Below are 128,134 nucleotides of genomic sequence, written 5' to 3'. Positions count from 1 at the left end.
TTTAGTTCTCGTGATTAAGGGAAATCTATACAAAGAGGATCTATTCTCAGGCTTTCCAAAGATAGAATCCAAATCTTTAGGCATATATATAATATCTTATCTATTATTCTTCAGTGGTCTATGGCAGTTGTTAATATTATTTTTAAATTGCCTAGTCTCTGTCATCCAAGATTTCAATCCTTTGCTAATAGATTGCCTTTGACCGAAGAAGTTTTTATTAGCAACATTTACCGTACTACTGTTGTCTCAATGGAATGCATATCAATCTTGTCTCTTATCCACAGAAACACCAATTTCATCGAGCTTCTAAATTAATTAAACCCTAATCCAGCAATATTATTGTTTATTTGTAATTACAAGGAAAATCTTTGTTAGTAAAGATAATTATTATAACATGTTCATGATGACTTTAGGCTTTATTTTACATTCATTTGCTAATAAAAATAAAATTGCATCCAAGTAGATTTAGCCACGAGTGGTGCTTGTGGTCCCAATTGAGCATTGTGACATGTTGAAATTCCCCATACATGTTTTATAAATCATAGTAAACAAATAACCCAGAGAATCTCCACTTATATAATATAGTTATTTTATTATCTAACACCTATACACACTCATCTATACTGCTACAACAATTTTATATTTCCAATTCTTTTCCTGATGCTGCTGCGGTAGCCAAATTAATTTAATAATGTTGATTTTCAAATCCAAAAGAGTGATGCTTTTTAAGCAACTTTAGATTCGTAGATATGATTAAAATTCTAGTTTGGTTAATGTCCAGTAGTATAATATAATTTAGTAGTGCCTTTGCTTCCTCAAATGGGAACTTGGAATTTACAAGAATTACCACGCACTCATCAGAACTCAGAAGGACCTATGGTAAATAAAACATCATGACAACTTTATTTTTTCTCCCAAAATATATATATTACATATAAGGGATGCTTTGGTAAAGATGCATAAAAAGTCTTTTTGTAAAGACATTTACGTGTCGTATTATTATTGGACGTATTAATGAACCGGTTATTTTTGAATTTCTTAACAAATTATAATAAAATCGATTTTTTTATAACAATAACAATAAACCCAATTTTTTTAATTGTATTTTTAAATTTTTAGGTATTTAAATGTCCAAAAAACAAAAAGTCAAGGATATAACTGTTTTTTTATAAAAAAATTTAAAAATATTTGGTTTAAATAGTATAATTTGATCGGATTAAATCGGATCTAATAATTATAATACAAACAAAAAGACGTTTTATGCATCTTTATGGGAACATCCTTTGAATGGCATGGATTGGCCAAACATGCATTGGAGTTTTCACATATTTTAATAATAGAAGGTACAAACACTTATTAGAATCGGTGACCTAATTACTAATAATTGTAGCTTTATTTGTAACATCATCACGATTAATACCTAATTCCAATTGAAATAATGGTTTCTAGCATAACTGAAGTTAATTAATTAAGGACAAATAAAGCTGGCGACAATGATAATTAAGTGATTTGCATTCACATCACAAATGCATGCAAAATCTAAATAACTTGACATATGGTACTCAATCCACAAACTTTGTTGTGTGGATAAGAAGGAAATCAATTTTAGTTCAGCCAAATTTCCCGAATAAGCAACACTTTTGGAAAGTTATCAGAAACAAAAGGATTTAATTTTTCCCAATGGGAAAAAGGAAAGGAATCAGGCATTTCCATTTCATGAAAAGAAGCAAAATCAAATGGGAAATCTTATTCATTGTTTGGTTTTTTTCATTTGGTAGAGCTTCCTAGATCTCTAAACTTATTGACCCCACTTCTTTGAAAATTAAAGAGGGCCCGGTGAGATGAAGATGATTAATAAGAGTCGCCAAAGCCACTTGCTTATGCCACTCTTGCAACTTTAACTACTGTCTCCTTGCTTTCAGCTTTTCATAAGATAACATATACCATGAATAGTCAAATTGATTTTCTATCTTCATCATTGAAAAATCAAATGTCTCACGTATATACTATGTTAAAATGGGCTAAATCTATCGAATCATTTTTTTTTTTGTGATTATCAGATCAATTTGCTTCTCCATTTAAATAGACGAGTTTTATTCTTAAAATTAAATCTGTTCAAAATTTGAGCTAAACACACTGAGTCCAGTTAATTTAAAAAAATGACGGATTAAATGAACTAGTCAAACGGCTGCTCCGTTTATTTTTTTTTATATTTTTTAAAAAAAGTAATATTTTTTTTTTGTCAACATTTCTTTCAATTTGACATATCAACTAAAAAAATATTTATTTAATGTTTTTAATTTAAAAATAATATTTTTTGTCAAAATATTTTTTAAAAAATTAAATAAAAAGATAAATGAATCAGTCCGTTTAATTCATCAGAATAATCATAAACGATCTGGATTAAAAATTATGACTCATAAATAAAATGAACCAATCTTAAATGAATCAAGTTGACCTGTTTGATGGTCATAATAATAGAATTATATTATTCTTTTATAGGTTAGGCAATAATGTATTGATTTTTTTTTTTCAATTAGGGAATAACATATTACATACTACTAATTTGATTTATTGCTGTATTTTTTTAAATATAATTTTTAGTCAATCTTCTTATAAATAAAGAGTTAGTTATTTTTTGTGACATGTTAAATGATTATTAAAAAAATTTAATTGTGTCATCATAATTAACACTAACTATATCTTTTTAACCTGAGTTTTAAAAATCAAATCACACAATTATAGCAAAACTATTTTTATAAATTATAAAAAATTTTAAATAAATTCCAATTTATAATTTTTAACATTTTGTTAAACTATTCAATTTATTAACCAGTTCTAGAAAAAAAATCAAAAGATGAAAACAAACATAAACCAAATCATACACGTACCGATGATTTCATCAGCTTTTCAATCTCGACACGTTCTTTTTAGTTTTTTAATTTTCTTTTTAGTTAGAACTAAATATAATAAATTGGATGGTTTGAAAAAAAGTTAAAAATTATAAATTAAGATTTTTTTTAACTTTTGTAATTTATTAAAAATTTTTTATTATAGTTGAATAATTGATTTTTAAAACTCAGGTTAAATAAATAATTAGTGTTAATTATAATGATACAATTAAATTTATCTAATAATTATTAAATAAATTATAAAGAATAACGAACTAACTCCTTATTTATAAAAAGATTGGGTAAAAATTACGTTTTTAAAAACAAGTATAAGATATATAATGTTTCGAGAACTAAATTAACGCATACGATCTATATTTTTCAAAAACTATTTTAATTATATGTATACTAATGTGGTTTTTTTTTTTTTAATCTTCTTGTTTTTGGTACCACTTAAAATCAGCTGGTTCCCATTTAAACATTGTTGTATCCAAATTAAATTTAAAAGAAATTGGATGAGTGAAGAATAAATAGAGAAAGTCCCCAATTCAAATATAATGGTAATAAATTGTATTCAAATAGTTACTAATTAATTACATTTTATAATATACAAATAAGTTTATTGTTATTATTTAATTTCTAGTGAGTTCATAATGGAGTTGAGCCAAAATGGAGAAGAGAACTGTTTTGTCAGCCCTTCTATTGTTAGACAACCACTCACTTGCTTTGCTTTCACATATTCTCTGTCTCTATCATCTTCTGCAATTTTCATTTTCTTTTGGCATTTTTTAATAAATCAATAACGAAAGATTTAAGATTGGGTTTATTGCATAAAATTATGTACAATGGATAGTTTATAGAATAATTTCATTCAATATTTTGAATAATTTTATCCAACTAATTTAATATTTGATGAATATCAAATCACGTTAGTTTATAATTTTTATTATTAGAATTTTGAATATTCAATTTTTTTTTTGGCTTAGAAACACATTTTAATTACTCCAATAATTTTTATCCCCCTATATCTCCTAGTCTTTGGCATTTTGATTTCTAAGACATTCAATTCAAGAATCAAAATTAAAGGGTTAAAATTTCAGATTTTTAAAGAATTTGAGAGTTCAAATATCAAATCTCATTGTTAATAAAATAAGAAAAAATATTACTTATCTTCCCTATCAGATGTCTATCCATAATTGCATTGGAGGTAATGCTAATAACTCTATGAATGCCAAGTTTAATAGACATGTCATGTGAATTTAGTGCATTAATATATATTATGCAATTTTTCAACAAAGAATATATTTGAAGTTAAACAATACTATCTTTTATTCTCAAAATGATAAGTGTTTACTTTCATGTGTCCAAATCAAATAATATTATTTTTTTTAAATATTATATTGTTATTTGTATAATTTTTTATAGTCCAAAAATACATTTTATATTTTTAATTTTTTATCGATTACTTTTAATATTAAAAACAAAAAATAGTATACATATAACAATTTTTATAATTTTTTTTATGTCATATTGCATGACATAGCTAGACATAGGTTATTATAACATATCATAATAAGCCAAATTAAAGAGGAATCATGACACAAATAGTTAATTGTAAATGAACAATAATAATTCACCTTATTATTATATCATTACTAAGTAAAAGATTGCATCATCACTAATACCGCAAACAAATAAACATCACTGATCACACTCACAAACTTTAAGCTTGAGCTAACACTTTTTTTTTTTTTTTTTTTTTTTCAAACTATGATATTGTTTATAACATTCCAGACACTAATTAATCAGTGATTAAACTTAGAGGCCTCATCAGTTTATCCACATAATTAAACACACACAATAATTAAATGCTTTCATAATCCATATTGCTTAATTCAGACAGTTGCAATGGGACCCAAGCTAACGTTGGATGATGCTTCCATGGCCTTCATGGCTTCAAACCTAGGCTCCTTAGCTTGGAACTTGAGACCAACATAGAGCTTCATGTAATCATCAAAAACAAATTTTGGGTAAACTTGGCTTGTCTCATCTAATTCCTTCACCAAAGCAGGTGCTGGAGAAATCAAAGCATCATTCCCTGGATTATAGAATGATGCTAATGACATTCTTGTTCCATCTGTTTGAGCTATCACTCGGTGCATCACACTCTTGTACTTCCCATTTGTTATCACCTTTTATAATTATATAAAATAACAAAATTAATAATAATACACCAAAGTCTACAATTGATTGCAACGTTTTAATTTAAACTAATACATACAGTGATACACTATTTAATATGATTGTGTAACTTTCAATAAATTGGTATCAATCTCTAAAAATGCACTTACAAACAAATATATATGCTAATATGCATACATACATATAGGAGAGTCTTTTCTTTTTCTTAAAATAATTTTGGTGTTGATTTCATATAAGAAGACAAGAATCCCACTAACGGAACAAACTGAAGCAAAGTCCTAATATAAGAAGGATAACATATTTTTGGAATCGATAATACTAGAAAAACAAAAAAAATAATTAGAATTTACTTTATTTAGTATTCATTAAATAATGAATGCTAATAAATATTAAATAAAATAAGTTCGGATTATTTTTTACTGTCGGAATAATCTCTAGTTAGTAAGAGATTAAAGTATGTATGACATTAATTAACATAAAAAGAAATAAATAAAATACCTCAAGTTGATCTCCAAGGTTGATGACAATGGAGTGGCGCATGGGTGGGACATCAATCCATTTGTCATCTTTGAGAAGCTGAAGACCACTGACTTTGTCATCTTGGAAGAGAAGGATGATGCCCCCAGCATCTGTGTGGGCTCTAAGGCCCTTTATGAGCTCGGGCTTTGGGCATGGAGGGTAGTTACTAACTTTTGTCCCAAAGTTTGGGCCCTTTGACCCATGAAACACCTTCTTCAGGTACCCTTTCTCAAGCCCAAGATTCTCACACAACAAATCAAGAAGCAGTTCTGCCAGTTTCTCTAGTTCCTTTGCAAACTCCTTCATTGCTTCTCTGATCATTTTTCATATAAATAACATTAAACAATAATAAAGTTGAGGTTGATGATGTTAGAGAAACAAACGAAACAGATATAACTTGTCTTATTTAGTATTTATTAATTCTACGAGTTATAGTTTTTATTATCAAATATTTTGTTTTATGTGGTACCTATAATGTTGTGGAAGATCAGGGATCTCAGAAATGTTGGAGGTAGGAAGATGGCGCAAGAAGAAAGTGCTTTCCCAATCTAAGTCATTGATTTCAGACTGAGCAGACTCCAAGCCTTTGCTTGCCACCATTTCTTTGAACCTCAGCTCCATACACTTTTTGTAGTGTTCTTTTGTGAGCTTCTCCACTTTGTCCATCAACTCAATGGATATTGGGTGATTTATCAACTTCAAAAAATATTATTAGCAAAAATCTTTCAGCACAAAACAATATATGTAAAGAGAAAACAAAGTTTCATTTTATTGTATGTACCTCAAAGAAACCCCAGTTCTCACAAGCATCTTTGATCATCTCCATGGCTGATGCTCTCTCTTCCGTGTTAAGCTTTGACATGTCAACAATGGGAAAGTTCTCCGCCATTCTTGTGTTGGTTTTTTCTCTTTAGGTTTGGTCTCTCACTACAAGTTATGTGTATTTGAGTGGTTCTCGAAAGTGCAATTTATAGGCCTTCAACTTCAAAGAGCGCCTAACAACGATGGACGGAAAGATTATTAACAATAATTAATAAGATTTTTTTTAATTATTCCAAATTACTTTTTTTTAATGATGTCATTATCATACCATTTTTTAGTTTTGATAGTGGGAAAAAATAGTATTTTGTAATGTTGTTGGAATATGATGTGTTTAATTAAGTTGTGGAAGACATCAATTAGAATATCAGATTTGTATACCTTAATTTTTTTAATTTATTAATGCGTAAATTTAATCTTTAAATTTATGTACTTTTTTTATTTTTTAATATACATATTTGATTCTCAGATTTGTGTATTCACTCAAATCTTCAAATTTTTTTTTTAATTTTATATATTACACCAATTCTCTCAATAATTATATATTACACACAAATTTTTTTTATATAAAAAAAATTAGCCCCTATATACAGATAGGCAGGCAAATTTAGGCGTAACATTTTTTTAGTGTGTTTTTTTTGGAAATATTATTTATAAATATTATTAATGTTACTATAACGTGTTATTAGCTCATCTATGTGAATTAGTACACATATTTTAAAAAAATTAATTTTTTAAGTTAATATATACATTTATTTTGTTTTCAATTAATTATGATTCGTTTTATATACAGTTGCACCCTTTATGTTTTGATTTTTTAAGATATAGATACTATAAAGTAATAAATTATACTCATTAAAAACTATTTAAACGTAATAATAGTTATTTATTGAGTACTCTTAAAGACACAAATATTTAAATTTTATAATAATTTCATTTGCCTCACTCTTCTTTATCCTTATTGAAATTGTAATTTTTTTTCTAGACATTGCCTTCTTTTTTTGTTATTTTTTATTTTTTCGTTATATTTATGTCATATGTATAACATCTATAGTTAATAAATTTTTATAATTAATATTTTTTATGTTCAAATTCGATGAGTTATACAATAAAATTTGTTGAACTTAATATTTATAATTTTATACCTATAACATCTATAATTTTATATTCATAATATCTATAATTTATACTTATAATATCAATAATTTAATACATATAAGATCTATTTTTTAATGAATTTTTGCTCTTAGTTAATACTCTATTCCCTAAATGTAGATTACATTAATCTTATATATATCCCTTAGCCATCTATATCCGGTTGTGGCCAATGAGTAATAGCTCAAATGGCATAGTCTCTCCATACTCAATTAAGAGGTTGCGGGTTTGAGGAGTCTCCTACCTTTGGTAAAAAAAAAAAAACTATATCTAGTTGTGAGCTTTTAAATTAAATTCTTATATTTTTGTTTAGCAATTGTTATGACTACTAGCTTACATTCTAAGATTCAATTTAATATATTATTAAACAGAGTATTTATCTAACTTTTTACTCACATTTTTTTTTATATTTTTTGTAGGTTTAATTTTATTAATAATATCAAGGTGACCTTTTAAGCATAAAGTTTAAAAACTTAAAGGTAGAGTAATTGAATTGTTGAGTATAAAACAATTTAAAAGGCAATCACGAAAAGTTTCAATTAAAATAGTTCTAAATGATAAAGAGTTAATTATAATTTATATATCAATAATAAATTAGTTATATGTTTTGTACAATTCTCAATTAATCTGTTCTTTTGATATTATTATACAATTATAATAAAATTAGTATTTGTACCCGTAATGTTATAAATTTTTTAAAATTATGATCCACTTTGTTCTGACATTATAGATTATATATGGCACAAAAGATTTATAAAATCAAACTATTTTTACAAAAAAAAATGTCATAGGTTGACAAAAGTCTTTGGCTAAAAAGACTAAGGTCTCTATAGATAAAAAAATCAAATAACAAAATTTTTAGTTATTATTTTTATATGAAAAAGTTTAATTTTTTATTTGAATTATATTATTTTATTAATTTTGTTTTCTGTAAAACAAAAAAGTAGAAAAAATAGAGAATCAGAGAAAATAGAGAAAGATAATAAGGATGACGAATGAGAGTGAGAGTGAGAGTGGGAGTTTGTTAATTTTGGAAGAAAAAATTTATTTTAATTGTAATAAATTAAAAAATATTGGATGACATATTTTGATTTGTCAAATTACTAATATAAAATATAAATTATATATAGAGTGAAAATGGTAGAGACAAACAGAAAAATAGAGAGGTAGATGAAATAATTTAGGAAGAGAGTTTATTAATTTTGAAAAAAAATATTTTCTCTCAATTTTAATAAGAGAGTGTCATGAGAGTGTCACGTGACATATTTCATTATTAAATTAGATAGTAATATATTATACTTAATATAAGTATATTTCAATTTCAATTTTAATATCTCAATTTTAATTTTAATGCAATTAAATAATGTCATGTTGCACATTTTGATTGTCAAATTAGTAATTAGTCATTGATATTGATAATGATATATAAAATAGATAGAGTGGTTGAAGGAATGAGAGAGATAGAGAAAGAAAGAAGGAGGAGGGGAGAATTCTTTAATTTTAGAGGGAAATATTTGATTTCAATTATAATGAAGGAGTGACATGTGGCACATTTTGGTTGTAAAATTAGTATGGAGGAGAGAAGGATACTCTTTAATTTTAGAGGGAAAAATTTAATTTCAATTATAACGAAGGAGTGATATATGACACATTTTGGTTGTAAAATAGTAAGAAGTAAAAGAGAATTCTTTAATTTTGAAAAAAAATATTTGATTTCAATTATAATAAAAAAGTGACATGTGACATTTTAATTATAAAATTAGAAATATATAATAGATTTAATTTAGGTTTTCATACATATGTGCTGTGTACAGTAGTACTAGTAGCCAATGTGTTGAGTTAATCAAAAGAACAAAGTAACGTGAATGTTTGTAGATAAATATGTGATGCTAAGTTCGATTAGCTTAAAATAATGAAAGGCAGATAGTTTCTTCTTAGTTGGATTTAAAAGTTAAAAAAGAGGGCGTTAACACTTAAAGTATATTTTTTATTTATTACGTAAACTTTTGTTGTCTCTTACTTTTCATTTTATTATTAACCGAGATTACGAGCTTATGAGGTATATATTGTAATGTGAAAGTTGAAATTAAAACACAAATTTTGCTACTTTTTGAAAATAAAATTTGTGAATAATTTTTATCATGAACTTTTCACACAAAAGAGAGGAGGATGAATAGAGCCACTTGAGTGGAATATAGACATAAAATAATTAAGTTGGGTTGGGTGGAGGGGGAAAGAGGTAAGGAAATAAAACTTTAATCTCTCGGGAAAAGGAAAGAGAAAAATAATAACTGAAAGGGAAGGGAATTGGTTTAATATCTCACTGTTCTAAAAGGCAAAACAAGAACAGGACTCGTGGAACATGAATGTGTTCACATACTCATGGACCCCTACATAATAATACTCATATAGCGTGTCACCATCACTCATCAATGAATTTTCTTTATTTTTGGTTGTATTAATTAATTGATATGAAAAGATTTATTTCCTTAATTTCTTAAGGTCAATACAAGTTTTACTAAAATAATATAAACTAAGTACATTATTCATGTTGTTATGAAATTTTATCGAATAATAAAGATCCAATCTTACACTTATATATATAATTACATAAATTCTAGTATCATGTCAAATTAAATTGTTTGTCTCAAAAATTTAAATTTATAATTAAAAATATATATAAATAATTATAGTTTTAATAGATATAAAACTCTAAGGTAGCGTTTATTTTGAGGTAATGGGACAGAGACTGTGAGACTAAGATACAGTATCATGTTTGTTAGTTCGGAGACTAGTACTAAAATTTCTGTTTCTATTTCCAAAATTTCAGTATTTTAGTACTTCCAAAAAGTAAGGACGACTGAAATTTTTAGAGATAGAGACTAAAACTTTAATAACATTTTATACCTAAAATACCCTTATTTCAATTAATTAATTCCAATTTTATCTTTTGTGTAAATTAAATTAGAATTTTATTCTTATTTCAATTTCTGTCTCTCACTTTGCACCAAACAAAATACTGAAATTTATTTCAATCTCTGTCTCTTAGTCTTTGTCTCTCAATCTCAGTCTTTCAATCTCAATATCTCTACCAAACGCTACCTAAAGTGTTTGGTTAAATTCGGTAATGCTAAGAAAAAAAGTCAAAATAACAGTTAATAAATATTGAATAAAATAAATTTTAGTTATTTTTTATTAATTTTTTATTATTAAATATTTTCGGTTAAATATTTGAATCTTGATAGTATGTATGAAAAATATTTTGTTAGTATTAAAATTAGGCTAGATTAATTTAATCTAAAAAATTTTAGATAAGAAGTATGCATTATATTGTTTAATTAAGGAGTATAAATGTCAATATTTGTAGTGTAAAAAAATAAAAAATAACTAGTGTTAATATAAACGTAAGAAAAAAATAAAAAATATTAATCACTTAATATTTATCTATTTTATTATTTAATAATCATTATTTTGTTGTAATATCTAAAAAAAACCACATATTAATAAGAAAAAGAAAAAGTAGAAGATAAAGTCTATGTACTTTTTTATTTCACTTCACTCTTTATCCCCATCCCATCAAGTACGTACATTCTTAAACATTTGGTGAGAAATTTGACACTTTTTAATTTAGATGTGGTTGGGAGAATAGTGTAAGACGTAGTTATGGAATGTATGGGTGCTTTACGTAAATGTAGTGTCACGAATAAAAATTGGACTGTCTAATTTGTGTTTTAAAACTTAAAAAGATTTGGGATACATAAATCGGACCTTTCGAATTGTGTATTTCAAAATTTTTTTAACGTTTTAAACACAAATTCGGAGAATCCGATTACCTTTGCCAAAATTTAAATTTTCTCTTCTATACTAATCGGACTGTCCGATTAATAAGTTTAATTTTTTTTAAAAAAAAATTGGATGGTCCGATTTCTTCATCCCTTATTTCAAAAAAAGTTATCCCACATCCTATAATGCACGGACACTGACACGGACACGGACACAGGACACGACACGACACGGGACACGCCGACACGCGAATTTTAAAATCTTACATGACACGGGGACACGCATATATATAAAATATAAAGTATTTTTTAGATAAATTGTAATAATATTTTGATATTTTATTGATATTAAAATATAATATAAAATTTTTAATTATTTTTAATGTCTTATTTTAATTATATCAAGTATTTAAAATATTTTTTGTTTTAATAAATAATAATATATACTATATCTAAATTTATTTTAAAAATATATGTTAAGAATAAAACTGGACACGCAGACACGTGATGGTATTTAGGTGTGTCCAGGCGTGTTCGGAGAAGAATTTTTTATTTTTTATTAAGACACAGTTGGACACACAGCAGACACGCATGTCGAACGAGTATTGGTGAGTGTGGTATCCAAAATGTATCTGACACATGGACACAATAACTCAGCGAAGTGTTCGTGTTTCATAACCCACATTCATATCTAACACTTATACTCTCCACAACAACGCATAACACACATACTTCTCATATCCAAAAAAATGAGCCGAAATTTGAATCTTGGTAATATATGGCGTATTTGTTTTAATTTGAAGTATAAAGCAGCATGATCATGAATGATAGATTTTGTTTTGTTTTGTAATAAATAAATGCTAGAACTCATGAATGAATAGTCACTACCATAGGTCACTAGAAGAGAGAAAGAGGATAAAATTTTCTTCGGAAATTGACCACCTAACCCCACATTCAGATATGGCTACTCAAACATGCGCCACTCTTTTTCATGTTTTTTCTTACTTATTTATTACTTGTTAATTAATTAATTAATTAATTAGAGGGGTTATTATTATGTGACTCTGATTCTTGTCGTTTTTCTTCTTAGGAAGCATGGACACATTAATGTGTGATATGATACATGAAAAAGGATCTACCTACATCCATGATTAGTAAACATCCTATAGAGGATAGGAACTAGATAGATATATAATGCTCATCAACTTCAAACATCATCATATGTTCAATATATTCTAAATTAATATATTCTTTTACTCGGCAAAATTAAGATTTACCTAATAATTATATTGTTTAAAAAGTTAATTATTATTTCTATTTTATTGCATTGCTATGTATATATACTATTTGTAGATTGATGTCGTACAAGGACAAGTTGGAGTAAGTAGAATATAGACGCACATGCATTAATTAATTAATTAATATATAGACTGCCATTAGCATATCAATATTTAATTAATAATATATTATCACCACGGAACCATAGATGTTAACCTAGGAATAAGAGATACCAAAATAGAACATGTTGCAATGCAAGTTGTTGAATCTTGTTAATTTCGGCTACCTTAAAAAAAAAAAAAAAAAAAAAAACTCTCTAGCTCCTCCGAAACTAAATTAAAAGATTTTATTATAGAAGCTCTTCAGCTATATAAATGTGCATATAGATATTATGGAAAAGAAAAAATATAGGTAAATAATTCTTAATCAATTAATTTTAAATAATTATAATTAATAATGATTAATTTTATATTTTTTAAAAGAATGAAATTTAAACAATCACCAATAATTATAATTAATTAATATGAAGTGCAGTTTAAAAATATTTGTTGACTTATTGTTAGTTAGATTCTTGTTTGTTAGCAACAAACCTTTAAATAAAATTCAATACTGCAGCGAGTTAATCCTTGACTTGTTGGGTTGGAGAATATTGTAAAAAACCAAATAAACTTAAAAAATTACCCAACGGAATTGTATTGAAAAATATTTCAATTGTTTTAAAATAGTATTTGTGTGTCTTAAACATTAAAAGTAATAAGGTGTAATTATTATGACTTATAATTTTTTGTAGTTTATGATTTGTCTTTAATGACCATATCAAAAAAGATAAGTTACGAATCAAAATATTCTTTTTTTCTCTGTTTATAAATCGAGTTTATGCGAACGATATGAATTTTGAATAAAACTTAATTTCCAGTTAAATTATATATGTTATACCGTCACTATATTTATTTATAATTATAATATGATGGTGATACCTTGGAGGATAAGATCATGGGAAGTAATGGCTTGATAATTAATTACCCGTTGAAAAAAACACCATAAAATATCTATTATCTTTGCTTGAAATGGATACATCATGCATGTATATACTATATAGGACATGCTTGATTTAGATCAACTAATAATAAGATCAAGTTTACACATAATAACTATATACTAGACCAAAAATTAATTATATATAATTATTGTAGTGAAAATTTTTTTTCAGTTTCTTAGAAATTAAATCACATTACTTAATAAGTATATATATATATAGTTGTGTCAATTATAAACGTTAGAAAAAGTATAGGGTACCAACATATTATCTGCCAATTTATTGTTAATAATAATTAATTATTATATTTTAAACACATATATAAAGAGATACATCCAGAAAATATATTTATAAAGACACTTTTATCAAATACAGCCATAAAAAAAGACATTTTTATTAGACACGTTCACAAAGATACTTCCATTAAATATAATTATAAATAAGAGTTGACTGAAATTGACAGAAATGCTATTGGTAACGAAGTGGAATTGAAACGTTATGAGGCAATATGATGTTAAATAAAGTCATCATCATCAAATATTTAAAGAGTAATGATAACAATGCTCAAATAAACTAAAACCTCTTATAATAAAATTGCATGACTAATTAACTAGAATGAAAAAACAAAATTGATTGATGAAGTCATTGTGGCAGCGCAGCCAGCATAGTGAACAAAAATGACAACACAACACACAGCCACCGGTGTAGTGGATGCATGAATCAACAGGGGCTGCTCCTCATTATAATGTTTCTTTCTTTCTATCAATTACCATTTCGTTACTCTTTTTTTCTTTTCAAGCATTTTTTTTTAATATAGGAAATGCCTAAATTCATCCAAACGTGTGTTATTATATTTTCCTTTCCCTTTCTTCATTTTCTCTTTCGTGAATCTTTGTAATTAAGCTATTGTCACCTTTCCCATTTATAATTATTCATTAAGTGAAAACAAATAATTAATATTCTACATGTTTTTGGTAGATCAATGACGTGATCGCGATCGCCACTTAGAGATTTTCCAAATAAATTATTAAATATGAAAGTAATTGAATTATATGATTGACATCACATTAAACAAGGTTAGCATCTAATTATGCCTAGCAATATTGTTGACTTATAATGCTCTTCTACTATTAACACTCCTTTTGTAATTAATGTTTTATTCTCAATTATGGCAAAGAGGCAACACAACATTATTATCATAAACCCCCAAAGGAAAAACAAAAAAGTAAAAGGCATGCCGATTAAAGAGAGTTATTGAACGTGTGGGCAATAAAAATGTGTCCCCTCCACTGGGAGTAGTAAATAATAATAAAGGAATAATCAATTAGCATGGTTCATATCCTAATCAAGTAGGAGACATTCTGTGAGAGATTTCGGAAAATGTTTGCCATAAAAATAAAATCATGATTATGATTCTATCTCCATATAACTCATCCACACATCCTAATAATAAGCAAGGTGATCCAATAATAATAATAATAATAATAATAATAATAATAATAATAATAATAATAATAATCCTTTGCTTAATGATCTATTTTAATTTGCTCTGGATATAATTTGTATGTACATATCAACAACTCTCGCTAAGCGTGTATTAGTAGTAGAACATTTTCAATTAGAGCAAAGTATTATTTGTGATATAACTACATTCCTCATCAATAATATTATTTGTGGATTTTGAACATTTTAATATATTATTAAAATAAGCTTTTTATACGATTCGTCCTCCTTACAATCATGTTAATCATTTTTAATAAGATTATAAAAATCCACAGTCTAAAATATACTAATTTATTTATTATCTTTAGTAATAGGTCATTTTCTAAGAAGCATTGCATTTCTAACTACTCTCTTTAGCATGCTTGACTCTCAATTAAACCACTTAATTAATAATTATTTTAATTTAGTTAGTCTTACTTTGAGCATTTATTTGACAAATAAAAAAATATATATTATGTCTAAAAATATTGAATTAGTATATTTTATGTTTTTTTTGTAAAAAAAAAACACAAAAGCACTAATAACATAACATATTTTATTATTATTATTATTATTATTATTATTATTATTATTATTATTATTATTATTTATAATTGTATTTTTTATTGTATTTTTTTTTCTAAAATGTTTGTATGAAAAAAATAGACTTTCATAATTTATATTTTTATATTTTATTTATTATCAAATAAAATACTAAAATATTAATTTTTATATCTCTATTTTTTATATTTTGTTTTTAATATTTTGTTTTATCCTATCTTCATAACTAAATGCAGCTTAAGATACACACTTTATTGGCTATTTGGTTCAAGCACCGACGTATGAAAATATTTTATTATTTCAGCAAGCTAAAGTCAATATGTAAACAAATCACATTGTTATGAAATTATTTACTATAAAAGTCTAATTATAGTAAGTTATTATTATTAATTTCGGTGTTTAGTAGTAACTTATGGTTATATTATTAATTTTCCTTTTCTTTTTGCATTGCAAAACAATGGGCTGTATTTTCTTGTCGACCCAAAAAATATTACACTATCAGTAGAAATAAAAGAAAGAAATATAATAATTGATATTTTTTATTATAAAGGTATGGGCTTAAGAGTTGACGGTAATTTGATCCATCAACTTTCGGTATTTGATTTCACATGCAATGTTGCTTTTTCAATGATAATGGTAGTGCCAGATTGTGTCTCATTTTATGATGAATCAATTAGCTTTCACAAGCAATAATTCCATTGGACCTTCAAATAATTAAATTAAACAATGTAACACAGAATTCAGGGTACAAAGGAATGTTTGGAAAACAACACGAAGCTCCGCACGCCTCAATTCCTACATTCTCTTTCTTTTTTCTTTTTCTCTTTTTTTTTTTTTTTTGGTGTGTCATTTCGACAAAAGGCGATTGTTTGATCAGTGCAAAGTGAAAGAGATAATTGGTTCATTAGTATTATATTATTATAATTAAGAACTGCATGAGTACTCATCAATAACTCATCATGGGAGTGGGTCATTTCATGCATTTCCGTCAAAGTTGATTAATTCACATACTGGGATTACCATCATGATTAACAGTATTTATTCTATTAACAATTCGGCTATGTAACAAACAAGTATTTTATCAATTTTTGATAACTTTTGTTTATAGTTGTATTTAATGAAAGTATTTTTTTGGATATGTCTAATAAAAATATTTTTTTTATGATTGTGTCTAATCAAAATGTCTTTATAAATATATTTTTTAAATATATCTATTTATACATGTATCTTTTAATAGAAGTATCTTTGATATTAATTATTATTAACAATAAATTAACAGATAATATATTGGTACTCTAAGATAATTTGGAATTGGCTAATTACTTTAAAAGAGAAAAATTTAGAAAACTATAACTTGATCAATGGTTAACCAAAACTAACTAAAATACTATTATTATTATTTTAAATAGATAATTAAAATTATTATAGTATTTGAAATGCATCACATCTTTAAATTTAGTATTTTTTTTATATTTGATATTATTATTATTAATTTTATTAGAAATTAGTTAATTTTTTAAAAGACTAAAACAATCTTTTAGAATTAAATTTAAAAAGACTGAACAATCTTTTAGGTTTAGGGATGTTTAATTGTGTTATAAGTTATAAATCTAAATATGGTATCAAATGACTAAAATATCTGTTTAGTTTATCAAATGCGCATTAGTATTAAAGATATACTAAGATATCTTTATAAGATTAAAGTTGTTAAATTATAGTAGAAATCAGAAATTTTAATTTTATTTTAAAAAGAATAAAATATCCTTCAATTTTAAAAGGTTAGTTTTAGCATTATGAAATAAATTAACTCTAATCCTAAATGTTATTTTAATCTATCTATTCTATTATATAAAAATCGGATTTTTATACTTAATGACAAAGCTGATATGACATACTTCTGAGAGTATTTTTTAATTTTTTTCTTTTAACTCATTAAATACAATTTATTACGATGGTTTAATTATATCAACTAATTAATTTGATTAGATATTTAAGTATCAATAATTTAATATTATATATATCAATTAATTGAATATAATTGTTAGAATATAATTATGATCAATTAGATCAATTAGTATTATTCAACATATCTGAATATTTATTATAAGATATTATATCTTTATTATTTCGATTCTCTTATCACCTATAAATACCGTTCTATATTGTATCATTCTACACAACTTGAATACTCACAAACATTTTTCCTATTGCTCCATCTTCCCTTTCTAACATGGTATTAGAGCCATGATATCCTCCTTGACAAGGATAAGTTGATTTTTCTTCTAGTGAAATCACCATACTTTTCTTCTGTGCTATTTTTTTCTTTCTTTTTTGTCAATGTTTTGATGTTTTTCTGACCTCACCGATTTGCTCATCCACTACTTACTTATTCCCATGGAGAAACTATATGTTTTTTCGTCACTTTCCGATAGTTTGTCATTTCTTCGTACTTTGTCACTTTTCACCATTTTAACTCTTTTTTTTTACATGTAATTTTGTTTTGTGTTAACTTTGTTTATTTAATGATAAAATATACTCATGTTAATTCTATCATATAATAGTTTATTTTTCTCCTATGAATTTTGATTTATATAATTACTATTAATCTTGCTATTTTTGTTTTTTTGAATTATTCTTTATTTTTTTTACTTGATAATTTAAATAAAAAAGCAAATAAAGAAAAAAAAAACGATGGCCAAAGCAAATGCTAAAAGCCTAAAGCAGCAATGTCATTCCTCAACATTATTATTATTAATACGAACTTTATTATTTCTTTTCTAACATTCTTTAATACGAGGTTTATATCTTTTTCTTTATTATTATTAAGGCTTTTATTATTTTCTTCTCTAATTATAAATCTCCTTATAATAATTATTTGATATAATATTTTTTTGGTCTAATAGATTTTTTCTATTTTTTGTTAAAAATAGTTTATATTAAAAAAAAGAAGATACAAATTAAATTTTTAAATTCAAATTTAAATAAGATGTGCAAAGGGTAACTATTGAATTCATATGGTAAATTTAAACTCTTTGTATTATCGTCATTGAAAATTTTAAATACTATTAAAAAATTCTAGATATTTTTTTATCTTATTGTTCTTAAATTATACATTATACAGTATATTTGAAAAGTTTCATCTTTTTTGAAATAAGTGTGACATTATATAATTTTTGGATACCAAGGGATAATGAAGTTGAAGTGAGTAACAAAATTGATTATATAATAAGATACAAATTTTTAGAATTTCTAACACAATTGAAAATTTTTTAGTTTCAAAATAAATTTTTACTCTATTTTTTCTTTTATTTGATTTTTTTATAATTTTTTTATTTTCTTAATTAATTATGATTATAATAATTTATCACAAATTTGTATTTTGTAGAAAAATTTATCAATCATAAAATATAGAAGACTTAACCAAAAAATTTAAAAAATGTTGATTAATCACAAGATAAAAAATTATGAATTATGCTTTAATTATGTTGTAAAATACAAATTGGGGCTATTTAAAATTAATTTTTTACCATTAATGTTAACTTAAATTATAATAAAGTAAAAATAAAAAATTATATATAATTATTTAATTTAATTATATTTATACTACAAAAATTATTTTTTATTATATCCTATTCATTTTTATTCATTGGTGATATTTAATTGTCTATTTTAAATAAAAATTAAATAAATTAAATTGGTTTTTTTTTCAAATTAGTAATATAATTATTGTGACATTTACTTTGCTCACTTATATTTTTTAATTTATTTAATATAATTAATCATCTCTTTCCTATTTTATGCTAATTTAACTAATTAAAGTTAATAAATTTCAGTTATTTTAATTCTTGCAACTCTATATTCTAATAATATATTTCAATTATATTAATGTATTAATACAATTTTAATATTTATATGTCATTAATAATAATAATCTCATTTTAAGTGACATTTTATCCCTATATATATATATATATATATATATATATATATATATATATATAAAATGTCTAATTGCAAAAAGTTTACTATTTTTTTATACGATTAGATTAAACATATTTATATTCAATTTATTTAATTACATAATTATAATTATTAGATTAAGATTATATAGTAGATTAATTATATTATTATTAATCAATTATATTAAAAGATTAAGATTACGATAGATTATTATTATTTTATTACTTTTTATTTTGATATTTATTCAGATACTTAATTTTTTTATTATTATTTTTATTTTCTTATTCTGTATGTTTATTCTCATAAATCTTACTAAATTAAATAAGACGCTGTATATCTTCTTTTTATTCCTCTTTTATATACACATAAAATTTATTAAATTATTTCTCTTTCATCTAATAATTTTATTTCTCTTCTATTTATATTTCTTTCCTTGAATATTTTATTGGTTCTTATTTTTCTAAATTTAACTTCAATTTATGTATTTGTTCTTATTACACCTAACATTTTTTATTTATGTGTAATACACATTCTTATATATGTTATAGAAATATGATTTGATTCCATTAACTTGTCAAATTTTTTTGACAAATTTAAAACTAAAGCACAAAAATATATTTATAGATATTTTACTTTTTTAACCAAAAAATGTAATATTTTTTGCCATATTTATTGAAATCCTAAGTTAAATATGAATATTAATTTTTGAAATAGAATAAATATATTTTAAATTTTTTGTATCTAAAAATAATATTCTATCAATGTTAGAATTATTTAGATAGATAAGTAATAGCGAATATAGAATTATTTAGGATGGATATAACTAACTACATCTTTTTTATTGAAAATATGAATTTAAAAATATTATATTCAATTCTCAATAGTCAACCTCTCATTGAACCTCTCATTGAATCATTGTATGTTCAAAATACTTTTTAAGAAATGAAATCATTTTAAGTATATAATTTTTTACAAAAATTTAATTAATTCAAGATATTTATTGTCATTAATTAAAAAGTAAATTGAAATGATAATTTAATATTTTAATACTCTTAAAATATTATTTATTTATTTTTTTAGCATTTTTTATCATCCAATGATCATATTAATATAATTTAATTCAATAAAATTATTTATCATCATTTGATTGAATAAAAATTTTATTTTATCTGAAAATTTTAGAATTTCTCAACCTCAAGATCATTCATGTTAAATCATTAAAAAATATAACTGAGAGTACGGAATCCTCCCTTCGTTCGAGAGCATGATTGAGATAAGAGAGCTTGACTCTTGTGGTTCTTTGATCTTTGTCAACTAAAACCTTCTGTATCCCTATAGAGTTGAATCACAACTCCACTGTGGAAAAAGAGCTACGGAGACGAGTTTGATGTGTTGGAGACCAAAATCCCGAAATCATTATTTATATTTGAGGGTGACACTCATTAAACTCTAAATCTCAAATAAAATAGTGTATATGGTTTTAATCTTATTTATCCAAATCAAAAGTAATAATACTTATTTAATTCAATATTTATGACAATAAATGAAATCATTGTTATATAAGTCATGTAAAATTACTTAATTTACGATTATAATTAATATATGTATTGCCCATAAATATATTAAGAAATAATAATTTTTTAACAATCTTCCACTTGAACTATACATCTTATAATTTTTATGTACACATCTTAATATTATTTTTCTGATTACTTTAATAATCTTGTTTGTCTCATATATTAGTTATGAAACTACGCAACTTTGATCACATTAGTGTCGAAACGAAATCACGATGATCGCCATACTAAAATAATCAACCACAAAGATTAAATTTGGATGAAAAAAAAATCATAATTTACATACAAAAATGATGCCTATTTTCAACTGGTCCAACTTGAATAAAAAATTTATAGAGAGAAGGAGGAGGAGAATTTACCTAGAGAAAATGGACTCGACAGGAGAAAGGTGGCGACAGCCTCAACAATGATGGTGGCAGAATAAGCAACGATGGCGACATGAGTTGTGAAGGAAGATGAGAGTTGTGAAGGGGTAGGCGGTGATGGGCTTGCTGACGGGAGTTATGAGGTTTTTTGTGAAGAAGCCGATAAGAAGAAGACTTGAGTGAGGATGATTGGTTTCTCTTGCATGGCTATAGGGTATGGATTGAAAGTGTGAATCACTAAATCTGTTATATGTGGCAAATCCTATATATCTGGGGCGGGTACACCCTAAAGGCCTAAACCCAACCATGACTTATTCTATGTAAAATCTGTCCCGACTCGCATCCTAACCAAGTATAGATGGGTCGGGTACTCGCGTATTCGAGCACTCGTGCCAAATCTAACCACATATTGATGCTCCATTTATTAAGGGTTTACTGCTATTCCATGGATTACTACACATACAAAACGAGATTCTAACTCTTAATAGTTGTTTAAGTGGACGAGTAAGATAATCACTCAATAAACTCAAATTGATTAAGACAAATATTAATTATTTTTAATATTTTAATATTAAAATTCTTAAGAATTTGATTTTAATTATAACTTGTAAAATATTTATAATAATAATTATTATATATATTTTATTTAATTTTTTAATAAAATTTTTTATGTAATTTTATATATTATCCCATAGAGAGTACAAGAACATATACTAGTATTTTTTTAAAATCAAATTAAAATTTTAAATTTCTAATATAATAATCAAATAACCTTAATCATAAAAAGTTATTTTAATATTTCTAGAATTAAATTTAAATTTATAATATCCGATACAATTAAAGAATCTTAATTAATTATATAAAAATAATTTTAATCATTCTAAAATTATATTTTTAATCAACTCAAAAGGGTGATTTCGTATTTTTAAAATCAAAATTTAATTTCTTATTTTAATATAATCAAATATAGTAACCAATCCTATAAAAAAGTTTTTGTTTTTTTAAAATTAGTTATTATATAATTTGCTTAATGGAGAGAGAACACACCACATGTGGCAAGTAGGGGGACAAAATAATAGGCAACATATATTATCTCAGTATTATGATGTGGGGTATTTATATGTATATATGTTGCACGCACTAATTTGTTTCTTGTTCGCAATTCCATGAATTTGTTCCTGCTTATCTGATTGCTGTTGATACCAATGATAATTATATTGACAGATAAATGTAGTGCTGTAATCGTGAAAACAACGACGATCAGGGAATCAACAAATTAAATATCTGACTTGAAGGAATTCTCATAATGTGGGATACTTTTTTTTAGTTTTTTACGTATCTTTCAATAAATTATCATTTGTAAATAAAAGTTTGTATAAAATTAAGTTTGCATAATTAATTTTAATTAAAAGTGAGTTGATATTAACGTGAATTATGTTTGGTAATTTTCATTTAAAATATATTATAAAAAATTAAATATTATTTAAATTATATTATTTAAAATTACTCTTAGACGAAAAATTATAAAAAATGATATAAATTTAAATAATTATTTTATGTTATTTTATAATTTTATTTTAAATATTTAAATAAATTTTAATATGTTTTTAGTACTCTGAGTATTTTTTGTTCTAATAGGATTAATAAAATTATAATACAAAACAAAAAAAATATTCATACAAAAAATATCAATAATAGTAAAAAAAATTATATAAATAGAAAATAATAATATGCATGAGAGAATATTAAAAATATTATAAAACAAATAATAAATATATGAATAATCAAGAATATAATTGGTACATACAAAATTTGTTGAGTCCAATGTAAAAAAGTGAACGCAAAAGCAAGAATTCATAGCTTTTGATAAACGGGAGTTGAAGAGTAGAATCATTTCTACGTTCACATGATAAAAAAGTTGCCAAACATACAAATGAAGTGTTCAAGAGATTCGAACGCATTTCTTTCTTTTTTAGTGCAAAACCAAACACACCCTAATTTATCGCGGTATTGAGTTCTATTTAAGGGTTTATCGCTGAGCCAATAGATTACTACATACACAAAGTAGAATTTAAACTCTCGACAGTTATTTAAACGAAATAATGAGTTAACCACTAAATCAATCCAACTTAATTAACACGGACACTTTAGTTCCCAAATGCTATTCATCATTTAAATTTTTTTTTCCTGCAATTTGAACTTGTGTTTAGGATTTACTCTAAATATAGCATTTTTTTCAACTCAATATTGTTAAACTATTTCTTCGGATCCTATTTTAACCCAGCTAGTTTTAGACACCAATAATATATTATAAATACTTAGATCCTTTTTTTCAAAAATTTAAATATATATATATATATATATAACATATTTTTTTTAAATAATTTTTTTTAAAATTGTTTAACCTTTTGTATAGATTTTTTTTTTCTTTTAGTTTGTTTCTTTTTTTTTTGAGATCTAAAAAAAATCAAACTTTTTAATTTTTTAATTATAGAAATTTTAATATACTATATTATAATATTATTTTTTAAAATTTAAACCGATAAAAAAATACCTGAATAATTATATCTGTGATGAGAATACTACAGCATACACTATATTTTCTTTTGAAATCTTATTTTTGTGTTTTATAATAAAATAATATATACATGAACCTAGATTTTGGAATCAAATTTTAATAATATCGACATCATAGTCAGTCATCTTATATAAGCACCAGTATTATTATAAGTCTTACAATACAAAATAATAATGCCTAAAGCTTAAATAATGTAAAACTTTAAATTTAAATATGATTGTTGTTTTTGTATCGTGAGTGGATAGGCAGTGTTGGTTCCAATATATAGTTGAAGATGAACATTCTAGTTAAATACCAACTGCACATGATATGCTGTTCATCTCTCACAAGCTGACAAACCTTTGTGGAACCCATTTGAGCCTTTTATTTCCATGCTTCCTCTTCCTTTTTCTTTTTCCCAGTTATGATTTGTGACTTCAACTATAATGTCCTAAGAAAAATGGAATCTTTTATAATATTTTATATTTTAAACGGAAGCATATATACACTTCTTTATTTTTATTGTAGAAAAAGGTAAATTTCTAGTCTCAATAATCATCATCTTAATATTAAAGAGAATCCACCTACAAACTAAAGGGGTAACTTTAAAACCATTTTGTGGAATAATGCGAATATTTCTGATCAGCTCACTCAAGTTTCGATGTAGCTACCATAATTTTTTACGGAATTGATTTTGTTTACTGTTTACACAAGTTAATTAATATTTAAATTGTACTCTAAAATTATTTTGTGGGTCTTAATTTAATTCTTAAATTTTTAATTTATTCAATTTAATTTTTCAACTTAGTATTTATTATTTACATTAATTTCTGAACTTATTTTTGTCATACAACTGTTGACGGTGTATTAAGATAAACTAAAAACTAATATATATCTATTAATACTAGATTATCTAAATAACTATTTAATTTGGCAAATGATTTTTTTTTATTTCAATTTACTCTCACAGTTTTTAAAAGCATCCTAATTTCACTCAAGAATTTAAAAAAAAAAATTATTTTTAAAAAATAAATTAAAGTGAAAAATTTAAATTGTTACTTTAAATATGCTGTTAAGGATTTTGTAATGGAAATATAGATAACAACTAATGTGAATCATGTATATTAAATTAAGGAATCAAATTAAATAAATTAAAATTTTTAAAATTAAATTAAAATTAAATATTAGTACAATTTCAAAAATCTATATAAATATTAACTCAATTTATACTATTATATTAATAAAAATAGAGTATTATTGGTTTATCATTTATTATAGTATATATATATACACACACACACGAGAGGGTCAGTTAGTTCGCAACTTTTTTTTTAAATATCATTTATTATATTCATAAAGATTTATTATTTTTAAAATTTGAACCCAAAATTTTTTAATTAAGTTATAAATAATTTATTATCTCAAGTAATTTTATTTTTATTAATTTTACATATATTTAATAAATAAAAAAATAAATTAATAATTACATTATATATATAAAGATATTTATTAAATAAATAATAGCGTAAATTATTACGGATGCTTAGCAAATAATAAAGTTGTCAAACAGTATATTGTCGAGCTACAATTTGAACAGTGTGAATATCTTTTCGTGACAGAGACTCATCAATATAAATATTATTATTACTGTTCGAAAGATATTCTAATATGCATCACTCCTATAAATGACACTAAATTCTTTCTCAATTATTATTCCAAACGGAAACATGCGCATCTCTTTTGGAACCTATATGTTGTTAGCTGTATGTTAAGTACAATATGTATGTGCTTTTTCAATAATTCATCACTAGCTAGAATATATTCATATTTTGAGAGGGTGACATGCATTCAAAATCGTACAAATTTCTGAAGTTTTGTAGAGTTCCACAGAAATACATCTATGTTATGTACTCATTAAAATTAATTATTAAAATTAAACATTGATATAAAATATATATTTAAAATAAATTAAATAATATATATAATTATATATAAATATATAGTAACTGATTTTTATAGTTAATTTTAATATATATAATATTTTTTTATATATACATATACGTGCAAATCAATATATATCAAAAGAGAATCGAATATATTTGTAAAGTTTTGAAGAGTAGTTCCATTGGTCATGTAGAATAATGACCACTGGATACATATTTAAACCCAATAAGCTAAAGAAAAGATTATTCTTTTGGAACATGTAGAGGAGGAAGAAATTTTATATTTTCCAACTTTGAATCATTAAAACAGTGACATGATCAAAGTGATTCCCATTAGTTCTAAACAAATCTAACATTAGCATTATAGATTTTCCTTGAGTACATCTTCAGTATCCATGTATATCAATCAAGATTTGTTTTTACCTAAACAAATTTATGTTTCTTCCATCAAGGATTATTCATATAATATTATTGGATTATACCTATCCCGGTCCTACAACAACTTTCAACTTTTAAGTAAAATATGCAATTTTATTTAGTTAAGTTGTGTTTATATCAGCTTCAAAATATAAGTTAGGTCTCAAAAGTAGATGAAAGTTCAAAAGATAACTATTACGAAACCGATTTTTTGAGAGGTCGGACAAAACGTTATAATTCTCTTTTGAAAAAGTCATAACTAATTCTTAATATCTCTCACCGACTTCTAGTGGAAAGGAGAGATCTTGATAAAAGGGCGGTTATTTATCATCAATAAGGGAATTACTTTAACTGTGGTTATTGACTTATCACTTATAAATACACTGACACTTTTAGGTATACTTAAATCTAAATACACTAAAAATCTGCCTAAAACTCTTGTTAACTTAAATATCGTCGTCTCTTGTAGGTACCACTCCCACCTTCTCACGAGAAATTCGGACAGACGGCACTTCGATATCAACAAGTCGGACGCTGCCATACAAAAGAATTTGAACCTCACGTTTCAAGTTCAAATCAATGTCTCAGATAATCCTCAGACCAAATCGTATCTTTGATTTAGTTGGTAAATGGTGCAATAACTCCAAACGATGATATTCAAATACTATTATATGACTTAATATATTTAATTAAATTAATTGCTATAACATATGTTTACATTTCAATTATTCTATTATCTTGAGATGAAAATATCTCCATATGTGTAACCAATGATGCAAATGGATATCAACAAGCGCCATCAATGATTAAACCACCATAGTGAATCATTTATTTTGCGTTTTTATTTTTTATTTTTAGAATTTTATAAAAAAAATAAAAATAAAAATATTTTATTTTCTAAAATTTACCTCATATTTTTTAATTAAAAATAAAAATAGAAAATAAACCAAACACACCCTATACTTAGCAGCTAGTTGCTTTCTCTCGCACCCTTCTTCGCTTGTTGAAAGTCAAAATCCATAGTTATTAAAAGTTAGAATAAGTATATGTAATTAATTTTTAATTAGTTAGCATAAATTATTTTATTAAATTATAAAAAAATTTAACCCTGATATTTTAGAAAGATTTAAGATTTAGAATTAGAATTTATACTTAAAATTTAAAATTTAAAATCTTACACCGTACAAAAAATATATTTTACATTTTCAATAGTACATTAAAATTAAATTCTTATTTTAAATACTAAAAAGAGAAAGTATACAGAAAAATAGTGGAGGAAAAAGACCTCGCATAATTGGAAGGAGCCAAAAAGACTTTCAATGTTTCACACGTGTTTAGATACACCGATATAACATGCATGAAAGCTAATAATGAGAAGATAGAGGCCATTAACTCGAAAGATAATATAATTAAAATAGTGGAAAGCTTCCACGTTCGAAAACATTCATTCCTTGACACCAAACGGGAAACTTACTCCTCTAGAACTCAACCAGGGGAATCGTATGCTCCTCCATGCTAACATGCTTATCTTCTTATGTTTCTCTCTCCATGTGTTCCTGCCCGATGGATTGCTAGCTATTAATTTCCTACAACTTTCAAAGTTTATTTTGAACCATGGGGAAAAGTTAGTTACTTCAATAGATTAATTTGAACATATTTTTTGTCATTTTTTTTGGACTGGATTGTTCACGTCATCTTAATGTAGATCATATACACATTAGGGGTCAAGTTGTCCATATTGCAATCCCTGAGTCACTGTTTTTGTGGAGAGAAATGATATTTGCGTAATTTTTTAAATTCACTTTTCTTTTACAGCTTTTTTATGGTGTAAAAAAAAGTTATCTTCTCCCACTTCTTATTAATTATTTGTAATACTAAAAATAAAATATATACAAGAGAGATGTATACAAAAGTAGTGCATATAACTTTCATTTGATGAATGTCAAATGGAACCATTTATAAAAAATGAACACGGGGATTGTTGCATTACCATTATAAGGTTTTTTGTTATTGGTATTTGAGAGATCAAAGTTGATTGTTTTTGGTAAAAGTTGATTTTGTTATTTTGTATGTTCCTCCTTTTGGATCCAAATCAAACTATTTCGAGGTCAATATTTCTTTTACTGTTATGTACTGTTGGCCCAGTGTTTAGTTTCCTGCCCTACAAAGAAAAGAAGTAGTTTCCCCCAAAAACAGGAGAAAAAGAAATAGTTTGTGGCCATAAGGCTAAGGCCCATCTCTTAGTAATTGATATTGTAGCCTCAACAGAAGTGCACCTTCAGCCCAAGAAAAAAAGAAGTTCACCTTCAGCCCAGAAAAGAAAAAGAGATGCACCTTGGACCAAAACGACTGTAAGATTAATAAGCAAGGTTATGCCCAAGAAAAAAAAAATTAAGATTCTAAAAACTGAACCGATCATCAAACCAGTCTAGTCACTAACTAGTTTATTAGTTTATTGGTTTATTGGTTTATTGGGTCAACTGATCAAACTGTAGTTCAACCAAAAATTTTTTTTATAATAAAATAATAAATAAATTATAAATAAACATCATAAAACATAATTATAGTCTAACATAAACCTTAAAATATCTTCTAAATTTAAAGCATTACATGAAATATCATCAACCAAAGTCTTATATTCTTATAAAAGTACAAATTCAAAAATTAAATAACAACAAAAATATTCAAATATGAAATGACAAATTATTCAAAATAACATAAAACTTGTGACTGACTACGGTTAGAATTAGGAGAATTAGAATTTGTAGGATTATTCAAAACAAGAGAATTAGCAACCAAATTATTATCCACAAATATATTATTATCAGCAAATATTTTTGATTGATACTATTATCTGTAGCAAATCAATAAATCATCAACACAGTCACAATCTAAACATAATTAACTAACTAAGAATGACAATGTTAAAAGCTAGACAATGTTTCTTCTTTACAACAAAGATACATTCATCAGAATGTAATGACAATGTTGAATTAATTGCTGTGTGTAATAATAATAATAATACATGTTGCAATTGCTCAGATACAATCTTTTAATTTTAACAAAATTTATTCAACCCAAGAAAGGGACAATAAATTTTGAATCTTCCTCAACAAATTCAAATCAACCATAATACTAAATTGCTTCTTCTAAGTTTGCAAGTTGTTTAATAATAACAGAAGTTAGAACAATGAAAAATGAAGAAAGATTAACAGTTTTCAACTCGGTTTTAACAAAATTCATCACAATGATTAACAATAAAAAAAGTACCGAAAGAACAGCGAATCAATAATATAGGCAATGTAAATTCAAGAAACTACAAATTTAACAAAATCTAGTTATAGTCCAATTTACAGCAATAAGACAAATTTATTGATTAGCAATTCAGTAACATGCAAAAATACAGAGAGAAGGAAAGTTCGGAAAAGAGAGAATTGGAAGTGACGGTGCAGGGACTCACCAACGGTCGACGGTGAGTCGGCAACCACCCCACGGAAGGCGACAAAACAAGAGACAACCCCACGAGTTGCTTCTGCTGCTGGCGACGAGACAGGCGAACCACGAGATGCCAGGCATTGCCAGCAGTGTGACTGAGACGAGAATCGAGTAAGACTGAGAGGCAGAATCGAGCAGAACAACCACGGATGACGAGCAGCAACCAACACGCATACCTAGGGCTAAAAGCTAGAACACATCAGAGTTGGCGGGGACAGTGGTTGGTAAGGCAGTGGTTGACGCGGTGGAACATAGCTGGTGGAGGCTAGACCGGTGACTGTGGTTTCAATTTTCGAAGCTCCAACAACATTGGTTGGACGGAAGTTGCGCCGGTGACTTCGATGATAATGAGAGGAAGGAGAACTGAAAAAGTTCGAGGGAGAGTTGGGATTGGGAGCTGCGTGTTTGTGGACTGTGGAGTAGAGGGTTGGGTAATGGTTAGGATTTCACAATGAAAACGACGCCATTTTTGAAAAAATTCAAAAAATCGGCTAGTTTATAGTTCAGTGTCGACCTATTTTCGGCCGGTTCGACGATTCAACACTTGTTTTTCAAACTTCCGATGGTATCTTTTGTTCGAACCGTATTTTTCATTTGTTTACAGTTCGACCGGTCGATTTGAACCGATTTTTAGAACAATAAGATAAATTATTAACCATCTTAGGTTGATTGAGTAGTCAGCTCACTCGTCCGTTTAAGTAAGTATCGGGAATTTGAATCTCATTTATTACATGTAGCAATCCATTGGTCAACAACAGATCTTTAAATGGGCGAACTATATTTTGAGAAACAAATTTACTATTGTTCATGCATATATATATCTCGACGACCAAAAATTTAACTAATATGATTTAAACCTTACACCTATAGCATTTCCATTATTTAGGCAATGACCCCATATTTTAAGAATTATCTATATAAGCTGTTATGTGAGGCTCATGCTAAAACTCACCCCAAAAGGCCAAAACAACTAACTCTGACGTCTTCTCCTTCTACCGATGCTACGCGATCCACGTTTTTGTTGACTATTGTGTTCAGAATACTATGCCAATTGCTACAAATGTTGACATTTGTAACATAACGACACGTTTTATTTCCGAATCATCAACATCACTTGTATCTGCCATCAACACATTTTCTGCACCAACCATGGCATATAAACAGAATTTCGAAAACAAATTGCATTTTTAATATTCAGACGTTGAAAAGGGTTAGTACAGTAATAATAATTAAATAAATTAGTCACCTTCTCATTCTTATTTTTCCACTATGTTACAAAATTAGTTTCCCCTAGCATGACCTTTCATATATAGAATGATCCCAATAATTGAGGCATCATTATTTTCCCTTGAATTAAATACTTTTGTAGCATAGTAGTAGCATTCAATAAAGTATACATAATGTAACAGTTTGATTTGGAAACAATTGACTGAAATACTATTTTATTTTTACAAAAATACAAGAAAACTAATTAAATTGTGTGGAGCCACATCAAGTTTGCTGTCACAGTGGATATAGTATATACAGAAAGAAGAGAAAAAACAATTTGAGAGGCAACGCATTACACATGAAGAGAGGCTCATATAGCAGTAGCCGTATTACACGTGAAGTATCAAATGGTTTACCAGTTACAATTAATTAAGAAGTAAAAGAAAAAGAAAAAGAAAAAGAAGAAGCTAATAATTGTGATGAAAGAAGAAACTAGTATAGAGTATGGTGAATGATGAAATATGAAACAAGATGATTATCTTTATCTTTTTCAGAAAATGTCGAGAATCTCGAGAATGGAACGATTGCAAAGGGGACAAGAGCCTCGGTTGAGCCACAGCTCCCTTGAACAAACCCTGCAAAAAGTGTGACCACATGGTATGAACGCCGCGCCTTTCTTCCTCCCCATGCACACGCAGCACACCCAATCATTTCCCACACCACCACCACCACTTCCACTTATCTTATCTTCATCCGATGTCTTCGCCGCCGAACTAACCTCTGCATCGCCGCCGTCGGTCTCCTCCAGCAGCCTCATCAGCGACACCCTCCACGGCACACCTCTTCTCTCACCTCCCTCCGCCTCCTGCGGCGGCCCCCGGAGCTGCCGCTCAGCCGCTAACGCCGCCGCAAGGTTCATACCGGAACTGGCAGGAGTCGGAGACACGCAGTCAGGTCCAAAACGGTTCGGATCTCGAGCCTGATTCGATTCAAGAAGAAGCGGTTGGTGCTGTTGATGCTGTTGCTGTGGCTGTTGCTGTTGTTCTTGGTCTTCGTGCCTGACCGTTATGGACTCAGAACGGAATCGCCACGTGGCACCGCAACAGCCGATGCCGATGAATCCTAAACGGTCCTTGAAGGTGCGCCTGGTCCTGGTGCGCGGCGGTCCATCGGCGGCGGCGTCCATTTGCTCCGTCAACAATCCGAGAATCGTCCTTGGCTCCGTCTGAAGAATATCGCCGAGTTGACTCATTATTGGACGCGGCTGGCAAGGGGTAGGAGGCTACAAGAAGAAGAAAGAAAGCGTTCTTGAAGGAGGCATTTGAAGAAGAGTAGTTTGTTGATCGAGTTCAATAGACACAGGGTTCTCGTGAGGAGCTTGAAATTCAAGCGAGCATTTAAAATTGTGAATCAGTGAGTGGAAAAGAAGAAGAGAAAAAGCGTGCGCGATTTCAGAAGTGAAATGAAGTAAACGAGATTAGAGTAGAGGAGGACAAAATAGAAGAAATGAGGAACGGGTTTCTTTACTTCTTTTAATTTTTGTTATTTATGAAAAAGTCTTGGAGTTTGAGACTTTGAGTGAGTGCACGGCTGGACGCACCATATTATTTTAACTCTTCTTGTAGGAAGAGATTAGCAATTATGAATTCAAAATGAAGCATAATTATATTATTGTATTGGTAGACTATTTCAAAATAGAAATACAAACATCTTTGACTTGATACATTTTTAACTATAAGAGTAGAGATGAATTTTCACATCTTTACCACACTGAAATAGTGAAATCATGTGTTGTGTTGGTTGTTCATTTTTTAAAAACATAATTAATGGCTTTATGCAGAGTTGCTGGTTGCTGCGGTTGTGTGTGCCGGCCTTAGAGACAGGTCAAACTCAAAAGCCGTTAAAGCCGGCACGACAATCAAGGGTTGGCCAAATGGCTCTTCCGCTGGTGTCACTCATTAGGTTTATATCTTACTTCTATTGCTTACACTTTTGTTTTTTTCTAATTGTAACCAAACATTATATTAAATCAACTTCTTTATTTCATACTTCTTTTATACCGATAATCATTTTGAGTTTATATATTCTTTTCCTACATTCTCCAAAGGTCCAATCTCACATTTCAATAGAGTTAAACTCTAAAGTGGTACCTGAAATTCACGATTTACACCAATTTAATTTTTAACTTATTAATTGTACTATTTATGTTCTCGATTTTCTTAAAATTGTACTAAGATCATCCCTAGCCACATCTCCGGACAAATTAACTGCCGCCAGCAGTGACCTGGCGCTGAGAAGCCACGCTGGCGTAGATAACAACAAGCTGAAGTGGCAATTGAAACCGTTTGACCCAATGTGGTCCCTATACCTAGTTTTAATTTCAATTTTTAGTATGGCATCGTCAGTTCGTCACCCCTCTTCATCTGCTTCTCTCTGCCCAACAACGTTCTTCATTGTCTTCGTTGTTCCTACTCGTTGAACTGAAACGAAAACCATGATTGGGTGTACGAGCCAGGATCAAGGAAGTTCTACACGATCGACGACGAGAATGCGGAGTCGAACCAGACCGTCGCAGGTACTAGAGCGGTGTGGGTGCGGCTGCCGGCCGGTGCTTCGTTGGTCCGAAACAACTACCAACCCAAATAAGCTCTTCTTCGGTTGTCCAAATTACAATGTGAGTTTTTGGTAAGAAAAATTGATTTGTGATTTTCTGTTCTTTCCTTCTTATGATATCTCATATTCAGACTAGGGGCAAAATATGGTGTGAATTTTTTCTCTGGGCTGATGATGTAGAAGAAGAAGAGGAACATGAAGGAAGAGTAGATACAACTGCAGTTGACAATGAGCAAGTGAGAGTGAATTTAGCCTGGAAGATTGAAAAATTGGAAGCTGAAGTGAGGACCCAAAAATCTATGATACAATTCTTAGGCATAATGGTGTTTTTCACTGTAGTTGCTGTATTAATTATGACTTTGAAGTTCTGACAATGTTGTATGTAATGTGTTCATGAATGAATGAAAGTAAGAGGTGGTTTTTTATCTTGAGATATATGCCCTGTTTTTGATTGACTGGTTATCATAAAGAGAAATAATTACAGATCATCTGACATCATAATAGCATAATGCATAATGCATAATTACAAAAGTAGCAAAGATAAACATATTTGAGTAGCAAACATTAACCTGTTTGAGTTGCAAACATTAAAGGAACAAAAGAAGTGCCACAACATAGTTATCAAGGCTGGCAATACAAAAGTTATGACAATTGTCCTAAACAAAGCAACTATCTACTAACTGCCTTTAACAAAACAACAAAGTACTATCCTAAACATCCTAATGTCAAAGTCATGAATTATTCTTTTTTCTTGGTGCTTTGAAATCGGGAGTTGGAACAAGCTTCATAAAATTGTGCAATCTAAAAGATGTAGCCACACTGGCTCCTTGCATTGGATCCACACTAATGGATTGAGATGGTGGTGAGCTCCTCCTTTTGGTGGGCAACTTCTGTGGCCTTGATGGTGCAGGTGCAGCAGGTCCTGCTATGTCCTACAGCAGATAAACAGTTCAACACATGAGCCCAGATAACAAAAAAAATTATACTTTTGTTATGTTATAACGTGGAAAAGTGTATTACCTGTGATCTTTCGTAGTTTGGTTGTGATATGTCAATCTCCACAGCAGTAGGTTTATCAGCTGGTGCAGCATCAGTTTAAGGGGGAGGGCCAGCCTCAGAAGCAGAAGCAGCAGCATTTGATTTGGCTTTATCTGCAGCAGCCTTTGCAGCTGCAACAGCAGCAACTACTTCATCCAATCTCTTCTTTGAACACCCTTTCTTAGTATGCCTTTTTAAATGTTCCCCATGATGGAACATGATATCCATCAAAGTCTCTATCTGCATTATGCAAAAAACCAAATTGAGGAACCAAACAATCAGATTCACACATGCAAAAATAAACATTGACATTCAACCACTTATAAAACACCAGAAACACCCGTCAACCAACCCAACTAAGATTGCATTCAAAATAGAGCATGGAAAAAATTTCTCCACTACACAAAAAAACCCTAACAGATAATAAAAAACTTTCAACTTTTATCAACCAAAATCAAATTTTCAACAAACACAGACATTGATGCTATTCTTTTTGTTGAAAAGCATTATTTTTTTCGAGTTCAAATGTACCTTCGTGTGATCACGATGAACTGCTTCTCCTTCCTTCACCAACAACGACCGCACAACACTATCACAGTGGCAGCAAACTCCACGGAGCCAAACGTTTTCAACCTTCAAACCCTATACAGTGGCCAGCACTCAGGATTTCATGGTGCATTATTTTGGTTTCCAGAAGAGGAAGAGGAAGATGAAGTGATCACAGAACTTGGGTTATTTGGGTTTTGTTTCTAAACATACATGAAACGACGCCGTTCCATCCATCCATATTTTTAGCGCCAAGATTGACACTCCAGCGTGGCATCCAGTGTGGCTTTTCAGTGCCAGGTCACTGCCGGCGGCAGTTAATTTGTCCAGAGATGTGACTAGGGACAACCTTAGTGCAATTTTAACAAAGTCGGGGACATAAATGGTGCAATTGGTAAGTCAGGGACTAAATTAGTATAAACCGTGAATCTCAGGAACCACTAGAAGTGTCAATTTAGCCCAAACCTTAGGGCTGGCCCTCAACCCTCCAAAAAAATTTTAGCCCACAGCCCTAAAAATTATAAAATGATATTTTGTAAGCCCAACCCTAATTAAGCCATGCCAACAAAAAAGCAAAACAGGGCTGGCCCTATAAGCCCTCCAAGCCCTAAATCTAACCTTTTCCTCCATGAGAGGCTGAGACCCTGACCAGAGAACGCGTTGAAAGGGTGAAACTGTGAAAGGATTTGCGTTGAAACGGTGAACTGTGAAAGGATCTGCGTTCTACACTTCTACCTACGAAATTCGTGGCTACTTCTCCTCGCTCACGCGGAATCAGAGGTGGGTTTCTTTGTTTTCTATCCCTCTCTGAGTTTCTTCTTTGTTTGTTTGCAATTGCATCACCCATTTTTTCCCAAAAGGAGATTATGGAATTAAGAATCAAAGTTGAGTTTTAGTTACCATTTTTCAATAATCTGCTATTTGATTCCTACATAAGCAATTATTCTGATTTTAAACTTGTTTAATGTGATTTTGGTATTGTTGCTTAGCATGATTAACTGTTGGATTGTTTAGCTTCTTTGTCTCTAATATTTTAGTTTGCTAACTTGCATTCTATAGTTATACTTAGTCTTCTCTCTTTAATTTGTTTCATATCATTGACTCCATCAAGTAAACTTACTTTGGCTTATATAAGAAGAGAGTTCAGATTTTTTTGGTGCTTTAATTCTTTTGGGATTTGTAAAAGTTCACTCAGTTTATAATTTTTTTGGGATTTGTAAAAGGCACTCAGTTTGATTTAGTGGTAACATGATCTTGCTAGGTTGGAGAATTTTGCTTCAGGGCTTGAACTAATAAGCCAAAAGGTCTGAGGTTTTAATATTTGGAAAACACTGGTTTCTTGTTGACTATTCAATGCACTTTCTTGGCTATTATCAAAATTGGTTTTGTGGAATCTTTCTTGTCTTGTTTTATTAGGATGTGTGTATACAGCTAGTTTAACTAACACTATCGTCTCACCTGATGCAGAGGACAAGCCGAGAAGGAATTTAGAGTGGAAGTTGATGCTATTGGACTATTGGTCATGTGCGGCACAAGAACTTAGTCAGACTTCTAGGTTATTGCATTGAAGGCACTCACAGGTATCAAATTGTTTTGTTATGCATTCCATTTAATTAAACATCAAAATGGTAACTGCATAATTATTATTATTATTATCATTTTTTTAACTTGTATCCATTTGTGTTTGACTTTTGATGGCTGCTTTTATATGGATCTGACCATACAAAATGAATATTTAATACTTCTATTAATTACTGGAACTTAGTTGTAGAGCGAATTTAGTTGTCTTATTGATTATTGACTAATATAGTTAGAACTTAGAAGTTCTCTGCCATGGGTTTTCCTATGACCATAGATTTCGTTAACATTTTCCCTTGCTTTTCCATTCCTAATACATGCTTTGCTTGTTTGATTGATTGTTACTGTTTTCTCTTCAATTACTTCTTATTGAAACTTCAGAGATGAATAATTAATATGAATTAATGAATGTTGTTGTTGTTGCTATAGAATTTTAATACACATTATTTGGATATAGAGTCTGCATTCAGTATTGGTGGACGTGTTTTAACAAAATATAGAAGTTCCACTCTTCATGAGCATGTCCAAATGCTTATTTGCACAAGGAGTTGGTTACGTAGATTTGTTCCAAATCATGATGGTAAATATTTATGCTATTTTTTTTAAATAATATTTTAAATTGAATTTCTAATTGTTTTTTAATTGGTTGATTTTAGATGATGAAATTGGTGAAATTGATGAAGAAGAATTGTCAACAGCAATGATGCATCCCCCTCAACATTCATGATTTTAGATGATGAATTTTTGTGTCAACTTTATTTTGATTTTCTAGAGACATTATTGATGGTAATTCTAGAGAGTAAGAAAAAGGGTGATGAGATAGTGAATGCCATGTTTGATTTCTTGATATATATATATATATAGTTAAAAGTTGGATTTAATATGATCAATGTACATTATTAACATTTATTTTTTTTATTTTTTACGCATAAAAATGATAAAAGGATAAAACAAACTAATGACTTTTAATAAGTTTTATGTGTGTTGTTGAAATAGAGAATGTAAAAAAAAAAAAAAAAAAAAAGAAAAGAATTAGGTAACCCATGAGTTGGCCCTAGGGCTTTTGGCCCATGAGGGCTTTTAGCCCTGAGGGCTTTTTAAAAATTTGACCCTATTAGTTAAAGGGCTTTTTATTCTTTTGGCCCTATAAAGTAGGGGCAAAGCCCTATAGGACCAAACATATTGACACTACTAGGAACCACTTTGGAGTTTAACTCCATTTCAATAACTAATTTATCACTTATCTAATATTCATTTAAGAGTTTGTGTACCCAATAAACTATTATATATACACAATACATAATTTAAAGTCGCCGTATTTATTTAAGCAGATGAATTAATTAATTACTTAATCAAATAAAATTTCTTTATATGAAAATACAATTATGATATAAATATATATTATATTAAATAATTTAAATAAATATATTAAATTATTTAATAATTTTTAACTATTATTTTCACCTCAACATATTTTCATGTGAGGAATTAATAGGTATCTTTTGTTATCGTTATTTTTCAATTTCATTCTTATACTCATGTAAATATTATATATAACTCTCTTTTATCTTGAATTTTAACAAAACAACTGTAACATTAGGAAAGAACTTAATCATTGCAAAAATTATTTTTATGAACATCTAATCCTCTAAAACTTTTAGAGATCTTTAATTGAAATTCAATTTAGTCATTTTTAAAAGCTACATTTACTATTACGTTGGCGAAATCTCTACAAAAAGTTGTGTTAACTTGATGTTACCAAAAGTTAACTGTGCTTTGGTGTTTTGGAAGAATCATAACATCTTTCAACATGAAAAATTTGAGAGAGCATACATATTTTTTCAAACAAAAAAAAAAAAAAAAGTAAAGTGAGGATTAAGTAAAATATTCTATTCTTCTTGAGATCAGAAGATGTATATCCAAAAGCAACATGGAAACGTTGTATATAAATTTGTATAGTTCTAAGAGATTGGTAGGTATAGATAGAAATAAAAATTGAAATTGGAAGTCTTTATAGTTCATTCTCATCCAATCCCGGGCAATGCAACAGCACCTAAGTGTCACCTAAACTAAGATTAGGTTTGAAGATTCTAAAACCCCGTCCTTCATTAATTAGTTGCACCAATATTACTTATATAATATTCCTTGCGTTATTAAATAGAAGTGAACATTAACACTCCTTCGTTGACATGACACCGACATTTATACGTTCTTATCTCGCATATAATTTTGAGAATAATGATACGTGTATATTAAAATAAGTTATTAAAATCAGTCTCAATATAAAATATATATTAAATATAAATACATATTAAAAATAAATTCAATCATATATATATTTATATACAAATATATTAATAATTAATTTTAATGTATAAATAATATTTTTATAATTTTATACATATAAAGAAAAAAAAGACAATATCTCAATGTGTTGTATGATCTATGATGCGTTTAAAAGTATAACATCATCATAAAATATATAATTTTATAAGTACAGTGATATATAATCATATACTCATAACCAACTTGGTTATTACTTATTAGTTGTCGGTTTACATAAGTTTTGAAAGTTTAAATGTTATCGTATCTTGTCTAGGGATGGCAAGCGAAAAAGCCCATTTCATTCTGCTAAAAGTTTGTTCCGTCTCATCTAGTGAGATAGTCTTAAAATTTTACTCCATTAATATTCTATTTAATTGTGAGTTGGTGGGCTAAACTCGTCAAATTTTTTTTTATTATAAACTATTAAATAATATATATAATTTTACAATCATTTTAATAAATTTATAATTTCTAAAAGTATAAAAAAATTATAATTTTTATATTCATAAATATTAAAGTTTTTATAGTTATAAATATCTAATAAACATAATTATAAACCAAGTTTAAATCCAAAACATAATTATACTTGTTCCTGTGTGAAAATGAACTCCGAGGTATAGCTCGTTCGGCTGATGCTTGAAATGACTTTCCTTGGAGTAAAGAGTGTGGAACGTTGTCTTCTTGTGGGGAGGCGGCGTTGGATACCTGCAAAGGGACTCCAACGCTCAAGTAAGTATGAGTGTGAGAGAGTTCAAAGTAGGAATCATAATGAATTGCGTACCTTTAGATTAGCAACTCGTTAGCACTTATAGTGGTTGTTCGAATGGTTTGTTATCTGGATCAGGTTTGTTATTCGTATCCTTGTTGCAGGTTTGATGGGGTTTATGCTGGCCGTTGCCCGGGTTTATTGGGATAGTGATAGCCTTGAGTGAAGTGGTTATCTTAGAGAAGTTATCTCTTCCAACTATACTAGGCTCCGAGATTGTTGTTGTTGTGGGCCAGGATTTTGGTAACGGATCATAGCCCCCAAGCTTGACCTGTTTTTCAAGGCCGAGCTATAACAGGTCGAGCTTTACGTATAGCTCGGAACCGAGAATTGTGGTAGCCGCCAAGGTCGACTTGTTTGCTCCGTTAGCTAGGTTTGTTTTGAAAAACTTGGCAAGGTTGAATTTTTAGGCGGTAAATTAATTGTTCTAGGAGAGAGAATGTCGGGAGACGTGCGCTATAATTGTGTGTTGGGAATGGGAAAGGTTGGCGATCAGGGCTGTTGATGATGGGTTGGTAATCATTATCGACGGTTTTAATTTGATTGGGGTTTGGGTTTTTTTACCTGGGCGTGTGGTTTAGTGGGCTGGTAAAGTTTCTGGACTCTTGGCTTACCGCTTTTGATCTTCTTCATCCCTGCATCTTTTCCGGAATGAGCAAGAAAGGTTAGTAACTAATTTGCTTTTGTTTTTCGTTTCTTTTCTTCTTCCTCTGCTTCTAATTTTCTGATGGATAAAGAGAAAGGCGTGATGACTGATAAAAGGGTTAAGGGTAAGAGGAAGAAAGAGTTGAATGGAACTACTGATAAGATTGTGGAAGAAATTTTTGTGTGGAATCCTGTTAATCCGTATGGGTGGGTTGCTGACTCGGTGAAGGGTTGGGCTTCAAGTTTTGATGATGAGCTTAGCGTATCCCAGTTAGGATCGCCATCGTCCTGGGTAAGGGAGGGTAGTGGAATAGGCCTTAGGTTTATACCATGCAATGCTGACGATCGGGTTTGTTATCGGGGTGAGGGTTTTGAATATTTTTATATGTACAGTGCTGTATTTGTTGAATTAGGGGTTAGATTTCCATTTTCTCATTTTGAGTGTGGGGTTTTGATGTAATTGAAGTGTGCTCCCTCGCAACTACATCCGAACTCTTGGGCGTTTGTTAGGGCGTTTGAGATTTTAATGGGTGTTTTGGAAATGGAACCGTCGTTAGAGGTATTTTTTGCTTTGTTTCAATGTAAGGGCGTGAAGAGGGGGTGTTGGCTAAACCTTGCTAGTGCTCCTAGGCGGGCGATTTTCAGTCTCTATCGTTCTTCATTCAAAGGGTTTAAGTTTATGTTTTTAAAAATTGGTGTGGTTGAGAGTGATTTTCCTTGGTATGTTGATCACTGCTTGTTAGAGAAGTTCCCTTTGTTTTGGGTTCCGAGGCCTAGGCAGATTCTAGGTATCGATGCGATGGAGTATGAGAACGAAATGATGGTTGAGTTTTTAGTAAATAATGTATCGTCTTCTTCTCTGTTTTCTGTTGTGGATATGCTTGATCTTGAGTTTGATAAAGATGCATTGTCTGAGTATATAGGTAAATGATTGTTTCATTGTTCTGTCTGTTTTGGTATTTTGTGTTTACTTGGTCTTTTGACTGTCTTGTATTTTTGTAATAGAAAAGGCACCTAAGGTGACTTCGACGAGCTTGCGTGCGTTCTTCCGTTCGAAGAATGTTGAGAGGCAAGGTTCTAGTAGTTAGGCTGCTGTTGAGGTGGGTGCCGAGGTGAACCAGGGTTCCCCGGTGAAGAAAGTTAACTACAAAAGAAAAAAGGTGGAGAGGAAAGAGAGGGGAACTGATGGGGCCGAGGATGTTCTCGGTCAGAAGGGTGTTGATTTGGAACAGGTGAAACGGTTTGCTGATAATCAGAGGGCTCTGCATGGCTTCATGGAAAATGAAGACCTAACGTCTGTGTGGGGGGAACATTTCGATTATTCTGCTGTTGCTGATGAGCGTGCCCAGAACCCTTCTGATGTGAAAATTGTTCATGACATTGGTGATGTTGGGGTGGCTCAATTTTTGCAGGTATTTGTTTAAGTGTTGTGTAATTTAGTCTTCCTCTATATTGTTTGCCTGATTGATATTATGTCTGTGTTGTTCAGGTTCTTGGAGTCCATTTGATGTGTATAGGTCGGACTCAGGAGCTTAAACATGCTCGGGATGCCTTTGATAGGGCTTCTCTGACTTAGCTTATGCAGGAGAATGTGGAAAAGTCTGGTGAGCTTCGTGATGCCCTTGATTTGGTGAATGTTCTTCAAGAAAAATTGACAACCTGTGAGAAATCTAAGAAGGAACTGAAGGATAAAAACACAGCTTTGGAGGCGAGGCTAATAGTTCTTGTAGCGGAGAAGAAATAGGCTGAGGCCGAAAAAGAGGATCATGGTTTGGAGATGTTTTTGGCTAGATTTGAGAGGGCTGTTGAGCAGGCCAAATTCCTTGCTCCTGCTGCTGATCTCTCGAGAAAGGACCCTTGCAAAGTTTTAGTGGGGGATGAATTGATTGAAGATGAGGATGGTGTGAGGGTGAGAGGGAGAACCCTGGTGTTTGATTTCTGTAATAGATAGTATTATGAATTTGTTTGGCTTATAATCATTTTTTTGTTATAAACTGTTAGTCTGTTTGTCTAAACAAATATGATGGTTGGTTTTGTTCATGAAAGTCTTGGCGTATTTGATATTTGTTTGCTTTTGAGAATCAGATGATTTAGGGGTTTTGAGTAGAGTACAAGAGTTTGTACTTTTTGCAAAGTTTGATGTATAGTGTTTGTGGAACTGAATTCAATCGATCGATTATGTATGTTTGGTGTTATACGCTTTTGGTTGGAGTAAGTATGATAAGGTTGGAACTGGATTTGATGAGCTTGTTTGATGTTTGATTTGTTTTGCGATAGTCTGAGTGCATCGGGAGTTTAGTATTGTTTGAATTTAGCAATGCAAATGGTATGGGAGACAGGATGTGAGCAGTTTGTGTTTTTTAGTTTGCACTATAAATGATTGAAAAGAATGCGGGATGGTGTGCCTCATTAAAACCTCTCCAGCAAAACCCTCATTAGGGATAAAATCTGGTAGTAGGAAAAAGAGTACATCACCATGTCCGACTTATAGACTAGCTGTAGTACATTTCGAGAGAGGCTATATTCCAAGTATTTGGTAGTATAGCTCCGTCGAGTCTTTGTAATTTGTATGCGCCCTTGTCGACGACTTTTTGTACTCTGAATGGTCCTTCCCAATTTGCGCTTAGCTTGCCATGTCCTTGTGGCTTTCGTATGTCTTCGACTTTTTTCAGTACGAGGTCTCCTTCCGAGAATATTCTTTGTTTGAGCTTCCTGTAGTATTTTCGAGCTATAGCTCGTCTTGCTGCTATTTGTTGTAGCGCGGATTTGTCCCGAGTTTCCTCTACAAGGTCGAGTTCGGCTCTTCTACTTTGGGCATTATCGCTTTCGCTTGGGTTTGTAGTTCTAGCGTTTTGTAGGGATACCTCAATCGGTATCATTGCCTCGCTTCCGTAGACTAGCCTGAATGGTGTTTCCTTTGTTGCTGATTGTTTGGTTGTATTATAGCTCCATAGTACTTCGGGAATAAGCTCGGCCCATTCTCCTTTTGAGTCATCGAGCTTCTTTTTGAGTCCCTGCAAAATGATCTTATTGGCGGCTTCGGCTAAGCCGTTAGTTTGTGGATGTTCGACAGAAGAGAACTGTTGAACTATTTTGAAATTTTGTAAAAAGTTTATAAACTTTTGATCTATAAATTGTCTACCATTATCGGTAATGATGGATTGAGGAATACCAAAACGGCATAGTATGTTTTTCCATATAAAAGAAATTATTTTTTCAGAAGTGATTTTTGCCAATGGTATAGCTTCTATCCATTTTGTGAAGTAATCTATAGCAACGATTAGAAATTTAACCTGGCCTGGAGCGGGTGAAAATGGTCCGAGGATATCTAGCCCCCATTTGTTGAATGGCCAGCATATTTCGGATGTATGTAATTGCTCAGCTGGGTTATGAATGATGGGTGCATGGCGTTAGCAGTGGTCGCAATGTTTGACTTTGTTCATGCAATCTTGCTGTAACATCGGCCAGTAGTAACCAGCTCGGAGAATTTTGGCGGCTAGACTTCGGCCACCGATGTGTGTGCCACAGACTCCTTCATGGACTTCATCTATCGCCAGTTTGGCCTCTGCTGTATTTAGGCGTCGTAGCAGGGGTCTTGTGAATCCTCTTTTGTATAATTCGGCTCCGAGCATTGTGTAGAAGCTCGCTCTTCATTAAAACTTTCGTTGATTTTGAATGTGGCTGGGGATGTTACCTGTTTGCAGGTAAGTGATGAAGGGTGATCTCCAGTCGTCCTCCTGCGAAATACTCGAGATTGATGTTAGTATAACACTAGGTTCCTCGAGTGTTAGTTGGGATAGGATGGGTAGTGTAGGTTGACTTCTTGTTGTTGCCAATTTTGAGAGGATATCTGCTCTATCATTTTGTTCCCGAGGTATATGGGATATGTTGAATTTTTGAAAATTTTTGACAAGATTATTGACTAGGATATTGTATTTTTCTAGTAGCGGGTCTTTTACCTGGAAAATACCTGTTACCTGTTGCACCACAAGGAGTGAGTCGCATTTGACGTTTAAATGTGTTATTCCCATTGTTTGAGCCAGTCGAAGTCCTGCTATTAGAGCTTCATACTTTGCTTGGTTGTTGCTTGCATGAAAAGTGAATTGTAGGGATTGCTCGAATTGTGTTTTGTGTTTGTTTTCGAGGAGTATTCCTGCTCCGGAACCTTTGCTGTTTGAGGTGCCATCAACAAATAGTGTCCATATGTTGTTTTCGGGATCTTGTTCTTCTGTGGTAAGTTCTGCAATGAAGTCGGCTAATGCTTGGGACTTGATGGCTCCTCTGGATTGGTATTGGATGTCGTATTATGACAGCTCGATCGACCATTTGATTAATCTTCCTGCCAGCTCGGGCTTCGTTAGTATTTGTCTTAGGGGTTGTTCTGTTCGGACCACGATGGTATAGATTTGGAAGTAGTGTTGTAGGTGTCTGGCTGTTGTGACCAAGGCTAGGGCCAATTTCTCTATTTTTGGGTAACGGATCTCGCCGTTTTGGAGTGATTTGCTGACAAAGTATACCGGTTGTTGCTACTTTTCTGCCTCTATTACCAAGATGAAACTGATAGCATGGTTTATGATAGATAGATATAGATAGAGTGGTTTACCAGCTTCTGGAGTTTGGAGGATTGGGGGAGCTGAAAGTATGGCCTTGAGCTCGGTAAAAGCTTTTTCGCATTCCTCGGTCCAGTTAAACTTCTGTTGTTTCCTTAGATTTTTGAAAAAATGGTGTGATCTGTGGGTTATCCGAGGCAGAAATCTGGCTAATGCTGCAAGTCGGCCGGTTAGTTGTTGGACCTCCTTGACTGTCTTTGGACTTCGCATTTTCAGGACTGCCTGGCACTTTTCTGGATTTGCCTCTATATCTCGGCAAGTGAGCATGAAGCTGAGGAACTTGCCACTTTGCACTCCAAATGCACATTTATCGGGGTTAAGCTTCATATTGTATTTTCAGAGTTGTTGGAATATCTCTGTTAGATCTTGAACATGTTTTGCTGTGTGTGTTGACTTTGCCACCATATCGTCGACATAGACTTCTATGTTTCGTCCGATTTGACTTGTGAAAATTTTGTCCATTAATCGTTGGTAGGTGGCACCTGCATTTTTTAGTCCAAATGGCATAACCTTATAACAAAAGTTTCCATTGTCAGTAATAAAGGCAGTTTTATCTTGATAAGCTTTATGCATAAGGATTTGATTATAGTCAGAATAGGCATCCATAAAACTTAGACATTGAAAACCAGAAGAATTATCAACAAGCTTATCAATGCATGGGAGGGGGTATGCGTCCTTTGGACAGGCCTTGTTGAGGTCTGTATAGTCCACACACATCCTCAACTTATCGTTGTTCTTTCTTAACATTTCCACGTTGGCTAACCAAGTGGAGTATCTAAGTTCTTTGATGAAGCCAGCGTTGAGTAGCTTTTGAGTCTCTTCTAAGGAGGTTGCTTTCTTATCGTTGCCGAGGTGTCGTTTCTTTTGGGCTATAGGTCGGACTGTTGGATTGATGGCCAACTTGTGGCAAATGACGTTAGGATTTATTCCTGGCATGTCTGCTGGGGTCCATGCAAATAGGTCGGCGTTGTGTCTCAATAGCTCGGTCAGTTGGTTCCGCTCTTCTTCTTTAAGCGCGTTGTCGAGGTATGTGCATTTGGATTCGTCGTTCTTGTTTAGTTGGATCTTGGTTAGATCGTCTGTTGGCATTGGCTGCTCGTTATGGTTGGTTCTGGGGTCCAGGTCGTCCAGGGCAGGCTGTTGATCTGAGTTATATACTGCTTGGACGTATTACTGCTCTGTTTGTTTTGGCTGTTCGTTTTTCAGACTGGCGTTATAGCATTGTCTAGCTTCTTTCTGGTCTTCGTGGATAGTAACGACTTTGTTGTCCTGTGAAAGAAACTTGACACACAAATGCACAGTAGAAACAATAGCATTGAATGCGTTCAAGGATGGTCTGCCTAAAATAATGTTATATGGACTTCTGCAATCTACCACAAGATACTGTATATCTATTGTTTTACTGTTGGGGTATTCCCCGAAAGTGGTTTGTAACCAAATATAACCTCGAATGGAGATACGCTCACCTGAGAAACCTACCAGTTCTTCGGAGGATGGTTGGAGGTTCTTGTCGCTGAGTTTCAACTTTTGGAAAGTTGAATAGAAGAGTACATCGGCACTGCTTCCTGGGTCCATTAGGATATTTTTTACCAACGGTTCTCCGACTTGTGCTGTGATGACAACCGGGTCATCCAAGTTTTGGTCATTTGCTTTATAGTCTTTGGGGACGAATGAGACCTCCGGCCTGTCTTTGTTGGCTGGTTGAGACGTGGTGGATTTTGTCATTGTCATCATAGCTCGGTACGACCTTTTTCGTGTCGAGTTTGTGCATCCGCCACCTGCAAAACCACAAGAAATGCAGTTTATTATTCTGCGCAGCGGATTGATATCATTATCTACCTTTTTCCCATTGTCTCGAGAATTAGTGGTCGGTTTGGGTTGCTGGCTAGGGTCATCTGTGCTTTTCTTCCTTCCTCGGCTCTCAATATATTTGTCCAGTAACCCTTGGCGGGCGAGCTTTTCGAGGACATCTTTGGCTATGATGCAGTCGTCCGTGGTGTGGCCGTACTTCTGGTGGAAAGCACAGTACTTCGATCTATCCACATGTCGCTGGTCTTGATATGTACCGGCCCTATTAGAGGGTTTGATAAGTTTTGAGTGCAATATATCTTTTATGATGTCCTCCCTTTTTGTGTTGAAGGGGGTGTAGTTGTCGAACTTGGGTGTTAGCCGAAACGTTCTCGTATCCGATCTGCTGTTCGATTGTCTGTTTTGCCTTTCCTCGTCTCTGTTTGGGGTAGGTTTATCTGCTCTACGTAATGCTCGGAATTCTTCCACCTCGATCTGGGTAGTTGCTTTTTCGCGGAACTCGGCTAGAGTTTTTGGTTTTGCAATAACTATAAATTCTTTGAATTTTCCTGGACGGAGTCCGCTTTTGAGGGCGTGGAGGTGGACCTCAGGGTTTAATTTAGGTATTTCGTTGGTCGCTTCGGCAAACCTGGTCATGTAGTCCTTTAGGCTCTCGTTTGGTTCCTGCTTAATGGTGCTTAGGTAATCAGAATTATGGACGTATATTTTGGATGCAGCGAAGTGGTTGATGAACTGATCTGCTAGTTCGTCAAAGTTGGAGATGGAGCCTTCAGGGAGGTTGGAAAACCAAATCAGAGCGGCTCCGTCTAGGAAGGTTGGGAAAGTGCGGTATAAGATCTGATCGAAATCCTTATTCATGAACATCATGGCCTGGAACTTTGTGATGTGGACATTCAGATCTCCTATTCCATTGTAAGGTTTTAAGGTCGACGGTAGCGTGAAATTTTGGAGCATTTCGAAACTCATGACTTCTTTGGCAAATGGGTTGGTTCTCTTTTTGGTAGTTGTTTTGGTGGTTTTGGGAATGGCTTGTTTGGTTTCCGAGGTATGCTCGTCATCGTTGTCCTTGTTTTCGGTACTTTTGTGTTCTCCCTTGCTTCGATCATGCCCCATCTGTCGTAGGAGCTCGGCCATTTTCTGATTCTCGGCCCTGAGGGCTTCATTAATTGCCAAAATTTTCGCCTGATTGATGGAGGGAGCGTGACTATGCTCGTCCACCATCTGTTGTATCCTGCAAAAGGAAATGAAGAGATGTACGAAATACAGAAAAAAGGTGGGGTTAGATAAAAATCAGGGCCCCACGGTGGGCGCCAAATGTTCCGGTGTGAAATGAACTCCGAGGTATAGCTCGTTCGGCTGACGCTTGAACTGACCTTTCTTGGAGTAAAGAGTGTGGAACGTTGTCTTCTTGTGGGGAGGCGGCATTGGATACCTGCAAAGGGACTCCAACGCTCAAGTAAGTATGAGTGTGAGAGAGTTCAAAGTAGGAATCAGAATGAATTGCGTACCTTTAGATTAGCAACTCGTTAGCACTTATAGTGGGTTGTTCGAATGATTTGTTATCTGGATCAGGTTTGTTATTCGTAACCTTGTTGCAAGTTTGACAGGGTTTATGCTGGCCGTTGCCCAGGTTTATTGGGATAGTGATAGCCTTGAGTGAAGTAGTTATCCTAGAGAAGTTATCTCTGCCAGCTATACTAGGTTCCGAGATTGTTGTTGTTGTGGGCCAGGATTTTGGTAACGGATCAATACCAAAGTAAAATAAACATAATCCAAAACATAATTATAAATATTGTCTCTAAAGCAAAATAAACATAATCCAAAACATTCCATTCATCTTCATTCTCTTGTAAGTTGGGTTGGGAGAAGTTGAGTTTTGGCAAAAAAATTGTAAAAATACCCCTTTGTAAAAAAAACACTTAGCCCGCCCCGGCTCTGCCCCGCCAAAGCCCGTAGTTTAAGCGGTGTGGGTTAGGCGGACTTTTGCTATTTGGCGGTCCCAATTTTTCAGCCCAACCCGCTTTTTTTGGCGGATTATGTGGGTCGACCTCGCGAGTTTAGGTCCGTTTGTCATCCCTAATCGTGTCTATGCAATAATTAATTAGTGAGGATCAAATTCTTAAATAAAGTTTAGATTCGCATACAGTTGTTTTGATGTATGTGAAATTAATAGTCGAAGAATTATTAGATAATAATTTTGTCAAATACATCAAATCATCTAACGGATTCTCAACTGCCAACTTTATATAAAAACAACTGCATCTAAGTCTTTATCTAAATTAATACATGTTCTAATCAAATTGGATTGATTTAATGGTCAACTTACTAATTTACTTAAATAAGTGTCTGAAAGTTCGAATTCCGCTACGTGCATACAATAATTTATTCATCAACGATAAATTTTTAGATAAAACTCAAATTGCAATGAATTAATCTTTAACGAAAAATAAGAAGAATCGGATACTTTCTTTTTACTTCTTTGTATTGATATATTGAAAGAAAAGAATGACCATGGCCTGTTTGATTTGTAAAATATTTTATATTTATATCTTTAATATACTATTATTGTTTTTAGGAGTTTATATTACGAAAAAATAATTTAAAATTAAAAAATTATATTTTTATATTTTTTATTACTTATCTTAATGAAATAAAAAATATAACAGCAAAAAATAATTCCATAAACCAAACAAATTAAATGCACACCGAATAAAAATTAATCTATTTAAAATAAGCATATATATAGAAAATAATAATGTAAAATCGATTGTTGTTGGGCCTGAAGATTTCACACGAATTTTCATTTCCTAGCTCATGATAAGATTAAATAAGAATAACAAAACTATTCATGTGTATACTAAAACTTAATTATTAATTAAATTAATTATTTATATAAAATATAAAATATATATTAAAAATAAATTAAATAATACATATAATTATATATAAATAAATATAAATGATTTAGTGATAGATTTTTTAGATATCTATGATTTTTTTATTAACGAAACGATAGTATTAAAAAGACAAAAAAAAATTAAAATTTATTTTATTTAATATTTATTAATTATTATAATAAATAAGTTTTGATTGATTTTAACTAAAATTTTTTATTTATCAAACATTTTTGTTAATCTAACTGTTATCAACTGAATGATATTTTGGACATTTAAAAGGAAAACCAACTATATCATAAATTAGAAGAAACATAAAAGATATAGAAAAGAAAATGAAAGGAGAGGACAAATAGAAACTGTGGTTTGGTGTTGGGTGGGACTAGTAGGTCCTAAGTCCTCAACATCGTTACATGGTCACAGCAATTATCTGATCAGTGTTCAGACCTAAATCAAAGTAGTTAACCATGCATGTTGCGCTCATCATCATCACAATCATCCCCTCCGTGATTAAAGCTACAATTATTTAACTTATCAATTTCCATTAAAAAAAAAAGTTTACGTAATCCTGCGGAGATTTAAAATTATAAAATTGATTTGGATTGAATCGTAATAATGAAAGTATATTTTGTTAATTATGAGTTTGATAGCATTTTAGTACTATTTTTCATGCAGCCTTTTCTTTTAAAAAAAGTTCAATGATTGGCACGAGTTGGTCAATGGAGTCCAACCAATCAATAACGTGGCTCAGAATGTGGACGCCATTAACAATATCTGGTCACTTCCAAAAATGCAATGTCACCATATTAGCGTATTTATGTTATAATAATCGATCATGCAATTAATCTTTGTTAATTATTTGTGTATATAATTATAGAAAAATATTATATGTACAAAAAAAATCAACAACTAAATTAATTATTATATATTAATAAATATAAATATATATTATTTTATTTATTTTTTATGTACATTTTATATTAGACAAATTACTATATAAAATGTTTGAAAACTAAATTTATTAGATTATAACTTTTTAATATTGCATAAGTTTTTACAATTTTTTGGTATTTACAAAACTGATACAAAATATAGTAGTTTCAAAATTTAACATAAATCGCTACACGCGGTTTAGTGGCTTTGCGTGCTGAACAGAAAGCGCTGTTGAGTGTAGCGATTTCTAAAAAAATTGCAACATGAAGAAATTGCAATTACTATAGCGGTTTTTGAAGACTTGTGACTTTGCGCTCGCAGAAACTTGAGGTTATTTCAACTCAACTAAAATGGTCATGGTTTTTGAAAAAGTTTTTACTCGAAAGTTCTTTTTTTTTTTTGTATATTTGGCGAATTTCTAATAGTAAAAGTAAAAGTATTAGAAAAAAATAATATATTTTTTGAGAAGTTACAATTTACATATTTTTTTAAAAAGATTTTTTCCTTAAAAAAGATATTTTTCACATAATAAATGAACAAAAAAGTACTTTTATCTTATTTTACCCAAACATAATTGATAAATGTACGAGATGTCTCTGGTACGGTTTGAAGGGTGGATCGGGAACCCGCGGGCGAAGCTGGAACCGGATTGCTTGACTGGAACAGTGGGGGGAGGTACCTGCAAAGACACTCCGACGCTCAAGTCAGAATGGATCTGAGAGGTAGAAGGTGTGAGGAATCAATGAATACCTGGAGGGACCTGGGTCCTCTTATTTATAGGCGATGGTGAATATCTTTATCTTATCTTATTTGGCTAAGATAAGGGAGATATTTGAGTTCGAAAGTTGGTTAGAGGCTTAGAAAGGCCGGTTTTTGGGCCTTCGGGTCGAAGCGGGTTGTCCTCGGGTAACCGGGTATGCGGGATCCGTGGGTCGGATCCGTAACAGTTGCCCCCGCAGCGGGAGAGCGAGCGAGGTCGGTCTGTCGCTGGGAGACGTTTTGTTATGGGCTCGATTTTTCCTCGGGTGCCCGTCTGATTTCTTTGAGATGAGGTCGGTGCCTCGGTCTTCGTATCGTGGAAGATTCGTCTGACCGTTTAGGTCTGACGTGACTCTTCCGTTTTAGTCGCGTCTGTTGCGTTCTTCGAGGCGTTACCTTTTTCGAGGGGGTATTTATTGCAAGCTTGTGCTTTTTCTTCTTTGCCCTCGCGTTTGCTTTGCTTTCTAAGGGTATTTTCGTCGCTTTACTTTTTCAAAAACCGTTTTGGTTTTCCTTCTTCAGTTCCCTCGTTCTGCTTTTACTTCTCTATTGCCTCTTTTTTTAACCAGAGCATTTCCCATTCTCCATTTTTGCTTTCTGTGGTTTCGGTTGGTCTTCTTCCGCGGCATCTTTCCTTCGGATTTTCTTCCTTTGATTTATCAGGTTAGCATTTCTCTCGTTTCTTTTTTGCTTCTTCTGCTTTGTTTTTTGCAGTTTTTTGTTTTTGCTAAGTGTAATTTTAGAGTAGTTTTGTGGCGTTTGTATGGTGGTTAGATAGTACTGTTGGGTTTTTAGAAAAGGTCTGGGGCGAGTGCCACCGTATGATTGGTGGTGTGCGGTGGCGGTGTTTGTTTTTGGTTTTATACCCGCCGTCGTTTTCTGCCGTGAGGTTTGGCTGACGATGGTGCTCGTCGATATTTTAGGTATGGCTCGCCGACGGATGGAGGGTGTGAGGGCTCCGGTGGCCCCGGCGGGGGGTGTCCCTGACCTTTTTTCTTGGGTCACCACTGATGTTTGGGGGACACCGTCGCGGATGACGGAGGCAGACCTCCAACGGCTCCGTGATGAAGGGGCTGTTTGTGGGGGTGGCGATGCCGAGCGCCACTACGAGCTTGCCCTCCCTAGGGTTGACGAGAGGGTTTGCTATACTAATCTCGACTCCCCGACAGTGCCGGATTGGATGTGGGTGTTTGAGGCGATGTTCACCCGGCTTGGTGTTCGGCTTCCCTTTTCTCCGTTTGTTCAGCAGTTGTTGAATCGGTGCTCCGTGGCGCCGTCCCAGCTACATCCGAACAGCTGGGCGGCAATACGGTCTTTTGAACTTGTTTGTGATTATTTAGAGCTACCTGCCTCAGTAAATGTTTTTCTTTTCCTTTTCTTGTGTACTCTTCCGACTAAGGAGGGGAAGCATAAGAAGGGGTATGTATCTTTCCGAGCTCAGCCCCACCGTCGGGTTTTCGGTTTGTATGAAGACTCCTTCCATGGTTTTAAGAGTGGTTACTTTAAGGTTCGTCCCGCGAGGGGGCATCACCCTTTTTGGTTGACGCTGGAGGGTGAGCGTCGGTTCCCCACTTACTGGAACTTTAAGGCTGGTCCGTCCGTGTTTACTCGGGTGTCGAAAGAGTTCTTGTCCTCGGAGGAGCGGGATATCGCTCTTGTCCTGTGGCAGTTATTTGGGGAGCATCCTCTTAATCCTCGAGACGTGATGGGTGATCCGGTTGCTTGCCGGTCGTATGTTGGTGTGTGTCCGTTCTTTACTTGTTTTTATGTTTTGTTTCCCGTTTTCGTAACTTGGATTTTTGTTTCTTGTTTCCTTTGCAGTTGAGATGGCTGGTGGCTTGACATCCTTGGCTCGTCTGAAGGCGGCGATGGCCCAGGAGGAGGGGTCGTCGTCCCCGGCTACTCCTGTTTTTAATCCTGCCGTGGAGTCTCAGTCGGTTTCTCAGGAGGTGATTTCCTCGGGTGCGCGGGCCGATGCTCAAGTTTCCCCTGGCCCTGCGAACTCTCCTGAAGTCGTCGTGGTGACGGCTGCTGAGACTTCTCGGAAGAGAAAGAGGCCTGAGGACCCGAGCAGTGAGACTTTTGAGGATGAGGGTCTTGTGCCCAGCGTGATGGATCGACGCTTTGATGCCCCGGGGTTTATTGATCAACACTTGATGCCTGGAACGGAGCCGTTTTTTGATGGCTGCGATATTTCGTTCCAGGCCAAGTCGGTGTATCATGCTCTCCTCCGGTCTGCCGTTGTTGTTCGGAAGGCTGAGCCTGTGATGGCTCAGGTCGGTTTGCTGGACAGGAAGCTTTGTCATTCTCATGCTGAGGTAGCCAAGTTGAAGGGGGAACTTGAGGCTGCCGAAGCTGCGAGGGAGAGGGCTGTGAAGTCTTCTGAGGAGGCCGGGTCAGAGATTCTCCGACTTGCCGAGGTTGAAACTTCGCTTCTCTCTCAGTTGGCAGAGGAGCGGCAGCGGGCTTCCGATGTAGGTTCTCAGGCTGCCATGCTTCTCGCCGAGTCGGAGGCTCTAAAGGCCGAGGTTGCTGCCTTGAGGAGGGAGAAGACGGAGTTACTAGCTGATGCGAAGGGTGCAATTGCGGCTACCGAGGAAACGATGAGGGCTCAAGCTTCAGTTCTAGCTCCTGGTGTGGATATGTCCGTGATGGGGGCCTTCAAGACTGTTCGCGATGGCCAGATCGTTGACCTCGAGTAGCTTTTACTTTTATCTCTTTGGATTTTTTCTTTGAAATGTGCTTTTGGATATTTTCGGATGGCCGGGGGCCGTGTATTTTGATTTTGGAACACTTTATTTTCGTTTTAATGGTACTTATCGGCCGTTCGGGCCTTTTGTATGTTCTGTTGTTGTTTTTGGGCCGTCCGGGCCTATCATGTACTCCGTTTTAGGCTATTTCGTGTGTATTTCGTTTGTTTCCTCGGACCGTCGTTTGGTCGGGTTCTTTTGTGGATATCCGCGTGTTTGGGCCTGGGGGGTGATCAGTCCCCCAGTTGCGGCCGTGTCTTTGTTCCGTTTTTGGGATACTAAGGAAAATAGAAATAGCTGTTCTAATGGAATTTTTATTGATGGTTGGGCCTCGTTAAAACCCTCCGTTGGTGGCGGGAAAGAGTACCCGAGTTTAAAACTTAGATGGGAAATAAAACCTTAGAATTTGTAAACTGGTAGGAGAAGTACAAAAACAGAAATGAGGACAAGGGTGCGACCTTTGTAGGTTGGTCTAGGCGTAGTATCGTCGCAAGTTGGCGGCGTTCCATGTTCTTGGGACTTCGTCGCCGTTGAGCCGTTCGAGTTTGTACGCTCCTTTTCCGATTACAGCCTTGATTCTATATGGTCCTTCCCAGTTGGGGGTGAGCTTCCCTTCTCCTGGGGTCGGGGGACCGATATCGTTTCGTCGTAAGACGAGGTCGTCGGCCGCGAATTCTCGCCGGATGACTCCGTGATTGTATCTCAGGCTAATTCTTTGCTTTAGGGCTAGCTCCCTGAGATGGGTTATGCTTCTGGTTTCGTCGATGAGGTCTCGTTCTGCTTCCTCGTCGTTACCTCCTACCGTTTTCCTGGGGCTTGGGTCTCCGATCTCTACCGGGATGACCGCCTCGACACCGTATGTTAGTCGGAAAGGTGTTTCTTCTGTTGTCGTTTGAGGTGTGGTTCGGTATGACCATAGGACCGACCCGAGTTCGTCGGCCCATAGCCCTTTGGCTTCGTCGAGCCGCTTTTTAAGTCCTTTGACAATTATTTTGTTTGCGGATTCCACCTGTCCGTTTGTCTGGGGGTGTTATACCGAGCTGAAACGGTGGGATACACGCAGCCCCTCTAAAAATTCTCTGAATTTTTTGTCAGTGAATTGGGTTCCGTTGTCCAAGATGACGATCTCGGGGATCCCGAATCGGGTGATGATCTGACGCCAGAGGAATTTTCGGCATTGGGTTGCCGTTATGGTGGACAGAGGTTCGGCTTCGATCCATTTAGTATAGTAGTCTATGGCGACGATGAGGTATCTGAGTTGGCCAGGTGCCGTAGGGAAGGGTCCGACGAGGTCGATGCCCCAAGTGCCGAATGGCCGCTCTGCCGATATGGTGTTGAGCTGGTGTGGTGCGGCTTGGTGGATATTGGCGTGTCTTTGGCATTTGTCGCAGTTTTTAACTATTTGTATGGAATCTCGGATAACCGTGGGCCAGAAGTAGCCTGCTCTGATGATTTTTTGGGCTAATGTTTTGCCCCCGACGTGGTGACCGCAGCAGCCTTCGTGGATTACACGGAGTATGTATTCCGTGTTTTCGGGTTCGATGCACTTGAGCAGGGGTTGCGAGAATCCGCGTTTGTATAGCTGTCCTGCGACAATGGTATAGTTGGCGGCTTCCCTTTTTATTCGTTTTTCCTCTTTGGGGTCTGGTGGCAGTGTTCCATCGAGGAGGTATTGCAGGATAGGGTAGGTCCAAGATCCCCGGTTTGAGATTGTCAGATGAGCGTCGGTCGTTGTTGACACGGAGGGTGTCTTGACGACTTCCTGGATCAGCGACTTGTTACTGTGTCCGGGTTTGGTGCTGGCTAGCTTGGAGAGTAGGTCTGTCCTGGCATTTCGTTCCCTAGGAATGTGCTGTATGGTAATGTGCTCGAATCCTTCCTTTAGTTTGTTTACCTTGGCGAGGTATTGTTGGAGTAGGGGATCCCGTGTCTGGTAGTCTCCGTTAATTTGGGAACTGACTACCTGAGAATCGGTATTTACTTCTAGGACCTTTGCTCCGACTTCCCTGGCTAAGGATAGGCCTGCCAAGAGGGCCTCGTACTCTGCCTAGTTGTTTGAGACCGGAAATTCGTATCGCACTGATTGTTCGATCACGACTCCGTTTTGGCTTTCGAGAATGACCCCGGCACCTCCGGAGGTGGTATTCGAGGAGCCGTCAACGTGTAGCTTCCACGATTCGGGGGTGGAGTCTCCTGGTGTCATTTCGGCGATAAAGTCGGCCATGGCCTGTGCTTTGATCGCGTATCGATGTTCGAACTTGATATCGAACTGGGATAGTTCGATGGACCATGCTAGCATTCTTCCTGCTAAGTCGGGTTTTTGTAGTACCTGTTTGACCGCTTGGTCGGTTCGGACCGTCATGGAATGAGCTCGGAAGTATTGTCGTAGGCGTCGGGAGGCTATAAGGAGTGCGTAAGCTAGCTTTTCTATGCGTGAGTAGCGAGCTTCCGCATCTTGTAAGACTTTGCTTATGAAGTATATGGGTTTTTGATCTTTTTTCTCGTTTTCTCGGATTAGTGTTGCTGCAAGTGCCTCCTCCGTTATGGAGAGGTATATGTAAAGTGTTTCCCCTGTCTGAGGTTTGGCGAGGATTGGTGGTTCCGCTAGAACTTTTTTGAAATGTTGGAAAGCTTCTTCACATTCCGTTTCCCATTTGAAAGGTGTTCCTTTTTTCATTATTTTGAAGAAGGGGATTGCCTTTTGAGCCGATGCCCCGAGAAAACGTGATAACGCCGTTAATCTGCCGGTGAGCTTTTGGATTTCTTTGAGGTTTTTGGGGTTTGTCATTTCAAGGATGGCACGACATTTCTCTGGGTTTGCTTCGACTCCGCGCTGTGTAATCATGAAGCCGAGAAACTTTCCTGCTTCCATTCCCAAGGCACATTTTGCCGGGTTGAGTCGCATTTGGTGCTTTCGTAGGGTGTTCATTATGACCTCGAGGTCGTTGGTTAGTTGTTCGCCGGATTCGGTCTTGGCGAGCATGTCGTCTATGTAGACTTCTAATTTGTTACCGGATAAGTCTCGGAATATCTTGTTAACCAGTCTTTGATAGGTTGCTCCAGCATTTTTTAGACCGAAGGGCATTACTGTGTAGCAGTACGTCCCGTCTGGGGTGATGAACGCTGTTTTCTCTTCGTCTGGTTGGTGCATCGGAATCTGGTTGTATCCGGAATATGCGTCCATGAAGCTGAGGTATCGGTGACCGGATGCAGCGTCTACCAATCCGTCGATGTTTGGTAGGGGGAAGGCGTCCTTCGGACAAGCTTTGTTGAGGTCCATGTAGTCGACGCACATTCGCCATTTCCCATTAGATTTTTTCACTAGTACAACGTTGGCTAGCCAGGTCGTGTAGGGGAGTTCTCGGATAAAGTTGGCCTCGAGTAGGGCTTTAACTTGTTTTTTGACTTCGGTGGCTCGGTCCGGTGACATTTTTCTTCTCCTTTGTGCTACTGGTTTGGCTTTGGGGTCCACGGCTAGACGGTGAGACATTAGGTCGGGGTTTATTCCCGGCATGTCGGCTGGTGTGAATGCAAACAGGTCTCTATTTTGTTTCAGGAGTTGAGAGAGCTCCTCTTTGAGGTCATATGGGAGGTTCCTATTAATGAAGGTGTATTCATCCTTGGTTGACCCTATTTGTAGTTTTTCCATATCTCCTTCTGGCTCTGGCCTGGGTTGGCCGTCTTGTCGGGCATCCAAATCGGCTAGGAATACTTCGGCCGCATCTCGGGATTTCTTCCTTAGGGCTAGGCTGGTGTTGTCGCATTCGGCTGCGACTTCTCGGTCCCCGTGGATGGTGCCGACGGAGCCGTCGTCGGTTCTGAATTTCATAAGGAGGTATTTGGTAAAGATGACTGCGGAGAAGTCATTGATTGTTTTCCTTCCGAGGATCACGTTATAGGCTGTGGAGTCTTTTAGGACTACGAATTCAGATAGGATTGTCTTCTTCTGGCTGCTCGTTCCTATGGTGATGGGAAGTGTGATTGAGCCATCTGGTTTGAGGAAGTTGTCTCCGAGTCCCGTGACGCCGTGGCGGTGTGTTTGGAGGTTGTCGTTGTGGAGTCCGAGTTTATCGAAGGCTCCTCGAAAAAGGATGTTTGAGTCTGCCCCGGTATCTACCAGTATCCTTCGTACGAGTCCTGTTCCGATTCTAGCTGAGATGACGAAAGGGGCATCCTCGGCTGAGGTGCCGTGTTGGCAGTCCTCTGGTAAAAACGTTATCGTATTGTCGGCTGCGGAGATTGGGACTTGGTTCCTTACAGCCATTACCTTGAGGTCTTTCTTCATTGTTAGTTTTGACTTGCTTGATACGTCCTTGCCTGTGATGACGTTTACTATGATGGTTGGATCTTCCTCTGGGCTTTCCCTGGGGGGTTGCTTTTGGGTTCTCGGGTTACGTCCTTCCTTCTCAGACGACCTGTCTCTCTCCGCGCGTCTCAGTTCTCTGATGATTTTGGCAAATTCTGGGAGTTTGCCGTCTCGTATGGCTTGTTCAAGGGTGTCTTTAAGGTCGAAACAATCTTGTGTTCTGTGACCGTAACCTCGGTGGTATTCGCAGTAAAGGGTTTTGTTGCCTCCTGTCCTTTCTTTGAGTTGCCGGGCTTTCGGAATGATGCCTCGATCTGCTATTTGGTGGTATACCTCGGTAATTGGTGCTGTCAGGGGCGTGTAATTAGAGAATTTGCCTATTCTCGGTGGTCGGCTTGTCGGCCTGGGGTGGTCCCGTTGATTCTCTTTGAGTGTTGGGTTTTGGTGAGAAGCCGAATTGCAGCGCTGGGCGTTGCCGTGCTGCCGCTTGTTGGCGGCGACGACCTGGCTGACTTCTTCGTCGTTGATGTAGTCTTTGGCGACGTTCTGGATCTCATGCATGGTCCATACCGGTCTGGTGGTGAGGTGTTTGCGAAAATCTTCGTTCATTAGCCCATTGGTCAGGCAAAGGCTTGCGACGGAATCCGTGAGTCCGTCGACCGTTAGGCATTCGTCGTTGAAGCGGTCGAGGTATTTTCTTGTGGATTCTTCTTGTTTTTGCGTGACCCCTAGTAAGCTGATGGGGTGTTTGGCTTTGGTGATCCTAGTGGTGAACTGGGCCATGAATTTTCGTGTAATGTCGTGGAAGCTGGCTATGGATCCGTTCGGGAGGGCGTTGAACCATTTGATCGCTGGCCCAGCGAGGGTTACCGGGAAGGCTCTGCATCGGACCGCGTCGGCCGCTCCTTCTAGGTTCATTCTGGCCTCAAAAGCCGTTAGATGTTCTTGGGGATCCTTAGTTCCATCGTACTTCATATCGGTAGGTTTGTCGAAGCCTTTGGGGAGTTTTGCTCTTAGAATTCTTTCTGTGAAGGGTGTAGCTCCCATTATTATATGGTCGTTTCTCGTGCGTTTGGTGTTTCGGTCCCTCCGATCTTCGTCTGAGTAGTGTTGATAACTCAGATCTCGAGAAGCGCTGCGGTTATGTTTCTTGTTGTATCGCCGTTCTGGCGATTTCTCGTGTCTGTGATCGCGTGATGAGCTGCGACCGTCTCTTCTGTCGTGTCGTCGGGTTGGCGACCTACCGCGGCGAGATCTTGATCTGGAGGTTGCATGGCTTCCGTGCTCGTTGTTGTGTTTTCCTTTATTGGTTATCTTGCCTTCGAGTTCCTGAACCCGGAGGCAGAGATCCTGGATGATCTGCGCTGCTTTGTCGCTGGCTTTCTCAGGATGTCGTCGGTCCGTGACGTCGTGATCATTTGCGTTTTGGACAGTGCTTGCTATTCTCGCTTGGTTTGTGACTTCACGGTGCTCGGGGGTTGGGTTAATCGGTTGAGAGTCATCCTGGCTTGAGGGGGTTTCCTCTAGGACGTCCCCCATCGGGCCTAGCTGGCGCAGGTTCCCCACAGACGGCGCCAATGTACGAGATGTCTCTGGTACGGTTTGAAGGGTGGATCGGGAACCCGTGGGCGAAGCTGGAACCGGATTGCTTGACTGGAACAGTGGGGGGAGGTGCCTGCAAAGACACTCCGACGCTCAAGTCAGAATGGATCTGAGAGGTAGAAGGTGTGAGGAATCAATGAATACCTGGAGGGACCTGGGTCCTCTTATTTATAGGCGATGGTGAATATCTTTATCTTATCTTATTTGGCTAAGATAAGGGAGATATTTGAGTTCGAAAGTTGGTTAGAGGCTTAGAAGGGCCGGTTTTTGGGCCTTTGGGTCGAAGCGGGTTGTCCCCGTGTAACCGGGTATGCGGGATCCGTGGGTCGGATCCGTAACAATAAATAAAAAAATATTTTTACATAAAATATCCAAACATAAAATTACTTTTATTTTTGTAAAAAATATTTTTAAAAAATATCATTAAAAAAATATTTTCTAAAAATAACGTCCAAACAAATCTTATATATAGTTTAACTTTGATATCACATGTTAATAACTTAATAGTTAATATATTACCTAAAGATCTTAGGCCTCTGTAATATATTATAAAAAAAATTTCAAGTGTACTAAATATATTAGTATTTCAATAATTTTATCTTAATCTCAGTTATATATATATATATATATATATATATATATATATATATATATATATATATTATTTAAAATCAACTATTGAGATTATTGGAACACCAATATTCTAGATACATTTGAAAGCTTTCCATACTATACACAATTATACACGATATTTTTGTTTTTGTCATGATACAATACAATTATACATCATCAACATTTTAGATTCAATTTTCACATATTGGGCCTGTGTTAACGAAATTGAACCCCCTATCCTCTCCTCCTTTTTCGGCTAAACCATATATACAAAATACAATCCAAATTTAGGGCGAGAACATCAATATGGAAATTCCCTTTTCTAGTTATCTGACTTTGACCCTTTTTCAACATTTTTTGTTCAAGCTTGGTCCATTTTCTTTAGGTGGATACGTACCAATAATAGAATATCCTTTATTTCTTTTTTTATTTTGGACAGGGAATAATTGAATATATCCTTGATCAATGTCAGGTATGCATGTGACTCTTGGGCTTGGCAGGAGCTTGACTCCAAATTTAAGGGCCCAAAATGCCTGTTTCATAGAAATTGACAACAGATTTTTGGGTCTAATCTCGCTTAACTCTTTCTTTATTGGATCAAACAATATTAACAGAGTTCTCTAGATCCATGCCCGGTTTTGTACTTTTGTATAGCATTTTTTGCATGGCTGATAACCACACCCTTCACAATGAGTCACACGGAAAAAAGAAATGCTATGAATCGGAGTGAATGTTGATGTTGGATTGAGCATAATGCATGGTTGTTTCTCTTTAATTTCTACGATATAGTGCAATCTAAGTCTAAATATCTAATAAGACCACTACAAGATGAACATGAGCATTGCTTAATTTTGCCACAAGACTCAGTTTCTCTTAATGTCACTATCGTGGTGAGTGGTGAAATGATCGGAAAACATGTGAAACTATTAAACTAATGTGCCTATAATTATAGTCCGACCAAATTAAAGCAACAATGTGGAAGTAGCAGCAAAGGTCTATATTATTACTCTCTAAATTACATGAATACATTTCTTTTTAAGATATATACTCACAGCTCACAATGGCAAGTGAGGAAGAGTACATCACTTGAAACCAGAAAATATACACCAATTTCAAATACCCCTGCATTGAATAATCAAATCCCATTTATGAGTCTAAAGTTTGGTTGGACCTACTCAATTTAAATATATAAAGTGACTTGGATATATAATTTGAGAAACTAAAAATTAAAAATACATTTTTATGTTTAAAAAATGTTCATTTGTATTCATTCGAAAATTAGAAATAGTAAAAAGGACTAATATACAGTAACATAAAAAAAAACAGTTCATATTTCATAAAGAACTATTGATGCACAACCAAAAAAGTGAATTAGTACCGAAAGAAGATTCTAGAGCAGAGGCAGGCACGACGACAAATCCTTTTGCGTTGTTGTGTTTGTGTTAAGTGTCCATGCACATTTGACAGAAAACGTAAACTAACGGCCTATGTCACACACATGGTCCCTTTCAATCTCTTTTGTTTTGTGTTTGTCAGCCTCGTCTTCTTCTTCTTCTTCACTTGCCGCAGATTCAAATAACTCAAATATCCACCATTCTGCTTCCACCCGTAACAACTACAAAGGGACCAATTTATGTGACCGATAAAACGGCCTATATGCATTATACACGTCTCTCTTTTTTGCCTTTTATTCAAATACCCATATTATCCTTTGTCCACGGTATAGAAAAAAAAAGATTAGAATTTATTATTTTTAATTATTATTTATTTATTAATTTAATTTATTTATTCTAATTTTTTTAGTCTAATAATTTAATAATATATTTAATTAATTATTTTTAAATATTAATAGTTAATTGATAACAAAAAAAAATAATAAATTTTTGCATGGCAATGGCATTAGTCTACTATTAGATTTGTTTTTGTGCGATAACAATCCATCCACCGGGAAAAACCGCAACTACCAATAACATGAGTGAATGGGAAAAGCTTTTGCTTAGCATAGCATACACGATTTTTTTCCCTAAAAAATAAAAGAGTAAAGTATTGTTTTTGTTTTATTGGGGTAAATCTTATTTGTGTCCCTAACGTTTAAATCGTTCTATTTGTATTCCTAACGTTTGTAAAAGTGATTCAATGTTATCCTGCCGTCAATTACACATCATGAGTGCTTTAGTTTGAGTTTTAAAAATCTCTTCTTGAAGTTAGAATATAAATGTCTGGGATAGAATCGATGATTTACTTCGAAAAATAGCTCATCAAATATTGAAACTAATTCCTACAACATTTACATAATTCACTTTTCTAGAGATATAATTGAATTTAAATACAAATAGTGGGTATAATATTAAAATCGATCACATCAAAATGAGACCTAATTGAGAATGAATACATCCAAGTAAGAATAATTGAAAAATATAATCTGATTTGTTAGTATAATTGATAGTAGAATAACATTGAATCACTTTTATAAACGTTAAGAATACAAATAGGACGATTTAAACGTTAGGAATATAAATAGGACTTACCCCAAACGTTGGAGGCAAAAACAATACTTTACTCAAAATAAAATGATAAATCGAATTCATGATAGATAAATTTTTATTTTTGGTTAAAACCTTGAATAAGAATAACCTTCCACAAGTAAATTATGAGGCAAAAAGGAAAATTAGGCAGGGAGAAAATTGTAATTTAAGAGGAAAGACACGCTCTTTTGGTTTGACAACTTTCCGTCTTCTATTTGGGGTCAGACAAACCTCACCGAGTCTGATACTAATCAAAATCGTTGGTTGTGATTTCCTCTTTTAACTCCTCTTCCTTCTCTCCCTTTCTTATAACTCTTCCCTTCCTTCAATCTCTTCTCATCCAACAACAAACACTCCAAATTGAAACTCATCACCGAAAACCAACAACAATGGCTTCTTCTTCCTCACTTTTTCAGCTCCGATGCAGAAACCTCTCCTGCTCCCTCGCCCCTATCCCCTCCTCCTCCCGCCTCGTTCCCACTCCTTCCATTCTCCATCTCGGAGTATTCACCAAGCCCATCATCGGGGTCTCTTCGGATGCCCCGAGGCCGGTGTTCTGCGTGAGAGCCGTTACGAACGAGGAGGAGGGCGGTTATTCGGGAGTGGCGGTTGCGGAGGAGACGGAGGCTGGGCGGCTGAAGAAGGCGCTGGTGGATTCGTTTTACGGGACTGATCGTGGATTGAAGGCTTCCAGTGACACGAGAGCTGAGATTGTTGAGCTTATCACTCAGCTCGAGGCAAAGAATCCTACCCCTGCTCCCACCGATGCGTTGACTCTCCTCAACGGAAAATGGATCCTCGCGTAACTAACTAACTTCCTTTCTTTTCTTATTTTTATTACTTTTCAATTCGGATAAAATTTTGCTTATTTGTTCTAAAAACAAAAATTGCAAGAAATGTTGGATAGGTTAGGCTGGCCTAGTACAAAAAAATTTAGTTGCATTAATGTGATAGCCATAATCTGTGTACTTTGTGGATCGCTAGAGTCTGGTCCTACTGTCCTAGGAACTAAGCTAGCTAAGTGGTTGGTGGTTATAAGTTGCAAGTCACTTTATGCTTAAGAGAAAGTGTAAGGGAGCAGCACTTAACCATCAAAAGAAGAAAGAGTAATCTCACATTATTGGATGAAATTTCACACTATTAAAAACATCAATATGATGACTAATTGATGACTATAACTCACAAAACTTGTTGGTACTCTAGCATTCCTCTATGCCTAATTCTTATTTTTCTAATTGAACTTTAAGTGCTGGATTGGAGATCTAAGTTATGGTCTTATGGACTTAGTCACATCAAAGTGAATATCATAGCCGCAACTTTTGACAAATGCAACAAATCTTGCTTATGTATAATAATTACTTTTATCTCCTCAGGTATACCTCCTTTGCAGGGTTGTTCCCGTTGTTGTCAAGCGGAACACTTCCATTGGTGAAGGTAGAGGAAATATCTCAGACCATTGATTCCGAGAGTTTCACCGCCCAAAACTCCGTTCGCTTTGCCGGTCCCTTGGCCACCACCTCCATCAGCACAAATGCAAAATTTGAAGTCCGCAGCCCAAAACGCGTTCAGGTCTGCGTTTGGTTTTTCATCCTTACTAATTTAGCAATTCCCCAATGCAAAAGTGACAAACTCTTGTGTTTTTTTTATAGATCAAGTTTGAGGAAGGGGTCATTGGCACTCCACAGTTGACAGACTCATTGGTTATACCAGAAAATGTGGAATTCTTGGGGCAGAAGATTGATCTCACACCCTTCAAGGGCATACTCACCTCTGTCCAAGACACGGCATCTTCTGTCGCAAGAACTATCTCCAGCCAGCCTCCGTTGAAGTTCCCGATCTCCTACAGCAACGCTCAGTCGTGGTTGCTCACCACCTACCTGGACGACGAACTTCGCATCTCCAGGGGTGACGGTGGTAGTGTCTTCGTTCTTATCAAGGAAGGAAGCTCTCTCTTGAGCTGAAGCTTGTTTCTTCGCATTTTCGCCATTATTATTATCACTATATATATAATAAGAAATTTGTATGAGAAAGGAAAGCCTTAGTGCTGTGGCATCATATGTTTTATCTTAAATTTGTCATCCTTGATGTAATAAGGATGTAAAGTACTGTTAATGATATAACTTAGTTTAGAGTTGGGTTCAAGATCCAATCTGGTTCTGCATCAATATTGTCCCTGACGAACTAAGGATATAAAATCTCTATTTTTGTGGATTTACCAATTTGAATGACCAATCAATAAATGCCATACCCAAATAACATAAGAATGATAAGTGTGCGTGCTGGGTTTGGCGTTGGGAACAGGAACACTCAAAAGAAGGTTTGAATCGGAAGCATAATTGGAATTTTGTATGAACTAGCTAGGAAGGATGAAGAGAATAAGTGTTTTTACCTGAAGGTTTTTCATCTCATACTTGGATGATTTGGAATTTTGGATCCACTAGCATTAGTATGGTTGGTTATTTTCTACAGGTGGCAGACTCTCAGTTGCCACAGGCGGGAAAACTTGTTATTTAACTAACTTTAAGAACATACATATTACATAGCACAATTGGATTCACTTGTGGTATAAATAACTTCACTTGCACAGTTATTCACCATTTTCTTCAATCACAAGCCTCTTATTTCAAACTACTAACCATCATTCATGTTTCAACACATTAGGTTCTCATTTTGGGCCAAAGAATAACCAATGAACCCCCCCCCCCCCCTTTTTGTTATTCCGATTCGATGTAGTAATATTTTAAGCAAAGAATAAGAAAAAGCATGATGCATTCGCTGACATCTTTTATTTCAGTTTATATTATATGCCTAGCTAAGTTGGCAAGTAAAGGTTCAGATAAACTGATTATGTAAAATTGAAGCCTATATCCACTATATATAGCTAAGACAAGACTTGAAGAGTAACAAATTAGTTAGTTAGTTTAAGGGGAAATGGGTGAGGAATCAGGGTCCAATGTAATTGACATGGAATATGCTCAACGAGCGGCTTTATTCAGAGACTGGGAGGATTTCAAGAAATTCTTCGCAAATAACAAGCGGGCCTTGCTTAAGCCCATGGATATGGGCTTAAACACGCCCTTTCACGTTGCCATGGCCTTAGAGTCCACCCGCGACGCAAAACTACTGAAGGAGTTGCTGGAAATGGTTGGCGAGGAAGAGAGGTGGCAGGCGCTGAGAAAGGCGAATGACGATGGGGACACGCTTCTCCACGTGGCGGCCGCAAGTTGCAAGGAGCTTGACGCAGTGGAGTTGGTGCTCGACTACGAGAAGAAGGTGCAGGCGCCGCAGAAGATATCATTGGTGGAACTGAAAAACGAGTATGAGGAAACCCCGATTTTCACGGCTTCTAAGGAAGGGAATCTCAAGATGCTCCAGCACGTTGCTAAATGTGTAGGCCCTGCTGACTTGCGAAAGCATTTCTATAGAGGTGCTGACAAAACTTCCATTCTTCATATTGCTATAATTGGACAACACTTTGGTAAGTTTGTATTATTTTATGAATTAAATAAGTGTACAATTAAATCTATTATGTCAATTTATCTTATATTATATATAAATGTTCCCCCCTTTTTGGCGCAGATGTTGCGGTTTGGTTGCTGGAAGTGGATGGTAGTTTGGCTAATGAAATGGACGATAGCAAATTTACGAGTCTTCAACTGTTAGCCAAGATGCCTTTTGTGTTCCCAAGCCATTCCCAATTCAGCACTCTCAAATCTCTCATATATTATTGTATTTAGCTTTTTTTTTATTCCCTCTGCATTTCGATTTTAATACAGTTTATTTTAATCCATTGATGGTTCTTACTAATTTGATTAACAGTGCTTCCGGAGTACGAGTACCAAGATTTTGATCATGAAAGCATACGGGTTCTCAGGCAAGGGACAGAATCATCAAATGGAATTGGAAATGGAAATGCACACACCTCAGGTACTTTTTGGAGAAGAAACAGAGCTGTATTCATTTTATATGGAATACAAAATTGATGGTTAAAAGTGTTAAGAGTCCATATTTTGAAAACCAATTGTCTGATCTGCTGCATATGCATGCTCAATTCTTATTCTTGATAATGAATACGCCAAGTTACATTGCAGTGTTTACAAGAATCAACCGTGCTATTTGGAAGTTTCTTGCTGAAGGTGCGAAATACTGCTAAGTGCTAACCTTGTTCCAAGCGCGATTCAATTCAATTTGATACGTGCCTGCTTTAATCCACTTGCATAACTTTTGTTAAGTTCCAATTTGTTATTGATAAATCCAAGTTACAGTGTTTATGTGGCATACGCTCGTTTATTAATAAAAATACGAAAAATATTTAGGCCATTAAAATTTATTATTTTTTATTATTATTTTTAATCATCAATTAATTAATTTTTTATTCTAATCATTTAACAACATAATTTTAATCTATATTTTTAAATATTAATAACTAACTAATTGCTAATAACAATAAATTATAATAATCTTTTAGCCTTTCTTGTTATTTTAAAAATTAATAGTTGTCTAATATATTAAATTTTTAACTTTTTATTAATGAAAAAGTATAGATAAATAACAGGCAACTTTAAATAAATGTAATTAATAGTCACCAAAAAAAAATAATAAATGTAATTAATAATGGAAAAGTCTAGGGACCAACAACTTTTGTATTTTGTGGTCAGCACTTAACCATCAAAAGAAAAGTGAGTGATTTTTTGTCATTAGATGTAATTCCACACCATTAAAATCACTATTATTGATGGCTAATTGATGGTTACAAAACACAAAAGTTACTGACACCCTAGCACTCCTCGTTAATAATTATTAATTTTGTATCTTTTAAAACATAAAACTTAAATAATTATTAATTAATAATAATTAATTAATATAAAATACAATTCAAAAATATTTGTTAACTTATTATTAACTAAATTTTTATTAGGTACCTACTGAAATTGTTTATTAATTTTTGCATATGCATGCTGACATATACACATGAATTATATATAATAAAAAAATAATTCTACTAGAGAACTAACTACAACAGATAGTCAATTAGAGTTAACTAGTTAAAAAATAAGAGGTCTATTATGAAAAAAAAATAACTTTTTACCATCTTAATTTTTAAAATTTTAAAATTAAAAATATAAATAATTGACTTGAGTTGGCTTATGTTGTAATTGGCTCTTTAGATTTTTTCATAAAAAAATATGTAAAAAAATTATTATATTTTTCTTTTTTAACAACTTTATATTAAAATAAACAATTGTTATTCCAGATTGAAAAATGCTATTTGTACATCAAAATCTGCTTTTAAAATCAGTCACTAATGTATTTGTGTATAAATACATGTGTAGTTTAGTTTATTTTCAATGTGTATTTATATTCCAACATATATTTTATACTGGTGGCTGACTTTGGTAGCTAATTTTGGTGTACACATAGCATAACCCTTCGAGATTTAGATTGTCCTTTTATTTTTATTATATTTGCTTTAAGTTTTAATGTTTGGCATTATCATATTAACAATTAAGGATATTTAGATACATGCTAATGAGTAATAACTCAAATGATATAGTCTTTCTATAATCACTTAAGAGATCACAGATTGTGAGTATTGGTAAAAAAAAAAAAAACGATATTTAGATACCTATTAACCAAAAAAGCCTTCTAATATTTCTCTTTACTAATAATTTGTAAAGCAAAAAGTTATGTGTGCATTAAAATTAATTATTATATATTATATATAAATATATGTAGCTTAATTTATTTTTAATATATATTTTATATTAGTGACTAATTTTAATAGTTGATTTTGATGTACACATAATATATTTATAAATATATACATATATTATTTAATTTATTTTTAATATATATTTTATATTAATAATTAATTTTGATTACTAATTTTAGTTTGCTTATAAAGCCTTCTAACAATACACTTTCTTTGTCTCTCTAAAGTTGAGTTTTTCCATTTGAATGAATCCACTGATGCAGAATGGGTGGTGATAAATGACATTTGGCAGACAAAGAAGCAGCACAAGTTAGTTATGCATCTAACCAAGGTGTTAGTGCCAAAAGACTACTCATGGCAAGAAAATAACATTCGTGTTACTAGTCAACGGCAACGAACGGTGGCTGTTTTTCCAATTTTTGAAGTCTCCGTTCGTCACAGATTGATCCAAAAAAAGAGGGATAGCAGACAGGATGAGAAGGGTGGGCCGCAAAAGGTAGATGCCACCAGTTATAGCCCTACGCCATTGCTCTTAGCAGCTAGCACCGGAATTGTGGAAATCATTGAGCAAATAATCGAAGTACACCCAGATGCTATAAACCATGTTGATGTAAAAGAGCTTGATGTGCTTCAAGTTACAGTCAGGACACGACAACTTGAAATTTTTCGATTCCTAAAGACTTGCTGTGGCACTTCAATGATGAAGAAGTTGGCGGGTCGAATCGGTAGAGAGGGTCGCACCTTGTTGCATTACGTTGCACCGATGAAGTATAAGAGAAACCACGAGGCCGGCGTTGTATATGAACTACAAGAAGAGCTCCGTTGGTTCGAGGTAAGCTAGCTAGCTAGCTACGATTTCAAATTTCATATAAATAAGGTGAAAACTATGTGCAGTCAAGTCAACTCTACGTGGAGTTGATACTTGAGAACTGTTTGATGAGAATTTAGTCAAATCAGTCAAATCATCTGACACCTCTCAAGTATCAACTTTATGTGAAGTCGACTGCACCTGAGTTTCCATCCATAATTCCACGTAAAAACATTTCTATGATGCGTGCAGCGTGTGAGGAACATAACCCCTTCGTACCTTCACATGCATTGCAATGATGAGATGAACCAAACGGGAAAAGAACTATTTGAAATGGAGCATGACGCTATGCTAAAGAGCGCACAAGAATGGCTGAAGCAGACATCTCAATCATGCTCAGCAGTGGCTGTGTTAGTGGCCACCGTTGTGTTTGCAGCAATTTACCAAGTTCCAGGAGGAACTGATGACAATGGCGTCCCCAAACTGATAGGATCTTCCGTTTTCTGGTTCTTCACGATCATGGATGTTTTGGCACTTGGGAGCTCTCTGTCTTCAGTTGTGATGTTCCTCTCCATACTCTCATCTCCATTTGACATGTGGCAGTTCCGTAGCTCACTCCCTCGAAGGCTCTCGCTAGGCTTCACCTTGCTGTTCTTCGCGTTGATTACGACCATGATGTCCTTCACCGCAACCATTTTGCTCACCATAAGTAGGAGCCTGAATTCAAAAAGATGGAGCGCCAATTTGTTGTATAGCGTTGCGTTTATACCTGTCACCATATTTGCATTGATGCAGTTCCCACTCTACATGACTTTCAAGAGAGCCGTCACACAACTTTGGGACATGTTTAAGAGGTTCGTTCCAAAACGTGTCATCAAGACAACTAGAAGGTCCGGGAAAAGAAGGCTTCGTAGCTCTCTTGCCAAGAAATTTCAACATTCCTAGCTATTTCGCCTTATATATTCACTTGTATTGTCAGTATTGTATGCATATGCATATTATTGCAGTTATTTCTTTCTGAATTAACATGTAGATTTCTTTTTTCCTTTTTTGTAATCAATACCTTCTGTATTCTATGCACTATTATGTGAGTGTTTCTCATAATAAAAATAAGTTTCAATTCAAAATTAATTTGTCTTTAAAATGATATTTTAATTAATTTGTTTTAATTTATAGAGAAAAAAAAATAGATCCTTAACTTTTTGACCCACCGGTATTTAAATTTCTAACGATTTGAAAATACATTTAAGTTCCTAATATTTTTAAAATCTAGACATATCGATCTCTCTATTTACTGGAGTCTGGCAAACCTAATAAAAAAAAAATCAAACATGACTTCTATGGGAGAGTTTTTAAAACCTAGACATATCGATATACGGATGCACATGTGGAAAAATTTTTAAAATATGACCAATTAAACCCAAGATCAATATGTTCAGATTTTGAGAAATTCAGGAACTTAAATGCATTTTTAAATCTTTAATGATATAAATGTCCGCAGACCAAAATATCAATGATCTATTTATCTTTTTCTCTATTTCATATATTATTGGTGGTACTGTGACAGTGACACTGTTGCAAGACGGTAGATAGATCATAGATAATTAGATAGGTGGATACTACAATGAAGACTTTATAATTGTCTTCATATGAAAATATTTTTTTTTTAATCTTTGAATGATGGATTGTATGATTAGATTTTGATATTTATAAAAGTGTTGTCGACTTGTCGTTGTTTAAAATGTGACTAAATAAATAAGTCACACTTTTAAATAAAATATCTTCATGATATTTTTGTCATCTTCGTTTGAGTACTTGCTAATTAGATATGTGATAAAATATTAAAAATATGGTGATTTCTTCCAAACTCATGGTAATTTTGTGGGTAAGTTACCCTTGCACATGTGTCATCATTTCAGCCATTGATCAAGTAAAATTTTCAACCTTGCATTAATGCATTCAATAAATGTGTTCATACTACATTTTATTTTATAGTATTTACATTATACCACATAACGTATTTATACTGTGTGTAATGTGCAAATAGTTGATTTTACAAATCCCTCCCCAAATACCAAAGAAATCAAAATCTTCCCAAAATACCATTTGAATGTCTACAGCTTCTTCTTCTTCTACCTCTCAAAATACACTTGGAAGGAACTGCTTCTTCTTCAACCTCACTGCTTCTTCTCCCCTACTGACCACTGCTCCTTCTTCTCCAGCCTTACTGTAGGTGATGGGTGTGATTTTTTCGGCGACCCACTCGCAAAACCTTCCCCAAATACCCCTGTAATGTCCACTTCTTCTTCTTCTACTACCTCACTGCTTCCTCTACCCTTCCTATAGGTGACGGGTTTGATTTTTCCAGCGACCCACTCGCAAAACCTTCCCCAAATACCCATGTAATATCCAGAGCTTCCTCTTCTACCTCGCTGTTCCTCCAACCGTTCCTGTAGTTGAAGCGTTTGATTTTTCCGGCGACCCACTCGCAAAACCTTGCCCCAAATACCCGTGTAATGTCAACAACCTCTTCTTCTACCTCATTCCTCTGATTTCTTCGGTGAGTCATCGTTAGTGACAGATTTTTTCGAACCCCGTCGAAGACCCTGCCTACTGCTTCTTCGTCTAGGGTTACGCGGTTGTCCTTTTCTGTGACTCACAGGCGGAGTGAAGTATTTCCCAAACCATCAAAGAACATAACTCATCCCCTTGCCGGGAACGGTTCCGTCGATCCACGTCGAAAATCCTCTCGAAAAACCATTGTAAGGCCTACTGCTTCTTCTTATAGCTGATTCGTTTCTTTTTGTTGTCGATTTTCATAACCAATTTTGCGTGATTTGTTCTGTTATTCACTTTCTTTAATCACCATTAATCAAAGCAGATTGTTTCAATTTTGAATGCAATAGTTGGTAATAGTTGTTCATGGTGGTGTTTAATGTTAATCAGATTGATGGCCAGTGATGCATGCTCCTCAAACACGAGACGAGGCAGAGGCAAAGCCGGCGGACAACAGGAACTGATAGCTGGATATGCTAGTTCAACTTCACTGCAACCTGCGGATGTAACAGATGGTGTTGCCCCAAAATGCTTCTGCGGAAAATATGCTATCTGTTACATGTCAAAAACAAACAGCAACCCGAATAGACTATTTTTTGGATGCCCATTGTTAAAGGTAAGCACCCGATTCTTCATGTATGATCACTAAGTTTATGCTAAAATTGGCTAAATTTTGAATTTTTGGAATGGAGTTTAGAATATAGACTTTGGTTATTTTTCCCTAGATCAAGTTGTTGTGGATGTGATTTTTAGTTGTTTAATGGCATGCCTATTGGTTATGAAAATGATTTGATTTTGTGAGCGATATGCTGTTAAATTGGGTTGATATTGTATATGATTTAATATTGATGCTGGTTAATTATGAAGAATAATTGAGAACTGTGAAAAAGTTGATTTCTTGAAAATAGATGTACCTAGATTAAAAATATTGATTTTGACATGAATTCACATGGAACCTGATCTGATATAAAAATGGCTTTAAAATTTGAAAGGATTTTTAATATTTAGCCTTTAGGGATTAATTACATTCACATATGTGTATTAGATTGAATTGGAGTGTTTTGTACCACCATACATTCAATGTGTTCTATTTGATATAGGTGACAGAAGCACACTGCAAATTCTTTCTCTGGGTTGATGACCACATTGTAAGGGTCAGAGCGGGGGAGGCTACAAGGGGATCGGGTGATGGAAAGCAGAATCATGTTGAAGAACATTTGGGAATGGATAACCTGATAGCACATGTAGAGGAAAGAATATTAAACCTAGAGAAGTTGCTGAACAAGAAAAGTATACAAGCAGAGTTGAGAAAGAAGACTAGAGAAGCAGCTGCAAGAGAGATGGAGGCTTCATCAACAAAGTCTAACCATTAGATCAAAATCGGAACCTGAAGCACCTCTATTAGGTTGAGAAACTTAAGAATAATTTCCTTCTTTCAGAATTTTTCTGCTAGAATGTAGACACACAATTGCTTGAAGCTTTTAAAGCAAAAATTGTCGATGTCGTTTATTTGATATGGGCAACATGGTTGGAATTTGATTATGTTTTACCTATAGATACGTATATGTTTTATGGTATTTATTTTTGTGACTTAGTTATCAAAGTTCCCTACTAATTTCAGTAGCATATGAAGGCTAATATGTTATAGTAAGTCAGCCTAAATACCAGAAAATAGCAACCTTTTTATTACTGAAACGAATGCTTAAGATTGTAGTCATGTTATAACTCAATCTTCGGCAATTCTGTAAGAGTAGGAAGGTGAAGGGCATGACAATATACACCAATGATTTGGTTGGTAAATCCATGACAAATCATGCAGCCACCACAATAGATAATTGACAAGATCTGTTTTTCTTCTTATATACTAGTGTGCAGCATAAATTTTAAGTTGTGAGAGAATGAAGAAGCTGAAAGTAAACTAGAATGTTTTGTTAGGCTTTGGAAATTTGTTGAATTGCAACTTGTTAGTCAAGTTTAATTGCTTTCCTTTCAGAAAATTTCCTGCATAGGTTTCCAAATTCCTAATCCCTTGAACCTAAATAAATCTTAACACTTGTAGTTTATTTGATCATGATGAATGGCCACTGCTTTGTTCTAATACACATAAATTGTTCAGCAAAGGATAGCAGCTATGATGCTTGAAATAAGCTAGCCTGTCTGTTAACATAATGGATTTTAAAGGCTTCATCTCATCAGGTATTGAAGTTGTAGATCATCATCTTTATACCCTTGCACATGATGTATAATACTCCAATTGAAAGATTTGACTTTTTAAAAAATCATAACTTCCCATTATTGCTGAATCCTTTGTTTGCTCAATTTGTTTGACTTTATTCACCCCTTCATGCACTTGATTGAATTCCTATTACTCTATAAGCCAAAGTAAATGAACGAGTGCTAATGGGTTGATCATTTCAGCGACATGGCCGTGGAGGTAGAGTGCAACCTGGAGTTTGTTTATGGAGTGCTAATGGCTTATTGCAGGTCTTACCAAGTTACCATGTACTGGGTTGCTCTGTTTTTCTTCTTATAAAGTAATATTGAACGAGTATATGGCTTATTGCAGGTTTTACCGTGCATTGGGCTACGTTATGCCATCGTCCAACAAAGCAGTGGTGTATACAATTGTTCTCCTGAAACCCAGGGCCATCATGTAAGTTTCTCTTGTAACATTGCCCGTTTATATGTCTGTTTATATGTCGTCTTTTTTGGTCGAATCGTGTTACATAGGAAAATTTTGGTCGAATTATAGGTCGAATTGTCTCGATTCACGATTATTCCGGATGAGTTCTGGTTAGGTATTAAGGTGTAACATAGTATATGATCAAAGGTCATCCAAATTTTTTTTCTCCAGCGTTTGTTACTTTAATTAACTGAATATTTAATCTTTCTGTCATACTTGGGATTGGGCTAGGTCAACTAACCTGGAAAGACATTTATTTTTTGGTAGTTCAAGTCTATCTAAAAGTAAAGTGGGCTATCTATCAATTTGGGCCAGCTACAAAAACAATTAGTGGATAATTCAAGTGAGGATTAATGCAGCAACTGGCTTGAAACCTGTTAAGCCCAACTCTCTCCGGAAATTTAAAAGAAAACCAAATTTTTCCAGGTAACTATTTATTCCATTCATGTGTGTGTTAACCGTTAATTTGATCAATCTTTTTTTGGAATAGCATTTCTTGATTGAATATTCGCCTAAAATGTTAGTAGGTTAACTGATATTTCTCACATAATCCCTATACTAGGATGGTTAGAAACAGAATAACACCATTATAAATCTCCTGTACATGAGGAACACTACATGACACATCGAATTAGATAGATTGAGGTTGTTATGCAACCATTTCTCTTAATTTTGGCTTTTTCAAACCAATGTAAAACATACAGTTGTAAAGACCAACTGAAAGAAAAAACACTAGGAATTAACCAGTGTCATAACAGTTCTGGGGATTTCATTAACAAAAAAAAACATAATTAACATCAACCGGAATACTAAATATAGAGTTTCAACCAAGTACCACAATACATGTAGTCGGAGTAGATCTAAATGTCAATTATTTCTAGACAGGAAACATCCCTGCAAAATACTTGAGTGTAGACCTTACTGTGATCGGGTGTGACGTTTCTGGGTATCGCCATGCTCTCCTCACCAAAAGATTTCTAGTGCCATGTTCGATGTCATATTCTGTCAACACAAGCTCTCTGTACCTGTAATTGACGAGTAACTCTCTTTCCTTTGAATTGTTCACCAACAAAAGTAGGTTATCATCCACGAATAGTATTGGATTTTCTCTGATGCTTCGACTCGCAAACCTGCAGTATTGCTCTAATATTCTGTTTCCACCGGCGTCTTTATTCAAGTGCCAAATTGCTGCGACATAACCAAATTCATTGTGTGTATGAGCAAGTAGTGCAACTTTTTCCTTGTGGGTTAGTAAATTGTGAACGGTATATATTGCACCGACTGGAATAGACACCTCGCTAAATGATTCATCTTCAACACTGTAACATAAAACAGACTTGGGTGTAGCATAGCTATCTCCTGTACCAGTTATCCAATACGCATGACCATTATTAAAAACAGAGTTAGGGTCAATTTTTTCTACACCAGGGAGACAATCAACGCAGTGAAACCATGTAGAACGCCTTGAACAATATCTAGAGAAAAAAACGTAGGCATCAGCTATGTCCCTTTTGCACATATGTATGATTGTGTATGCATCTGAGTTTGGTACATGACCGAAACCATATACTGGGAAATACGATCTACCGTGGTCCCTGTGGGGGTCGAAAATCTCTCTAGAGCATTGTGTTGTCAGATTCCATACCAAAAGTCTTGTGTCGTCTTGTTCACGGGAGAACTTGAAACATATGTTCCCGTTTGACACTCCCACAATACGAAACCACCCATAGATGCCAACTCCGAAAGGTTGCTGAATATGCACCTCTTCTCCAGAAGCAGCATTCACTATATATAGTGAATCTGAACCCATTAACAGTAGTGAGTATCCAACATGAAACAAAACATGTTGATCTAACATTTTCTGCCTTCGCATGTGTTGTATGCATGTCTCTGGTTGGCGTAGCTGTCGGTGCCAGAATTTATTCAAGCACATACATCTCCCTATAGCTTTGGCACTACTTCGCAGGAAGATTTCTTGTAGCAGTTCATCCGGAATAATCGGCAAGGGAAGTTGGAATTTAGTCATTTTACTAGACGCGCGTTTCGTAGTCTTGGTTTTCGGTTGTGTTTACTTTGTAGTTTTTGAATGGTTGAAGTCTGTTGCTCTCTTTTAAGTAATAAACCTAAATTTCTCTAACTTATTAATTGTGTGAGATGTTGCATCCAACGAGAATTGATGTGGCAGAATATTGTATTTACCGGTGTTATCGTAACCTGTTTGAACTAGGTGTTGTGTACCATTAAATTTGTCTCGTCTACCAAAGTTTTTTTGCCTATCCTAGTAAATAAATTCCGTTGGAATTCCAACATACTCCAATAAGCTTTGATTTTTTGTTTATTAAGTTTGAAATTAGAAGCAGCCGCCAATTTTCCCTATTAAGTTTTACTTTGCTAATATAGTCACTCATCTGTTTACTTGATTTCTAATATTGTTGGCCTTATCACACCATTACAACCCCTCATCCTAAAGAAAATCATGTTACTCCCAATTTAATCATTTCCGCAGATTCAGCATAAAGTATTTCCAATACCTAATTAGGATGTTACCAGTTACCACTGCCACACCCTCATCCATGTAGCCACAGGTAAACAACAGTCAAGTTTCCCACACCACATTTTGTATTTGTTACCAAATGTTCTTACAAATAATGACTGGAATAAAAAAATTCTTCTGATGGTAGACTTGTGTGAGACTTGATCAAAAATAAACCAATAGATATATATACATTAACAAAATAACGATTTCCAACACGATAATTTACATTCAGAAAATCAAAGCTATTACACAGAATACTAATCGAAGATGTCCACAAAAGTAAACATGTACATATAGACATGGCTACCGAAACACTATTACAAAACATTAGTTCACCAATAAACCTTAAACAAATTAATTTGTCATGTTATGTCTTACGATGATGGTGTTATCTGGTTCACAGACGAGTCGGAAGAGTCAGATGGCGAATTTCTTCCATACCTCCTACTAGGTCCTGCGACTGCCCTCCTACTAGGTCCTGCCACTGCACCTCCCCCCTGTTGATGGCGGTTGAACCTGCAGTAATTTTGGAAAATTTATTATACAACAATGAATATAAGAAAGTCTGTAAATTTACTTTCCTAAGTAAACAAGTTATTGTTACCTTGACTCGTGAGAACGCGGTGGTGAACCTTGTTGCCTCCGATGCTGCCGGCGTAATAACCTTTTGGTCTCAAACGCAGCCACCTGTGCATCCTTGTTGAAGTGTACCTTGCATCTGTCCGCCAGCCACTGTTTGATTTGGTCCGGCAATACGTTGGAGGCATATATCTCATCAACGGGTGTACCTTGCATCTGTCCGCCAGCCACTGTTTGATTTGGTCCGGCAATACGTTGGAGGCATATATCTCATCAACGGCTCTGGGCATTTCTTTCGAATGAGTATTGTCAAATGCAAGCATGTAGAAGATACCCCAACCTACGTAACTGAGTTCCAGAATAAGCCATGGAGTTGGTCGATAGAGAGATCTTATCCTCCCTATGTCAGCTGCTTTGATCCAGTACTTATCACCATCTCTATTTGGGTGGATATGGAGACAGTTGTCTTGTCTGTCTATGAAGTAGAGATCACTGGTTGTGAAGAACGAAAAGTTCCATACAATGTGCTGTGAAAACCTTATATCTTCCTATAGTTAGAGAAACAAAATTAGATGTTAAACAGATTTTGAAAAAAATTAGATAAAAAAACGTAAAAAGAATTAGCGTCTGCGACGTCTGAAATAAACTTACATCTGTTGGGAATAGGTTTAGGATGAAAGTCTGGTCAGGGCATCTTCTTACGTTCCTTAAGGCATTGATGTAACTAGCCACCACGAACCAAAAAATGAAAAGTCAGTATTGTTTAAAATAAAAAAACCATGGAAAGACAGAACAGAAAGTTGAGAAGTAATCAATGTTAAAAATTACAAACCATGCAAAGACAGATGGTCATGTCTGTGGAAAAAAAATTGAACAAAAAGCAGACAATAGTTATATGCTTACCGGAATTCTGGCTCCATCTTTGTTTGCTAAGATTATTGACTAGTTTCTGAAGTTGATAGGAGCGGTGAGTGAATTAGGAGAGGGTTTAAAATGTTGTTGTCATATGATTTTTTCTAGGAAGTCAAGTTTTACTTTTAAAGAGGGTAAAACCAGACGTCACACCGGTTGGATATGAAGTTGAAGGGATATCTTGAAGCCATCCATTAGGATTCAAACCTCATCACTAATCAAACCTTTTCGAAAATCTAAACTAAATAATAAATACACATAATAAACTCTATTTGAATTGTATTACTCTTGTTTTGGTAAAGGTAAATGTAGTTTAATAACCATTCATTGGTATACGTATCACTAAATGAATAAACATAACGAAGGTTACACAATATAAAATAAAAAAAATATAATAAGTTTGATCTTGTGTTTATATTTAGGTAAATTATTGAAATCATGTTTACTGAATTGATTTACAAAATATAGGAAATCATTCAAACCTTTTTTTATTAACATAACAAAATGTGGTGTTCCATTCAAAAATTAACATAAAGTACTTCAAATAACATAATCATAATTTTTATGACCTAGTAGCTTTTTCTCAATCAGTAAGCGCAACACAAAACCTAAATAAAAAATTAACATAAAGTCCTTCAAATAACATAATCAGATTAAGTTATTGCAAGCATTAAATTATTAAAAGTTTATGCAATGGACACAACTATTTTAATGCCTTAGGTATAAATAACTCAGAGCATAGTTCCTATCCCCTTAACTAATCGCTCTTCCTTTTTGGATATTTCGTTGTAGTATTTCTTTGCTGCCTCAAGGACTTCCTGGGATTTCAAATTGAACGGATTCATGACCAGATCAATAGCCAGCCGTAATCTAGTGCTGTCATTTACCTAAGAGAAAAAAAAAATTCAGACGCATAGGTTAGATTAAAATTTTGAGATAATATATGAAACCATGAAACCAATTTTATTTTATAATTACCTTAATATTGTAGTTACTCCTCCATTGGCACTCCCTCATCCATGTTGTCACCCAAACTAATCATTCCTTGTATATTTAAAAAAAGTTTATTCAAGTCTATAACCAACTTAATTTCTAAGGGTACATCATCATAGCAGATGGAATGGTACTGTAAAAAATATTATCTTCCTTAACCAAGGCTGGCAGGAAAAGCAATGTATAGCACAATAAAAACGTCAATAAATATGTTAGCAGTCTCTTTTAGTTGTGCAAAAGGAAAATTTTTTCATCACAGGTTAGCAAATTCATTGATGTCTCTCAGTGATTCAGAATTCAACAATCAATAAAAACTTATAAGGTTTCTTACGAGTCATCGTTTTGCTCGCCAATCTCTGCAGGGTGTATTATAGGATATTCCGAAATTACTGGTCTATGTGTTGTTTGGTTAGCATAGAAGGTCGAGTCATCAAGCATCTCCTCAATAAACAGTGCCTGTAATCAAAGTAAATTTTATTTCAAGTGTCAAGTCGGCTGCCTGTTCAAGCAATTTAGAATTTATTTCCGCCTATTAGAAATTTTGAAACACTACCATTAGCTTCGCACAACGACGGCGCCTGGTTCTGCTTGAGACGCATGGTTTAGAATCCAGTAATATTAGGTGTCTTTTTTCAATGTCAATTACAAGCAGGTACCAGTGCATGTTATCCTCATTCATTGGAACAAAAATCTAACAAAAATATACACAAATAATTTATATTGGAATAAGCATTCTTTACTTACATTATCATATATTACGATAATTAAATTAGAAAGTTACCTTGCATAATGATTCAAACTCTCCCATGTATTCCTCAGCATAATAGCGTTTCAAAGTCTTTGGGGAGTGAGTCCAATTAAGGGCAAATTGCTGAAATTTGATTTTTCGTGAACATGTATAAGATCAATGGAAACCAGGAGATGGATAATCTCTTAATGGTTTTCACTCACCGAAAATGTAGTCGGTAAAAACCACAAGCAGGGAAAACCCGTGTCCTTGCATGCATCACACATGAGCATGCTTGATGTCAGGTTTATGATCTGCTATATCGTTCGTTGTATGACGGCCAATAAGAAAAAATATAAACATATATTCCCTTATTAAAATTATTTTATATGTTAGGAATTTCATTTATGAAATTAACGAATGCTAATGACTGAAAAATCCATACCTCGTCCACCAATGGTTTGTTTGGCAGTAGAGTATACATGACTCTCCTATTAGCGTGCCACAAGTTTGTCTGTGAGATTATCTCCAAATTCAATTCTTCATCCTCCAGATCTGAACCAAAGACGTAGATTACGACTGAAACTTTGTCCTTGCACAGTGCCATATCAGCTGGGGGACAGAACAAAACAGACGTCCACTGATAAAACGAAAAATAAGCCGTTAGTTATTAACAGTTAATTAGAACAACAAATCTTTAACACTTACTTAACATGATATAACCCACCGCAGGTATCTTTGCGGTTTCCTTCGCTAGTGGCAATTTTCTATCAGCCGGGTTGAAGTAGCTAACATATACAGCCTTGTCTAAGCTACTCGTTATAACTGGTTCTGTAACTGTCTTCTTTTCAGTACCATCATCGCTGAACAAACTTCGGCGAATAACATAATCATCTGGCGGTGTTTGTTCACACTTTGGAGACATTGAACAACACTTTGTAGCCATATGCGATATTGAATCCGCGGCTTGATGAATGCTGGACATGTTGGACCTAATCTTCTTGGAGGAATCCAGATTCCTCTCAAGAGTACCGGATGGCATGCTGAATCCGCTCATGATCACAGACATTACTGTAGGGTTGAAGTTATCGGGCAAACCATTCCGAAGATTAATCGTTTGTGGCATACTTCCAAACACAGGATAACACGTCTTGGTCTAGGAAGCAATCAGGTTTGAAAGTGTATTCATCATCGTCGACATTTGCATTACCACTTCTTTTAGGGAAGGTTCTACGACTGTAGTTTTACAGAAGTCGTCGCCTATCTCTTTGCCGGCTCCACCGTTAAAATTGACATGTAGTCGCTGGTCATGCATGGTGCTTCCTCGGAAACTATGAGAAACAAAACTAAAAAACATGAATACTTTATATTCGGAAGCGGTATAAAAGGACATTAGTAGTTTGTCGAAATATAATTTAATTCTAACCTTGATGACAGTTCTATCACTTCTTTGTCGACAACTTTTCTTGAGATTTTTCTACTTTGTTCCTTTTTGGCTTCGTCGTCTCCCTTTTCTATTTTTTGTGTTGACCGTCGCTTTCCTCTGGCAGCCATTGGGTGTTTTTGCTGTTTAATTTTTTTATTAAAAAAAACATGAAAACTACTGCAACATGTACAGTTAATGAGTTGCACTCCACTAGCAAGCACAATTTCTTAAAAGAATAACAAACATGGTAGGTTGTCCCTACTATTCAAAGGAGTTTTGACAGCTGATTGATATTTGGTTGTAGACTTCTAATATATGAGGCAGTTTACGTATCCAGTTTATATTCCTAAAGTTTTGCAAAAAAAAAAATTACATAAAACTCTTTTTTCTGATTGGTAAAAGATAAGGCTCCAACCTTTTTTTTTTATATATAACTTTTTTGTTGAGTCGAAGTCTACATCTTTTGGATCTACTCGAAGTTATTCAGCTCAATACATTAGTTTATTTACATTGATGTAGTCAAAGCTAATAAAAATTTTCTGGTAACCGTCTATTTTTTTTTTAACCAATCGGTTACTGGAAGATTTGTTTTAATTTTCGTAATGAATGCTTGTCTCCATTAAGTTTAATCAATTACTTCTCATAAAGTAATATGCTCATATAATAGAATTATGTTTATTATTATCTTTTATTATCACACACCCGGTCAAAGATTTAGTCCACAACAAAGTTTAATGCGACAGCTAAACACTCGAAAAGGTTAGTTTGAAAATAATACACGTATTTGCTGATAGCTCGAGGAAAGGAGAAATTTTTTTTGTCCATTTTCTATGAGTTATATTCCTTTTCATTAACTATGTGTATAACATTACCTATCTCCCACACACTTCTTTGATTTTTTGTTTGTCATGGACACTCATCATCTAATTTATTGCCTAATGACTTTTTTGCTTTCCACCTTTCGGCCCGTTGCCTATTACTTATAGGATACTGAACTTCCCATCCCTCATCGCAAAGCACTTCCTACCCCGAAAGAAAATAACGAAACTTACAACTAACTATTAGTAATGTGTTTGGAACTTTTTTAGTATAATTGATAGTAGCATAACATTGATTATACTCACTATAAAACTGGAACCATTAAGTGTGTGTTTGGATTACAGATTGCAAACCAGAGTTTGCAAAAAATTGATTTTGAAAAATTGATTTTGATGATAAGTTAGTTTGGGTTAACGTGATTTATGTTTGGTAATCTTTATATCAAAATTGATTATAGTAAAATAAATGTTGTTCGGATTATACTACTCAAAATCACTTTTAGATGAAAAATTACTAAAATAGACATCAATTTTATATGCCTGCAAAATCAGAATACTATAAAAAATAATATAAAAAATATTTATCATATAAATAAAATAAATTCAATAAAAAATAAAAATATAAAAGAGAGTACTATAAATTTTATAATGTCATGCAAAAAAGAAAATATTCTATAATTTTTTTTAGTATCGTCAGTACTCTTTAATTTTTATTAATTAAAGAGAAATAATAAAAATTCCATAAAACCAACAACATATATCATATAAACAAAAAAATACCATAAAACGTAAATAAAATTCATATGGATAAAATTAAATAAAAATAAAAAAATTTCAATTTGTTAGTGATTGAAATAACTCTGAACGATTTTGATGAAAAAAAATGGAACTAAAATGATATGAAGAAGTTGGAAGAACTACAAAGAATGACTGTGAAGATAATAGTTACTAGTATCATTCTTATAGAAGAAAATGAAGGGTAGGGTTGGTAAAAAAGAAATATTTTAACCTCTCCTAAATGTGAAACGTGAAACGTGAAACGCAGAAGCTACAAATTTGAGCTTCTCCTAAACGTGGGTTCAAGACGCAGAATCAATTCTGCGTCCACAAAGATAAAAATTGCCAAACATCAAAGTGAAACTTTCAAGAAGATCAAACGGACTTCTCTCCTCCCCAACGTGTTTGCCAAACACACCCTAAGACCTTATACCTAGTCACTAAACAGTACATGTTGAACCGTACGCATTGAACCAGAAATCGACAAACCATAAACCATATGCACGAACCCATTCAATCTAAAACATAGTAACTAGTCTGTGAACCCTAGCCCGTACGCATTGAACCGAAAACCGGCAAACCGTAAACCATAGGCACAAAACCGTCAACTATAAGACCTAACGACCAAACCGTGAACCCTAAACCGTACACATTGAGCCAGAAACCGCCAAACAATAAACCATTGGCACGAAACCATTCACTCTAAGACCTAGTCACTAAATCGTACACATTGAACCGTGCGCATTGAACCGGACACCGGCAAACAAGAAACCATATACACGAAACCGTTCACTAAAAGACCTAGCGACCAAACCGTGAACCCTAAACCGTAAACATTGAACCGGAAACTGCCAAACCATAAACCATAGGCACAGAACCATTCACTATAAGACCTAACGACCAAACCGCGTACCTTAAACCGTACACATTGAACCAGAAACCGCCGAACAATATACCATTGGCACGAAACCATTCACTCTAAGACCTAGTCACTAAACCGTACACATTGAACCGTACGCATTGAACCGAAAACTGGCAAACAAGAAACCATATACACGAAACCGTTCACTAAAAGACCTAGTGACCAAACCGTGAACTCTAAACCGTAAACATTGAACAGGAAACCGCCAAACCATAAACCATAGGCACAGAACCATTCACTATAAGACCTAACGACCAAATCGTGAACCCTAAACCGTACACATTGACTGGGAAACCGCCAAACAATAAACCATGGGCACGAAACCATTCACTCCGAGACTTAGTCACTAAACCGTACACATTGAACTGTACGCATTGAACCGAAAACCGGCAAACCGTAAACCATATGCACGAAACCATTCACTATAAGACCTAACGACCAAACCGTGTACCCTAAACCTTACACATTGAACCGAAAACCGCCAAACCGTAAACCATAGGCACGAAACCATTCAGTATAAGACCTAGTCACTAAATCCTACACATTGAATCGTACACATTGAAGTAGAAACCGCCAAACAATAAACCATAAACCATTCACTATAAGACCTAATGAATAAGGGTGTGTTTTTTTACATGAACTCACTTTTTTTATTATTTATTAATTTTATTTTTATTAATTATTTATTTGATATTATATTCTTTTATAATTGTAATTTTTTGTATTACATAGTTTATTATCTTTTTATAATGTGATTTATTGATTCTATTAGGTATAGTAAATTAAACAAAAAATTAATTGTAAATAATAATAATACTCATAAATTATAGCATACTAAAAAAGAGTAGTGAGAGTAATAAACATATACTATATAAAAAATATCATAAATTTTTTTAATTTATTTCAATTACTACCAAGATAAATATTTAATTTTTTTAATTATTCTTAGTACTCTCTAAAATTTATATTTTATTAGTTTTAATTAAAAATATATTTTTCCAATTTTTATATATTATTTTTATTTTAGTGTATAAATATTAATTTTATTATAGAATTAATTAATAAGATCTACTCAATTATGTAAATTAAAATGATAAGATAATATACACAAATTATTTAAGTTGGTGTCTATTTTAGTAATTTTTTATTTACAAGTGATTTTGAGTAGTATAATCCGAACAACATTTATTTTACTATAATTCATTTTGATGCAAAGATTGCCAAACATAAATCACATTAAGACAAACTTACTTTTAATCAAAATCAAGTTTGCAAAATTAATTTTATTCAAACTCCCGTTTGTAAACTGTAATCCAAACACATACTAAACCGTAATCCCTAAACCTGACACATTGAAACGTACAATTTGAACCGTACACAGTGAACCGTGAACCCTAAACTGAACACATCGATAGCACTAAAACTCAGTTTTGGTTTAAAGTTGCTTAAGCTAAATAACTTGGTATGATTCATAAAATATGGCGAGGTTTACCCAATTTAATTTCAATTTCTCCTTATTAAATTAAGTGGTCGCATGTTCTTTTTCAAGAAGAAACTATAAACCGCACCTAGTGGTATCCATAATACCATATACATGTATACCACGTAATTAAGGCCATTAAATAATATTCCAATTAGGTAGGTGATGGTTAGTCTAGGACTACGAGCAAGAATATGGTGCAATAAAGTGGAGACCATGCTGCATGACTACAAGAAGGAGGCAATGAGTTGGTGGTCTACGCATAAAAAACTACAACTACAAACTATATGCTTACAAATTCTTCCCCATACAACATGGATACTACAAGGAAGCCCTCAAGCATGGCAATCGAATGTTTGGAAATGTTCCATGGAATCGATCGAACTGCATTCAAGATGCTGACACAAGTCCTTCACCGTGAATTTAAACAGTCCTTGATGGTCATGGCATTTCTACTGTCAATAGAGACCATGGGACTGAGTGGTATTGTGCAAACTGCCATAAAAAATGAAGGCTGGTTTATGAACAGTCTTCCCGAGGAATGTGTCATCTGTTTGCAATGCCTACTATTTCCGGAGTTCTATGGGGTTGTGGAGAAATCCAGAAAACTCGAAACCCTTGGACACGTGCTGAAAACTGAGCTCACCTTATACCAGGTTCATAGGATGATATCCGTCCTCCTAACGATAATTCCCGATACCCTCTCAAACATTTGCTCTAGAATTCTAGGCGACATAACAATGGATGCCGTGTGGTTGGAGTATCAGAGGAATCCTAAAAAACTATTGGGTTTCAACACACAGAAACAGTGCACATCAGTTGCACCAGAGGCATTGAGTAGACATAACAATGGCCGAGGATTGCATATGCAACAAGGAGGAAGGCAAACTGAGCAAGATAAGGGAAAGCAGAAGTACGTCTGCAAGGAGCTGGATGACGCGGAACGTCCAAAGACACTGACCGTATGCTTCGGTCGAGAGTCCATGCCCACTGCAGATGGTATTGCTGAGTTTTTCTGCAACTTGTTTGGTCATGTGGTTCAAAGGGTGACAGTCATACCTCGGAGGGACAAAGATTCGGGTGATTTTGCTTTCGTTCTTTTCAACGACGCATCAATCCTGCGCATTATCATGGGGGACAAAAATGTTGTTCATCATACCATACAAGGCATGAAAAGTTGGATCAGATGGTGGACAAGAACACATTATCGCTGTGTGAATTAGTCATACAATAGACGATAAAGGTTAGTGTCCTTTTTTCAAAATAATTTAGTTACAACAGAATCTTTACTTATTAAGGGAGCTGAATTATACGTTATATGGTCATTTTTAATATCCAAGTTAAATTATCTTTCCATGTTACTTGATTTTGTTGATAAAATCTTGATCAATCTGGTTCCTTATTCGGCTGTGGTTATGAAGTTTAAATTGGAAATAACAAACCCTATGACCATTAATTAAGTTCATGTCGTTTGGATTCCTTCACCATCCACCTCCCAAACATAAGATATTATGATGTACTTGAACTTGTTGGGACTAACGTAGGAGACATACCAGGAATGTTTTTTGGAAATATTAGTTGAATATCACCTTTTTTAGTTGGACATTTTAAAATCGGACTGGTGTATGTGGCAGACACTTTGTGTATAAGTTTTTAGTTTTTTTCGTGGGCCCTAAAGCTGTTGTTAGGAAAAAAATCTTTCTAAAACATAAAGGATTATACAGTATCTCCAAAAATTCCAAATGAAATTTAAGTGGGCCAGTGACAATGTACTTGTTTTGGAACTCTAGTACGTTTCGTTTTTTTTTTAACTTTTTAAAACCCAAAACCGGGAGAGTGCCCCAATTAACAAATAACAAAGTGAAGAAATCAAATAAACCCAGCATTCTTGAGGGAATACAATATTGTGACAATGATTTTGTTATGGCCACAAACAAATCTTAAACAAGAAGAATAGCTAAACCTCTAAAATTATTTTCATTGTAAAACTGATTGTTTAACAGTTAACATGAAATTTTTTTTCTGTTTAATGCTTAACCTAATCGATTGTTTTCCTACGTACTATTGTTATCATATATGATATGTGCAAACAGTATCATTTGCATTCAGTAGCATTGTATTTGCATGCAGTAGCAGTCACTATTTGGTCGATACACTGCTGATAACCAAACGTAGTCGCAATAAAATAGAATGCAAGATATGCACCATAAATACAAACCATAGTATATCACAACTGGTCACCAAATGTCAAACACAGTCCATCACATACAAAATAACACATTCAGAATAACATTTTGATTAATTACACTACACAGGAAAATTTAAAGGTCTGCATAAATCTGTTAAGTTGCCCCTGGTTGACGGACGATTCAGGAGGTCGCTGTCACTTACTAGGACCTGCCTCAGCCCCCCACCATGTTGCCTCTTGTTTACACTGTAGTTGAGTTAAAAAAATTTAGGCATAAAACATGAAAACGTGAGAAATTAGACCAGAAAATAATGGTCCGATGTTACTAACCCTGACTGCTGAGTATCGAAATATTGCTGTTGTTGGCTCCGGCGGTGATTCCTAAGGAACATCTCGGTCTGGAAGACTCTAAGTTGGGCTTCTTTGTTGAAGTAAGCACCGCACACCGAAGCTAAGCGTTGAATAATATCTTCAGGCAACACCTTCGACGCATACAGTTCATCAACAACACACGGAGGTTCATCTTTCCGGTTAATGTCCCTGACGATCATGTAGAATACTCCCCAGCCAATGTACCTAAGCTCCACACTCAGCAAAGAACTTCGTCTGTACATGCGCCGTATCCTCCCTAAATCAGCTCCCTTTATCCAGAACCTGTTACCGTCTCTCTTGGGCGTGATGTGGAGGCAATTGTCTTGAGTGTCAATCAAATAAAGATCAGTGGTACTGTACCACTTGAATAGATTCACGATATTAGGTGGGAATTCAACATCATCCTGTGGCGGAACAAGAAAAAACCATGGCAACTTAGTTTTCCAAATGTTTTTTAACAGAATCATAACAACAAAAGAAGGCAAAATTGTGGATATACGTACATCTGTTGCAAAGAGCCCGAAGACATAGAACTGGTTGTACGATTGTTGTATGTTCCTTAATGCATTAACATACCTAACCAACATGTAGAAACAACAACAAATAAAACACAGGGGACCGAAACCTAAAAGAAGGGAGTAGCCAAACATTTTGTGACTCTTTATTTACTTATTCTATGCATGCAGTTATTTAAATATGCTCGATTTTATTCTTACAGATACAGCTGCTATCAAAGGAGGTAGTAAAAATTGAAGAAGATGCTTACCGGAATCCAGGCTCCATTATTGGTTAATTACTTTGAAGATGGCTGTGGTTGAAGGGAGGGAGATGCCAATGAAGTGTTCAGACGAAGAATAGTTGATTAATGAGTGTAACTTTTTTTCTTTTCAGTTATTTTGCTATGTTACTATGTTAGTTAAGAATTTATTAAACCTTTTAATGTAAAATTAATCAAAACGTCGAATCAGTGGTAGAGGGTACTTATTATTAGCCAACTCTGTGTTATCCTAATTTTTGGAAAACGTAAAATATCCTTTAATTCATTTATTATCAAAATATTTTGGAAATGTGTCGTTTATAAATGTGGAAAGATCCCCTTTAATTTAGTTACTTTTGCCTCAAACATGAAAGATTTTTTTAGTTTTATGTAGGATAATAATTTTCATTGAAGAATTTAAATATAAACACTAATAGTTATCAAAATAGGTAGTCACAGGCATTTAAAAAAAGAAAAAAAGATACCCAGTAATCAAATTATTTAAAAAATTGAATTTAAATTTTAAAATTTTAAAATGTTTGTTTCGAGTTTCTACCGGTTTTATTTTAATCTAGCATTAATTTCGATAGTAACAAATGTTGAAGAATTTAATTTTCAAAGGAAATAGTAGTAGTTACGTATAAACCGACTAATTAAATTAATTATTTTATTTAAGTCATAAAACGTGTTCCAACAACTTTGCAAAAATTAATTCGGTTAATAGCAAACAATTAATAATTTCATTTTCCTAGGATTTCTTTTTTTTTTGGGAGGTAAATTAAATTTTATTTAGTTTTTCGTTGAAAACGAGAATCGATGAAGAGGGATTTACGGGGAGTTATTGGGATAGAACAGAATATTTGTTGGAGATTATCGAAAACCGCAAGGTTTTAGTAGCTAAATTACAATTTTTTTTTAAACGCCGCGGTTTAATCCCTCATTTTTTACTTTATATTTTTTTTTCATTCACAAGCGTGTAACATAAGTATCCTTCAGTAATCACTATTCACCTTCCATCTTCCTTCACAAAACACTCCTCATAGTAACCCCAACCTAACACACAATTTGCTGCTAAAGGTATCGACTCCAACAGCTTCTTCTCGGAGAAAATGTCAAACAAGGTGAAACTCTATCCTAACTCTTCTCCTGATAGTGATCGGTTGTTAATCATCATCTGCATGTAGTGTCATTATAATAAAAATGTAATCGTTGTAAAATCAAAATAAGACAGTTAAGCATTTTTTAAATGAATGGGTGACTGATTTGGGTTTCTGATTTGTTCGTCTGAAAAGGATTTTATGCATTTAGGTTTGATTAAGATTGTTCTGTTAAAGATTCAATAGATCACGACTGTAAACCATTTCAACAAAATATAGTTGCACTGTATGTGGAAAAATTGAACCACTTTGTTTCCAATTCCGAAAACATGCATGTGTGTTGATTTTAAATCAAAAGATTCAACTGTATGAGTTTTTTTAAATGAACTCTGACTTTGTTCCTTTTTGAACTTGGCAACTGTGTGGCACTTGCCATAGATGACGTCTTCGAAGGACAAGGGTAAGAGAGTCCAAGCGATGGATAACGGTACCACACAGAACTACAAGATGAGGTTTCTGAAGCCAGTAATAAGGCCATCAATGTTCAAACTGGTAATTAACATCCGTTGACTTAACACCTCTTAATTTTAAAGTTTTTGCAATACTATCGATGTTTTGACAGAACTTGACCTATTTGTAACAGTCATTACCTATAACTCCCGATGAGCTACCAAACCGTACCCCCTACCTGGACCTGGTTGTGCCTGACGGAAGGAATAACCCCTGTCGGTGCTTCTGGACGCAACTCCAAAGTGGCAAAATTGCATTGACTCGAGGCTGGGAGGAGTTCTATCAGATGTACAAAATCAATCTGGACTCCATGCTATATTTCACACACAAAGGAAACTCCAATTTCCAAGTTCGGATTTTTGATTTTGGTGGCATTGAGAATTCATACCAACTCTGTGATCCTGAAGAACCACCATATGTAAGGACTGGTAATTATGAAATTGCAAAGTGTATCAACATCCCTCCTTCAGCAAGTGCTAGAGCGGTTGCCGCAAAGGTCAAAAGCAAGTGGCCTTTTTTTGTGATGGACCTAACTGCTCGCATGATGTCGTCGCGATTGTTGGTAAGCGTTAAGTTGTTGCAACATTTTGGTTGAAATATTGTTTTACTGAAGAAAGCATTAAATTAGCTAATACTAACTGAAATTTCTTGTGTTATAATCAGCCGAACGTCCCTCATCTCAGTCACTTCACTGGTCAGAGGCACCCTATCATCCTTACACATGGCCACATACAGGTCAAAGCTACATATACAAGGTATAGTGGAAAAAGGGATGGTAGCTTTGGCGTTATTTCTGGAGGATGGGAGAACTTTGCTTCATTGTGCAACTTCGAGCCAGGTGGTGTGGGGGTCTTCGAGGTGATATCAAAGGAGCCAGTGACGATCATCCAGGTTCGATGCAGATAGGATGCATAAGGATGAGTGACTGAAGGCGTAATGCCCCTGTGTTTGACCTCTTTGTCAATATATCATGCTAAGACTTTTCCCGTAGGTTTAGGAAGTATTATATGTTTCTTGTTTGTTGAACAATTATATTGACTTTTTTTGGGTGTTATTAAGTTGAAAACAACTTTCGGTATTAACTAAAACAGAATCACATTCGCAAATATTATAGGTTTCTGCTCGTTTTTTAATTGACTTTTCCATTTTAACTTGATTGGACAAAAATTAGTTTTCCAAGTACAAATGACAGAGTTGCCTTATGTTTTTTTTTTTTTGAAGTATAGCCAGAATAAATTGATTACTTTGTTGGCCTTTACAAAAAATTTAAAAAAAAATCTGGCCCAATAGGTGAGGAAGACAACAAAACCTCATATTTTTGTAAGTGAAACTCTCTTAATATGTTGGGTTTTATATTGACAATTTAAAGGGGGGATTTTTTTTTAAAATTGGTTTTCTTTGACCTTAAAATGTTAAAGAAAAAAAAGTAAATCGAGAAAGATGAAAACACCAGTAATGTTTGAATGAAGCCGTATGTCACCAGTTAATTTTTTTTTTTAACTTGGTTTAATGAAAAATGTTTTTCTTTTTGGTACATGAACAGAATATTAAAAACTTAATTTGGCCCAATCAATGAGTAAAATAGCCCAACCGCAATTTCTTTTAATGACTCAAGGCTGGGTAATTTATTGTGGTTGGGCTTGGATCTCAGTTGGGCCCCTGGTCTAGCGTGGAGTGTGTGCCTTTTATTTTTATTTCTTAAGGGGGCAATTATATGGTACAGATTAAAGGATACAGATTGAATGGGATGTTGACAAGTGGCGAGGATGGTGGATGCAGGGGACATGCTTGGCAGAGCTCTGCAAGCTTGCCTGCCAATTTTGTTGATGGGGGAGCCGGCTGATGGAGTAAAGCTATGTGGTTCCAATGGGTGGTAGGTGGGCTGGGTTATTGCGTTGTGTTTTTGGTCTTGGTCTTCAGCGGTGGACTTGTTTAAGGTAGTTGGGCCAATGGGTGGTGTGGGCTTATTCACTTTGCAGTGGGGTCATGTGGTTTCATTTTGCAGGTCCAGAACATAGATAAGAAGAGGTGGATCTCTTGACCAAAAAAAAAAAAGAAGAGGTGGATCTGGAAGAGAAGAACGAGAACCACAAATTGTCGATCCTAATGAGATAAGATTTTATCCACATCCAAGATCACTCTATCCAACACCAAGCGAGGGTTCTACAAATTGGCAGATTGTCTTCAACCCCATCACCGCTCGTTCGGTTGAGGTTTTCCCTAATTCCACAAATCGTCACAATTAGCGGTAGTATCGTGGATGCCCTGTATCGCGTCACAGGATGGGTTGTTTCTCGCTAAATCAAAGTGGCTCTATCGTCGATACGATGGTAAGTTCTTCTCGGTTTAAAAAATAATTTGTGAAGTCATTGTATTAGGTTGTGTATTTGGACATGATTTTGTTGGAACATGGTTGTTAATGTATATAATTGATTTGATGAATGCCGTATTGAGTGTTTTATACCTGATGTGTCTGTCTGGGACTTCAGATTGTATTCGGGAAGCAGTGTTCATTCCAAGTGTTGCTGGGTGGACTTTTGTGATCCAAGATGCACGTTGGTCGATGAAATTGACAGCCATGGGGTTGCCGTCGCCGTTCGGATGCTGGAAACTGCAGTCACAGGTGTCGCCGGAAGCAGTCGTATTGAAGGAAGCCACTCAATACCCGAACCCAAAGCAGCCAACAAATCTGACTATGAAGGTAAGACAATGGCGTGATGGTTGTAATGTGAATAAAATTTTCAGAGTTACTTGGTTAGGCTCCTTTAACACAATATTGTTGGAGGTACCAGCGGGTGATGGGAAAAAGGTTAGACTGAGAAAAAATATAGATGCTCGTGTTTGTTTGAATGGAAGTTGGTATGGAGTTGTTGGTTTCTTAGTGCTAAGGCATGGGTATTTTGTTGTTTTTTTGTGCACTGGTAAATCCATGATGAATTCCTTGTGACCCTACTGAGTGAACCGATGATTGAATTTTCGAGGTTGATCCATTTCCATCATGAGCACCGGGATGTGGGAAATGATTTTCCGTATCACTTCCTGCTGGTCGTTATGAAAACATATCAAACTTGACTAGTCATTCTTTGCGTCAGTCAAAGTGGATCACAATTAATTCGTATACGGATTCAGCATCGTACTTGAAAACCACAAAATATCCATGCTTTAGTCTTAAGAACTTAGGAAGTGCATACCAACCTTCATTTAACCAAACACTATCATCTACCTTCCTCCGTCTGACTTTTATTCCATCACCCGTTGGTAGCTCCGACAAAATTGGAGTTGATACTCCTTCCCACTTAGCCGAACAAGTAACGTCTTCTGTAGTCGGCTTGACACACTAAATTAAAGTTCGACAACATGTCATCGGCTACAGGCCTCGATAATACTGATTTGGGTTTTGTCTTGAGTAATTCATAATTTTCATACGTAGCGAAAATCTGTCTATGTTTCACGAACGGTTGTACTTACGACCGCTGTACATTTTCCACATACTTCTGCACGGAAGAAAAAAGCAAAATATTAACTAACGATATCTCATCTCAATGCACGACGAGGATGCGCAAAGGGAACAGATGATGTTACTTCTGCCCCAAGAGTTCAGGAAGATAGTGAAAACGAGAAGTACCATTCCTAAACCAACTTAGTCACTTGTGCTGCGGTACCGATTCATTTTCCCATGGAAGACATCCGTCTAGAGGTAAAAAAAATGCTTCTTGTTGTAATTTAGAGTACAAGTGTCCCGGATGGTGTTTGGGTGCATGCAGTAGAGTTATTAAAAGAATCCGACTAATGGATGGTTGGTCCATGTGATGTATTTCTTTGAATTTATATACTTATATTTAACATAGGCTGTTGTTGTGTATGTAGGTGATGAGTGATGCAGACCCTAACCGATATAGTGTCGTTGGTGCTTTGTTACTTCAATGAGATACGGAGTGAAAGCTGGTTCTGCATGAATCCGATGCATGAAATCAGATTTTTCAATCAATTTGAAATCAGATTCAAATGTATGAAACATTGGAAACACCAAGGAGTAGGTTGTGTCCACTGGGAAAGGAAATTGATGAAGAACCTAGAACCCAAAGGCTAAAGGGTAAGTAGCAGTTTCGTGGATCCTTTTTTTTAGGTTTACTGAATTAATTTATTTTTTTGATTCATCTATTGTGTATAGTTGTCGTGCTAAGTTTTCTTAATATCAGGTCATAATAGTCAACAATGTTACGGATACTAGATGACTACATTTTGGAAATATTCAAGCTCTCAATCCCAGGAAGCAAAACCCTGCCTATCAAAGTAAAGTCATGCCGTAGTCAAGTAGCTGATAACATAGAAAGATTCTCTATTGTACAACTTAAAGGAAATGTCCGCAGTGTTTCAAACATTTATTGTTCCTAGTGTTAAATTCTGTCAGTATGTAAGACTCTAAGAACCTCAAAATGTTATTGAACCTAATAATCGAACCTATGATATGAGCGAATAAAAATGTGTTTGTGTTTACGAATCTTCTGCTTCATATATCTATATATATTTCAAACTGCTTTCATACACAGTGTGCCATTTCCCCTTAAATAAAATTTTCAATGAATATAGGAAATCCATAATAACAAAGTAGATTCACAACCTAAACGTTACAAAAGAGATTTAAAACCATGTATGAACAATTCAACCTTGGAGAATACAACCCATTCAATCTAATAATTTGGTTGGTAAATCAAATGTACTAAGAAAGGAAAAAAATCAATTAACACAGCTCTATTTTTTCAATTGTATTGCATAACCACAATGGTAGGAAGTCCTTACCCCAAATGCAACCACAATAAACTGCAACTAAACTACAGCAATGTAAGCAAAACACATGCATATTATTCAACATTATTGTCATCATAATGGACTAAGTAGGGAAAAAATCAATTTACACAACTCTAATTGATCAACTGAATTGCATAATCACAATGGTAGTAAGTCGTTACGCAAAAGTCAACCACAATTTACTACAACGAGAATACAGCAATGTAAGCAAATCACATACATATAATCGAACATAATTATCACCCTAATGGACATATTCATAGTTAACGTAAATAAATACAACTTAAAACTCCTCAATACCAAGCAGTGACAAATACATTGCGGTCAGTAAATCAGGATAGATCACGCTTTTAGAACCAATTATACTTGCATTGCACTAAATTCAGAAGACTAACTCCTTGAAATGGTTAAAGTGTCCTATGCATCGACGCGAACAATGCCATGTACGATCCTTGTTTGTTGCCACAAGGCAGTGACGATGGTAACTGATCTCAGACATCGATCTGCACATGTCGTGTGTCACGTTTATCATCAATGACATCATTATCGCATTCATAGTTCGTAAATGAATGTCTCTTGTCCTGCTGTGACTCCTTCACCTGCTGATAACATCATAATCCCCAATCAGAAACTATAATCATGCATAAAACCATAATGGTCATTCATCGCAAAGTGGTTAAGAGGTGTTTTACGCATCACACCTGTGTTAACGAGTCGAGATTTTTATTGAAAACACCATTCGTGGATGCGATGTCAATGGATTCGCTGCTTTCATGGAGGCTCCGCTGTTTTATAAATTTTTTTTTAGACAAGAAGAAGGAGATCTTCATTAATTTACCCAGTTCATGACACGGAAATTAGATGTTTATATTCAAAAAAATTACCTCAACAAAAGTGTTGTCTTTACCCTTCCGGTTCCTCATACCCGTCGCCGTAAACTTCCTTGTTCCACCCTTTTTAAAAGGCTGCCCAAACAGAGGAGCATTCACATAGTTTAATGGTTTTTAAAGGGGCACACACCGAACAAGATTTTCATAGCAGGAGTCTATTTAGAATAAACAAATCGTACCTTGGTATTAGGTCCTGAGTGGTGTTCGGACTTAATTGAGAACAACCTCGAAGAATTAGCAAACCTTTCTGGACTAAAACCTGAGTCCTTGGCTGATGCATTGCCGTATGATCGATCGCGAGGGTTACCTTCCACACTATGCTGCATCAGATCTGGACAGTGCTTGTAGTAATGACCGTACTTGTGGCAATTAGAGCATGCTCTCTTCTTCCTCCAATAAGACCTCTTGGAAGGGGCTCCTTTGCTTTTGACAACAAAGGGATCGTTGATGCCTTCCACGTTAACATTAGGAGTTGACTTGCCTTGTTTGCGTGACTGCAGGCAGATAACTAAATTGATAAGTTCAGACTGGACTTCATCAAAGTCTACAAGATCCTTGCAAGCAATATCACACAGCTTGTTGCAATTCGATGCTAATGCTCCAACTCAAAACTTTAAGACCCTTTCGATGTCATCATTCACAGGCATTTCTGTGCTAATAAATTCGTTCTTTGCATTCTTTGTCCACCTTTTGTATATCAACGAATCTGGAAACTCAAGTATGTTTTCAAACTTCATGGCACAGAAGATATGACTACAGGGAATACCACGTGATTCAAACAGCTTGTACGAATTTCCTTGAAAATGTTTCGCGTGAAATAACGTGATGCAGATCTTTCATATACCTCCAACGAGGTAATCATCACTGGCTCTGAGCACTGAGACTTAAAGTCAGCTATTAATTCGTTGTTTCTATACTCCTTTAAGGCCCTATCCAGGTTATGCATGAAGTCAATGAGGGTGTTCTTGCGATTAACATAAAATCTGATGAGAGAATTTATACCTTCACACTGTGATGTCGTCCTTATGTAACCGAAAAACTTATCCCGGAGGAAACAATGGGACCACATCTCACGAGTTTTGTACGTCTTTTCCATCCAGGTACTGCCAACAAGGTTGTGCTTATCCAAAATGGCTGCCCATCTCCGATCAAAGTCTCTCTGGTCGTTGTTGTCGTATATAAGACCCTTAAAATCGCGCAGAAAATTAGGATTCTTTATATTTTCACATGCATTTCTCTGCAGATGCCATCCGCATAACCGATGGGTCGCATCAGGCAGAACATTCTTGATTGCATCTCGCATGGCAAGGTCTCCGTTAGTTATTACTGCTTTTGGACTTTTCCCACCCATCGCTTCAATAAAGGTTTCCAACAACCACTTATACGTCTCTGTGGTTTCGTCGGATAGTAGGCCGGAGCCGAAGATAACAGTCTGCCCGTGATGATTGCATCCAGAGAAAATGACCAAAGGCTTGTTGTATTTATTCTTCTTGTAGGTTGAATCAAAGGCAACAATATCTCCAAAGCAGTGATAGTCGATAATTGACTGTCCATCTGCCCAAAAAATATGCTCGAGCCTTTCGTCACTAGTGAACGTATACTTTCCAAAGAACAGCGGATCGTTGTTTGACTTGCTAATCAAATAGTTTATTGCCGCATTGGCATCCCCGTTTTTAACCTTTGACCGACGATAACGATCAATGTGGTTGTACAAATCTTTGCGTGTGAAGCCAGCATGACGATATCCACCCTTCTGGAACGCAATATACCCCATAATATGGCAGGTCTTGACACCAAAATTATGAAGATTTTCCACTTGGACTTTATCGGTGACAGTGAGACGACGATTGGCCGGAACCAGATGCGCAAATTGGGGTGGCGTCAGATCGTGGTTGTGAGATTCGACAAAACATGATACTTTCCATCTACCGCAGCCGTAGTCAAGCTTTACCCTAAGCCAAGCTGGACACTTGGTTCGCGTTAGTGACATTGCCTCCCTTGATCTATCATTCAGATCGAGATACCTCATATTCCTCCAGCCCTCTTTGTTGCAAACAAGTTGCCTACTAATGATTCTACCTTGATTATCCCTAACCACGTCGTCCTTCCTCATTACAAATCCATGCCAACAAGAATAAGCGTTATAAAACTGGCAGGACTCATCCTCTGTCCTAAACTCCAGGTTCCAAATATCCTCCACCATTAAATCTGCTATTCTTTTTACACCACAAACTTCTTCACTCTTGCTAGTAGAATCCAGCGAATCCACATCGTCGTCTTCAGCATCGTCTTCTGCATTCGGTTGATAATCGAAATCATCACCCAAATCATTATCAGAATCATTCTTCACATCATCCTCGTTTATGGACATAATTTAACCCCTGCCATAATTTTACCCAAAAATGTCAATAAACAGAGCCAATGACAGCAACGAAGGGAAGCTAAACTAAGCTGCATGTAAAATTAAATGAACCAAATCCAATTAAACTAACCCAATTATTTACGACCTCAGTATTAGGTTTTAATTTCAATTCCCCAAACCTAGCCACAGCATAGAACTGGACAATGTTACTTTATTTTCAAATTCCAGAATAGCAACCCAACACCGTAAACAGAGAACCGTTGAAAAGGCATAGACTATCATCAAAATTAAACTAATCTGGATTAACAAAAAAACTTAATCAGACATACCTTGATGACAACCAAAGGTTGAGCTTGAACGGATAAAAAATGCACTCCCAAAGGGAGGTGACCTTACCTAATCCAACGCACCTAATTCGAAGTTAGCAAAAAAATGGGGATGGTAACCCAGCTTCCATCAGCCACAGTTTCATCAAAAGCAGAAGTTCAGTAACAAATTTTGAATACTGGAGCCACATCAGTTTAGCATTCGCCATCTCTTCAGTTGACGTCGATGCCTAGCCGACGGAACTAGAGTACCAGTTCCGGCTCCTGTTACTCGAAGGAGATCAATCTTGCTAAATGGACGCTAGGTGGATTACTCTCTGGTGTAACACTAAACGAAAGTGAAAAAACCAAACAAGGTTGGATAGTGGGTACTAGGATAACAAATTTCACTACTGGACGAAGATGTGTTTTTCAAGTTCTGAGAGATGCATGTTGAATTTCAGGAAGAGATGGAGGGTACTTTTTAAAATGAAAAATAAGTTAGATAGTAGAAATTATAATTGCAAATGTTCCCCAATACACTATACAGTATGTATATAATCTAATTAATGTAGTATCTATTATGGTATATGTTCATTAAAAGCTTTTGCTATAACCAATGAATGCATTAATGCAAGGTTGAAAATTTTTTTGACCAATGGCTAAGATAAAGACACATATGCAAGGGTAATTTACCCACAAAATTGCCATGAGTTTGGAAGAAAACACCTAAAAATATATATTTTATATTATTATTTAAATCAATTAAAAATGAGAAAAAGGTGCACATTTTGATAAAGGTGAATTTTGGGTAGGTGGCATTAGTGGTGGAACTGTGGAAGAAAGGATATTGACCAAAAAGCCCAGCAGTATATTCGGGGCGTTGTGTTAGGTTAAGAGGTTCAGCTGTCCTTTTTCTTTTTCAAACCTATTTCTCCGCTTTTTTACTCCTCAGTCTCACTACTCAACTCTACACCAGATTCACGCTTCTCTCTAGTCTCTTCCAATGGCGCCATCTTACGTACCTAACGGCAACCTATCCACCGGTGGTTCAGTCACCGGCCGCTTTGCCAATGTCTACAGTGAGGTTCAGAGCAGCCGCGTTCACCACTCTCTCCCACTCCCCTCCGTTCTCAAGACCTCCTTCTCCCTCGTCGATGGTCCCCGGAGCTCCGCCGCCGGCAATCCAGGTAAGTCATTTCTATCCATTTCCACATTCACTGCTCTTTGATCTCTTTCTGTGTCTCTCTGATCTGTACCATGTGTGTACATTTGCAGATGAGATCGCTAAGCTGTTTCCTCATTTGTTTGGACAACCGTCTGCGACGTTGGTCCCTAGCGAGACACCGCTTCCGGATCAGAAGTTGAAGATCGGCGTGGTCTTGTCCGGAGGTCAGGCTCCCGGAGGCCACAACGTCATCTCTGGAATCTTTGGTATGAATCATTCTTTTTTCTTATTCAGCTCAATCGCTTCTTTGTTATCTTTTTCGACTGTAAATTTTGTTTTTATTTTTATTTTGTCCTGGCGTTAGATTACCTGCAAGAGCGCGCAAAAGGAAGCACATTGTATGGTTTCAGGGGTGGTCCTGCCGGCATCATGAAATGCAAATACGTTGAACTCAACTCGGACTATATTTATCCTTATAGAAATCAGGTACATTTTCATACTTATAGTTTTTATTTTACTCTTTTGGAGCTGAAATTGAACAATGTCCTTGTTAAGCTGTATTTTGAAAATGCTTTATCTATAGTGTTCGCTTTGTTTATATTCCCCTGTATATCATGCATGATTTATGAATTCTGAGGCTTAGCGCCGTGAATTTTTATTAAATAGATATTTAATATTTTGGTTTGCAGTACTCGTGGTTCTGTTTCTTATATCAGTGATGCCAAAATTTTGAGATCTGACAGTTGCAATATCTGTTGGCAGGGTGGCTTTGACATGATTTGCAGTGGGAGGGACAAGATTGAAACTCCAGAGCAGGTGCGGTGCATAATTGCTATGTGATTAGTTCATTTGAGTTCTTATTTTGTCTTAAGTATGGACAACAATAGAATATAAGAATAATTTGATTTACTTATGTGTGTAGTTCAAACAAGCTGAAGAAACAACAAGGAAGCTAGACTTGGATGGGCTTGTTGTTATTGGTGGAGATGACTCAAACACAAATGCATGCCTACTTGCTGAGAACTTCAGGTTTCTTTGTCACTTTATTGTTGAAATGATCCAACTTCTTGGAAGCTATGTTAATTAAATGCTGTTTTTGTGCTTGTTTGGGCGTCATTATTTTGATAAAAAAAATATATTTTTTCAATGAAAAAATATTTTTTTTTATTTTTTAGCGTGTTTGGCAAATTTCGAGTAGTAAAAGTAAAAGCACTAGAAAAATCAGAAAAACATCTTTTTTGAGAAGCTGTAATTTACATCTTTTTTTAAAAGATCTTTTTTCTTTAAAAAAAGATGTTTTTCATGTAATAAATAAACAAAAAAGTACTTTTATATTGTTATATCCAAACATAATTGATAGATAAAAAGATCTTTTTGCATGAGATACCCAAACATAAAATTGCTTTTACTTTTTCATAAGATCTTTTAAAAAAAGATAACTCGAAAAAAGATATTTTTTTAGAAGCTCACCCAAACAAGCCCAAATATGTTGTGTCATGATTAACATTAATATTACCATTCCATCTATATATAATTATTGTAATTGTCTCTATATGAATATAAGAGAAACAATTTCCATTCATGAGTATGTGAAGTGATAGTGTTTATTTAACTATTTTTTGTTTGATGTGGGTTTATGCAGAAGCAAAAATCTGAAGACTCACGTGATTGGATGTCCTAAAACTATTGATGGTGATTTAAAGTGCAAAGAAGTTCCTACCAGTTTTGGTTTTGATACTGCATGCAAGGTAAATGAAGCTAAATAACAAGTCTTCAATCTGCCTTTGTAATTTTGAATTGGTCTAGTTCTACATGTTTTTAACATTTCAAATAAGTAATTTTTTTTTATCACCAATAATTTTCTAAGCATGTAGTAATATTTAGGAACCATTTTTTTATTTTTATGTGTTGAAATGGGAGTGTTGAAGTGTTTGAGGATGCTTTTCAGAGCAACAGCTGTGTTTCAATTTCTCTAGCAATATTGTGAACATATTTGATAAAATATTCGTGTTTGCAACCATCACATTATCCATGGAACTCTACACAACTTGTCATGTTCCACAACTTTCTCAGGATTTGCACTTGGTTTATTCATGATTGCAAATTTGCTATAGCATTATGATATTCGTGAATCTTGTTTCCTAAAAGAAAATTTCTAAATATTAATTGGCCATGTATATTTTCCATTGTTGCCCTCATTTGTGCAAATTGCCAAAAGATGTTGGATAGCATGTGCCCTTTTGGATGCATGCTGAATGATCCCGAGAACTGACCCTGTTCACATGTATATGTTGATTTAATGCAGATATACTCTGAAATGATTGGAAATGTTATGGTAGATGCCCGATCAACAGGAAAATATTACCATTGTGAGTATTCAAATTGAACAACCTCTTAGAAGAACCTTAGAAACTGATTTGTCACCATTCTGTACTGGTTCCTATGTTCTCACTTCTTACAGCTTTGTTTGCTTCACCATTAAACAATTTTGCACTTCAGAACTGTTGATATCATTTGATATTGATGTATCTTTGGAATTTGGAAGATTTGAGGTTATATTTCCAAGCATCAATAAAAACATATGATCATCTGTCTGCAGTTGTGCGGCTTATGGGGCGTGCAGCTTCACACATTACACTGGAATGTGCTTTACAAACCCACCCAAACATTACTATTATTGGAGAAGAGGTTTGTAATAAATTTGATCATCTTGTACATTCTAGCATGTGATGAAGTTAATTTGATATTCTCACACATTGATTTTGTGAAGTTGTGATTAACATTTGCTACTCAGACTGTACCTTTTTTTTATCAAATATACTTGATTTGACCTGTAAATACATATTTCAGGTTGCTGCCAAGAAGTTGACACTGAAAAATGTCACAGACTATATTGTAGATGTTATTTGTAAAAGAGCTGCAGTTAATTACAATTATGGGGTCATTCTTATCCCTGAAGGTTTAATTGATTTCATTCCTGAGGTACATAGCAATCAGCACAAGAAAATTTTCGCCAGTGTTTCTCTGTGTGAACTTGTGATTTTTCCATTAGTGTGTAAATCAGTTTGTATGCTCATACTTGCTGATGATACTGGTTGTACATGCTGTTTTGCGATTTTCAGGTCCAGCAACTTATTGCAGAACTAAATGAAATTCTGGCCCATGATATTGTGGATGAGGGTGGATTATGGAAGAAGAAACTCACTGATCAGTCACTGAAGCTTTTTGAATTCTTACCTCAAGCAATTCAAGAGCAATTGATGCTTGAAAGGGATCCACATGGAAATGTTCAGGTGCCTAATGGCGTTATAATGCTATCTTTTATTTGTTTGTTTGACCCATGATGCATCAAGTCAATGTCAATGGTTCTATCTTCCAAGTTTAGGTTGCCAAGATAGAAACAGAGAAAATGCTTATTCAAATGGCTGAAACTGAGTTGGAGAAGAGAAAGCAAGAGGGAAAATATAGAGGCGAATTTAGAGGGCAATCTCACTTTTTCGGGTATTCTATCAAATTTCGGCATCATTATTTTGAATTATATATAAATTCTAATTCGAATATATGCTAACATGAAATGCCAAAAAGAGTGTAAAACAGATTTTACGAAAATGTTTTGTTTTTAAACTGTATATTTGATAGTTTGCCTTATTTTTTGAGAGTTTATAGTTACCTATACTTATTGGAAATATGCAGCTACGAAGGGAGATGTGGATTGCCAACTAATTTTGATGCTACTTATTGCTATGCTCTTGGTTATGGTGCTGGAGCCCTCCTTCACAGTGGGAAGACTGGATTAATATCATCAGTTTGTGGCCTCTTATTATGTCTTGACAATTGAGTGTGCTTTCGAAGTTGTTTGTTTTGTAACATTGAAGCAGTCAACTGAATTTCTTGAATTCACTCTGTTGACCAGGTTGGGAATCTCTGTGCACCAGTTGAAGACTGGATTGTTGGTGGAACTGCACTCACCTCACTGATGGACGTAGAGAGAAGACATGGTAGATATCTGCTACACTGCAATGGATTCGTATCCATACCATTACTTTTTCTTTTCCAATTACTATTTGAATTATGAATGCTTTCTTTCGTATGGTTTATATGAATATGTAATGTAATTTCTTTGCAGGTAAGTTCAAGCCCGTGATCAAGAAGGCAATGGTAGAGCTTCAAGGTATAACTGACATAAACCGTTAACAATTTTGCCTTTATTACCGTTCTGGCGTCAGCTCTAATTTATATATGAAAAAGTATAGGTAACCAACAACATTTTTGAACAATGTGTGAACAATGTGAATTAATAGGGTTAAAAGAGTAAATTAATCTTAAATTTAATTAGTAGCATTAAATTAGGATGTAGTGTATTTTTATTTGATTGGTGGTTGTTCATGTTGTTGAAGATAGTCATTTTTTGAGGTACTAATGATTATTATATCTCATTTTCTTTCAGGGGCACCCTTCAAAAAGTTTGCCTCCTTGAGGGATGAGTGGGCCCTAAAAAATTGCTACGTCAGTCCAGGTACGAATCATTGTATAATGGACCCAACCAGCCCAATTAGTAAGATCCACTTAGTATAGCAGGAATTAATATATAGATTCAAGTTTTAATGATGATGTTCACTGTAGGTCCAATTCAGTTCTCTGGTCCGGGATCTGATGCAGTTAGTCACACCCTTCGTTTGGAGCTTGAATCACAAGCTTGAGCTACTTTTCCGTAAGGACATTGTTTTGAGATTGGCGATTCATTTGGGATTTTAGGGCCTTGAAGTATATTTATTTGATCTGTGACTTGCTAGGTTTTTGTAATAACGTTTGGACTGTAGCAGTTGCATGTTAAATTCTTATGCTGCCATTCAGCATCGGCAAGTTATGTTCATGATTATAATTGAATAAATGTTTGACTCTGAGTTGGTTGATATTGATTGGTTAATCATTGAATTCCATGTTAACCCTTCTACTAAGAATGTTTCCCTTTAGCCTTTTATTTAGGTCAAACTAAAATAACGCCAGTGGATAACTAAAGATAACTGAAGAAAGGAAAGTTTTAATACAAAATAATTCAATTGAAAAGGTAAGCTTTTCTTTTAATACAAAATATTGCTGTTAATTAGAGAGATAGAAGGAAGAGAAGGAAAAAGAATAAGCAGGGTTTTGAAATTGTCATTTTAAGAGAAGGGAAAAAACAAGAGAATACTCACATAATGATGTGTGTGTGAAAGTAATAGTTTAGATAATGACATTTTTTTATGGTAAATAATTTAGGACCAATTTGGGTAAACAACTTAATTAAGTTCTTTTAAAAAAATAGCTTAAAATATAAGAATTTATATTAAAAGCAGTTTATAAATAAGTTATTTTATATTTGGAAAGTTATCATAGAAGTATTTGTTTTAAAGTTGTATAATAAGTAGGAGTGATAAAATAGCTTGTGAGGAGAATGAGACTTCTTAAAAGCTCTTAAACAATTTTTCGAAAAATTAAAAGTATATCTAAAAAACTGTATCAAATACCCTTAATATGACTTTTCATAAGTCAAAACTCTAAAAAATAATTTTTGAAACTTCCCAAACAGACCCTTAAGTGAAATATGTCAAACTATCTAACCATATTTAACTATCACTTTTGTAAGAAGATATCTTCATGTGAATAGTAGATTAGTAGTAAAAGAAAACAACCAAGATATATGGGAATAATAAGTAATGGTGAACTAGAGAAGAAAATAACAGAGAAGAAAATAAAAGGAAGGGGAGGGGGACAAGCAAGGTTTTAATTGACAACAAATCATAAGTTTTTTCTCACTTGGTGTAGTTGATCATATGAATCAAGATTATAACCCTATAATCTTATATTGCACATCATATCCATAAGGATTTAAATGATTCTAGTTTCACTTATGGTTTTTCCTTCTTAGGTTTTTCATCTCTACTAATTATTGAGCTACAGGTAAGTTACCCTCTGTTTGATCTACCCTACTTATTAAATTTATTATAGCAGGCCTTCTTCAATAATGATATATGCCCAAACCACATCAATGACTAGTAATAACTGCCTTAATCTCTAATATCACTCAGATATGAAGTTTCAATAGATGAAGCTAACCATTTTGATCAGATAAGAACGTGAAGTATCATTATAGGACTCAATGAATTTTCAATGTCATGAATAAATAACACATACATCTATCTTTGTAGGGAGATAGATGTTGACCATCAATCATTATAGGGATTGGAGATGGGGTCAAGGGAGGAGGAGAAGGGCTTTTCCACCACTGCCAATGTATGTGACAAATCAACTATAAACTTTTATGACATTAGGTCATAGTAAACTCACATCAACACACATAGATACATACCATACATGGCTGAAAAATAAATGAATTTCTGTCAATTTTCTTATAAGACATTCACGGGGGACTGAAAAGAATGCTAATTGATTCAGTAGCAACATGGTACGTCTGCATGTGTATATCAATCATATAACTTTGAAGAGGCTAAATGGCTAATGACACACGTAAATGTTCAGTGGACCTTAGTGTATTGAAACCTCCACATGATATGAATTTATGTCTCACCAATGTGGGGGTTGGAGTTGGGTTGGGGTTGGGCTTCTGTCAATAATCTCATCAAGCTTGTATATGTTGTGTGTGATGTTACATGTCACATAAATAATGACTCATTCATACAAATTCGGATCGAATAAAATAAGCGCAACTATACAAATCGTGCAATTCTTATCTTTCGGCCTTTGAGGGGTGCTTTTTATATCCATAAGCTCCTTCTCTCACATGCTCTTCTTAATTGCTCTTTTTTCAATTCTTCTACTTACCACGTTATGGAATAGCGCCTGAGCCTGACAACTGTAGAATCCTATAAATATCTATGGGTGTGTTTGGTTTAGCTTGGTGGAGGATTATGATTTCTTTTGAAGGATTAATACTCAAGTTAATTCCTGAAATTTAGTTTGCATCAAGTTGGTATTCGATGTTTTTTTGGTGAAATAAGTTTTAGTTTTTATAAAGACTTACTTTAACGGCACTTGTGTAGATTGTCAAGGATAAACTAATTTGGGTTGATCGTATGATTATAAAAAAATTGTTAAAATTAGAATTTTATCTTATGCATGCATCATTTTCTTGGCACTCGACCGTTAAAAGATGTTGATTTGTTCTTATGAGTTATTATTACCACCAAAACAATCCTGAATTGCGCTTTCAGAACTCAATCAAATAGGAGGAAAAAGGTTAACGATGGAATGGGGAGAGAAAATGTCATGATATATTAACTAATCAAAATCAAGAGCATTATGATGGAGGGAGTGAAATTGAAGTGCTGGGAGTGGGAGCCAACAGCGATGTCCATTAATCCATTTATGCAGGACTATTTTAGGCCTGATAATTTGATCATGTTGCATACTAATGCTTATTTTGCTACCTATCTCTACAATTTCCATTTTTCTTATTTTTTTTGCAAAAAAAAAAAAATAGAATAAGAGAATTTTTCACATTAGCTATTAAGCTAAATTAGTCATATTTTTAATACAACTTTTTTTTTTTGTAATAATTTTTAATACAACTTTACTAGAAAGACAATGAAAAATCTTAACAATCTGAATAATAGATTGGATATTTAACTCAATAAAGATAAAAAATAAAAACCATTTTATTAATTACCCTAAGTCCAAAAATTCCATTCAATTATTTCACAAAAATAATCATCCAAATCCTAAATTACAAACGGTTTTCACCTAAAATCCTACTTCTTCCACAGTCAGCAACCACCCCCACATTCATCACTAACTATCCTACCTCACCGGTGTCAAAGACAAAAGAAAGACACCCTTACCGTCCGTCAGCTTCAACCCCAGTCCAGCCTCCTCTCTCTCGCGCATCTGTCTCCATCGCCGGCAGCCAACAGTTCGGACGGACGCCACCGTCCCGTCGCGGGTCTCTGTGTCTTCCGCCGGCATCCCCCGTCGAGACCAGCATGCGTCCTTCCATTGCACGTCCCTGGTTCCCGGCTCGCCTCTCTCTCCCGCGTCGGTACCCTCCCTAGGGTCACATTCTGCCACCGCTGTAATAATAACTATCTAGGTAAGTATAGAAATGAATATTCGACATCTGTGAACAAAAATAATGATCCAGTTACTCACTAAAACGACCATATGCATATACAATGCTAGAAATAACCATCCATCATCATAGTGAAATGAACATCTGGATGTGAAGGGTGATGCACGTATGAAACGACAACCGCGTATGTCCCCTAAATATTGCGGATTTAGACACTAGGACGGTGAACCCCGCCGGCTTCCGGGGGCCTGCACGGCCGGCGCATTGGTGCTGCGCAAGGGACGCAATGTACGCGAAGGGGGTGCCTGCTCGGACGTTCTCGGAGAGCTGGGCGGCGTCGGCTGGTGTTCTGGGTGGCGGCTGGTGTTCTTGATGGGGTCGGACCAAAGAGACGGGAAGAAAATGGATAAGAAGAATGCACTGCAGAATGGAAATCACTCGCGGAGAAGGGAGAAGAAGGGAGGTTACTATATGCGTAACTGCACCATTTGCTAGGGGTGTGCATGGCCCGATCCAGCCCGAAGACCCGGCCCGGCCCGAATACTTTAGGGGCTATTTTGGTGTGATTTCACCGGGTCTAGGGTCGGGTAAGAATCTCAAAAATAGACCCGGTCATTATTTCAGATCGGGTCCGGGCCATGGCTTGGGTCACCCAAAGTCGGCCCGGTGGCCTGGTCATCATACACAATTGATATTTTGTGTTATTAGTGATGAATGATGACTATTCTTATGTGGGATTTAAGTATTGTAAACCTTAATATTTTGTGTTATTAGTTATTATAAGACTATAAGTTAATGTTTTATGTTTAAAATGCATAAGATTTTAGTCTAATACATAATATTGTGTTATTTATATTGATTTAAATATTTGGTGTTATTAGACAATATTAGTATTGATTATGGTTATACTTTAATTTTAGAGAAGAGTTGGTTCTTGTTATATTTTTCTAAGTGAATTTTACCATATCAAATAATGGTTGGAGTCTTGGAAATTTGGATATTTTCATGCTAGCTTATAATATTTTGTGTTATTAGTGATGGATGATAGCTATTCTTATGTGGAATTTAAGTATTGTCAACCTTAATATTTTGTGTTATTAGTTATTATAAGGCAATAAGTTAATGCTTTATGTTTAAAATGCATAAGATTTTAGACTAAAACATAATAGTGTTATTTATATTGATTTAAATATTTGGTGTTATTAGACAATATTGGTATTGATTATGGTTATGCTTTAATTTTAGAGAAAAGTTGGTTCTTGTTATATTTTTCTAAGTGAATTTTACCATGTTAAATAATGGTTAGAGTCTTGGAAATTTAGATATTTTCACATGCTAGCTTATAAGAAGGTATCAAGGTAATGTAATGTTAACGACCTGATTTTCACCCCGTTTTTACTCGGTATAATCGTGGCCCGAAAGTATATAGGTTTTATCGGGTCTCGGGTCGGGTTCGGGTCTAATAAATAGGCTCGGTATATGTTTCGGGTCAGGTCTGGGTCACATCAAACCCGATTTCACCCGTCCCATACACACCCCTATCATTTGCAAATCTTTATTTTTTTAAAATTCAAAATTCGAAATTATTAGAAATTAATTAAATTAATTATCATCTGATTTTAATTTTTTTTTTAATTCTATTGTTCACATTGTTCATTAAATTCATTGTCTCTCTATATTTTCTTATATATTATAATTAAATTAATATAATTAGCCAATATAAAAAATATATAAAGGATAAAGCTAGAGTCATCACAAATTATTTTATTTATTAGTAGGTTCGGATTTCTTCTTATGAGTTTTGGTTATTGTATTGTGTTTGCCTATTGGACAATTTTTCTCCACACTTGTATGTGTTAACTACCATTTATATTTTAATGAACCTTCATGGAAAAACCATCAGTTGTTAATAATAAATTATTATTCAACAACTATGAAACGGAAAGTTTAGGCACTACATTAGCTTACCTTAATTTAATTTGATCACTTTATAACTTTACAACTCACACAAAAGTGGCTAGCAAGATCCTGGTAATCATAAGGGGATACATTCTTGATGCTTTTTCCCCTTGTTCCTTTTCCCCCCTATCGATGAGTACCTAATTGAGAGGATGGAGAGGGGACAAAAGAAAGTGATTAGAACCTCAAATCCACATGATTGCATATAAAATCCATCTAGATTAATAAAGTATTGGTTCCCCAAAAAAAAAAATTAATTAAAAATTCAAGCACTAATCAAGCATCTACTATATGGCGTTGCTGATAGAGTAACAACTAACAAGTCGCCTAACAACTGAACATTCAATATGTTTATTTTTAGAATTAGGATTTTTTTTTTCTAAAAATACTATTTGTACATTAAAATCAGTCATCAATATATGTGTATAAATATATGTATGTATAAATATATATATGTTTTAATTTATTTTCAATATATATTTATATTCCAATATTTATTTTATACTAATAACTAATTTTTGTATACACTTAATATAGTCGTTTTTTTTGCAACCGCTAAACATTGTAGAATACGTGTGCTTCTCACATATTTATCGGACAACTTTAAATTCTTGAAACAGCACAGCAATTTAAATATTTTTTTTCCCTTGTAGTTTTATTATCCATTAAATAATATTTTGTATAAAAGAAAAAATCTTAACAATCTGTTTACTTTGTATCGAAAACTAAAATCCAATACCTTTTGTCTCTGAAGTAGGTGGAATATAATGAACATGATGTATTAAAATTTTGTGTAATGTTTCAACCAAAACGAAAAGGGTGCACTGGGATTTATTAACATAGTTAGCCTCATTTCTTGATCTTGTCTGAGAGTTCTTATAAAAAATTTCAACTTGTTAAAGACATGTTTTTCAAGAATCTCCACAAAGTTCATAGCCTCATACTAAAACAAAACTGTACAAGCAAAACACACGGCATACACATTAACACATCTGCTTGGAATTTAATCAGACTCCAAACCAAGATAACTACTATGCGATCTATACCCGAGAGAAGGAGACAAGTCACATCTAAACAATTAAGAATTCCATATATATACACATCTTCTTATAGTTTTTCCACATCTCAAAAGGTACTGTTATTATTTATGGTACATTCACATGCTACATAATTTGAAAATAAAAAATGTTATAAGTAGTTATGTTAGAAATTATTTTTAATATGGAAATGGAAACGGTGTTTTGGTTGAATATTGATATTTGAAGTGTATTACAGTATTGTGGAACTCATTCAACACGCCCTCACGTATTGCACCACACCCCCCACGTGTTGGCCAATACGCTGCCAAGTGTCCAACACGCCCCCCACGTGTTGCACCATGCCTCCCACGTGTTGACTTTTTACCTACAAAATCCACCCATCTGTAATTACACCAAATAATCTCATTTCTCAAAAAAACACCAATATTTCTTCCATATAAAAAAAATCAGTTATGTATAATTTATAATTATTATATTTTTTGGTTTCTCACTATATATCTCCTAACCTGGCAAGCTAAGGATTCATCTGTTACGAATCGAAACTTTTCTAATGATTTGTCGTTGGTCAATAGGTTGCTGCATGTATAAGGCGAGATTCGAAATCCCTCACGACGTTTACTTAAGCAGGTTAGTGAACCAATCATTAGACTAACCCAACTTGATTTAAAATAATTATTATATATTTATACATATTAATTTATATATTATTTTAATTAAATAATCAATTATTAAAATAATTAAATATAATAATAATAAAATGTACAATATACTAATAACTAAATTTATTTATAATAGTATAATAAAAGTTTTTATACAATGCTTAATACATACTTTTATATATAGTGGTTGATTTGTAACTTCTCTTTTTATATTAGTATTATTATTGACTTAAAATTTTTTGTTTTTGGTTTTAAATGCTATTCCTTTCTACGTCAAATAATATTTGCCACTTTGATCCGAACAAATATCTTAAGATAAAGAGAGTAATTAGATGTGACATTAGTATAAATAAAGTTTTCTACGTATATTGCTACCGGAATATTATATCCCTTTTTTTGAAACTTTATGGTAGTTAATTTAAAAAAAGTACGTTTTAAATAATCTTATTGCATATCTTAATCATGGGGTCCACTCTCATTGTCAACTAGCCTGCGTCCCACTCTGCCCTTTTTTCCAACGGGCTTTACCTTAGGCCCATTTATTTACCTTTGGGCTCTTCATGCCAAGTCAAACTGATAACTCCTTAGATTTTGACTAGCATATATGCTTGATTTGGAGATGTTTGAAAACCAATAAAATTTATTATTTTTGGTCAGTAATTAATTAATAATGTTTAAAAATATAAATTAAAAATATATTATTAAATTATTAAACTAAAAAAATTAAATTAATAATTGAAATATTAATAAAAATAATAAATTTTAATAATCTTTGAATTCTTTTATAATTATCAATTATTATTTTGTAGTGTATTATAATTGATGTGTTGGTGGATGCATTGTATTTTATATTTGATAAAAATGAAAACTCAAATTTTATTGATTTAATATTATTATTTTTTTATTGTAAAATTATTTTTTATTTTTATTTTTGAAAAATTTAAAATTTAGAATTTATGCTTTAGTTGATTCATAATTTGCTAATATTGAATAAAAAAAAGCTAATTCTCTCTAGTTGATCTTTTTTATACTTATATCTTTTGGTAATGAAATTTGGCTTTATAATAATTCTTCTAAAATAAAAAAAGAAGAAAGAAGACGTCGAAAAAAAATTATATTTTAAGAGTCAAATCAAATTCTTCAATAATAATAATATATATATATATATATATATATATATATATATATATATATATATATCTTCTACATGTTATCTAAAAATCAAACTTATACTATTTTGGAAAAAAAAAGAGTCCTCGTACGGATAAAGATATTTTATTAGTATGATTAATATGTGATTAAGAATTTTTTTTTTTCCGTTTTCACAAGGAAGGAGGCTATTGAATATTCAATATTGGTGACAAGAGAGAGAGGAAAAGAGCATGAAGCCGAAAAAGCTTGATGGCATGCGATGAAGATTGAAAATGGAAATAAAGCTTGGGAGCATAGCATATAGCATCATGTGTAATAAATTAATATCTCATGCAAAAGTCAACACGCTCACAAATTAGGTAGTCACATTTTTTTTGTAATAAAAAATTCTCATCTTGTGCATGATATAGATGGATGGTATTGTTGGGCTGACATGTTTGCATATAAATGAGACTTGCAATTCAATGTGTGATGTGTGGTTCAACCCTCCCTATCGTCTATTTTCTTGCAAAATATACCCTCACTCATTACTCATTATTACACCTCTAAATTATAGCATGGTAAACTAACAAGAGTCATGTTCCTAATAGATTAAAATAAAATTATGAAGTAACTTTAATATTATAATGGCCAATTATATGGTGCCTATTATTTGGTGTCTAAATTTTGTCTAATTTTCTTTTTGTAGTAAATTTTAAATTTTTAAAAATTATTTATTTTTATATCTTTTAAATTAAATATTAATTTTTAACTCTTTTTAGTAAATAGGCACTATCTTTTAAGCATCATAGCATTCACCTATTATAATATAGCTCCTTAAACCCGGATATGCCCATATTCAATAAACCCGGATCTATGTGCATATTCATAAGGTTCTTTACGCGGAATGTATGTTATTATGTTACACATGCCTAGTTTGAGGTAGCCTAAAGCCTTTGACGCTTCTTTTGTGAGGGTCGGCGCTATAATTAATAGCATATGAAAACATATATATAATAACATAATAATACGCAGAAGAATTTATGATCCATAACATATTTGTTTGCTTTTGGTAGCAACCATATATATGTTCGTAGTAAAGATTGCTTATGGTCTTTAGGATTATAACTGTTCCGTTCTGGGTGAACTGAGGTATACGACGCCAAAGTTATCTGTTTGATGTCTGGAAAGAGCTATATGTTGTTCAGAGAGTGGCGTTTTAAGAAAACTTCGGCCTCTCGAAACACGGCGGCGGGAACACCTGTAAAAAGTACGCCGACGCTCAAATAAGAATGAGAATTATCAGAGAGTAAATGAAACAAACTAAAGCGAGTTGTGTAACCTATTTTTTCTGGGCTATTGGTGTTTGGTTTTATAGATGAATGCAGTGTCATGTATTGCGTGTTTGTTTCGATATTAAGGGCTTAGATAGTGAGTTTCGTTGCTGTTGATAACGGCTAGGGGATAGTGTTTGACTTGTGCGTGTTTTCGGTCAGGTGGTTGCTTCAGATGTGATTGTTTGTTTCCGGACTTTATGGTCGGTATTCTGATCTTATCTCCGAGTTTATGGGGTACACGTCATAGCCCCCAAGCTTGTCTGGCTCTGTCCCGCTAGTGGCAGGCAAGCTTGTGTACTCGTCCTTTGTAAGATTTTTGTCTCTTCCCCTTTTTTTATTATATTTTTTTTGGACCCCCTTTGTGCTGAAGAGAGGATATTTGTTGGAAAGAAGTCAAGGAGTTTTCTGCGTTGTGGTCTGTGCTGCGATTAATGCGCCCCTTCGTTTCTTTGGGTTTTCGATGTCTTTAACGGTTATCTTTTAATGTGCCCACTAAGTTAGTGGGCTTTGTAATAATATCTCATTCTAGGCTTGGAATTGACATTTTGCTTCTTCGCATTCTATCTGTTTAAGCTGCAGCATGACTTCCAAAGGTTAGTTCCCTTTCTAATTTTGCATCTGTTTTTTCTTTTGAAATGACAAAAGAGAAAGATAAGAAAACGGCTGTGGAAGAGAAAAAAAGATAACCCATATTATTGGGTTCATGATGACGTCAAGACCCGGTCTTCGTCGTACATTGATGCTGAGTCCATGCGTGAACTCGAGGGCTTGCGGGTGGTAAGGGAAGGTGTGGGTGTTGAGTTACTTTATTGTTCTAGTGACGATAGGGTTTTCGAGCGGAGGGGTGACTGGCAATACTTTTATATGTATACGCCTTGCTTTTTTGAACTTGGTGTGAAGCTTCCTTTCTCTGCGTTTGAGTGTGATGTGTTGACCCAACTAAATTGTGCGCCTTCTCAGTTGCACCTAAATTCCTGGGTGTTTCTTCGCGCTTTTCAGTGTTTAATGGAGTTTCTGTCTTTCCCTTGTTCTCTTCCTTTATTCTTTTCATTATTCCAGTCAAAAGGGGTTCGGAGGGGGTTGTGGGTATGTTTGAGCAGTTACCCTGGACGTTCCCTTTTCCTTCTTTATAAATCTTCTTTTAAGAATTTTAAATCCTTGTTTGTGAAAGTGCGGTCAACCGAGGCCGAGTATCCGTTTTATTTGGACGACGAGCTGATAGAGAGGTTTCCTCTCTATTGGTGTTCGGAGCCGTGTCAGATCCTTGAGGCTGTTGAACGGAGTGAGGATGAAGAGAAGGTATTAGATTTTTTGGTAGAGTCTTTTGTTGATGGGGAGTGTTTGTCTATTCCCGAGGTTCTTCGACTTCACGATTCAGGTGATAGTGAGGGTTTGAAGGCTTACATAGGTAATGTTTGGCTTTTTCTTTTTGTTTCTTCATATTTTAGATTTAATCCGACTTTTTGTTGTCCTGCGCAGGTGGACGGGCTCCTCTCCTTGATCCTTCACGCTTTCAGTCCTTTCTTAAGAAGAAAAAGGAAAGGATTGCTGATGCCTCTGAGGTTGTGAAAGAAGGTGGTGGGGATGCTGCCCAATCTGTTGCTCAACGGTCGTCTTCTTTTAAGAGGAAAAGGGATGATGTTGAAAAATCTGTGGAAGTGATTTCGGAAGGTGATAGAGAAGCAATGGGTGGTGGTAAATCTGCGTTTGATAGACAAAAGAGATTGCATGGCTTTATCCCTGGTACCAGCTCTCATTCGTTGTGGAGCAATCAGTTCCCCTTTGCTGAGCTCTCCGATAGGGTGTCTCAATACCTTGGCGATATGCTCATGACTCGCCGGATTGGGGTAGAGAGTTTAGGGAAGTTCATCCATGTTAATATTCTGTTCTCGGCTTCTTTTATTTGTTCTTGTGTCTTTATTTTAACCGAGTTTGATGTTCTGTAGATTGTTGCTTCGCGACTAATGTGTGCTGGTCGGACGACTGAACTTATCGGTGCCGAGCACCAGGTGGATATGGATAGGATTGCTGAACTGGAGAGGACTTATAAGGAGAGGATTGCTGAATTGGAGAAGTCTGTGAAAGAGAAAGATGACGCTGTTATAAATGCTACAGTCAAAGTGAAAGATTCTGAGGAGGAAGTTGGTCGTTTGCGGGACCAGATCCGGCTTTTGCAGGCCGAGGTTAAGGACAGTGATGTTGCCAAAGGTCAGCTTACTTCTAGGGTTGCTGAACTGGAGAAAAATGGGATGGAGATATTTTCCTATGGTTTTGAGCGGCTGTTAGCCAAGTCGCTGTTTTGGCCCCGGAGTTCGATTGTGATCGTCTTGACATGACCAAGATAGTGGTCGGTGGAAAATTGGTAGTGGATGGAACTGTGGAGGATCATGGTGAAAATATCCCTCCTTGATTTCTGATATTTTAGGTTGTTTGTTTTGGGCATGTGTGTCCCTTTTGTTGTATTTTGTTGACTTTTTAGCTAATTGGTTAGCTTTTGACTGTTAATGGTTACTGATTTTTTGGTTTGGGTGTGTTGAACTTTAAGCATGTTTTGCTTTTTTGAATATATAATGTGTAGTTGTATGTTTGTTGTGTTCGAGAATAGAACGAGATAGAGAATAGGACTCATATTGATATACGTGTCAGTCTGATTTCATAATTTGATAATTTGGGCGTCTGGCCTCGTTAAAATCCTCCTTAGGTAAAACCCGTTCTTTTGGGAAAAACCTCTAAGGGAGAAAAAGAGTACATTCATCCATGAAATGTACAAGTTATGATCTATACAATTTGAGGGAAGAAATGTTCTAATTTCCTGAAACTGGATTGTCGTGTAGTGTTTGGAGCTGGTAAGCCCCCATTCCGAGCACTTTGGATACTCGGAATGGTCCATCCCAGTTTGCGGCGAGCTTTCCATGTGAAGGTCGTCTGGCTTCTTCTGTTTGTCTGAGGACTAAGTCGCCCTCCTCGAATGTCCTCGGCACCACTTTCTTATTGTGCTTTCTTTCTGCCAGTTGTTTCTGGGCTCTTTGTTTAATGGCGGCGATTTCCCTGTCATCTTCTGTCAGATCAAGCTCGGCATTTCTTGTGTTTATGTTATGTTGTTCGTCGTATAGTTCGGCTCTTAATGTGGGAACTCTGACCTCTACGGGGATTAATGCCTCTGACCCATAGACTAGCTTGAAGGGTGTTTCGCCCGTGGTGGTTTGTATTGTGGTGTTGTAACTCCACAACACTTATGGGATTAGCTCCGCCCATTCTCCTTTCACATTATCGAGCTTTTTCTTTATTGCCTGCAGTATAACTTGGTTAGCAGCTTCGGCCTGCCCATTCTCCTTTCACATTAAAATTTTTTAGAAATGAGCCGAGCTTATTATCTGTAAATTGTCTACCGTTGTCTGATATTATTTCCCTTGGTATTCCAAATCGGCATATGATTTTTTTCCATATGAAAGACCATACCTTTTCGACTGTTATTCTTGCTAATGGCTGTGCTTCAATCCATTTTGAGAAATAGTCTATTGATACTAAAAGAAATTTTACCTGACCTGGGGCTGTTGGAAATGGGCTGAGAATATCGAGCCTCCATCTGTGGAAAGGCCAGCTTACCTCCATGCTGTGTAATACTTCGGCCGATTTTGTAGAGATGGCTGCGTGCTTTTGACATTTGTCACATGTCTTGACTTTTGTTATACAATCCCTTTTCATGGTCGGCCAATAATATTCTGTTCGGATGATCTTTGCAGCGAGAGCTCGTCCTCCAATGTGGTTCCCACATACACCCTCATGGACTTCGTCCATCACCTCTTTCGCCTCATCTTTATTCAGGCATTTTAGCAGTGGTTGTGAGAAACTGCGCCTGTATAGTTCTCCTGCTATGTTTGTGTAGAGGCTTGCTTTTCGTCTGAAGTGTTGTGGGTTGAGTTCGTCCCTGGGTACGATACCTGTATTGATGTACTCAAGGAAAGGTGTTCTCCAGTCGCGGAGGTGGTTAATGCTTGTTATAGATAATAGTTCAATGCTTGGTTTTTTAAGTGTGAGTTGTGATAATGCTGATGTTTGTGTGTCTGCCCTAGTGGCGACAAGTTTGGATAATATGTCTGCTCTAACATTCTTTTCTCTATGCACATGTAAAATGATGAATGAATAGAACTTTGAAATGAGATCCTTTGCTATGAGCCAATATCACTCTAGCAAGGGATCTTTTACCTGAAATTCTCCTCGGATTTGTTGGACCACCAAGAAGGAATCACAATGTGCTGTCAAGCTTTGTACTTGGAGGTTCAGGGTGAGCTTGAGTCCCGCTATGAGGGCCTCATATTCGGCCTGATTGTTGCTTGCCTGGAAGTGGAACTGGAGGGATTGCTCGGCCTCCACTTTGTCCCCTTCTCTCAGGATTATCCCAGCTCCGCTTTCTCCTCGGCTGGACGCCCCATCCACGTGTAATTCCCAGGATTTGTTGTGTTCGTCAGGGGTTAGTTCTGAGATGAAGTCTGCGAGGATCTGTGCTTTTAATGCCGATCTTGGTTGAAATTGGATATCAAATTCCGAGAGCTCGATAGACCATTTGGTCAGATGTCCGGCCAGTTCTGGTTTTGTCAGTATTTGTCTTAATGGTTGATTTGTTCTTACTATTATTGTGTGCCTTTGGAAGTAGTGACTGAGTCTTCTTGCTGTTATTACAAGTGCTAAAGCTAGCTGTTCTATCCTTGGATACCTTTATTCCGTTGATTGCATGACTCTACTGACGAAGTATACTGGTTGTTGCATTTTTCCTGTCTCAATGACTAGAGTCGAGCTTATAGAATAATTAGAAACAGATAAATATAAGTATAAATGTTTACCGACTTCTGGTCTTTGCAGGACGGGTGGTGATGATAGAATGGTTTTGAGCTCGGCGAACGCTTTCTCGCACTCTTCTGTCCATTGAAACTTCTTATTCTTTGATATTGTTTGGAAGAAATGGTATGATCGGCTTGACACTGCTGGTAAGAACCGAGATAGTGCCGCTACCTTTCCTGCCAATTGTTGTACTTCTTTTACTGTTTTAGGGCTCGCCATGTTAAGTATTGCCTCACATTTTTCAGGGTTTGCTTCAATTCCTCGTGAGATCAGCATAAATCCAAGGAATTTGTCTCTTTGTACCCCAAAGGCACATTTCTCTGGGTTAAGTCTCATATTGTATGCTCGAATCTGTTCAAATACCTCCCTGAGGTCGTCGCAGTGTGACTTTTCCTGTGTGGTCTTGGCGACCATATCGTCCACATAGATTTCCATGTTCTGACCTATTTGATGACGGAACACTTTGTCCATCAGTCGTTGGTAGGTTGCACCTGCATTCTTTAGACCAAATGGCATTACTCTATAATAAAAATTTCCGTGCTCAGTTATAAATTCTGTCTTGCTTTGGTCTTCTGGATGCATGAGGATCTGGTTGTAGCCAGAGTATGCATCCATGAAGCTCAAGCTTTTGAAACCTGAATTCTTCCTTACCATTACCACGTTTGAGAGCCATGTGGTGAATCTGATTTCTTTGATGAAGTTAGCTTTAAGAAGTTTCCCAGTTTCTTCTAGGATTGCCTTTGATTTTTCTGCCCCGAGATTCCTCTTCTTTTGAGCTATAGGTCGGCTTGTTCTGTCGGTGGTGAGCTTATGGCAGATAATATTTGGGTCTATTCCTGGCATGTCTGCTGGGGTCCAGGCAAATAAGTCGTTGTCTTGTAGTGCTTTTATGAGCTCTGATCTTTCTTTTCCTTGTAGTGCTTGACCGATGTATGTGACTTGTTCTGGTTTTGACGTCAGTGGGATTTCCTGGAACTCGTCTGCTGGTTGAGGCCTTTCTTGGGTGTCCCCTCGAGGGTCAAGCTCTGCTAGGGACAGTACCTCATTTGTCTTGTGAATTGCTTGTACCTCTTATTGGAATTCTTTTCCTGGAGCCGACCTCTTTAGGCTTGCATTGTAGCATTGCCGAGCTTGTTGGCGATCTGAATGGAGTGTCGCTATCTTTTCGTCCTGTGCCTGGAATTTGACACATAGATGAAAAGTTGAAACTACTGCCCTGAACATGTTCAGGGCAGGTCTTCCGAGGATAATATTATAAGGACTAGGGCAATCAACTATAAGATATTGTATGTCAATGATCCGTGACGATGAGTGGTTTTCCATCATCGTTTTTAGCCATATGTAACCCTTAATTGGCACCCTTTCTCCAGAGAATCCGACTAATTCTCTGGATGAGGGTTGTATGAGCCTTTCAGATATTTTCATTTTTAGAAAAGTAGTGTAAAAAAGAACATCGGCACTACTACCTGGGTCCAGAAGAACTTTTCTTACCAATAGTTCGCCTGTTTGGATGGAAAAAACCCACTAGGTCGTCTGAGTGTGGTGCGGCCGAGCATATGTCTTCCTTGTTGAAAGTAATTTCTAAGTCGGGTACATTTTCGTTGTTATGTGGTGTTGTTCCTTCGATTGCCAGCATTGCGCGGTAGCTACGTTTTCTCGCCGAAGTTGTTTCGCCTCCCCCGACAAATCCTCCGGATATGCAGTTTATAACTCCTTTAGGTGGGGTGTTGTTTGATCATTTATTGGCTTCCTTGTTTCCCGAGGCTTGTTGGCACTCTTCTTTGTCCCTATCGTCCTCTTTACGTTTCCTTCCTTCGATGTACTTATCTAGGAGGCCTTGCCGAGCTAACCTTTCCAATAGATCTTTGGCTATCACGCACTCATCGGTTGTGTGTCTGTATTTCTGGTGGAAGGCACAGTGCTTGCTTTTGTCAACGAATCTCTGGTCTTGATAGCTCCCAGCTCTTGCGGGTGGTTTTATGATTTTAGCATTGATTATTTCTTTGATTATCTTTTCCCTCCTTGTGTTGAATCTGGTGCAGTTGTCGAATTTTGGGGTCAGCTTGAATGGTTTGCCGAGCTCTTTGTTGTTCGCCGACCTTGGCATTCTGTCGTCCTCCCTTCTAGGTTTTCTTTCTGTTCTGTTGGCCTCATAGAGTTCTTCAATCTCCATCTGTCCAGCTGCTCTTTCTCGGAACTCCTCTAATGTCTTCAGCTTGGTGACTGCGATTGTCTCTCTGAATTTTCCCGGTCGGAGGCCGGCCTTGAGGGCATGTAGGTGGACAGCGGGGTCCAGATCGGGTATTTCCATTGTTGCTTCTGCAAATCTGGTCAGATAGTCTTTCAGGCTTTCTTGGGGACCTTGGCGGATGGTGCCGAGATAATCGGATCCGTGCACGTATATCCGTGCTACAGCGAAGTAGTCTATGAAGGACTTCGCCAGTTCTTCAAAGGAAGAGATCGAACCTGCAGGTAATTTTGAAAACCAAAGTAACGCAGCGCCGTCGAGGTAGGTAGGAAAAGCTCTACAAAGAACAGGTTCATTGTTAGGGCCATTGAAAAACATCATAGATTGAAATTTCTTAATATGAGCCTGGGGGTCACCAATCCCCTTATATGGCTCAAGCGAAGAAGGTAGCTTGAAATTCTTTGGCATTTGGTAGTTGGTGATTTCCTCCGAGAAAGGGTTGTCTAAGGTAAACTTCTCTTTTGGTGGGTTTACACTTAGTAGGTCTGTACTGCCTTTGCTTGGGCCCTTTTCATCATGCTTATTGCCGCTGTTCTGGGTGGACAACTCAGCAAGTCGTTTGACTTCTGCTTGTAGTTCGGCCATCTGGGCCAAGAGTTCGGCCTGAGTGAGCTGGTGGATTCCGTTGTCGGCCATGTTAAAAGGTTGGAGAAACCTGTGTAAAAGAGAAAAAATAAAGTGCAATATATAAGGAAGAGTGGGGTTAGATTAACTGCTTCGGGGTGGTCGCCAAATGTTCCGTCCTGGATGAACTGAAGTATACGACGCCTAAGTTATCTGCTTGATGTCTGGAAAGAGCTATATGTCGTCCAGGGAGTGGCGTTATAAGAAAACCTCGGCCTCTCGAAATATGGCGGCGGGAGCACCTGCAAAAAATACTCCAACGCTCAAGTAAGAATGAGAATTATCAGAGAGTAAATGAAACAAACTAAAGCGAGTTGTGTAACCTCTCTTTTCTGGGCTATTGGTGTTTGGTTTTATAGATGAATGCAGTGTCATGTATTGCTTGTTTGTTCCGATATTAAGGGTTTAGATAGTGAGTTCCGTTGCTGTTGATAACGGCTAGGGGATAGTGTTTGACTTGTGCGTGTTTTCGGTCAAGTGGTTGCTTCAGATGTGATTGTTTGTTTCCGAACTTTATGGCCGATTTTAATTCTGATCTTATCTCCAAGTTTATGGGGTACACGTCAATAACAATTATTTAAATTGATCCTCAAAATTTTAAAATACTAATTTAATCCCTAAATTTACTATTTATAATTTATTTTGATTGTTTAATTTTCTAGACAAACGAACACTACTAATAATATAATCTATAACAGTCATCACCAATAATAACATCTTTCTATAAAATAATAATTTGATTTGAAGTTATATATATATATTTTTTTTGTTTCCCACAGTATCCTCCAACCCGACAGGTCAAGAATTAATCCGCAGATTTGAACTCCATTTAAGGGTCTGCCGCTGACCAATGGGTTGCTGCATGCACAAGGCGGGATTCAAACTCCCGACACTTGCTTAAGCGAACGAGTAAGCTGACCACTCGACCAACCCAAGTTGGTTTGATTTGAAGTTATATATTTTGTGGTTTTGCACAAACAAGCATTCTAAACAATTGTATGTTATATGATTAATGATCGATCATCATCACCGTCAGTAAGATTGATTGAAATAGCAAGGTAAATTGAAAAATTAAATTGCTGTCTTTTTTCTTTTATTTATTAATTTTGTATACCAGTTTAAGTTATCAGAATAAAATTTGTACTTTTTATTATTTTTTGTCTGATACATGGTATCATGAAAGGTTTTGAATTCTGTATCCTAATTGCAGATTCATTTGGTCTTGATTACCTTGTAGTACAGTACTTAATTCTTATTAATTCCATAACCACCATATGAAAGCCCCCATAGCATGTGCATCCCACAGATATTCACAACCGCAATTATCTGCATTTGTTTTCCCCCTCTGAAAACATAGGCACGTGTAAAGCTGCATATCGACTATATATAGATTTTTTTAATTTATTACTAATATTTTTATCTGTAATAATATTATGGAAATATATATTTTTTAAAATTACGATCTAATTTATTTTAATAATATAGATTATGCATGACACAAAAGATTTATAAAAAAAATTGTAGCTTGACAAAAATTTCTGGTTAAGAAAATCAAAATATTTATAGATAAAAAATAAATAATAAGATTTTTAGTTATTATTTTTATATAAAAAAGTCTAATTTTTTATTAATAATTAATTTTAATATTCGTTATCTAAAATTTGAAATAATTTAACATGTATACTTTTATATTTAATTAGGTGTTAAGTCTGTTGTACAAATAAAAATAATTAATTTTTATACTTGTTATTTAAAAATAATATTTTTTCTCTCTATGTATATAAAAATATAGTTATATATTAGCATAAAAAAATTATACTGATAGTTATAAAATTAATTCAAAATTAATTTTTTTTAAAATAATTGAATCGTGATTCTAACTTTCAATTATATCATTAGTATTCTCTTCAAATTATATATAATAAATATTTGAAAGAAGAGAAATAAAAATATAGATTAAAAAGATAAACAGTAAAAATTTAAAACTAAATAAAAAGCTAAAAAAATATGTATATAATAATAATAACAATATGAGAAAGTCTAGGGAACCAGCACTTTTATTGAAATTTGACCAGCACTTAACCATCAAAAGAAAAATGATTAATCCTACACCATTAGATGTCATCTCACACTGTTAAAAATATTGATGATGGCTAACTAATGGCTAAACATCACTGTAAGACCCAAGACTTTTGAAAAGTCCTATTTTGAACTAATCCCAAATTATATATATTTATTTATAGTTTTAATTTCAGAAATTATTTTTATTGAAAAATAATTAAAGGCAATTAATTGGATTTGAAATAAATTAAGGTATTTATCTAAACTCTATACCTAAGGATTATTTTCCTATTTATGATTTAATGTTCTAGAAATTTGAAAATAATGGGGTTTGGCTATTTAAATTAGAATTTTGTCTAATTTTATAATTATTGAGTTATTTTCTATATTTAAATTATAAAATTGGTAGTTATGAAATAATAAGAATTTTATATGATTTGATTTATGATAATTTAATTTATATCATTTAATACTTTAAATTAAAGATAAAGATAAATTAATTATATTACCATAGATTTTCGACTTTCTGAGGTAGGGGTTTTCTTTAAAATATATTTTTCATTACAGAGTTGTGATAAATAGATATTGATGCAAAGAGATATACTTCTGTGATTATATGTGTCTTGTGGATGTGATGGTTTGTTGGACTGGATTATTAGTTGTTTAATTGCTTGAGTAATGTACGGTTGTTGATAAGAAAATGGGTTTGAAAAGTTATTTACTTGACTATTATGAGAAGTGGTTTTTCTTGGTTTAGAGTTAAAGCGGTTTGATTTTGAATCGGTCTGATTTTATAAATGATTTAATACCTAAGCTGGTTTGATTTTAAAAAGAGTTTTATTATTGGAATTGGTCTGATTTGAAAATAATTTGATATTGGTATTGGTTGAATTTTGGAAAGTGATTGAGATTTGGAAATTGTTGAGAAAGAGTTTGAGGAATGTCTGGATGGGACCCGAAAAGGGTGGCAGAATCCGAGTTTTAGAGGAGATGCTGCCGAAATTTTATAAAATTGGAAGTTTTGTTTGAAGTAATTGTTTAAAAAGATTTAATTCGTAGACGTTATTTGTTTAAGATTGATTTATTTAGAAAAGAAAGAATTATGCTTTGAATTGAGATTATTGATTAACGGAAAGAAGGATGATGAGGATTGATTTGAAATATGATTCCTGAATGAATTTGGAAATGGGATATGGATTGACGAATGATGATGATATTGAGAATGGCTTAGATATTGATGAATGATGAATGAATTATTTATATGGATTATGAATTTGAAATATCTGAGATACGAGGTTCCCTGGATTAAGTGCCGTCACCACGTGTACCAGGTTGAAAACTTGATACTCTATTGACCCTACGACGTAAGTGTGACCGGGCACTATATAAATTCCCGGGAATGTTACCCCCATTGAGCAATATTGATTATTTGAGAAAAAGCTATGCATAGACTCTTGGGGATGTACGTCGGGGGACAGTCTAAGGACAATTCAGACTTGTCGGGTTGGCTGGATAACCGACAGATGAGCCTCATCAGCCATAGGACAGGCATGCATCATATGCATTTGTATGCTTTGCTTGTGTTTGAACTTGTTTTGGTTTGCCTAATTGCTAAACTGTTCTTAACTGCTACTTGAACTATTTGCTGCAATTGCTACTTACTTGTGCTTTCCTTGTCTGTCTTGCCTGTGTTTGTCCTGGCGTGCTACATTTGTGAGTGAACTTTGGTGCTGAATTAATGACGGTGTTGTTTGATTGCGTGGTTGATTTTTGATTGAGATTTTCTTATAAGGAAGGAAAGGTTTTGGATTTTTGAAAGATTAAATATTGTTTCTTTGAAAAAGTTTTGAACGATTTCCTATGGGTTTTAAAAGATTCATAAGGCAACGATAATCACTTAGTTTGAAAACAGTTTTTCTTATTAAATATCTTCTTATGACAACTTTGAAATTTCGTGGTGAGACCGTGTGGTTAGGTTCTCACCCCCCTACAACTTTATCTTTTCAGGAACCGGATGAAGCATTATGAAGAGTTATACTGCGTTTGGTTTATATGTTGTATTAATTAGATTATTTTCTTCCCTCGTCTTTGTTATTATAAGTTTGTAAGAGGGATAGGAGTTGTATGTTTTATTTGTATATTATATTATGAGTTATTATGTAAGGAGTCTTGTATATGAATTTTATGTCTGCTTGTATTTTTCTTAAGATAAAGTATTTACTTCCGGTTTTCAAAGAAATCAGCGATACAGTGTCAAGTCACAGGCTCCTATTTTAATATTTAGTATATAAAGTAGTCGTAATATTTCTTGCTATCAGAGTAGCGCAGCCGGAAGCGCGATTTCTGATAGTGAGGATGTTACAGTATGGTATCAGAGCGGTCTTTCCTGTAGAGCCTGAGGAGTGGACCGATTATGCTTCAATTGCATACTCTGAGAGTCAGTCATGTAATAGGTCTTGTTTGGATAACGAGAATAGAGCTTTATGCACATGACAGTCTATTGATTAATGCCATTAGTCTTGCATTGCATAATTTCTGGTATTATGTTTGGCCGGCTTAACACTAGTGAATTATGTATGTGGAAGCACCAATGGGTTATCATAGACATTATGCGAGTTATAGAAAATGCGAATTGCGGGTTTTGGGAACGTCAGGAGTTAATTCTTGAGGCTATTTGGTTAGGAATCTTGAACTCTGCGAATATCATGTATCTTATTCCTGTGGTATGCTCTAAGGTTTTTCTTTGCGATTCTTTTCTTGAAAAGTGATCGGATTATTTTCCAACCCTGCCCTCCTGTTCACATGCGCTCTTGTTTGATTCTAACTACATATATCTGCTTAAAATCCTTAGTGTATTTACCTTCTTTATTCAGGCACTTCCTCTTGAGTCATTTATTCTTTGATATACCTTTGAATTTGTTTTGATGCAGTATACCTTTTTAAGTTTTTATTCCGAGTCCTTTGTAAACAAATTGTGATTTAGTTTTCCTCTTATTTGACGATAATTACAGCCACATTTCAAATCTTAACAAAACCGCTTTTGATTTGATATATATATATATATATATATATATATATATATATATATATATATATATATATATATATATATATATATATATATATATATATATATGCTTCTCTATATAAACTTGAAAGTTCCTTATACAGTTTAAAACTAAATGTTTCTAATATCTCACTTGTTCATTCACTGATTTATGGAG

General features: G+C 34.4%; 12 protein-coding genes and 1 pseudogene across 13 annotated transcripts; 5 read left to right on the top strand and 8 right to left on the bottom strand.

Annotated features, from left to right (window-relative positions):
- Positions 1 to 4,503: 4,503 nt before the first annotated feature.
- Positions 4,504 to 6,610, bottom strand: LOC107638664 (1-aminocyclopropane-1-carboxylate oxidase). Its single transcript, XM_016342020.3, has 4 exons — positions 6,394 to 6,610; positions 6,082 to 6,308; positions 5,592 to 5,925; positions 4,504 to 5,083 (listed from the first exon to the last, which is right to left on the bottom strand). The coding sequence occupies exons 1-4, from the start codon at positions 6,499 to 6,501 to the stop codon at positions 4,787 to 4,789; spliced, it is 966 nt and encodes a 321-aa protein (XP_016197506.1). The 5' UTR covers positions 6,502 to 6,610; the 3' UTR covers positions 4,504 to 4,786.
- A 24,854-nt stretch (positions 6,611 to 31,464) lies between these two features.
- On the bottom strand, positions 31,465 to 32,974 carry LOC107638663 (RING/U-box superfamily protein). Its single transcript, XM_016342019.3, has one exon. It carries the CDS (start codon positions 32,498 to 32,500, stop codon positions 31,799 to 31,801), a length of 702 nt encoding a protein of 233 aa, XP_016197505.1. The 5' UTR covers positions 32,501 to 32,974; the 3' UTR covers positions 31,465 to 31,798.
- A 13,565-nt stretch (positions 32,975 to 46,539) lies between these two features.
- On the bottom strand, positions 46,540 to 48,399 carry LOC107635933 (uncharacterized). The gene has a single exon (XM_016339481.1). The coding sequence runs from the start codon at positions 48,397 to 48,399 to the stop codon at positions 46,540 to 46,542; it is 1,860 nt and encodes a 619-aa protein (XP_016194967.1).
- Positions 48,400 to 54,986: 6,587 nt separating this feature from the next.
- LOC148566567 (uncharacterized) lies at positions 54,987 to 57,794 on the bottom strand. Its single transcript, XM_088484308.1, has 3 exons — positions 56,637 to 57,794; positions 55,701 to 56,561; positions 54,987 to 55,535 (listed from the first exon to the last, which is right to left on the bottom strand). The coding sequence occupies exons 1-3, from the start codon at positions 57,792 to 57,794 to the stop codon at positions 54,987 to 54,989; spliced, it is 2,568 nt and encodes an 855-aa protein (XP_088340434.1).
- Positions 57,795 to 63,741: 5,947 nt separating this feature from the next.
- Positions 63,742 to 65,778, top strand: LOC107638662 (Plastid-lipid associated protein PAP / fibrillin family protein). The gene is made up of 3 exons (XM_016342018.2): positions 63,742 to 64,361; positions 64,933 to 65,128; positions 65,209 to 65,778. Exons 1-3 carry the CDS (start codon positions 63,949 to 63,951, stop codon positions 65,518 to 65,520), a joined length of 921 nt encoding a protein of 306 aa, XP_016197504.2. The 5' UTR covers positions 63,742 to 63,948; the 3' UTR covers positions 65,521 to 65,778.
- A 683-nt stretch (positions 65,779 to 66,461) lies between these two features.
- Positions 66,462 to 100,549, top strand: LOC107638661 (uncharacterized). 2 transcript variants are annotated; one of them, XR_015881046.1, is made up of 7 exons: positions 66,462 to 67,037; positions 67,139 to 67,288; positions 67,379 to 67,486; positions 67,651 to 67,695; positions 69,536 to 70,104; positions 70,333 to 71,109; positions 100,502 to 100,549. XR_015881046.1 is itself a non-coding variant. In XM_016342017.3 (6 exons), exons 1-6 carry the CDS (start codon positions 66,491 to 66,493, stop codon positions 71,023 to 71,025), a joined length of 2,112 nt encoding a protein of 703 aa, XP_016197503.1. In that variant the 5' UTR covers positions 66,465 to 66,490; the 3' UTR covers positions 71,026 to 71,207. The 2 variants fall into 2 exon arrangements, 1 of the variants encoding a protein (XP_016197503.1); XM_016342017.3 differs by lacking the exon at positions 100,502 to 100,549 and having other exon boundaries at positions 66,465 to 67,037; positions 70,333 to 71,207.
- On the top strand, positions 73,031 to 74,009 carry LOC148566566 (uncharacterized). Its single transcript, XM_088484307.1, has 2 exons — positions 73,031 to 73,252; positions 73,737 to 74,009. Exons 1-2 carry the CDS (start codon positions 73,031 to 73,033, stop codon positions 74,007 to 74,009), a joined length of 495 nt encoding a protein of 164 aa, XP_088340433.1.
- LOC148566565 (F-box/kelch-repeat protein At3g06240-like) lies at positions 76,197 to 77,345 on the bottom strand. Its single transcript, XM_088484306.1, has one exon. The coding sequence runs from the start codon at positions 77,343 to 77,345 to the stop codon at positions 76,197 to 76,199; it is 1,149 nt and encodes a 382-aa protein (XP_088340432.1).
- Positions 86,804 to 87,712, top strand: LOC107635931 (uncharacterized). The gene has a single exon (XM_016339479.2). It carries the CDS (start codon positions 86,804 to 86,806, stop codon positions 87,710 to 87,712), a length of 909 nt encoding a protein of 302 aa, XP_016194965.2.
- Positions 97,268 to 99,315, bottom strand: LOC107635929 (protein FAR1-RELATED SEQUENCE 5-like; annotated as a pseudogene).
- A 10-nt stretch (positions 100,550 to 100,559) lies between the features above and the next one.
- Positions 100,560 to 105,902, top strand: LOC107638660 (pyrophosphate--fructose 6-phosphate 1-phosphotransferase subunit beta). Its single transcript, XM_016342016.3, has 16 exons — positions 100,560 to 100,969; positions 101,058 to 101,213; positions 101,312 to 101,433; positions 101,710 to 101,763; positions 101,870 to 101,976; positions 102,590 to 102,695; positions 103,253 to 103,316; positions 103,547 to 103,635; positions 103,798 to 103,929; positions 104,070 to 104,240; positions 104,333 to 104,448; positions 104,641 to 104,752; positions 104,861 to 104,945; positions 105,074 to 105,118; positions 105,395 to 105,463; positions 105,571 to 105,902. The coding sequence occupies exons 1-16, from the start codon at positions 100,786 to 100,788 to the stop codon at positions 105,645 to 105,647; spliced, it is 1,689 nt and encodes a 562-aa protein (XP_016197502.1). The 5' UTR covers positions 100,560 to 100,785; the 3' UTR covers positions 105,648 to 105,902.
- A 12,040-nt stretch (positions 105,903 to 117,942) lies between these two features.
- LOC148566564 (uncharacterized) lies at positions 117,943 to 121,613 on the bottom strand. The gene is made up of 6 exons (XM_088484305.1): positions 121,469 to 121,613; positions 119,980 to 121,002; positions 119,345 to 119,724; positions 118,745 to 119,248; positions 118,405 to 118,470; positions 117,943 to 118,314 (listed from the first exon to the last, which is right to left on the bottom strand). The coding sequence occupies exons 1-6, from the start codon at positions 121,611 to 121,613 to the stop codon at positions 117,943 to 117,945; spliced, it is 2,490 nt and encodes an 829-aa protein (XP_088340431.1).
- A 99-nt stretch (positions 121,614 to 121,712) lies between these two features.
- On the bottom strand, positions 121,713 to 122,861 carry LOC107635928 (uncharacterized). The gene has a single exon (XM_016339476.1). It carries the CDS (start codon positions 122,859 to 122,861, stop codon positions 121,713 to 121,715), a length of 1,149 nt encoding a protein of 382 aa, XP_016194962.1.
- Between the last annotated feature and the right edge of the window lie 5,273 nt (positions 122,862 to 128,134).

Source organism: Arachis ipaensis, chromosome B4, assembly GCF_059453495.1.
Source record: "Arachis ipaensis isolate K30076 ecotype BB chromosome B4, ASM5945349v1, whole genome shotgun sequence".
Taxonomy (NCBI): Eukaryota; Viridiplantae; Streptophyta; class Magnoliopsida; order Fabales; family Fabaceae; genus Arachis; species Arachis ipaensis.
This window is presented reverse-complemented; position numbering and strand designations above follow the sequence as displayed.

Bases quoted from the DNA above. Each gene is read 5' to 3' on its own strand.
- LOC107638664 (XM_016342020.3), bottom strand. From the start codon at position 6,501: ATGGCGGAGAACTTTCCCATTGTTGACATGTCAAAGCTTAACACGGAA. The intron at 6,309-6,393 runs GTACATACAATA...TATTTTTTGAAG, and splicing joins AGAACTGGGGTTTCTTTGAG to TTGATAAATCACCCAATATC. The intron at 5,926-6,081 runs GTACCACATAAA...AAAAATGATCAG, and splicing joins GATCTTCCACAACATTATAG to AGAAGCAATGAAGGAGTTTG.
- LOC107638663 (XM_016342019.3), bottom strand. From the start codon at position 32,500: ATGAGTCAACTCGGCGATATTCTTCAGACGGAGCCAAGGACGATTCTC.
- LOC107635933 (XM_016339481.1), bottom strand. From the start codon at position 48,399: ATGGTGGACGAGCATAGTCACGCTCCCTCCATCAATCAGGCGAAAATT.
- LOC148566567 (XM_088484308.1), bottom strand. From the start codon at position 57,794: ATGGACCTCAACAAAGCTTGTCCGAAGGACGCCTTCCCCCTACCAAAC. The intron at 56,562-56,636 runs GTCATTCTCGAA...TCAAACAACTAG, and splicing joins CCACCTCCGGAGGTGCCGGG to GCAGAGTACGAGGCCCTCTT. The intron at 55,536-55,700 runs GCAACCCAATGC...TAACACCCCCAG, and splicing joins AACCTCTGTCCACCATAACG to ACAAACGGACAGGTGGAATC.
- LOC107638662 (XM_016342018.2), top strand. From the start codon at position 63,949: ATGGCTTCTTCTTCCTCACTTTTTCAGCTCCGATGCAGAAACCTCTCC. The intron at 64,362-64,932 runs GTAACTAACTAA...TTATCTCCTCAG, and splicing joins AACGGAAAATGGATCCTCGC to GTATACCTCCTTTGCAGGGT. The intron at 65,129-65,208 runs GTCTGCGTTTGG...TTTTTTTTATAG, and splicing joins GCAGCCCAAAACGCGTTCAG to ATCAAGTTTGAGGAAGGGGT.
- LOC107638661 (XM_016342017.3), top strand. From the start codon at position 66,491: ATGGGTGAGGAATCAGGGTCCAATGTAATTGACATGGAATATGCTCAA. The intron at 67,487-67,650 runs GTACTTTTTGGA...GTTACATTGCAG, and splicing joins TGGAAATGCACACACCTCAG to TGTTTACAAGAATCAACCGT. The intron at 70,105-70,332 runs GTAAGCTAGCTA...TGATGCGTGCAG, and splicing joins AAGAGCTCCGTTGGTTCGAG to CGTGTGAGGAACATAACCCC.
- LOC148566566 (XM_088484307.1), top strand. From the start codon at position 73,031: ATGGCCAGTGATGCATGCTCCTCAAACACGAGACGAGGCAGAGGCAAA. The intron at 73,253-73,736 runs GTAAGCACCCGA...TATTTGATATAG, and splicing joins TTGGATGCCCATTGTTAAAG to GTGACAGAAGCACACTGCAA.
- LOC148566565 (XM_088484306.1), bottom strand. From the start codon at position 77,345: ATGACTAAATTCCAACTTCCCTTGCCGATTATTCCGGATGAACTGCTA.
- LOC107635931 (XM_016339479.2), top strand. From the start codon at position 86,804: ATGGATACTACAAGGAAGCCCTCAAGCATGGCAATCGAATGTTTGGAA.
- LOC107638660 (XM_016342016.3), top strand. From the start codon at position 100,786: ATGGCGCCATCTTACGTACCTAACGGCAACCTATCCACCGGTGGTTCA. The intron at 101,977-102,589 runs GTTTCTTTGTCA...GGGTTTATGCAG, and splicing joins CTACTTGCTGAGAACTTCAG to AAGCAAAAATCTGAAGACTC. The intron at 104,753-104,860 runs GTTTGTGGCCTC...TCTGTTGACCAG, and splicing joins AGACTGGATTAATATCATCA to GTTGGGAATCTCTGTGCACC.
- LOC148566564 (XM_088484305.1), bottom strand. From the start codon at position 121,613: ATGCTGGCAATCGAAGGAACAACACCACATAACAACGAAAATGTACCC. The intron at 121,003-121,468 runs GTAAGAAAAGTT...TGTCCCTAGCAG, and splicing joins TCCAAACAGGCGAACTATTG to AGCTTGACCCTCGAGGGGAC. The intron at 119,725-119,979 runs GTAAACATTTAT...TGACAAAACCAG, and splicing joins CCTGCAAAGACCAGAAGTCG to AACTGGCCGGACATCTGACC.
- LOC107635928 (XM_016339476.1), bottom strand. From the start codon at position 122,861: ATGGCCGACAACGGAATCCACCAGCTCACTCAGGCCGAACTCTTGGCC.